The 144,179-nt window shown below is 37.4% G+C and overlaps 3 protein-coding genes and 1 long non-coding RNA gene across 7 annotated transcripts; 1 reads left to right on the top strand and 3 right to left on the bottom strand.

Annotated features, from left to right (window-relative positions):
- Positions 1 to 12,210: 12,210 nt before the first annotated feature.
- Positions 12,211 to 14,023, top strand: LOC114151315 (uncharacterized). Its single transcript, XR_003596919.1, has 2 exons — positions 12,211 to 12,345; positions 12,598 to 14,023. It is a non-coding gene; the product is annotated as an uncharacterized LOC114151315 (long non-coding RNA).
- Positions 14,024 to 69,315: 55,292 nt separating this feature from the next.
- Positions 69,316 to 122,225, bottom strand: kdm4b (lysine (K)-specific demethylase 4B). 2 transcript variants are annotated; one of them, XM_028027903.1, is made up of 22 exons: positions 122,091 to 122,225; positions 117,582 to 118,035; positions 117,220 to 117,395; positions 115,811 to 115,925; positions 114,954 to 115,147; positions 103,745 to 103,794; positions 96,908 to 97,011; positions 95,220 to 95,357; positions 88,495 to 88,691; positions 88,123 to 88,391; positions 87,794 to 87,999; positions 86,641 to 86,764; positions 84,121 to 84,281; positions 83,833 to 84,031; positions 82,281 to 82,357; positions 82,045 to 82,100; positions 81,783 to 81,891; positions 78,726 to 78,932; positions 76,906 to 77,085; positions 76,095 to 76,214; positions 73,242 to 73,334; positions 69,316 to 71,552 (listed from the first exon to the last, which is right to left on the bottom strand). In XM_028027903.1, the coding sequence occupies exons 2-22, from the start codon at positions 118,005 to 118,007 to the stop codon at positions 71,055 to 71,057; spliced, it is 3,699 nt and encodes a 1,232-aa protein (XP_027883704.1). In that variant the 5' UTR covers positions 118,008 to 118,035; positions 122,091 to 122,225; the 3' UTR covers positions 69,316 to 71,054. The 2 variants fall into 2 exon arrangements, with proteins under 2 accessions (XP_027883704.1, XP_027883705.1); XM_028027904.1 differs by having other exon boundaries at positions 86,641 to 86,761.
- Positions 122,226 to 122,664: 439 nt separating this feature from the next.
- Positions 122,665 to 132,707, bottom strand: uhrf1 (ubiquitin-like with PHD and ring finger domains 1). Of its 2 annotated transcripts, XM_028028592.1 has the most exons (17): positions 132,558 to 132,707; positions 130,117 to 130,279; positions 129,754 to 130,032; positions 129,445 to 129,590; positions 128,818 to 129,033; positions 128,475 to 128,590; positions 128,122 to 128,308; positions 127,523 to 127,646; positions 127,247 to 127,354; positions 126,931 to 127,035; positions 126,390 to 126,496; positions 126,152 to 126,314; positions 125,926 to 126,063; positions 125,693 to 125,792; positions 125,341 to 125,489; positions 124,575 to 124,673; positions 124,037 to 124,183 (listed from the first exon to the last, which is right to left on the bottom strand). In XM_028028592.1, exons 2-17 carry the CDS (start codon positions 130,267 to 130,269, stop codon positions 124,037 to 124,039), a joined length of 2,337 nt encoding a protein of 778 aa, XP_027884393.1. In that variant the 5' UTR covers positions 130,270 to 130,279; positions 132,558 to 132,707. The 2 variants fall into 2 exon arrangements, with proteins under 2 accessions (XP_027884394.1, XP_027884393.1); XM_028028593.1 differs by lacking the exon at positions 132,558 to 132,707 and having other exon boundaries at positions 122,665 to 124,183; positions 130,117 to 130,269.
- A 1,241-nt stretch (positions 132,708 to 133,948) lies between these two features.
- kcnn1b (potassium intermediate/small conductance calcium-activated channel, subfamily N, member 1b) lies at positions 133,949 to 142,251 on the bottom strand. Of its 2 annotated transcripts, none has more exons than XM_028026859.1 (10): positions 142,026 to 142,251; positions 139,731 to 140,790; positions 139,122 to 139,559; positions 138,800 to 138,895; positions 137,755 to 138,173; positions 136,662 to 136,806; positions 136,442 to 136,552; positions 136,083 to 136,210; positions 135,876 to 135,945; positions 133,949 to 135,269 (listed from the first exon to the last, which is right to left on the bottom strand). In XM_028026859.1, the coding sequence occupies exons 2-10, from the start codon at positions 140,781 to 140,783 to the stop codon at positions 134,985 to 134,987; spliced, it is 2,745 nt and encodes a 914-aa protein (XP_027882660.1). In that variant the 5' UTR covers positions 140,784 to 140,790; positions 142,026 to 142,251; the 3' UTR covers positions 133,949 to 134,984. The 2 variants fall into 2 exon arrangements, with proteins under 2 accessions (XP_027882660.1, XP_027882661.1); XM_028026860.1 differs by having other exon boundaries at positions 136,662 to 136,803.
- Positions 142,252 to 144,179: the final 1,928 nt, after the last annotated feature.

Below are 144,179 nucleotides of genomic sequence, written 5' to 3'. Positions count from 1 at the left end.
AATATTTTCAGTGCTCTAAAACATCTATCATGAGGATGCTATAGGATATTGACGATGCTGAAAATTGTGATGTCTTCTTAGGTCAGGTCTCATTTCTCAGTTTTATTCGATGTAGCATTATTGTGTATTTTGTACATAAGGTCATTCACACCTGAATGCGCGAGAGAAAGAAACCTCTAAGAGAAAAAGAGGTCAAAGATTCAACAAGTGAAAGATGGAATTGGGAAGGATCTATTTGATGGTGTGTTAGCAGGAAGTACCTGAGCAGTCGTTGTTTCCTGAGCAGCCATCGATCGGGGGCGTGATTAATTAGGCTGTTTCCAGAAGGAGGGATCCATAAATGTCTTCATTCTCTCCCTTAATGGCAACATGTTGATGTAGCTAGTGCTCTGAGGGCTTTGTGACAGAGATGGTTTAATTTTTGTGTTAGCTATTTTTTCACAGAAAGAAAGCAGCAGAGCAGGTGAAATGTATTTGAATTCTAGAAATTATGGTGATATGGTGAACCCATGCAGGGCGATCCTGCATATTACCATACCAAATAAATCCTTTTAGGCTGGCTATACCCCATGCAAAATTTTACTATGCTGTATTCCAATTCCCATTTTCATCAGTGCTTTCTTTTTACTAAAAAAATATTTGTGATGTAAATTACCTTATTTATTTACGTATATTCAGTATACAATTCATATATTTTACTTCTATTTATGAAAATACCATAAAGCAAAAAGAAAAGTATCCTTTGGCCTATGGAAATATATTGTACAGGTCTTTTATTATGTCAATTTTGTATTTTTATTTCATTATTTAAATGCTCTTATTAGAGAAAAGGAAATGGGTACTAATAGAAAACAATAAAATAGAAATAACCTTTATTGCCCCTCAGTTGGAACATTTAGGTGTACCAGCTGGAAAGTGACAAGCTAACCGAAGGACGCAGATTCACACCAATGTAAAATACGAAAGAAAAAGTACAAAAAGAGGCAGTGCAGTAAGAGAATGTTTACAATGAAGAAAAAAATAATAATGCAGAAATACTCAAAATAGTACATTCAGATTCAGTGAAATGTGCCACTGAGCAGAATAAATTAAAATAATTTATAGCGTGCATGTATAAGGAGAAACTAATAAAAAACATGTTTGTGGTTTTTTTTTCAAAAATTTATTCATGCTTTAACATGAGGTACAGTGTTGGATTCACTCCTCCCATTCCGCTAGGGGGCTCTGTAGTTGTTTTGCATTGGTAGTGGAGGGGAGGTGAAACAAGAGAAGAAACTTACGGCACAGAGACTGCCGTTAGCTGAAGCTAACAAGCTGAAGCTACAATAAAATCATATTCTACTGGCGTTCATGAGTGTTGCCCAACGTGGTGAGTTATTAATGCTGTAAGCTGTGGGGAGATTAGCTTTTTGTTATCTGTTCTAAGCGTGAGCTTGCTGAATTTGCTAGCGCTAATTAGCCCAATGCTAGCTGTGTTTGCTGCACTGATAGTTGAATGCCGATGTTTATTATATGACAAAGTGTTCTAAGAATAATCTGCCTTATAACTGGTTAGAGAAGCCTAGCTAATAAATCTATGTTTAAGTTTGTGTTGATTGAATTCTGCAATACTAAGTATTGATGTTTTGTTTTTTCTTACTTTATTTACAGTTTAACCGGACGGCACGTCCGTGTAAAAGCACTCTACAATAAAAATAAACAACAGCAACAACGACTATCTTATGTTCTTTGTAACATACAGTGTAAAGGCAATGCAATAGTTATATAGTTACAGTGTACCTTTAAATAAAAAACATGTTAAAAAAAGAGAGTTCCAGATTTATTAAATTAAACAATGCTTTTGCTTTATCAAATCTTCAGTAATGTGGCTGCAAGATCAGTAGGACCAACCTGTTGTCTAGATTTATCCTGACAATAACCATAAACCTAGCCTGGTGATTTGTTGCTTTAAGTTCTAACTGAGCTGTACCATCTTTAAAATTTACACAAAGAGAACTACTTGCATTACATTTATTGTACTGAGCATGTGTCTGTGTGGCTCTGCACACTAAATGGAAGTCCTACAAGATGTGAATATAATTAATGTGTAAAAATTAGCTAATTAGGGATTAACACTCTTAGTGTTACTAAAGTGTCATAAATGGAGCATATCTTTGCATAACTGGTTGTTTTAAGTAAGATTGTAGGAACTGAGAATCACATACTCAAACTATTCTGCCGAAAGCCAAATTTTTATTTAAAAGCAAATGTTAGTATTTAATTGTTTCAAACTGTCTGAAGCCACCAGTTGCTTGCAGGAACAAATGGACAAAGGGATCTGGGCATGTTCTCAAAACCCTCTCAGGCACTGCAGACAGCACATGTCACATTGAAGTAAGTATATGACACCAATTCTTGCACGCGTGACAGACACTTTTGTGAGACGATATCCAAGCATATCCTAGAGTTTTTCTTCTTATGCAGTAACTTTCCGAGCAGAAGTCTTAGTTGTTGTTGAGAAAAGTTTTTTTTTTTTTTTAACTTCCAACTGTTATAACCTCATCCCCTAAGGAATGCATGTGAACATAAAGGTGGTAAAAGAATCATTGTACATGAGGAAGAAAAGCATTTGAGTGAAACAGTCTACCCCTAAGAGACAAGCCAGCTCAGACTAAAAATAGAAAGAAAACTTCAAATGTGCAGAGAAGAAAAATATAGGGAAGAAAAGAACTCATTCGATTTGAATTGGACTTGAAAATATATGGCAGCAAAACTGAAAATCTGCAGAAAATGAGGTAAAGTTTTGTGTGAAGCGTTTAGAGTGAAGCTTTCACAGGGATATGGTTGCTGTTTGAGGTTCCACAGGCTGAAAAAATTGCTGTCTCCTCCTCTGTAATCAAAAGTGTATTTCATGCAACTGGGAGACTGCTGTGCACATGGACACCTGAGCACAAGCTGTGAAAAATGTGTGCACACATAGTCATTTTTGACAAGACGTCTGTGACAGGATGTCTCTGTGCACATTCTTTGATTAAGGCTTGTTTTATTAAGCAGGGTTTTTTGTTCATTGCTGAAAAGGATTGTGAGCTGCTCAGGAAACAAAAGATTAAATGAGTAACTAATTAATATATAATTAGTTATATTCAATAGATAATTATGAATTAATCTGTATAGGCAATTTTTTTTTGCTACAGTAATAATATGATGTTATTTGTTTAGCTTAGTCCATTGTATGTAGTTTAGAGTTCAGTTTATTGTTTTGTCTGATATACACTGCCTGGCCAAAAAAAAAGTCGCCACCAAAAAATGGTCACACTCTCTAATATTTTGTTGGACCGCCTTTAGCTTTGATTACAGCCCGCATTCGCTGTGGCATTGTTTCAATAAGCTTCTGCAGTGTCACAAGATTTATTTCCATCCAGTGTTGCATTAATCTTTCACCAAGATCTTGTATTGATGATGGGAGAGTCTGACCACTGCGCAAAGCCTTCTCCAGCACATCCCAAAGATTCTCAATGGGGTTAAGGTCTGGACTCTGTGGTGGCCAATCCATGTGTGAAAAAGATGTCTCATGCCCCCTGAACCACTCTTTCACAATGTGAGCCCAATGAATCCTGGCATTGTCATCTTGGAATATGCCCGTTCCATTTGGGCATACTCCTGAGTTCTGCTGTTGTTTTTCTTCAATTTGATTTGACCAAACGTTTAAGTAATCGCAGATCACAATCATTCAGGATTTTTTTCCGACCACATTTCTTCCTGGAAGACGATGGTTCCTCTCCATCCCTCCAGTTTTTAATGATGCATTGGACAGTTCTTAACCCAATTCTAGTAGTTTCTGCAATCTCCTTAGATGTTTTCTCTGCTTGATGCATGCCAATGATTTGACCCTTCTTAAACAGACTAACGTCTTTTCCACGACCACAGGATGTGTCTTTTGCCATGGTTGTTTAAGAAATGAGGAGTTACTCATTGCATCAGCTGGGGTTAAATAACTTGTTGCCAGCTGAAAGATAATCGCCTATGCAGTACTTATCCAATAGGAGGCCTGTACCTATTTGCTTAGTTAAATCCAGGTGGCGACTTTTTTTTGGCCAGGCAGTGTATTTCACTTAATATGTTCTTGAGAAAGCTTTTTTTTTCTTTTGACAACTGACTACCAACAAGGGAGATTGTTTTTAGCAGGGAGTGACTTTTTCAAAAGTTTTTGAACCATGTATGGCTTATAATAACACACTAGTTGGCCCAAAAAAAAGTCACCACCTGGATTTAGCTAAGCCTATGGGCTTCCAAATGTATAATTACTGCATGAGCAATTATCTTTCAGCTGGCAAGAAGTTATTTAACCCCAAGTGATTTAATGAGTCTTCTCTTTTCTGAAACAACCATGTTGAAAGACACATCTGCGGTTGTGAAAAAGATTTTAATTTGTTTAAGATGGGTCAAATCCTGTATCAAGGAGAGAAAACATCTCAGGAGATTACAGAAAGTAATAAAAATGGTTTAAGATCTCTCCAACGCATCATTAAAAGCTGGAAGGAAAGTGTGGAATCATCGTCTCTGAGGAGGAAATGTGATCGAACAAATATCAGGAATGATTGTGAATGGCAATCACTTAAATGTTTGGTAGAATAAAATTGAAGAATTTTATTCTTCAATTCTAAACTCAGGGCTACAATTAATTATGATAGTAAAAACATTTCCACACTCACAATGTGAAGGGAACTCAAGAGATTTGGACTGAACATCTGTGTAGCTATCAGAAAACCACTAATCATAATTTAAGGTGGTAGCCAATCTTCTGAGGAGTGATTTTTGTGTGCTTACTCTGTTTTGGCTAAACAGATCAAATTCATTTTTAATGCCACCTAATGTTGTTCCTGTCTCTGTTTGTTTTAAATTTTGTTGGAATAAATAATTGTTCTTTTTTAATTACAATGTGCCATGGATCCAGAATCATCTGCTGGGTGGCACCTTGTTGCATAAAGCTGGTACAACAATAACATTTTTAATAATATATTCTTCACATAATTGTTTTTGAACCAGTCTAAACTACTTATTGTGATAAAAGAGAGATTTATACTAAATTGTACCTAGGTCTTGAGTAAAGGTGAGTTATTTATTCCACCTAACAAACAACTTCTTAATCAAATTTGTTGGTTAGTCATCACCAACATCGTAGCATGTTATTTAAAATAAGTAGTGCCACGTGTATGTTTTTTGGCTGATGAATCAGGCAGCTCAGGGTCTCCTTCCAAAAGTAATGACACGAGTCACAGACATTTGTCAAGGCAGAAAAGTAGGTTGAGGGAGGGAATTATGAGTCTGGATGGCATTAGCTCATTGGCAAGGCTGCTTGTCACAGCAATGCTCCCTGAGAGCTTTCTCCTATTGAGATAAAGAACATTTGTGTGAAATGACCCTTTCAGTGTGATATGTTTCCACAGAATTTATTAAGTGTCACAAAAAAGCCACTAAAAGGGAGGCATGATATCAGTTTGAGAGATATTGAAAGATGTGACAAGAAGCAAGCAGATATAACTCTCAAGTCTGGAATATAAAAGTGTAAAGCATATGAAGCACATTTTTTTTATTTTGAGTTTTCTTCAGCTTTTGGAAGATGTAATTTTGACATATGAATGTGGGTTAGCACAAGAATTACATAAGATTAGGTCTTTGCTGAGATGGATTACTGATCTGATATTACACTTAATACTGGTGCGCACACTTGTGTGTATAGATATGTGTGATTGTTTACCGTCTTTGAAAAAGGCCGTTGCAGTATTCTGGTTGTAGTTTTCCATAATACTATTTTTGAGTAGAAAGCAGCTCTGCAGTGATGTGTTGCTGGACTCTCTTTGCTGCTATAATAGCCTACATTGGTAACCTTGGATTGTGGTCAGCTGTTTCCTGTTTTTGCTCAAAGCCAGTGTACAAACTATTTAATCGGTAGATTAAAAATGCACAAAACATTGTAAAGAAGTGCATAGAGTTGATATGAGGCTTTGAAAGCTATTGCCACATATGAAAATATACTTCTAGACAGTTGACTCATTTTCAAACATTGACATGATAAAATGAAACAGCTATAGACAAAAACGAAAATCAATGAACTCATCAAAATGTATGAAACAAAAAATTAGGGATTTGGATTTTTAAAGTGTGTTTAAACTAGTTCTGAATAAAAAAAAATGTAAATAAGGACAAGAAAAGATGAAGGAGAATTTCAAAATCCAATGCGGATGTTTTGAACACATTTCATTCATTAGATGGCTGAGCTGATCTTTTTAAAACTGGGACAGGATGCCATTGCAGTGCAGCAACTGCAATGGCATGGATGTGGATATTGCTCTAAATCTGTAGAAGTGTCTCTTTCTCAGGCTTTTCCTCTATTTTTCTATTTCTCGCACTGCTCTGTGTGTTGCTGACAGGTAGATTTTTGTTTCTTTTTAACCAGGGAGCACTATTAACTTTCAAAAATAATAAGACATCCACTCTTAAAGACAAAAATTGAAAAAGGTTTATGTGAAACTGAATAGTTGAGAGACAGTGTAGATATGATTAAACCCAAGTTTTGCCATTGTCTAGTTTTGGTGCAATGTTTCAAATAACACTTATTCATAATCAGCTCAAAAGGAGGTTGTCCCTTCACTATTTCATTATAATTGTCCATCTACCTTTAACTGCAGATATCTTTTTTATTGTTTATTTATTTGCCAGGGCAAACTATATACTTTCAGCACGTCATATAGCACTTGTCATAGGTAATTTGTAGTGGTTGTTCCCAGAAGAAAAGGGACAACCGTAGGTAGTCAATGGGTACTATATAGGATATATGAGTATTTTGCTTCATTCAAGAATTATGTGTTTAAATGCAAGAATGTTTGTTTCTTAAATGATTTGAAAAGACTCCAGCAATGAAAGAATACCTTATATTTTGTGGCAGTGAAACCACCCAAAAACTCTTTTCTATTGATGAAAATTGAAAAGGTCAAACTGCAGCAATATAGTCTCTTCTAACCGGCATTTATTTATTATCCCTAAAGTGAAAGTTCATGCTACTGCTACAGAGGCCCAAAGTAGTTTCTGACTCATGCCAGTATGGTACACTGGAATATTATTAGCTTCTGTACAGTTGAGATGGCTCTGTTTTAAAAAGAACTGATTTCTTGCACTAACCTGAATGACCTGCTAAACAACCTGTAAAACCTGACACAATACATGAGACATTGCAGAAAACCTGAAGCATACAAGTGAAACAGCATGACAGCATGTGTCATGCAAAATGACATACATTCTTGAACATCTACCTGCAGATGACCTTTCTAAATATTTCTAAGATTACTTGAAACTTCTATGATCCGTAAGAGCGAGTTTTAATTTGACTTAATGCACCTTTAATATGATGGCATGTCTTACTTGCATCATCCATCCATCCATCCATCCATCCATTTTCTGTACGCCCTTGTCCCTTAAAGGGATTGGGAGGGGTGCTGGTGCCTATCTCCAGCTAATATTCCTGGCGAGAGGCGGTGTTACTTGAATCATAAAAAGCCAAAATTGCTCAAATTGTTGATCATTCTAATCAAAGACCACTTAAGAGTCAACTGGATGGCAAATACCTTAATGGAAAAATTTACTTTCTAATGTGTTGCATGAACTCTTCTCAATTATAGAGAAATCTGCTCCAAGTAAAATTTTAAGAAGAAAAATGTTGCTTCTGCATAGCAAGTCTTTAGGCATCAGAAGACGTAGCATCGCTAAGCACCTATCATGTATTGACTTCGTCTGAGTTAAGAGTTGGGTTTCCGTTGGGGAAATCATTCAGGCTGAGCATAAAGCTTTCCCTCAGTCTGCTCTGAGTATGCAGACTGCAAGGGTGCTGTTATTATCACCTTTTATTGCCCCCTCCTTAAGCTTATCAAGAGTTTCCCATAGTATGAATTTGTGATTTAATTCTTTTAACACTTTTGGATTATAAGATTTGCTTCTGCCATGTCCTTAATATTCTCCCAGGTCTAATCCAGCTTCTGAATTGTGAAGCACACTCCTCGATAAGGTGAGTTAAAGTACTGAAGTACCTCCTTTTATTTTAGACCCTTCATTTGGCTAGACCAGGCCACTGTCAGACAAAAGGTCTGACAGTGTATCTTTCATGAGAAGCTGTATTTTTATGTAATAGACATGGTATGCAGAAATTTTAGAGTGCAACACCCAGAAACGCCTCTTGACTTTGGCAAAAAGCAATGGTTATAACATTAAACGTTACTGTGATTGTCCAGATAAATTCAGTGTGAAATGTCTCACAAAACTATTCATACTCCTTGAACTTCTTTTTTTTGTTTGTTTGTTGTTGTTTTTTTACAAATGCTATAATTTTATTGGGATTTTATAAGATACAAAGATAAAGTATAATAACAGACATAATCTAACTAAACCAAGCTGACTAAACTGAGTAAAACAAAACAAGGCAAAGTCAAAATATGAATAACTGAGCTAACAGAGAAAACACAAACAAAAGAAATAGTCAAGGTAAGAAATTAATACAAGGAAATAACAGAAGCAAAGAGTCACAACAACCCTGGATATGACACGCATTATAATATTGTGTTTCACTAAATTATCTTTTTCTTTCCCCACTGATCACTAAAGGACAAATGCATCATGGAGGATACAAACTGTACCTCTCTCTTATCTAAACAGACTTTGGTTTAATGAAAAAAACAAGTTAACAAGCACACAAAACATCAACATGTAGTAAAGACTGCAGTCCAGGCTGTACCGACTGGCATTTCTTCACATCTTAATATAGATATGTGTTTATAAAGTTTTTTTCTCTGACAGTTTAATCAAAATGGCTGCAGTTAAAATAAATCACAGTCTGTAGTTCAGCATTACCACTGGCAGAACATTTTGTCCACTTCTGCCTGCAGGGTAGCTGAGATGGAACAGCACAAGAGGAAGTCAGTAATGTTTCTCTAGATAATTTAAATGCAATTACAATGCATATCAAAATAAATAGACTACAAAATAAAAAATGTTTTTCCATTTTAGCATAGCTGATGGAAAGCTGCATGATAAATAATACATTCAGTATTAGATCATTGTATGTATGAGAGGCTTGTGGCTGGTTTATGTTTCAGTGTTTAAACATTCACTCACAAGAGCCACTGCAGCGTCTTGATTTCCTTCTCCTGACTTTTGCTCCCCACCCACCACACACACACTTCTTGTGTTTGACACAAGAACACGTACATGTACACACACCTTTGTGTCTACCCCTAACACCTTCTCTCTTTCATATTCTTGTTTTTGTTTCCATTATGTCATATGATCGAGATGCCCACACAGTTTCCATGGCAACGTAAAAAATTTGTCTCTGACTTGGGCGTTGGCTGATGGGAGCCAAGACACAGAAGGAAGGAAGGAGAGCAGCGCTATTATTGACTCTGAAAAGCACTACATGAGCTATCTGTGTACCTGGAGCTTTAAAAACATGAATAAAAAATGAGCTCTGAGCAGCTGTTGTCCTGCGAAAGAGCATCTGATTGCAGTCGAGTGATTTTTCCCTTCGTTTCTGTGACCTTTACCCTCAGGTTTGTGAAGGCAGGCGTGTGTTGCGTGGATGAGGAAATAGATGATACTGGTGCATGTTGCACCCACAGTTTCATTCGGGGTCACCGATCAAAGACCTGAGGAACTGAGTATTGTTGCGTGTAAAGGCTACAACCTTTCTTGTCCTCTTCCTGTATGTATGACACACCTGTTGAATGCTCGACAGAGAGGCATTAAAAGATTCAATCTGACCCTGCTGAGTAATAACTTCATCTCACAGTAGATTTGGAAGAATGGACTATTTTCCTGCATTGCCTCGCCATGTTTTTTGTTTTTGGATAATTTGCACATTCTGCTTTCATTCTCATTTCCTTCTCTTTCATATCATTTTTCAATAAAAACAAAATATAGATCTCTAATTTATGTAATCCAAGCAAGACTTCATCTAAATATTGTGTTTTTTACTGAGGAGTTTGAAGAGGCATGCTTGGGGATACAAGACCCCAGAGGCAATTTGGTCATCAGGTCCCTGCAGTGCGTCAGACTGCCCACTGATAGCATCGATAGTCTTTTCTCTCCTTAATCTTTTTTTTTCTTTAACAGTGGACATGTTCCTTTTTTAATTTCCATTTAAACTACTAATGTATGCAGCCACATGCAGTCAAACCCAGAACCTTTATTACCAGAAAAAAAAATCTATGTGGATATAAGTTTTTGTCACTGCCTAGATGGCATCTTGGTCCTGTTTTTTTGGGAGGGTCAAGGGGGGCATAGAGACAATCTAATGGAAACATCTTTAGGATTATAAGCTCACTTCTCTCGGTTTTACAGATGAATATAGAGGTCTCCTGAGCCACAATCCACAGTTTATATCTGGTGATGATACAACAGGAATTTAAAATAGTGCTACAAAATCCAAAACGCCCCCTCTAAAGGATTTTTATATAGTTTCTAATAGTTCAAATAAAATAAAAGAATAATGCTATTTTTTCTGATTAAAATAAGCAGAAGAATGGATCCCTGATGCTCAAATACATAAGCAGTCTGTTTCTAGACAGATTTTTAAAATACTGTATTCTAAATAAGAAGTGTAAGTGCTATTGTGGTCCTGTGATCTTTTATGAAAACTGAATTATAAAAACAATTAGAGGCACTTTGTAACACATGTCTAATGAATTAAATCTGACTGGAATTGTTTGTAAGGTAGTACTTTTGTTTTTATTGAAACTAAGTTTAAAGAAACTAAGTTTAAAGGGAAAAATTGCAAGTCATCATATAAGAAAGAAAATCCATTTCATTCTGCAAACTTTAACAGAGTGCAAAGTATTTAGCTTTGTTTCTGATACTTTAGATATTTATCACATTTGAGAAACCCAAACACAATAAATTATCTTTTTTTATTATTTCCACAATCAGATGAAACCTGTGTCAATTAAATTGAAAACTTTCTTCTGTACAGGAAGAAAATTCTTAATTCAAAGGCTGCAAATTCATTGCCACTACATATGACTATATTTATTTCCTACAGGAGATGAGCTATAGCAAACAAAGCAAATAAAGGTGTGAGTTTTTACAAGATACTACTTCTGAAACAAAGACAGAAATATATCATTCAAGGTGATAAGTGGGCCTCACTGTGGCGTTGTGAGATTTCTTTTTTTTTTTTGTTTATCAATGTAAAGAGGATTGAAAAGTGTCTCAACAGTGAGCCACGCACACAATATGAAGACTTTCACAGTTAGGATAATAGGAGCTATTTTTCCCTGTTGAGAGAAGGCCTCAGCAGCACTCACCCCCACTGTTTAAACACCCATAAGCTGTAAACATACCTGCAGACACACAAGGACACACAACAGTAGGCATAACATATCTCATTATCAAAGCTAAACACAGATCATGTATCCCCGTATGGATTTTAGAGCAAGTACTGCTCTAGCTATTATCTTAAATAAGTAAGTTTTTGTGTTAATCTTTAAGTGTATCTAATCAAAAGCGATATTTTAAGCACATACTCTCCATATATGTCATTTTAATTTGATTCAAAGTTTTAGCCAGAGACTGTAATTACAAACTGTAATTGAGTTACTTTAAATTAGCATGACTCAAAAAATTACTTAAGTTGTCGTAATGACAAAAAAATATAGTTTGGACTCAAACTGTTAAAATTAAATTTGTCCAAATGCATACAATACTTTTGATGCTGAAAGCAAGAGCATTGTGATTTTGGTATTTAAGGGTGGTGAGAGGAGTCAAACACTGATTTTACAAATTCTTTGGCAGCAATTTCTAAGGAAACCTTCAAAGATGTTCCCTGCATGTTTCACGTAGATGTCAAAAACCCAGGCTTTGATATCTAAGATGAAAGACCTGCTTGTTATCAGGGCAATTTTGTAAAATAACTATTCCAGTTTAATTTTAATTAGTTCTTGGTATCCAGCTTTTATAGCTGGCTGGGCAAAAAAACAGGGACATTTGAGTCACTTGTATTTTAACTGAGTCTGTCTGTCTACCTGTCTGTCGCTTTTTGAGCAGAGTTGAAATCAAAATACTGTAATCTGCTTTAATATATTAATTTGTCATTTAACAAGGCAAAAATAAACAATGAATACTGTGAAAAAGGCTGCCTGGCAGTCTGCTATGTTGAGCCCTTTAAGGGGCGGAGTTTAGAGTACCGGTGAGCAGCATGCAGACGAAGAAGAGGAGAGAAGACAAAAAGGAGCTGTAGAGTTTACCGTTTGCAGTTTGTGAACTTTAACTTGCTGTTTGCAATTTATTGTCACCTTCCGTTGATGTGTGTGCGTGGATGTCCGAGTAAGTAATGTGGGAAGTTAATGACATTGTTTATTCAGCAGAGTATTTCAGTTTTGCCCTTAATTGCTAGCATGCTTTGTACAAGTGTGCACTTAAAAGCTACACAACGTGGGTTTTTCGTGTCGTGTATTTGTTTAGAAACGGGATGTTTGTGACTATTAATATTGCAGTTATTTAGTATGTGTTGTCATTTCAGTCATTTGTTTGGGATTATTCGGACACTGACGTTATATTGTTGTTTATCTTTTCTAGAACTACACCTTTACGTCAAGTTAGCGAATAAACCGCAAGTTAAACCCGTTGGAGTGCGACTCTGTTTTCTTCGGAGTTCTAACCGGACTCACCACAGCGATCTGAATTTTTCCACCAGCAATTATAATCCCTATTCCTTATATACCTAAAACTGAAGTTACCACTGTTAGTACTTGTCCTCTGTTCTTCCTGCTCTCTGTGAAAGTGAATGTCTTTTTCCTTCTCTCTAACTTCATCCTGTTTGCTCTTGTGTGCATTACTGTCTGGCTACTCTTTTTTTGGAGCCTCCCTTTGCATCTTTTTTTTCTGAATTGCAAATCATGGGTCTGGTCAGTTGTTCTCTCAACACAATAGATAAAATTTTCTCAACAAGAAGACTGCCTCGTTGAGCAAAGGAGAGTCCTCTTGCCCCGATGGAACATACTCAGTTGGATACATACACTTTGGATTCCTGGGGGAAGTGGAAGATAGTGTGTGTGTCCATACACACTGTCTTGTATGGAGATGCAACAGATCTCGAGATGTTGCACTGAGATCTGCAACATCTCGATGTTGAAGATGTTGCAGATATCTTCAACATTGAGGATATTGAAGATATCTGCATAATTTGATTCTTGATAATGAGATTGCCTTTTGGAGTTGGCTGTTACCTGGAATTTCATGACATCCGGAAAACATTGTCAGCTATTCAGGCCATTGGGAACCTGCCTCGTTCGCACAAGGGAACGTACCGAGCGGTGAACACTCAGACTCAGAGGCTGTGCAACCAGAACCAGAATCTGAACACAATTCTTGCTGAGAGTCACAGGTCAATTTGGAACTTACTGGCAAGAAGGCATTAACCTTGGTGAAGTTACTTGTTCAGGTCAATTGCACTGACCACATATTTTGGCTGTTTTGGCCTGTCCTAAAACAGCTGCTGTTATCTGAATCTGGCTGCCCCTGTGTCAGCCTTGGAATGCTGGCTATATCAGATTCTTCTGGATGTCACGTAAACCAGATGCTCTGCTCCCCCCTTCCCCTTTCACCATGACATCTGTGGACCTGTGGACTTGTCAACCTGTACCGAGCTCGCTGATGACCGCTCCATCAATCATCAAGAACTATTGCTGGGGTGAGCAAACTTGGGCAATGTTTATAGACTTACTTATTTACAAATGCATACATGGATACATATGAACTGCATAGCTATAAACACATACTCCCTCAACTCACTGCCTGCGCTGACCCCCATCCTTATATTGTCTTTATGTTGTTTTCGTATGCAGAGGTTTTTTGCAACCCAACACTAACTAATAGGACACAGCTCAGGGTTGCATCCTCAGGCATCTGTTCAACCATGATTGATTTGTTTTTGTTCTTTGGATGGGCTGCATTGAAATATGAATTTCCTTTCTCAAGATTAATAAAGATTTTCTTTCATTCATTCATTCATTCTGATTTATCTTCCTGTACTTAGATCTGGAAATAAGAATATGTGCCTGTTGTGCTCAATAATTATTAGCAATTGTCACTTATTAATGATACTGAAGATTAGCAATGCGCTAAGGAAATACAAGTCAATAGAAGCATAAATACAGACATATATTTTTATAAAAACATTGTTTATGATTACAGGTATCCCAGAACACTTTTATTGGATTTTAAGTTTGCTGATAAACTGCCAAAGATTTGCCATTTCTGCCACTCATGGGTGAATCTTTTGCAACCCCTCTTTTATTTACTACAGCAGCCCTATGATCCATTGAATGTGCTAAAAATGGGGTAGTCTGGGTGGTGACCCAGTCATTTATCAATATATCATCCCATACACTGTTTTCTCTCCTCCTCCCTGTTCCACTTGATCCCAATATTGGATCTTAATAGTCGGGGAGACCTCTAGCACAACAGGGAGGAGGCAGCAACCTCACTGCCACAGAGAATGAATGATGGATTTTCTGTAAAATGGTGACACTTGAATGTGTGCTTCAGGGGGGTTCGGATGACAAAAAACAACAATAATTGGTATTTTTACTGTGTTAGACTGATTCCATTTCGCATTGAAATAACTTAGGAGACAAACATGTCACATCTTCACACTCCACTACCTTGTTACATATATCTGTGCATACCTATAGATACATAGAAATGTGTGATATTACAGCTGCAAATTTCTCTTTTTGGCTCTAATTTTTTTGGCTCTAGTGGACCTTATAGACATTATAGAGTGGTGAGCGAAGGACGACATAGAACTGAACCCGGGACAACCGAATAAAGGACTATAGCCTCTGTACATGGTGTAGATGTTCTGCCAAAAGTTTTTTATTTCTATATATTTTTCTTTGATATTAGTTGACAAATTGGGTCATTGTGACCAAGGAACGCAGAAGCTATGACATGAAGTTGTGGGGAAGTTTAAAGCAGAGTTAGGTTCTAAAACAATGTATCTAAACTGTGAACATCTTATTGAGCACTGTACACTCCATCATCTGAAAATAGGAAGAATACACCACACTTGCAAACTTTCCAAGATAAAGCTGTCGACATAAACGAACATAGCAGGCAAGGGGAGCATTAATGAGAGAAGCAGCTGGAGGCAGATGGTAACTGGAGGAGCTACAGATATCCACAGCTTAAGTGGGGAGAAATGGTGACAGGATAACTATTAGTTGTTATCTCCACAAATCTTGTCTTTTTTAGAAAGGGGAATAAAAGGAGAATTATATCTATTGTAGTAAATTCAAATAGCTGTTTTCTGGGTTCACTCCACTGACGTGTAATTTTAGAAAGTGGTTTTCAGTTTATAATGTCTTGAGTTTTTTGTGTGACATCAGGCATAACTTCCTAAGTCTTTTTATGGCTCTAAATATAGTATTTTGTTGCACTTAGTACAATGATCTGTCTGTCTACAATTGGCAGGTATTGTTGGTGTAAAGATACCATCACTGGTCCTGGTACAGAATCAGTAGTTTAATTCCTGATGAGGACAGATTGGTGTTAAGCTTGTATAATGTTGACAACATAAGGTTTAAATTATTTTCATTTATATGTATAGTATCCTCCAAAAGAGACAGCAAACAATCCTGCTTGATGTATTTGTTACTTTAGGGTAGGGATATTGTATCTTTTTGGCTACGTTGTAGCGCCCTTCAGTTGAATCTAAACCAATGCTTTGACATTTTTATTTTAGACTAATTTTGTTCATTCTGTTATAAATATGATTACAGGTTAAAGTCAAATTAATTGATTATTTTGCTCTTTCCAAGTTATTAGTATACAACAGATAAATGTCTGATCAGAATTCACCACTTTATAAAACATATGCAGCTTGGAAATCACAAATAATCTCAAGTGTCCTTTAGGAGCTGGTGATCAGGCCTGCAGTGAAGTTTGCTGTTAACTAGATTATTTCTTTAAATAGTTAATTTAGGGGTAATGTTTCACTTTCCGAATGATACTTCTGGCCTCTGTGCATGTGATGACACTGAAACCTTGGTAGAAACTTCAACAACTTGTCTGAAGAGAAGTAAAACCCAATGATGAAACTTGGTGGAAGACAAAAACAATCATCTTTGAGGAAAAAAAAATACAATCTCAACTTTTCTTCTCTATTTACATGTGGGGTCAACATCACCTCAGTTTTGGTGATGTGGTTTTTATTTTACAATTTTGCTGCAAACTAGAAAGGAAAAAAATAGTGTACAGCTTTTAACAGGACATTTGATTTTCTCTGTTCGTTGAGTATGTGTATGACACTTAGCTGCACATTATCTAAGTGAAAATGGTCTTTCACAGCTTGTACAACTGTTTTGCATTTTGTGTTCAGTCACAGAAAAATGTAGTTAAACAGAATCCAAAATCCTCTTCAGCTCAGTTCTGCAACCTCACCAATCACACCACATGAGTCAAGCTGAAATAACATCTCATTAGCATGTTACACAAAACAGCATCATGCACAACTAAAAACATAATGAATATGAAAAAGGTAAACAATCATGGATATTATAAAACTTGTTCACACTTGCAAAAGCATTGTTTATTTCATCTTAGTGTGAGCTGCTGTCTACAACGGGCTTCTTTTACTGCTACAATGATATTCATTAGAGAAAATAGTGATGACAGTTTAGTGTTGTTTACTTTGTTGATCTCTCCTTTGTACAACTTCACTCCCTAGAAGTTTTAAGTTATTAGAGCATGTTGAAAAAAGTGGCTGTTGTGTTTGGTCTGCAAGAGTGTTAATACAGCAGGCCTGCATCATGTCAACAAGGGTAGAAAGAGCATATTTTATTTGGAAAATTTCTCATATGAAGAAAAAATGTCACTCATAGATTTATTTATTTATTTCGGTACTGCAAAGTAAAATTATTATTTGTTAAAATGTATTTAAATTGATACTTTTTCTCAAAATCATCATTGAAATATCCCTATAGCTACTCCACCCACATGCATGTATCTCTTTGGAGGGTGACTGAAGCAATTTCACACCCAGGGCACTGCAGCAGTTCATATAGATTGGTATAATGTACCAGGACAAAGAGAGACCCAACCAGAAAATACAGCAAGCAGAAAGACTGTAAACAGGTAAGCATGATTTACATCGTAAAATCATGTAAAGTCTTCTTAAAACTATCAATATATGTTAAAAATATAATATATATCAATGTCTAAAACAGATTTAAGGGGACTGAAATACTCCTTATAATAAATGACACATTGCAATTGAGATTTTGTATACATTATAAAAAAAACAGAGCCTGATAGGGGAGAGGGGAATCCAATGATGCATAACGTATTATAAAAGCTTGAGTGGTGCTTCAGCCTAATAACGATAAAGGAGGAGGTAATATGATATGCATGCTTATGCATATTAAGCACGTCAATATTTCTGGCAGCTATAATCAGAAATCTTTTTGTGTTTTAATGGATAATTAATAATGTTGTAAATTAGCACCCCCACAAACAAGCAAATCATAAGAGTAAAGAGGTACAATTTCCAACTGCTCCTGGCTCTCTCTAGCAGAGGGAATAAAGGCAGTGTTAGGAGACATACTTGATTTGTAAAATTGTGTGCACAGCACATGTTTTTATCCTTCAAAGTATTCACCAATTTATGACTATCTGTATGACCATTTTTCCTTCATCATTCATTCACTCATTCCTTCAACCTGTGTTCAATTTCTTGTCTTTACTAGATGTCTGTGGTTTTGTAACTAATGACCATGCACTTTTGTATGTAGATGTTTATGTCATTTATCCTGCTAATTTATTATTTTACCTCTCTACAAATTACAATGTATTTCACTCAGTATGATTCAATCACAGTTGCCTCAGTTTTTGAGCGATGAGATCCTCTATGTTCATTCATCCATCAAAAATGTAAAAAGTTCCCCAATCATTTACCCATTCACTTTATATGTCAGTTAATCAATGCCCCCCATATTAACACTGGTTTCCCGCAAAGTCATCAGCAAGCGTGACCTTGAATCCCCACAGTCCTTCTGTCCAGGACCTTCATCCCTGGAGAGAACATTTCAGCTGGAGAAACACAATGGACAAAGCCTGCAGGCATTTGACATTCTCTGACATTTCCACTCCCCCTTCTCTATTCTTTGTACATACACCTACTTGTAAACACTATGATGGCTTTACACAAAAGCTTGGATTTTTTTTAACAATGGATGACTGGGCAGCACATAACCTTTTACAAGGTGCGGGAAGCAAAAAACAAGATTTCTCATCCCTCTGATATCACTCCCTGTGTCTGCTGAGAAATGCTGCATGCAGAAATGCGGACGGTGGAGTAAAAACATTTATGAGAGCATGTTTAACAGAAGAACTAGCCTTTTGGTCCATTCTGTCCTCAACACGGAGCTCAACATGTAATTATCCTGATGAAACCTCCCCTCCCCATTGTTTTACATTGGCATGCTTATTTCATTCTGTGACATTCTGCATAATTTCATAAACTAATTAAATTAAGGAGGTAAGATGCCATGTCATTGGAAAATGAATCACCATTAAGCCCTACAATGCAAGAACGGAAAAGGATCAGAAAATAAGACAATTTGTTACAGACAGATTTTGCAACAAATACCTCTTTGTTTTTTATTCTTGAGTGATTTTCTGGCTGATTTATCCACTTAAGGTGACGTTTATTTGTATTAATTTATTTATTTTTACATTTTTTGACTCTTCCTCAGCAATGTCTCTAGAGTTGTGTGTGTCTGATGGCATTATGTGTTGCCATCAGAAAAACTAAGAGAATAATACATATATAGTAGAAAGGCCAAACAGGAATAAAACTCATCTCTAAGGAAATCCAAATCTGCTTCTATGTATCAACTATACAAAACCCTTTGAACCACTCTGCATTTCCCTACAAGCATTTAGGATTTCCATCACATGCAGAAGCACTATGATTCACATTTTATATGCATACTGTACACACCCCATTAATTAATCATGGCACCAATCTGTAATGCTGCAGTCATAATTACGCCATCATTCAAGACTGCAGAGTAATTGTCTGAGAGGAAATGAAGCTAGAACTGTAGCAGTGTCTTGGCAACATTCAAATTGCTGTCTTAAGCACCCCGTAAGGTTCACGCCGTTGCAGCAGTTTAATCAGAGAAGCGCACAATGTGATTGTGTATGCTGATCCTGGAAGAAAGGTAGCCATGTTTTTCTCTTCTGTTAGAGGCCGTTACTGTCTGGAGCACTGTGTGCACTTATTATGATCATTCAGCTAAAAAAGACAGACATGTTAGACTCTAAATACGTCAGCAAAAGGTTAAATAACAGGCAATAGATTAGCATGGATTTCATCAATTATTCCCTCTTTCAAAAGATCAAATTTTCTCAGAGATATCCTGTTTATATTGGCAAGATTAGCATTCATGGAAATGTTAAATCAGAGTAAATTAATCCCATCAAAAAGATGAGTTATTTTGCTGTGTTGCATAAAAAACTTCTGTCTTTGTATTTGTTGATATCAGGATTGCTCTTCAGTTTAAAACTTATTCACTGACAGACAGGAAAAGAGTCAGCTCATCTGGTATGGGGCTTGATAGGCTCAGATTAGACGTTACTTTGTAGACTTGGACTTCTTTGTACCACTTGGCAGTTATGAATATAAAGCTGATGTGGAATTTTTCATGGCTCCATTCATTAAACATCAACATGCTACCTTTGCTCACGACAGCATGTCTTGCCATATGCTGATGACACAGATTTATATCTCTGTATCACCACTTGAACACCATTAATAAGAGACTCAGTACGAATCCATTTTTTCCAACTTAATGCACAAAATATTATTGGTTTTCAAAATATAAGGTTAGAAAGATATTGGAAATCTTTTAATGTGCTTTTTGTCATTAATGTAATTTTGTATCTTTATTTTCATGCAAGGCATAAACTGTCTATAAATGGTGTTATTCAAATAAACCTGCCTTTAATATCCTTACTTGATACAAATGTTTTTGCTACATTTTTGTGTGTGAAAACTTAATTTATGTGAAAATTATATTACATTTTTTTCTCAATACCGTGTATGACTGTTGAGAAAGTCAAACTGTGGTATTAATTACACCCATTTAATCAGACCTAATTCTTTTAACTTCGTTGCTGTTTTTTCTTAACATTTGCTGCTGTGACAACCATTTATCTAAAGGGATTATAAAAGCTGCATAACTTCACACACCAACAGCACCAATGGGAAAGGGAAATATTTTTGTAAGTTTTCTTTCTGTATCTTCAAGCACTCAGCATGCTCATGGGTAGTGCAAAGTCCCTGAAAGCAAAACTATCCATGGAGCAATTTATGAGTAAAGCAGCGTCTGCAACACAAGGTTTGACAGTAGTGTCCAACTCCATGTAATGCAATATTTTATTTTTAAAGTTTTTTTTATTATTATTATGTTTAGGAGTTAAATCTAGGAAAGCCAAAAACCAGCAGTGTTTCAGCTGTAATGCCATTGTTTCTTTGTCACTCCTCTCACAATGTACTTTGCATGGTGTTTTATGAAAAGTAAACAAGAGTTACTTGAGACTCGAGGCAAGCATTTGGCTTCCGAAAGCTCTGCAATGAGGATTTAAAGTCAATTTAGTGTGTTACTAAGTACAATTTATATGCTATTGGTAGGGTTCCTTTTGAACACAATTCATTCATTACCACATCACAAAGGTTAGAGTACTACATTTATCCCTGCTAGCATCGAGCAACATGACTACTGTTTCTGAATCTACCCGGCTTACCAGACCGTAGCAAACTGTCCCAATTGGCCGACATGGCGCTTGGGCTCCTGCCTGATTCAATTTATTGCCCTGCACACAACAGACTAATGGTCCATTGGCTGCAAACATTGAGCAAACAGAGGCTTTTGCTGTTAATAAGGACTGTCTGTTGAAAGAAGGTAGCGAGAGGAGCAGCAGAAAGGAGGCGATAGGACAGAAAGGAGAGAATTAGAAACCACACTGAGAAAGAAATGAGGGATGGCAGATGGAGTGAAGGGTTGAGAGGTGAGAGTGAAAATGAGGGGCTGATTGTGATGATTAGTTGAAGAACATCAAGAAAGATTGAAAGATAATGTAAAGACAGAAGAACTGCAATGGAAACCAGGTAGAATAAATAGTGCAAAAATATTGTCTAAAGCTAATGTTATTGAAAGAAAAGTTAGGAGAAATTTAGCCATTTTCTATGCCTTTATTATTTCAGGGTTGCAAGGTGCTGATGTCTCTCTACAGCAACGGCTGTGTTTGGCCCTGGACCATCTCAACGCAGAGAAACACAGGAAACACAACTATGCATGCACAGACTCACATCTAAGGTGGTTCAGAGTGGCCGATTAACCAAACAGGCAGGATTTTGGTTAGAGGGAGGATCCTCGAGTACCCAGAGAGAAAGCACATATGCAAGCAACACATGCAATCTCCACACAGAATGAACCCAGCTGCGATTTGAATCTGTGACTTTCTGTCAAGGAATCTTTATTAATTCTGTGTCCCTTTATGATGGATTTGTGGGATGGGTCACTGAATGATTAATGTACTTTTTAAATAATTTTACTGGTGGACAGGACATTTGTTGTTAGTGTTATTTCCATAGATAAATCACGAACATCAATCTCACATAATGATAGAGCCACCATCCTGTTTAGTTGTGAATAAAGTTGCATTTTCTTCATGGGCTTTATTTTGTCTCTCACTATCAGGAGAGTCATAAAAAAGTGCTTGGAAGATTAACCTGCTTTGCTGTTTTCTTACAGCAGCAGTGTCTGATTTTAATCCACTGATTACATTTGATGTATTCTAACAATTGGACTGCAGATTAAAACTCTCATTCCAATGAATATTTTATCTGAAAAGCAACATTCATGGGTCAATCCATTAAAAAAACTTGAAATGCTGAGGGTTTTTTCTATTCTTGTTTGTTTATAAAACAAAATTATTTACATTAATTCAAAGAGTATGGCAACTCTGTTTAATTTACATATTTTAAAATGTTTAAAATGCTTAAATCAATTACTTCATTTGTTTTTGTTATTGATTGATCTTATAATTTAAACCAAAATGAAGACATATTTGCCTCTAATATCAAGGATAGGGAATACGCCTCCCATACACATCTGACCACAACCAGCTTCACAGCTTTTTTTTTCTTACTTGCTAACACATTCAGTGTGATCTCTCCTTGTAATGTTTCATAACTGTAGAAAGGGTGTAAAAGTATGTTGACATCATTAGTTAGGGAACTGCAGTGTTGAGTCAGAAAGTGTATGGTCAGATCAGAGATATTTTATGTAGTAAAGTCTGGTCACTGGTTATAGTGGTATTTTTTAACTACCTCGGGGCACCTATGCTCATGGATGTGGAATGAGTTGTGCCATATGCTGTAACCACACCATCAGTGATGTGGCAGAGCCATAATGTGTACATTTGCCACCCTGCACTAAACATTTTCAGTGAGAGTTGATTTACCTGTATTATGCAGGACATTATACTTCCCTTCTGCACTTTCACACTGAAGAGGCCTTATGTTTATAGTATAATGACTTTGTATATGTGGGTCTGAGAGAGAGGAAACATTTTGTCTTAATGTAACCTTACATCTTATATTGACAACAGCTTGCCTGGTAAAATAAAACAGGACACACTCTGACTCATCTGAACACCAACTCACACACAGTTATAAAAACTACTCAGACAACAAAAAAAGGGTCATCTGCTGCAGAGCAGCGACAGCCGCATTCATCCCCATTATGCCTCAAACTATGAGACCAGCATCACCAACACCGACAACATTATTTATCTCATATGCAGCTGAAGTTAATTACCATTTTAAGTGGTTTATTTTTGTTTATTAAAACTAGTTGAGCTGCACATATTCAAGCCACGGTAATTGGCTTTAAGGGTGTCCCAGATATTAAAGCCGCTTGGAGTTCTCAAAATATTCTGGTGCACTCTCGCAGCAGCCTAGCGATGTTCTACATCATATAATATGAGTAGAGATATGTTATGATCAGTATGCCTTTGATTTGAAGCCCATTGCTGTATTATCACGCTGTGTCTGAGCCGCACTCTGAAGCTGATGCAACCAAAAACTCTCGCTTCCCTCTATTTTTTTCTTACCCCTAACTCACTCTGCACACTTTCAAACACCCACACTCCTGAAAGCAGCAAGCAGTAAGCCAAGCCCGGCTTGCCTTAGAGATCTATTTCTAAGACTCACAGAATGCATGGTATCCATACTGCTTAGACAACATTCTCTCTCTTCTTTCTCACCCTCTTTTTAACTGACTTACTCTCTCTGAAAGGTCCGAAGGGAGTTGAGGTCCATGCAGGGAGAAATTCCCAGCACAGCACAGCAGAAGTAACCCTCACTGGCTTTACAAACAGGAGCCACAGAGGCCAAATGCCTGTTCCCGCCAAGGAAGCAAGAAAGCAGAGCAGACAATGAAAAACGGGCAAACAGCAACTTCAGTGTTTCCCTTGAAGACCCTGGTAAAAAAAAAAGAAAAAGAAATCTGCTTCCATAACTCTTTTCTATAAAAAGTCTTTGCAATAGAATTTAGATTGTATCCATTTAAGTATTTTTCTGTCAGTACTGTCTTTTGATTCACCTGAATTAATGTGTTCTCGTTCTCTGACAAAGAGATCACTTATCTGTGACCTCTCCCCTCATAGAGTTACTTTGATCCCTGCCTTGCAGCTTCAATTTTAACAGCAGATTTGTCACGTCGGGCTCAGAGGTGGGATTTCAGGGGCTGAGAGCTCCCACAGTACACCAGCAATTGAACATCTGTGCCCAGATTGCCACTCCCCCTTTTTTAATGTGTCTTAGTCATATTTCCTACCCCTTAAATCCAAACCACCCCTCAGACATCAATAAATATGTGCACATTAACATGGATGTGTGTGAGCTTGTCTGTATTTGATCATTTTTTCTTAGGGTATTTTTAGGGGCCTGGTTGTGCTATTGCTTCCTGTTGCCTGTGGTGCCCATTCCCATATATGGTGTGAGAAGTGACTGTGGATGAACTTCTACCCCATGATGGCTGGGCTTTTGTGGCAATGAGTTTTAGTGGCTCTGAACCTCTTTTCCTGTCAGGATACCCTGAGGTAAACTTTCTCATTTCTTGACTCGGGGTGTTCGACAAGCTTGCTGTTTTGTGTAAGATGGATCCTGCATGGTTATAGTTTGTAGATTCCCAAAGGCTGATTATGGGCAGATCCTGAATGTTATAATTTGAGTAAGGGTAAAGTGCTCTGGCTATTGGACTTTTGTCTGGCTTTAATGGAGCCACTGGGCCTGAGACAGACTTGTTCTGGAAGCAGTTGGTAATCCGACCACATGGTCTATCATGGCAGGTAGACCCTGCCATGATAGGGGTAGGGGTGGAGTGGGGTGGGTTGCTTCAGCCCAAATGTTCACTTCACAATTATGCCCTAAGCTTGAGGGATATGACTACTTTTCCAAGTCATTGTATTTTGGATATTTTAAATTTACTGTCAATTTAAAACTTATTGTTCTCATAACTTTGTAAAAGAAAATATTTAAATTATGATAAATGGGCTGTACTTGTATAATATACATTCACACGCTGGTGGTAGGTCAATACAGAAGACTGACATTTAGGGGTCACCTTTAAATGTTTCCACCCCATCTCTGATTCACAGAGTCAGGATTTTTTTTTTAAACAGCTGCGTATTACAGTGTACAATCCCATCTGTCGAGGCAGAATGACTGTTAAAAGATGCATAGCTTAGAGAGTTTCATAGTCTGATCATTTCAGCAGCAGCTCTGGCAAGCTGCCTGTGCCCTCCTGCGATCATGATTTAGTCATCTGCACGTATTCCTTCTTTGCTTGTTCCTCTGTTTGCCAGCTATTTTCATCACTACCCCGCTGATGCAAGAACGCAGCATCCATCTCATCAGATATTACCATCACAAGTAACGCATGAATCAAAATTGATACAGAGTCAAATCCTTTGCTTTAATCTATTATTTCTGACCTTAAATCATCAGACCTTAAGATGATTTATGCATGTTTAATATTTGGGGAGAATCTTAACTGAGCATGAAACGATCAGGCAGCCAGACATCACCATTTACTTTTACTTCTTTTCTTTTTATTAGACTTTTAGCTATAAAATGTGTATAACCTTGGAATACACAGTAAAATTAATTTGCGTGTTAGGTTTAGCATATTATATAATTATATATATATAATATATATAAATAATTATATAATCCATTAAAGGTTTATTACAAATTATTTTACTTAGTGAAACACTATATATATATATAAAGAAACTCACTGCCCTCCATGAGCGACTGGCAGACCAAATGAACCAGCTGCTACAAAGTGGGACTCACCCTGAATGGTTAACTGAAGGGCGGACAATCCTAATCCAGAAGGATCCATCAAAGGGTCCAGTCCCACCCAACTACCGACCAATAACCTGCCTCTCCACAACATGGAAGCTCATGTCAGGCATCATAGCGGCCAAGATAAGCAAACACATGGATAAACACATGAGCACGGCACAGAAAGGTATCGGTGTAAATAGCAGAGGAGCCAAACACCAACTCCTCGTAGACCGCACAGTTGCCCGAGACTGCAAAACCCGACACACCAACCTGTGCATGGCTTGGATTGATTACAAGAAAGCCTATGACTCAATGCCGCATACTTGGATCATTGAATGCTTAGAGATGTATAACATCAACAGGACTCTGAGAGCCTTCATTGCAAACTCGATGAAGCTGTGGAAAACCACCCTTGAAGCCAATTGCAAACCACTTGCACAAGTGTCCATCAAATGTGGCATATACCAAGGAGATGCTCTGTCCCCGCTACTGTTCTGCATAGGCCTGAACCCCCTCAGCCAAATTATCAACAAGACTGGCTACGGATACCGACTCAAAAATGGGGCCAACATCAGTCACCTTCTCTACATGGATGACATCAAGCTGTATGCCAAGAGTGAGCGAGACATCGACTCACTGATCCACACCACCAGGATCTACAGCACGGACATTGGGATGTCATTCGGACTAGAGAAGTGTGGTCGGCTGATCACAAAGAGGGGGAAGGTCATCCGCACAGAAGGGGTCTCGCTCCCAGAAGGAACAATAGCAGACATAGAGGACAGTTACAAGTACCTAGGTATACCACAAGCAAATGGCAACCTCGATGAGGTCACAAGGAAAGGAGCCACAGCTAAATACCTCCAACGAATAAGGCAAGTCCTGAGAAGCCAGCTCAATGGCAAGAACAAAATCCGCGCAATAAACAGCTATGCCCTGCCAGTAATCAGATACCCTGCTGGAATAATTAGCTGGCCAAAGGAGGAGATAAAAGCCACTGATATTAAGACTAGAAAACTACTAACAATGCATGGAGGATTCCATCCCAAATCCAGCACCCTGAGACTATACACGAGCCGCAAGGAAGGAGGCAGAGGACTAGTGAGTGTGAGAACCACAGTCCAGGACGAAACAACTAAGATCCATAAATACATCAGGGACAAAGCCTCAACAGACAATGTGCTCAGTGAATATCTCAGACAACAGGGAACGGAGGTTGAGGTGCCAGAGATACCATCATGGGAGGACAAGCCCCTACATGGGATGTACCACCAGCAAATAATCCAAGTGGCTGATATCAGTAAATCCTACCAATGGCTGGAAAAAGCTGGACTCAAGGACAGCACAGAGGCCCTCATCCTGGCCGCCCAGGAACAGGCCCTAAACACCAGAGCAATAGAGGCCCAGATCTACCACACCAGACAAGACCCAAGGTGTAGGTTGTGCAAGGAGGCCCCTGAGACAGTCCAGCACATAACAGCAGGGTGCAAGATACTGGCAGGGAAAGCGTACATGGAACGACATAACCAAGTTGCAGGCATAGTGTACAGAAACATCTGTGCAGAATATGGACTGGAAACCCCAAGATCAAAGTGGGAAACACCCCCAAAGGTGACGGAGAACGCCAGAGCTAAGATCCTGTGGGACTTCCAGATCCAGACAGACAAAATGGTAATGGCGAACCAACCAGACATTGTCGTAGTGGATAAACAACAGAGGAAAGCCGTTGTGGTAGATGTAGCAATACCAAGCGACTGCAACATCAGGAAAAAGGAGCACGAGAAACTAGAGAAATACCAGGGCCTCAGGGAGGAACTGGAGAGGGCCTGGAAGGTGAAGACCACAGTGGTGCCTGTGGTCATCGGGGCCCTCGGGGCAGTCACCCCCAAACTGGACCAATAGCTACAACAGATCCCAGGAACAACATCAGACATCTCAGTCCAGAAATGTGCAGTCCTTGGCACAGCCAAGATACTGCGCAGAACCCTCAAGCTCCCAGGCCTCTGGTAGAGGACCCGAGCTCAGAGGATAAGAACCACCCGCGGTGGGTGAGAAGGGAATTTTTATATATATATATATACATATATATATATATATATGTATACTGTATATATATATCTATATATATATATAGATATATATATATATATAACTATTTTGGTAAATTGGTAAACAGTTCATATAAAGGTCAATAATAAGAAAATTGCAAACTAGACTAAGCATAGAAATTATATGTTCCAATATAATTTACATACTGTATGTAATCCATATGTATACATTATATGTTCACAGAAACATTTATATTCAACATGTTTTTCTGCTTCCTGCATGATGGCACAGGAGGAAATGTAGACAGACTTGTATATAGCATGTCAATAAATAAACAAATATTTATCTTTGCAAATGCATGTGCACATCACATCATAATATTTGGAAAATACTGTATTTGTCTTAGGATAAGTTTTACGATTTTCAAAGACTAACATAATGCCTTCACTAGAACGACTTGTTGAACTCTGGATTGCTGAGACTGGATATATGTCCCACCCAAGAATTAGCTAAATCCCAGAATTTAAAGGTAGGACACATTTGAATCTTATTAGCATCAATAACGAGTTACATACCCTAACTTATTTTTTTCAGCTAGTAAATGAGCAGGGCAGGAAAAAGTAAAATATGAAAAACATGTTGTCACTCAGGAGTATAGCCTGGCACACCAGTTTGGCACTGACTGTGTCTCCATGGGTGTATTAACAGTTATTCATTGTATTTAATTGGGAAGTTTAAAGAAAGATTTAGATCATTTTATCTTCATATCTGTTCTTTTATTGGCTGTGAGGTTGCCAGGATACCTGGTTAACAGATCATTTTCATTTGTCCTTCCAGTTCACCTCTTGCAATTTAAACTGAGTTTTGTTGTAATAACATAAGTTTTTTTCTGAAAAACATTTTCATGCAACTCAGTTCTGAACTACTTCATTAGAGCTTCTACCATTTGCAGTTTTGAAGTATCATCTTAGTGACTATGAGATGTGTGTAGTTGTGTCTAGATGAAATATTAACAATTAACTTAAGCATGGATTATTTTAGAATAACTGAAATATTTAAGTGAGGAAAGTCATTAGACTGTTTCTTTCTTTGCAGCATTTATTTCGACATGGAAACATACTGTATTTGCATACACGTTTTTATGTAGGCAAAAAAGGCTACATTTTTATTTCATCTGACCACATTAACTATGTCTCATGCAACAAACTGTGAATATTATCTGTCATATTTCTTTCTTCTTTTCCATAAAGGCCAGATTTAGGTTCACAACTATAGTTGCTGCCCACTCAGTGGATTCTTCACCCTGAGCGTTGGATCAATGCAGCTCCTTCAGACTTCCTCTGGTATTGCTCCATGTGCATAGCTTATATTGCAGCCCACAAACCGGGTCTTTTGTTTTTGTCTTCTGTTTTGTCCTCTCTTCAGGTACATTGGACATGCAATAAATCTGGGCAAATGCTCTTTACCCAGGGTTAACTCAATCTTCTTGACTGGCAGTCCTGTCACAAATATAACATTTTTCTGACTCTGTTCACTACTCCAAACATGACTTACACATACTGATTTGCTGACATGGTGACCTAATAAAGTCCATAGATTTAAGCTTCTACACAGCGTTTAGTTGCTCTTTTTTTGTCACATCTTTGAAAAAGATTGTCTTTAGAACATCAGAGAAAGATATAACTGCTGCAGGTTGTTAAATTTCAAACACTTTTTTGGGGAATCCGTGTCCTTTTTGATATAAATAAAAAGAATGAAAAAATATTCCATTTTGCTTCTCTTTCTTCTCTTTTCTTTCCTCCTCCAGCTTGCATTTTGCTCTCCTTGTTAAACCTTCCAACCATGGAGAAACTTAGAAGCCATACCACCTCTCAGGCTCACTGGAAGCCATTCGACACGCTCCATTATGTTGTGCTTGTTCCAATTAAAGCCGACACCGCTGGCTGTCAGGAGAATAGTGATACCCTGAAGAAACACAACCCACCTCTACCGCACCCATTGCCCAGGAGTGGGTTTCAGTGTTTCTGGATATGTATTATGTTGTTACAAGAGGATCTATGCTGACAGATGGCTGACCAAAAGTTGGACAGCCGTGGGAAAATATAGCGTCCCTTATGGGAAAATGCATTTTACTCAGAGCATACACTGTGGCAAAGGCAGTTATTTAAAGTAAATTGGTTCCTTTTTTTTATTTCCTTTATCATTTTAGATTAAAATATGGTGATGTATTTGTAGGCTAACCTCTGAAATCTGTGAAGCGTATGAAAAATCAAACAGGCAACCTAAATGAATTTTAATGGGTTTGGAAATGCAGACACAGCCAACAAAACAAGCACATTTTTCAGTCTGATCTATAGAGATTTGTTTCTCTTAGCCACTAGAATCTTTTAGCAATTAGATATTATCTCTATGACCAAATTAGGGATGTTTTTACTTTACTGAGCTGAAATGATCTTACCCATCTGATTCCATGTGTGAATTTATTCATCTTTAAAAATCCATTTGTAATTTCTGCAGTGTTGAAAGGTTATTGCAGTCAACTACAATGCCTTAAATATTTCCTCATTGTGTCACTTTGCAGCTGCAAAAGTTAATATATTTTGTTGGGATTTTATGTAATACACCATCACAAGGTGGCATTTTTCTAGAGACAATTTAGATTCACCATTAACCCTAGCATACATTTTTTAGAGAAAATAAAAATATGTGAAAGGAGTACAGACGACATTCACAAAGAAATACTCCTGCTGAGATTAGAACCAGGGAGCTTATTTATTAACTGGATTCAGGTCAAACATGCTGGGCTCCATCTGAGCTGAAAAGTCATACACAGAAATGCACTGAAAGAGAATGTGCTTCATATATTTAAAAGGCTTCTTCTTCATGTAATGTTATTTTGCTAAACTTCAACCTTATATTAAAGTTGTTCATGAGCAAGGGAAATGAAAAGGCTTTAAAAATTGTGTTTTCCTTGCTTTGGGTTTTCATCCATGTAAATTTGCATAATATTGCTCATCATATTGGCAGAGAGTTCCGACTGACCAACTTCATGCAAAGTTGAGCTATAACCAGACTGAAAAAAGAAAACAGGGGATCCAACTTAAGCATATTGCTAAAGTAATTACATTAGATTTATTCAAGTAAATCTATGAAGTTTATTAAGCTGTCTAAATAAAGTAAGTTTGACAAACTCAATTTGATAGCATGCAACAATTAAAAAATATATATTTTTTAGGTTGGAGCTCCATTCTCTTTTTTTTTTCAATGCGTGGTTGAAAAAAAAGAGACCTTGCACTGAAGCATGGAGCTGTCATTTTAGGAAAATCAATATTTGGATTCTGAATAGGTTATCTGTTTACTACTAATACTTTAATGGCTTTCTCTGTATAATTCCTTTCATAGATATTCATAGCCCATAAGCTTTTTCAGCCTTTACCAGGTGACAAACTCAATTGTCATTGATTTTAAGACTTCATGTGTTATACCAACACAAAGTCACACGTGCCTGTAAAATGCTATAAACTATTACTTTTCATTAACATAGAGAGCAATTGCAGTTTCTCAAAGTAAACTTTGCATCTTGGAAGTTTAGATAATCAGAAAATATAAAAGAAAACCAAGCTAAACTTTTTTGTTGTGTATAAATGTTGCAAAGCCTTTACAGACTTTAGTTCTGATTTATGAAGCATTTTTGGGTAACCAACTTTTTCTTCAAAATAGCTCCATAATGACTGTTAAACATAATTTGCTTTTGCTGAAATGTCATCGAACGTCTCATCAAGCAGAGAAATGTTAATGTACAGAATCAGAGGACAGTAGAGCCTCCATGAAAACTATCTTCTGGGAACTCAGAGCAATGAGGCTGAGAGAAAGTTAATCAGAAGGGCCCTCCTTTGATGAAATGACCCCAAGTAAAGTTGTGGAGAAGCTGAATATGTTTCCTCTGCAGCAGGCTGCAGTCCATCAACCACCTAGAACCAATCTGCAGCTTATGACGGTAGCAGGGGAGAAGATACATTAGGCCTCCTTCCAGTGGGTAATGAATGGAACTAATAGGAATAGGCAATCCTGGTCCACATCACTAATATATGTAGAAAAATACCAAAGGCGGCGTCTGTTTTCTACTCTTTGAGCATATTGTGCTGGGAGTTTGCAGTGATTTCGCACATAATTTTCTGAAACGAATAATAATCGTTTTACAAGCAAGTGGTGGTATCATGTATAACTCAACTGGTCTGTTCATATATAACTCAACTGGTCTGTCGTTTATCAGTGTGGTCAACCTTGTCAAATGTTTTACTCTTATTTCAAAAGTGTTATGATTATAGGGAAATCAGTATTAGTTGAAGACTAAGTAAAAACATATGCATCTACACAAGAGTGCCCTCAACTTATGATGTTTTTGGTGGAGAGCTAACCGAGGATAAAATTGTCTAAAGTCGGCGCTACAGGGGAAAAAAAAGTTGTTTCTTGTAAACTTGGCTAATTTCACTGAGATAACAAAATGGATTTCAGACCATCTAGTGTTAATTATGCATGTTGGTTCCATTTAAAAAATGTTCCCTCTCATCCGGTCATTACATTTAGACTTCATTATGTTGTGTGGTATCTGTCTCCAATGACAGGCCACGCTGCACTGCTGGGGCTGCAGTTTAATCCAAAATGTACCACGGAAGCATGAGCTCAAGCTTCTGGAAAATTCATCAACCTTACTGCTGAAGGTTTGAGCCTTTTAACTCAATAATACTCTAATTTCTATGTTAAAAATAACTTTTTTAGAATGTTTATTTTTTGCATTTGGTGTTTGAAGCTGACTCAAAATTTGACATATTATTTGGGACATATCAAAATTTGACACATTACAATATTTTAAAAGAGCAAGAGTGAGTACATTTCATCAGAAAAGATAAATCACCTTAGGATGTCGAGCTAAATATATGCTGCCCCACACTTTGAGGTTTTTAGATGCATTTTGTGTACAATGCAAGGAATGGTTGTAATGACCCCAATAAATGACTTACTAAAGTTGAAATAGTGAATATGTTGGAACGTTTCCTTCTTAATAAATGTATTTCCATCTAAGTCAGAAACACATAATAACATAACCAGTAAAAGGCCTGTGCCGTACCAATAGGTACCAATAAGCAGGAAAATTGGACAAAAATTTTAGCCAGATTTTCTTCAACGCTTGTAGCAGGGGTCAAGCAGCCATGAGTTTGTCTGAAGCAAAGTTCAAAAGTTAAAATGAAAATTAAATCCTAATGCTGCTGCTGTCAATATTATTTTAAACTTTGAAGAATAAAAACAGGTTGTGATTGGACTCTGTGACCCCAAATTACAAATCCATGTATTTTTGCTGTCAATATTTTTTTTTACTTTTATCAATTTAAAGAATTTCTTTCACTGAATAAAAAACCCAAAACTCTGAAGAGAAATATGCAGAACCATTTTTTGTCTTGGGACAATGTCTAACTGATGAGTGGAGTACGTTGATGAAAGCCAAAGATAAAATGGAAAACTGTAATTTGGTGTTCTTTTGGATGTCTGATTTAGGTTGGTAGGTAAAATGTCTTTTTAAATATGATAGTTCGCAGTGTTGTCATGTATTGCTGTAGTAGATGAATCTTCTGGGTTTTTGGGGCTTTTGTTCAAAACTTGTGGCATTTTGTTCAAAACTTGTGGCAGTTTAATTGCACAGACTACAATTAAACTGAACAACTTCAATTAATACACAGATTGCCTACATCTCTCAAGCATTTCAAACTACTACACTTTTGGCATTAGGTCCAAATCTAAGCACAGTGAAGTAGTGAAGGCAGGTTTTCTATCTCTTGCTGAGGTGGCAAAACCGTCGACACACTGAACCTTAGATGCAGACACAGCAGGGAAATCAATTTCAGAGACGGCTCACAAACAAAACCTCATCAGTGCAGAAAATGACTTTTTACAACCACAACAAATGGAAAGCTTTTATACATTTGCAAGCAAGACCGATGTGATGCTGATTGTAAACATTTAGCTGAGCCAAACAGCTATTAGGAAGTGCAAAGGCAATATTAGTTTAGCCTGATAAACCTCTGAGCTTCTTTCAAGGGTCTTGTGAATCTTATCAAAATGCTTTCCTGTATTCCCTTATTTTTTTATAAACTCAACATTTGATTTGTTATTGTCGATGCTGCAGCATTTGAAAACTACATGCTACTTTGAGCATTTATAAACCTTCAAGTTAAGATAATGTAACAGGTGTTGTCTTCCTTCTTTCATTCTCCTTTTAACTCAGCTTTATGAGAGTAAATCATGAATGTGCTGTACTGTCAAGCATATTATCTAAATATCTAAATGTTTAAAAGTGGAGAAAGATAAATTCATCAGAAAAACATATAAAACATGAAAAATTATTTTAAAAAAATACAAAGCCACAGTTTCCATCAAAGCCAGTTTTAATTACATTTTTCTCCAATGATTCTGGAGATTAACAGCCTCCCACAACATCCTTTTGAAATAACTAGGGGGTAAAATTTTCATATTTAGCAGAACTCAATTATTAGACACTTGCTATGTCCTGAAATTGGGTGTCCGTAACATTAGAGGAAAATCAATTACATTAATTTTAGGAGTGTGGCTCTATCAGACATTTGATGAGAATGTTTTTTTCTGAAAACCTACTTCTGAAATTAAAATGTAACTTTTATTAAATTGTAGTGAAATTTACTTAGTAACTACAGAGAAAATAAGTTTATAAAGGTCAGAGAAACCCAGCAGTGCATGTCAGTGCAGTGAAGCATATCACTTGTTGTTCGTGGACAAATTTTCATCCACCTTTATGAATAGTATCTAAATATAGAGTTCCTTTTGGTCCTGTTTTATTGACTTTAGATTGCCCTACATAGTTATCCTGCTCTTAAGTTATTCTGGTTGCATTCTGCTTTTTTGTTGCACATCTAACTTGGTATCACACTCAGTAAATATATCTACCTCAGTCTCCCTGTTTCCTTTATTCATACTATTTTTTCCTTGAATTCAAACATATACTGAGCTGTGCTGCAGTGATGCCTCTGAGTTAAGATAGTTCACATAAAAACTAAAGACTACACCCTCGTGGGGCTTTGTTATTTTGGGACAGTTTGGCATGCCTGCTCAAACTGTTCCTGGGCATCACACCAAATTCACTTTTTTCCTATTTAGTCCCTACTTGCACATCTAAACCCTTCATAGCAGCTCTTTGCCATCAACTTTTAAATGTGCAGCCTCACCTTTATAAAAACAAGGAGGACAAATGGTGGAAATATTTTTGAATTAATTTTAGTTCAGTTTATTATTGTTTTTTCTTGTATTGAGTCACTTTATAATCATACTTTTAGAATCACCCATTGGTCAATGACCATTATGTAACTTTTAAGTAAATCTTACCCACTTCATCCTGTGCAAGGTTACTGTGTCGAGTGATGAGGTGAGGCGCTAACCTCCTCAGCAGTAATGTTACCTAAAAAGGTCAAAAGTGTAACTCATCAAAATCATACAGGTTGATTTATTTCACAATCATTAAAAAGATGCAGATTTGTGAAAGAAATTAGCTCACCTACAAATTAAGTGAGCTCTTCAGCTTCATTTTAGGCCCACATTCTAAGTATCGGATGTGCTGACATACAGGACTGGGTGGTAAACTAAAGTTACGATCTCTAGCTTTTATGATTCCCCTCTGACAATGTTATTTTGCACAAGTGTGCATTGCACATCCCTGTTATGACATGAGAATGGTTTTTGCAATGTGTTCAACTGCCAAAACATTGAGAGAGACAGCAACTCCTATCATTTTCCGTAGTTCCTGATGGTTTGTTAAATATGAGGCCTAATAGGTCACTTTGAAATAGACTATTTGAGATCACTGCATAACACCTCATTTCAAACACTCATTGTTCCAACAATTAGCCATGGTGTTTAGTCACACTTCACACAGTGCTTCTGTTTTTGTACTGGAATTTATAGGTATGTTGTCATTAATTTCTGCTAGTTTTAAAATCATCATCAACAAAAAAAAAGGATTTTTTCTTTTTATCACCTGGTCGTTGTTTTTGCTTGCTAATAAAAATAAGCCTAAAGTTTCCTGCTAACCAGCTGGGAAAAGAAAGAAACAAAAATTTGACTTCTGTTGTGGAGTTTGTATCTTTTTGCTTAATTCAGAACAATGAATTTTTCAATCCCCTCAATCACAGACAGACTGGACTAACAGGGTAAGATGTGTCTGCCACAAGTTTAATCTTATAAGAATACACTTAAGTAATGGAGGGTTGTAGCCTAAAGAGGAAGTTGAGTCTAGACTATGTGCTTTTAGCTGTACCTCCATTTGTGTGACTGCAAAACATTTAGTTCTGTGCACTGGTAAGACTTACATTTTAGAAATTAATTAAAAACAGTGGCAAGTGCAGGTGGGTTAGTTGACAAACATACATTTCAAAATAATTTCACTTGTGACCAAATTTAAGTACTGTCAAAAATAAAGGTTTTGGTGTATTACAAGTGTAGTTTACAGAATCAGTTTCTTTGATCATAACTTGATGAGACCCATTTTGGTGAGCCCTGTTCTAACAACCTGAAAGTAAAACAAAGGAATTTACCAAGAAAAATAAAGATCTATTATCTGAAATGATTGATACAGAAGTAGCACTACCCTAAATGGAAAGATTTCTAAATGCTACCAGGTCCTTTTCATTCATTGATAGAAAACCACAGGATCAAATAGGAAATGGGGTTTTCCCAATAGCTGTACATTGCATAAGAAACCTGGGAGAAAACTACCTGGGGGAAAACTCCTTAATTTCTGCAGCGATACAGATAATAGTTTGACAATTAGTGTTCAAATATGCTAATTCTCTGCTAAGGTCAGAAAGGTAAGAGTCAATTTTTTTTTAATATTCACACATGACAGTCGGGCAGAGACATTATTAAAAATCTTGCTCTAAGAAGTGTCTACTCTTCAGTAACCTATCAGCGCAGGTATCAGAAATTCCTCACCATCATCTTCCAGCTGATGTAACTGCAGAGCAAACTGTCGCTTGACATCTAGAACCAAGAGCAGTGATAGCGGGGAATCAGCATAATGCAAACACTTATGAGGAAAATAATGATCCAAACAGTAAAGAGAGATCCCCGCTGACAGGAGAATTACAACTCATTATAACAAGCATGCACTGATCGAGCTCTCGCTTTCCAATATTGCAGCCCTCACCTCACAACAGGAGAAACACTTGGAATGTGAGTCGACTCCAGCAGCGTTCTCTTTATTTAGCCAGCAGCAATTATGTTGGAGTTACAAGAGATTCAACAGTTTATTGAGTCTCGCAATCTTCTCATTAAATGTGACATGGGAACAAGTGCAGAAACTGAGCTAAAAGTCGGTGAGAACCAAAATACAACTGATAGTAATATATTTTGGAGTTATGCAGATGCTTTCTCTGTGTTCATGAGGAGTAAGCAGATAAAATTCAATACAATCTGTACAACAAAAATATTCTGTCAGAAAAAAAATTATTTCACATAATAATTTGAAGACTTGGAGAAGACAAATATATAAAAAAAAATGCTTAATGACATTTTTATTTACACTTCTGAACATATCTAATATTTAAACAGATTTTGTTGGTCATGATAATTACTCCAAGTAAAATATCCTTATAACTGAAATGCCACCTTCTACTTTTGTCTGTTTTAACTTAAATTGACATTGTGGCAAACAAATATGTTTCCTGTTTTCCTGCAATTATCCCAGAGGCCATGTGAAATCTCCACTGGTGGAAAGTGTTGTAGTGATGTGGTGCTGGGACTGATTATTCACAGTCACACCTCATGGCTCCCCTCACTAAGTGAGAGTGATCACACATCAATACCATGTTCCCCTGGATGTCAATATGCTTCTCTTCTTCAACTATTTCCAACTTGAGTAAAACAAGTAAAACTACTCTTCAGCAAGAAGGAAAACATTAATTCATTAATCAGCTGGTTAATTTGCTTTGAAGTCCTTGGTTTAATGCATAAAGAAGCTTTCTTTTGTACAACTTGCTGAATGAGCTGTTCTAGTTTCTAGAAAATGAAGTGTCAAACAAATTAATCTCAAGGTGAAATTACCATAAGGGAAAGCAAGCAAATACGGTGTCTGACTTTCAAGCTCTTTCAAGCTCTGATGAATGGTTAGCTTGCAAACTTTGGACACTAAGAGATCATAGTACTGCTGTAGTACTGTGGTCATATAAATCTGACTACAGCTAATCTGTCCTGTGAACGGTGTTTGAGACTGGCAGGCATCCGTGCTGGTTGGTATTCCACTAGAAAAGCTGGAGCTGATGAGCGATAGCCTTAAGAACAAGTTCCAATATCGTTTCATTCATTGCCTCATTGAGACAATTCGAAGATCTATATGAAATCCATCTGCGGTTGAGGTCATATCGGATGCAAGCTGTGATGTAGGTAACTATGTCCATCTTTATTTTTATTAAACCCCTGAGTCATTAAATTCCTTTAAGCTATACCTCTAACGGGTTTAATAGTCTTCATTATATCACAAAGGCTTTAATTAAGCCATAAATACTTTGATTTAATTTTTTATCTTTTTTGAACTTTTATCCCTGCTTTTATCATAGGCGCATCTCAATGTCATTACCTTTACACATTCAACTGAAGATATATTTGGTAAATAAACCCCTATTTAAGGTTTATGCTACTTGGTATTTTTTCTGAGTTTGAAAACAGAAATCCTATTTGAAACTGAAAACTGCACACTTTTGCAATTGGTAGTAGCCTACTGTTGGGATTTACAGCATATTTACTGACCAGAGCTAACTCCAACTCAACATTTTCTTACAAAAACATAAAACAGACTGCAAAGAAAAACACCCTTTGTGTGAAATCCTTGTTTTTTCTGAAATAATTTCTAAATTTACACTTTGGAAAATATATCTTTTTAAATGTGATATTTTGACATTACAGCAGTGAAATATTTTAGCATGTTTCCACTGGTAACTGGATGATTTATCTTTGGTGATGAATTCCAAGTCTTTGCGGTAGGAAGGCCTCCTTGCTATCACCCTAATCTTTAACTCCCTAAATAGATTCTCGGTCAGATTGAAGTTACAGCTCTCAGGCTCGGACACTCAAACAGGTTAATGTGACTTAGAGTCAGAAAAGGCATGCTGGTCAAATTAAAAAATTTAAACCTAAATCTATCTGACACATGGGCTTTACTTTATACGTCCTCATGCCCTCATGTTCCAGCAATATTCACTGAACTCTTTCAAAGACAGGATTTCATTACCCAAATATAGCTTGTTATGCTTGAAGGAAGCATTTTCTCCACAGCATAGGCCCCGTTTGACCTAGCTTTTCAGCCAGGGGGAACTACATCAGATCACCCTCAGCTACTGATGTAAACCATTGGAGCACAAATAATGCTCTTAGTGCAAAGATGTTCTCAGAGAGTAAGAAAGCCAGTCCCTGCTGCTGTGTTGCTTGCAGGAGACAAAGATGAAAATAAACCTGTGGTGACAAACACATTTAGTACAAGGTAGAACTAAGATGGTGCCAACATCATGCCACCGCAGCAAGGAAAGCCATTAATGTTTCCTCGCTATATGTGTCTGAGTTTCTCATCATGCGGGTTTAATCTCCTCTGCTATTTCCGTCTATATATTGTGTTTGTGTTACAAGTGTTTATTTTTTATTTTATGTGTTTGCCTGTTAGTCCTCACAGGGCAATAAAGATCTCTGTATCACTGCAACAGCACACATAATTCAAAGCTCTGTTGACAGAGTTTTTATGTTAGCTGGAGTAACATTTTCTACCGCAGTGTACCATGTTTTATCAAACTAAGACTTTTGTTAATGTTAAGCTAATGTTTGCTTAAACAAATAAAATACTTGAATGCCTGGTCCTTGAATGACCAAAAAGTGACAAATCCTATTTTATCATCCATTTTGCAGAAAATCTGTGTCATTGTTTGAAAAATAAAACATTTCATGACAGCATGAAATGAAAATGATACTTAGGCACATTCTTGTATGTGAAACAAAATGTCAGCGCTTCCATAAAAGAGATGACTGAATCCAAAAATGTGTTCATTACAATCCAAAATCACTTGTGAAGATGATGTGGTTCCCTGGGACTATACTGAAATGTTTAATGAGGCTTATTGCTTGTTTTTTTTTTTTTTTATTGCTGAATGCGATCCAAGGGAGGCAGCAAGATTCATGTGGCATTCTTTAATGCAATTTGTCTAAGTGAGGCTCTCTCCTTTCAGTTTTAGTGAGAGATCCAGTTTGGTATTAATATTCATTATCTCTGTCTTATTGCCCTTGATCTTCAGGCCTGCCATTTCTGCCTGCTCAAAGAGTTGAGTGACTCTGTGAAGACGCTGCCACTTGAGGGTTAGCAGGCAAATGTCATCTGCAAAGTAAAGATCCTACAGATGTGTGAGGGTCACACACTGGGTGTGTGCTGCTGTCCATGGCTGCACACACACAGCCATGTGTTCTCATCTCATCTCATCCAGGTCATTACAAGACATAAAAATGTTGGTAACATCATACAGCCTTGCCTTACTCTGGGTTTTACATTGAAATATGGTGAACTTTCTGTTCTGAATGGCTTAACTAATGGATGATGTTGACAGATTTTGGTATTGGCTTCCAGACAGTTTTCCTGTTAAAGACCAGCCAAAAAGCAACAAAAGTCAAGGAGAAAGGGAAGATGACATTTGATAAACTGCTCAATGATGAAGCACGTGGTTGTGTTATGGTCTATATTCAGTCCTTCCTGTGAACCAATCTCACAAATGCATTTACAATATTTTTTTGAGTTGAGGATTTGATTTTCCTTTCGGTTATCGAAATCTTTAGTCTTTTTTGTGAGTCGTTTGGTTTTTAGCATGTTTTTTTTTTTTTGAAGAAGAAAAGTTAAGCCTGGGTGAAGAGCAGTGAAGCAGTGGATGAAGAAGCCTTTTTTCCGTCTATAACTTCTGCCCTGAAAACTTTACTGCGAACGATCTCGTTAGTGTCTTACCAACTTGTGGGACAAATTGTCCAGATAAGTCGATTGCTAGTGCCGAGGAAAGATACCGTGAAGCATCAGACATTTTAAAAGGCTCCTCTCTCATCCGGGTGAGCGCCTCGACAAATAAGAGGGAGAGGAATGATGGTGGAAAGAGATGAAGGTGAAGACAGAGTTGGCTGAGGAGGGGAATCAACCAGGCGGAATGGAAGCCCTGTCGAAGGTTAATGAGCAGAAAGATAGTGTTTTAGCTTCAAACATGACCCCGTCACCATCGGCAGCCCTAGCAAGAAGGATTATGGCTTGAGTGCAATGCATGACAGTGATGACTAGGGATTTGGTGAATTTGTTCAGTAGTAAACACATTTGATTCAACTTATCTCATATTTAAGACAACTTAACTGCTTTCTTCACAGATGAAGAAAGGTGAGCATTTTCAAAACAGGTTCAATCACAAAGCAAAGTTGAGTGTGACACCACTATAGCTTCAGGTATAAACACTTCAAGTTTCAGTTTTCAGTAAGAATGTGTTTGGACACGAGGGACCGATAGACTTTCACAAAACAAACCTTATAACACAGATGACAAAGATAATGTGTTTGCACCTCTCAATATGTCTGGCTGGAACCGGTGCTGCTTTATATATTCTATTATGCTTCTGCACATCCAGTGAGCTGCAGTAAAGTCCACCAACTGGCATGTGGCCTCTCAGATTGCCAGACTCCAACAATACAACATATTCTGTTTTTATTGCACCTGCTGTTGCAAACACAGTCAGAAATTATGTTCCCAAACATTTGTTTCATTGTTGGCCTTTATTCGGGGCTGCTGAAATGTTGTATCTGGGCTTTTATTAGCTTTGTTTGGTCAAAAATGGAGACTTTGCAACTGTGACATCAATCCCAGCTTTGTCTGGTTCACCATGGAAACAAAATTAAATGTGTGCAAATGCAGCAAGGAGGGAGGAAAGGGTTCTCTTGTACTGAATCAGAAAGAAGAATTTTGCTTTTTGAAGACTCTACTGTAGTGATAATAGTTTTTCTCTTCACACCCTGACATTGCATTGCATTACTTCAGCAACAGCTACCCCCCCAAATCTTAAGTAAACATATGAAACTGTTTCTATAATGTACTTACAGCAGCAGCGGTGATTCGGCAGTTCCATGTTGAGGCCACCGCACCCAACATAAAGACATTATTTCAAACAAATACATGTTAAGGAAATACATGTCATCATTTGATATTCATTTTGGTATTAATCTATTTCCCAGAATGAGAACAAGATCAATGTAACTTCTGCATCTAGTTTTCATTATTGTTTTAATTTAATTTTACAACAAATGAAGTTTGGGAGATCATCAACTTCATCAATCAATTTGTAAATAGATCAACATTTTGGACTGTCATAACACATTTTATATATTTAGATAATTGTTTCATACCTTCCAATATGAAGCTGTTTAAATCCCTGATTTTGCCTTCTGTACTTCTGTTTCAAATTTCAGTAATTGGTGTCCCTGGAGTTCTGTTCTTTCTTTGAAATATAAAATACTTGGTAGGTAGAGTTTGAAAAACATTTGTATGTATATGTTTGATTGTTTTTACTGTAATACTTAATTGTAAACTTGTGTGCTTGAGATGAGATAACGTTATCAATCCCACTTACATAAGTAGTATTACAGTCAGATCAACCTCCAAGTTTAATCACTTGGAGGTACTTATGTTTAAAGAATATTAAACATTCATCTTCAAATTGTAAGAAGTTTTGCAAATTCAGTGCTGCTATGAAAAAAGTAATTTAAGCTGTTACATTTTGAGTGACATTTTCTTGTTTGTATGTATATCATGCAGATAAAGATACAATACATGAAACAAATACAGATCACAAATAGCAAATTCCTCACAGATATGACAGGACTTGTGCTTCATACTGTACTTGGTCTTCACTTGTAATCCCTTTGGATGATTGTGAGATATCAGTATAAATGCTAAATGTAAGTATGGAAAATACAAAGTTTATTGATGAATGCCAGTGAGGCTCAAAGAATGTAAAGTATTGTTTTCTCTCTTTACTCTTTTAAATATATGTGGATTTTCAGGACGTATTAATTGAATATACAAAATTTCAGGTTTTCATTCATTAATAATGACCATGTTTTTATTCCTGGTGACTTGTCATGCACTGGTTCATATAATTTCAAAAAGTTGAATTTTACTACCATTTTTAACTTCAGATGTAAATTTAAAAGAGCCTACTGTAAGTCAAAACTGTAAAATCAAAATTCTTATGCAAAATTTTGTTAGTGTCCCTTGTATAGATGTATATCTCGATCTGAAAGACTCACATTTTGATTGTTAATGAAAACTGTTCTTGGCTTTTATCACAGCAATTCAGCTGCTTCCTGTTCTACAGTTCTCATTTCATCTCTACCAGATTCTCCTGACCCTGATAAAACTTTTAAACATCCATTCATTTTTTAAGTCTTTGTGATTAATCTTTTATCTTCATCTGCTTTGTTGTCTGGTAGGTCTCATTGTGTTTCTGAACAACTTTATGTAACTTGCACACTTGTTTCTGTGCCAAACTTTGTTTATTGTGTTGGTGTTTTGGCTCTTTTAGTTTAGGATTAACCTGAATAAACTGTTGTTGGATCTAAACTTCATTTAGAGATTATTGTTCAATCATTAGTGCTGTTCCTATTTTATATGTCAAATTCAAATTTAGGTATTAACATAATTGTTTTACATTGTGCCAAGCCCTCAAACTGCAGTCTTATTCAGTATATTAGAATGTACATCCTGATGAGCCTCGACTGTCAGTTTAAAAGTACCTTTTGAAAATAACTCGTATGCTAAATACATTTTATTAAGTTCACATTTCTGTTTTTAAAGATTGTTTTCTATTAGTCTTATGTAATGTGCTAGCTTTAGATGTAATGTTTCATGACACTTTAAAATCATCATAATTAAAAGAAATAAAGATGTTAAATATCAGTCTCTCTAATTAGGTCTAATTAATCTACGTATATAATGTGTTTCACTTAGTGATAAAGTTCCTGAAATATTATCATTTATTAAATGAGTCTGTACCACACTGTATATTATGCAGCTTGACTGCAGCTATTAGAACAGCTAAACTTCTATTTCAGATTAATCAGATCCATCGCAACATATTTGAGATTCATTGAACATATTTATTGTTCTGCAGTGAACAATGGTGGGCATTTTTTTTTTACATTTCTTATAAAATATTTATTTCTTTGTCAGTAGATTTGTGCAGGATGTACCTCCATTTGGAAGTGTATGCCATTTAAACATGGATTGTATTGAGTCATTAAAGTTGCAGAAATCCCTCTTCTGGTGTGGGGGAAAAAAAAATTGTAGCCATCTAATGCTTGAAAGAAATATTTAAATGTTTATTGGTCTTTAAATGTCAGGAAGAGGCTACAGGAAAAAACACACTTCCCTAAACTTGACCATAACTACAGTCAGAGCAAAAGTTTAACATTTTCAAACAACTGAAGCTATACAAGATTAAACAAAGTTTATTTTACACTGACATACAGTGATGGGGAAGTTCGAGGAGGGAAAGTGCACTGTTAGAGAACTGCACCAAATGCTTAACATGATATTATGCCACTGCATTACAAGATTGTGCCATTTTCTATTTGTACAAATATTTCACACACCATGGTTGCGTGTGCAGTAAGTGTGAAGGGTAACACTGTTCTTCTCTTGATGTTGTGACTTCCTGGGTAAGCACCCCACTTTTATTTTTTAGAGGTGTCTTAAATTTAAATGAGACCTCTCTTTCCACTTTAAGATTTTTGGATCGAGACAAGCATGAACGCAGGATATGGAATGTTTTATAATTTAAGCCTCAGATTGATTTGAAATTAGGCAGCTTTAGACCGGGCTGATGCTTCAAGTTTTGCTGTGCAGAACTTGAGCAAACTTTTTTTGTTTACTGCCTTCAACCAATAACAACCACAAAAAATTTAAGTCTAAAAATCAGAAAATCAGTCATTTAGAGTTCTTTTTGCCAACTGATTTTATCCATCAACAGAGCAACAAACTTCATAAAAGAGGGTTTCTCCAGAGAGGCACTCGCAGAGTGCATTGGAAAAGTGGACGCAGACAGCAGAAGAAAAAAAAAAAAAAGAAAAAAATTGATCGTGTGTTCAGCAGGGGATTGGATATATGGAAACACAACAGAAAATGAGAAGGTGGAAAATTGGACAATCAAACACACACATAACAAAGCAGACAGTTTTGGAGGTTGGTACTGACGTCTAATCAATTTGACTTTCCTCATTCCCAGTTGGCGCCACATGCACACACACACACCCACACACACGCCCACACACACTCTTGCGCACACCATGGGAATGACAGCAGGGTACATTATGAATACTGTAATCGAAGGAAACATCTCAGACGGCTCCAGCATGTTAATATTGAATAATCACTCCCTCATTTCTCTCGCTCTCTCTCTCCAACTCTCCGATATATTGACGGAATAAAAATCAAGGCTGCTAAAAGAACAAATTAGAGGGATAGAAAAGGAACACTTCCCCTCTGGGCGAGGGGGACTTCGATTACAATGGAGAGCCATGTTAGGCTAAAACGAAATAAATAAATAATCATAATCATAATTCAAAAAACCAGAATACAATAAAAGTTGTCTGGCGGATTTGTTGCTCGCCTTTCCCCAAGAATCAATTTGTCATATTCAGGAATGTACGTATATGAGAAGCAATCTATTTCACACTCTGAAAGAATTACTCATTTCCAATTTTCCTTGTTGACATTTGAGCTGCAAGGGCGGAGGCACTGTTTGCTTGTTTCTGTGTGTGAAAGTGATAGCTGCGGTATTCTTTCTTCAGTTTCTTTTCTTCTTTAATTTTAATCTTTTTGTCGATTTCATTCATCTGTGTGAGAAACACAGTGTCACAGCATATAATTGTCACTCTACAATTCCCATATCAACTACAAGTAATGTAAAAACAAATAAGAAAACACTATTTAATCCAGAAAGAAAACTCAGTTTTGGACTTAGAAAAAAAATCTTGCTTTTAAAAAGATGAAAAGAACAAAAATATGGGCAGACATCTACAGACATGGGAAATATAAATCAAACCAGAGATTATCTTTCCATATATTGATCTTTGATTGAAAACAAAAATGTAGAAACAGGCTGATACTCTGAGTTTTGTTTTACAAGTGTTTTTGCACTTTGTCTTATAGTACAGTTATAGGCCACTGCTATTGCTCCAACATACGGAAAGGACTTTTGAAATTAGAGTTCATGAATTAAAAACTCTGTTCAGAATACATCAGGCAGCACTTGGGAGAGCAGAAGATGTTCTACATTTGTTGGATCCCATGCAACAAGAGGACTTGCCCACAGAATCAGTTTCACTCCTTAGAGCGCAGCAGTGTCCCTACACCAGCCGGCATGCAGAGTATCCATGACAACACACAACGGTATTTGTTGTTCGATCATAGAAGCAGTGCTCTCTACTTCAATTACCACATTGGAGACTCAACTACCAAACTGCTATTAGTGAAAACCTGAATTTGTGAGAAAAGAAATAATGCCATTGTTTCATGCAGGTCAGCCCAAGACCTTGTTCCATTAAGTCTGGTGTTCACTCTCCAACCACACACCACATTCTGCACATCCAAAGGTACAGTTGACCGTCCAACTTTTCTTTTCTAACAAGCTGCATATAGTCCTCCATTAAAATTCATTTTTATTTCTTTTGATACAATAAATAAAAATTGTATGGAGGTAAAAACAAAGTATTCATTGAGCAAGAGTTGCAGCTGCGAACTTGGACACATTTCTCAAATGAATGTTATATATTTGAATTAAATGGTAGCACCATATGGTCTCATAATCCAAAAAAACGGACTATTTTTATAAATAAGTCAAAATCAATTAACTTACATGATTTTCTAAGACCCCTCTGTGTCACACCTCAAATATTTATTTTATGCTGTCCTCTCTGTCTCTTTCCCCCCTCTTGCCCTTCCCCTCCCTCCCTCCATCTGCTTGGTTGCACTGCCAACTGGGGTCAATTAATCATCAAATACTATTTGCATATTTACAGTGGGGCTAAGCTAAGCTGATTACTCCTAGTCCAATAGCCGCTGATTCAACAGGGCTTATGCAGCAACATAATGTGATGAGGATTTCAGAAATACGGCTTTAGAGCGATCTGATTGGATCTCAGCCCTGAAAGCCTAAATATGAGAGGAGCGCAACATTAGTGACCTTCACAAATCACCTCTTTTATCCACAATCCCAACAGAGACGAATGATTCCCTCTCACCTTTCTTTTTTTTTTCTCTGTCTTCTTTTTATATGTTCATATGACATAATCAAAAAGAAACAGGCAAGTACAACAACACATACTCAGACACTTTATGTGTTTCAGCAAAAAATACAAAATAAAGTTTTGTTCTGGGGATAATGTTTCAACAATGGATCATGAAACATTGGCTTGTTCGCTTTTACATCAGAAACACACCAAAGAAATTTGCTTAGGTTAAAGTATTACAAATGTGGACTGTAAAGATTGGTCAAGAAAAACAAAATTTGTAATCATAAATACTCAGGCAAAATGTTTAGTTCTTCAGTAATATGACAAGTCATTATAATTCCCAAATCAACCCACTTTTGCAACAGCAGACTCGAAGCCATGTTGGAGATGCCTACTTTACACCAACTTGTCAATTCAGCCCTTGCTGTCCTTGGAAATGCTATTCTGAGGCAGATGGAAGGCCTCCCAGTCATAACCTGAGTCGTAGTTTTGTGAAAGAAGCAATTAAAGTAATGATTTGTTTCATTTATGAGATCGCATATTGTTCAATGGACGTTATATTTGCCAAGTTTGACCATTTCTGATGTAACAATGTCCACAAATTAACAGTATACATATTTGCAGAAGAAAAATATTAAAGTGTACCTAAACACCCTGTGAAAGCATAACCCCAATCCCAGAAACATCTTGAAAAATTCGACCAAAGTGGGCAGAGCCAAGAAACGCTGGGGGTCATGGCCAAGTGTGGAGAATAAAAGGCAGGGGTAAGGATGAGGTCAGGACAAGGAAAAGAACTGTTGATGACTTTGTCACTTTATTTTGCAACTTGTCAGACACCTCTAGTGACTGTTTTTGCTACAACTTTAATTTATTATTAAAGATTATAATGAATATGTTATTTTAGCAGCAGTTGAAGTATTTTTTTTTTTCATTTTCTGCTTCAAATAAATGCAGTTAGATCCTATGAAACATTGCTGTTTGATTTTTTTTCCTGTAAAATAATCCACCTCTATGGCTCTTTGAAAAAACTTGTATGAGTTACAACAACATTTAATTTTCTTCTGAGATTAATAAAGTATTTTTGAATTGAATCGAACTAATATAAATACTCTACTTTTGTAAACCCATTTTCTCAAGGTTACCATACCATGAGAAACTCATATCAACTCATCTACAGAAGACTGATATTTCAGATTGCAACAGCATTCACACTGAACATAATCACTGATTAGAATTAGATCACAAACATCAGAAAATCACTATGGACAAACTGGCATGTCGGGTTAGAAAAATGTCAGCTGGGAGCTTGTAACTGTGCACAACAAATCAAATAATCTAAGCATGGATCTTCATCTTACAAGATGAAGAAGTTCCTGAAACTAAAATGTTTTTATGTGTAAATGACAACCTAGTGGACTTTTTCCTTTCCAACATAGAGTTATCTTATCACAAACATTGACTCTTAAATGTTGATCAGTGGTATGGAGGAGTTCGAAGAAGATGGAGAATTGGAAAGTAAAATGTATCTATAAATAAATCAAACTAATGAGCTGCTCTTTCATAGTGGAACTATGAATTCAGTTGAATATAAAATATATGATATATAGAAATATATGATTGCTGAAGTCACATTTTATTAGTATGGGTCTTGGCATATTCTCAAATATAATCTTGCTGATTCCAATAGGCTAAACTGAGCATCTTTGCAAAAATACAAGTCTCTTCTGAAGCACAGCTTTTTCAAATATTGAAAAACAATAAAAGAAACATTTCCAACTCTCAGTTCCAACAGAATCATTTTCATTTAGTCTCCATTTCCTCATCCACCGAGAATCACACTAACTGCTCAGTATTCAGATGAAATTTGGCATGTTGGTTGATTTTCCACTCAAATGATAAGCACACTAAACCAAAAACTTGGTGATGCTGTGATTTTCTGTTGCATAAATGTTTTACAGGACTGTATCCAAAACTAATTTCAAAATAATTGGGCCATGGTTTGCTCTTGTTGTGGTTCTGAAGGTCTCATAATAATATTTCCAATTTCCAAATGCAGATTTATATTCATATGTGATAATAAGCTGTGCATAGTCTTCATAAAATGGAAAAAAAAGTCTTTCTGGCATAAATAAGTGTTGCTATTATTCCACTACAACTGCTCATTATGGTGATCGGTGGGGCATCATTCAGTTGCTATGCTGCTTTGTTCTTTCTGTTTGGATGAGGTCACATATTTTGGATCAATTTGCTTAAAATAGTTCCAGACAAAACCCTGATCCGTATCAGATGGTATCTTTGTCTCCAAATTAATTTATGCTCTATTGTTTTTGGGCAGAGTTGATAGTGGAAACAGCTTTGCAAAATACTGTACCGTTATTGGGAAGACAAAAAAAAAACAAGGAAAGTGCAACCATGTGAAATTGTAAAGAGGCTAGAACACATTACGAGTAGATTAAATTGCATAGAGCGCTGCATGCAGTTTTTGTTGTGATTATCCAACCTCTTCCCTCTTTGAAGGCGTCATCTATCGCTTTTCTCTCTGGGAGGCATGTATAAACACAGCTGCAACTTACAGCAAAAACATATTAGCACAATGTATTTATGACATCAGTTATTGTGCGTACATCCAATGTTTAGTTGTGATTTATTAGATTGACGTTTATAAAGCCTTCAGCACAATAAATGACCTTTAATGCTTTGTCTATAAGATTTCTGTGTTGAGACCTTATAACTGTTGAATCACAGTGACTTTAAATTAAATTCTTATAGCACAAAAATGGGCACATACAGCATCAGTAAGAAATCTGACCCAAGCAAAATTATCTACTGCCCTGAGAAGGTGTGACTATGAGAAAGTTGGACTATGATAAAAAGCAAAAAAATACTCAGATTTTTAAATATTTTTCTTATTTGCTAGAATTGAGTCAGAATAGGATGTAAATAACAAGTGGATCATATTTTTAAGCACTGCAACTATTTTTGAATCCCACACTTGTGTGGGTTTAAAGTAATCTTTTAATTTTTACAACATGTTTTTTCTAACATTTTCTTTTCATTTTGGATTTCGCTAAATTAATAAGGTCACTCCAATAATTACATTTGTCAAAGAATCTTTGGAGGGAGCTAAAGATTATGGTGACCGCAAAGAGGTTCTGGTGGTTTTTGATGGGCAGTATGGACAATTACCCACGGCGGCAATAGAAGGGAAAACGTGGTGCTAATAATAGCTTTTTAGAAACAGCTTTTTACCTCTCAGTTGTGCATTGAGTGAGTATCTGGATTGCATTTTCTGCAGGTGGGGCCAGTGAGGAGTTGTTTCCTACTGACTATGGGAGCAGGTCAGAGGATTGGGATGCACAGCATTTGCTCGTGGCTCTGTTGTCAATCACACTGAGCCCACTTGGGATAAAGCCAAGTTAATCTAAAATTAAAAGTGTGCATATAATAATTGTACAATATCAAGCAAAAAGCATCCTGGAAATTTGAAACTACTGCTGGAAGCAATTCTACATCAGTGAAGGCTCTGAGGTATGCTACACAACCCACACACAGAAAAAGTAAAACAATTATTCAAAGTAAGGTTTGTCATATAATTTGCAATATCTTAAAGCTAGATTGCAGATGTTAATAATAACATTTTTAATATTTTGACTTCAAGTTAACTTGTTTAAGTAAGACTTCCAAAGGACATTTGTGCATTTTGTATCTTTTCAGTTGTTCCTGAATAATTTAAGACATCAGAGTAAAAGCAAAATGCAAATCTGAATTTCAACACAGGTATTCAAGTATAAAGAACGGCTATAGAAATGAACATTGAAATCATATCTAATGTTTTGGAGGTACTAAAATAAAATTAGAAAATATAATCATATTTCATGTTACTTGAAACTGTTAAATTAACATAATCAATGACTCTAACAGTACTATATTATATGATCTTTCCAGTTCTTTTTCAGCTGTTATTCACCTTTAGGCCATTTCATTCACCCGATTTATCTCAACCCTCTACAGGCCTCCCCACCCCTCAACCACCCACCCGCCCCATGCTTCCTGGCTTACCCCAACCCCCCACACAAAGAATCACCTTTTCCCTTTTCTAATTTGGTTCCCCCCATAGCCTCTTTTGCAGCTTCATAAAACAGAGCAGGAGCGTGGTGGTATTACAGTGGGATTAGGTCTCAGCCGGCTTTAATTCCATCTTGTGAAATGAGGTCCATGCTGTAGCCAAAGAGAAGGCTGCTTACAGCCTTTATATGTACTCGAGTCCAAGAATCCTCTGACTGTTTATATGTAAGATTTTAACAAAAAAAATCTATGGGAAAGGCAAACATAGAAATACATAACTGCTGTCTGTTGTGGGTAGTCGACAAACAGCAGAGATATGGAGAGAGATGTGGATGCAGATGAGTTGAGGTATGTTGCGATCATATTGTTTTGTTAACTAGATGACATAAAAGCTTCTGAACTACGAGCAGTGGAAGAGTCAGATGAAGAAAAAATCTCATTACTCTAGTCAAAACTGGCTGACATGCAGGACTGGCCTTGATGGACTGATGGACTACTGTCTGAGTGCTGTTTAAAAATAACACATGTACCTGGCTTTTGGCAATAAACAACCCAACTAAAGGACATACAAGCGTGACAACTCAAGAAAATACAGGTTTAAAAAAATCCAACAATAAATCAAAAGACAAACATGTCTGTTTAAGCTATAAGGAACATGTGTACTTGATTCTACTTAATTTTCTATTTGATCAAAAGTCTAGAAAAATAGATTTTGTACACAAAAAGAGCTTACACCTTTTTCCTAATTGTCACATGGACTCAATCACTGTGAGGTGAACTCATCTGCAACCATTTCAAAGAAGAGGAAGCAGAGTTATCAATCACGCATCTTTCACAGTGATTGATAAGCATGATTAAAATCAGGGAATCAATCACTGTCACTTTAACAGGGAACACTTCCACTTCCTAAAGTATGCAAATTATGACTCTTTTTTTATTAATCTAAAGTTTGGTCTTTGCATTCTCAGTGTGCCTATTCGTGTGTGTTGCAGAGACAAAAGACGTGTGAATGGTGTATTTTCAGTTGTGAAGGTGTGGAGTTATACTGCCCCCTGGTGACTGCATAGACAAAAAATTTGAAGTTTTAGGATTTGGAGCATGTGAGTTTCGTTTGAGAGGAAATGCAGAAATATACTGACAGAGCTCAGGTGGTTCACAGGTTCTGCATATGTTCTGCACCGTTTCCGTCAGACAGAAATAGTGAATCTTGGCATTTATTTTCAGACATGGTGAGCAGGAGCTTGTATTCAGGACTGATTCCTTCCCTGTTCAAAGGGAAATCTCCCAGGTCTTATTTGTTTGCAGCTTACTTACTTTTTTTTCGTAGCGCAGGTACAATGTGTCTGACTGTACTGTAGAAATAAGGGCAGAGACAGAGATGAGGTAAATCAAAAAGGTTCATCTGTAAATTATAGATTATTTAGACACACTATATTCAGACAATATTAGAGAGTTAATATAACTATTTGAAATTGTCAAATAAAACAAACATCTGCTCATGATTTATTGTAAAAAATGAGAGAGCAGACAACAGATGGACTCTGATAGCATTCAAATTTTGTATTTAGGAATTAATAAACACCAGTGCTGACCCTTTAACTGTGTGAGTCTGAGCGACAGATGTGGGACACGAGTCACAGATGTTAGCATGAGGGACCCTCCACAAACACAAATGTAATTCACTTATTTATGTATTTATTGTGCTGCTCATTTTTGAATGAGATCCACTGAGGACTGGTGTTCACAGACATAAACCACAACCAAAAAAAAGCATATGCAAACATTATGAAGAGGTTTATGCAAAGCTGAAGAGAGGGTCAAAAAATTCTGAGTGAGGTGGCAAGGTGCCAGAAGAGGAGCTGAACTCATTTTTATGCAAATTGGAGAGTCTGCAGCAATTACACAGATACAGCAGTGAGTGTCCACTGGACTGATGTAAGCTTATGGCATGCCATGTTCAACCTGAGATCAAAACCAACAGTTGGCACCAGTGAGGCACATGCAGGCAGAAGGAAAAAAGCATCTCTCTGACTACACCCATTGGCAGTGAAAGTTAAACAATTGTGAGGCTTTCTTTCTGTCATAAGAAAGGAAACAAATATTGTCGTTTTCTATTAATTATTGGTGAGAGAAAATTTGCCACTTTGTATTTTGGATATTTTTCAGAAAGTACGAAAAACATTTAGCAGGGTGGAAATGTAACATGACTCGTGAGGCATTACATGTTAGTTTTGAAAGAAGCAATCCTAGGTGCACAATAAATTGTCCGTTTGAGATTTTGCCCGTAAAAAGTAAATATGTCAGCTGCTGAATGTCACCACTTGGCATTGCTTGGTTACCAACTTCAAATTATAACTGGGCTTTTAAAGGTATTATACTGTTGAAGTCCTTGTAGTGGGAGACCAGACAAGTCTTCTACCAGAGTGACCAGTTTTCTTCAGCTGTATGGAGAATAAAGTATCACAGCATCTCCTCTGCATGTTGCTTGGCAATGCATTCCCACTGTTTCACTGTGGTCTCAGTTACAAGAATGACAAGTTTAATTTTTGTAAACCTTTGTAATTGTGTAAAAGACAGTAATAAGGTGGAAACTAAAGGAACGGCACCTATCAACCTTACTACGTGAACACTGTTTGTCTACAGCCGGCTAGCTCCTTGAGCAGGTAGTTGAAGTAATCACCCAGAAATTATCAGCTTAACAAACTCTATTAAATTCAGAATAGGAAAAAATATAATATTCTGCACAAAAGGCACTTATAAATTCATCACATTTGCTTCTGCATTTTTGTGTAAGTCTATGCATCACAGTCCAAGTAATAATTGAATTCCGCAGATAACATTGTAGCTCATTTTAATAGCTGCTCCTTTACTTAATTTGGATCCAGATTATCACATTGTAAGAATCTAATGGCTGCCCATACTTGTGATCCAAAATTTTTCTTTAAGAATTAATTGAGGATAATTTTGGCAAGCATGAGTCATATTGATATGCATGCTCTAGGCAGTATAGTCATAACAACCCCCAGTGTCAAAACTGCAGTGCTACCCATAGCAAGTCAATGTTGTCATCAATTCCTACAGAAAGTGCTAGACCTTTACAAAGAACTCTTCTGCACTGAAATGCTGCCAGCTAGCAGGAAAGTTGAACAATGAAACCAGTAAGTAACTGAATAGCATTAGCTGTTTTGTCAGGAAAGTTTATTAGCTCTAGTAAGGACAAGGAGCATAGCAATTGATGATAACTGTATTAAACACACCCACATTTTTCTTTAGATATTATTTTATGCTTTTTATCCTCCACACCCCACTCATCATTCCAACATGGAAACAAAATTACTGCCCACGGGGAGGCGAGTCTTTCCTGCCTCAAAGCTCTGACTAGTCACTAAACTATTTAGACTTCATTCTGTCTGAGCTCTGATCAAAACTTTGAGAAAACATTTCCATTAGGATACACCTTTCCCCAATGAGCCAGTTTTATAAAAATATTTTCTAAGAACGCCCAATTGAAGAAAAGAAAAAGGTTTTTCTATTGTTGAATAATGAACATTGGCCATTGCTGGAGTGAACAGTTTTGGGGTTTTTTGTTACTTTCTGTGGGGGTCATCAGTTCTCTCCTGGAGTAAATTTGGTAAGCCACTCACTCCTGGGAAGATTCACTATTGTTCTGTGTTTTCTTCGTTCGTGGACAGTGACTCACTTGAGTCCCAATTGCTTAGAAATGACTTTTCTACCATTTCCAAACTGAATGATGCCATGACATTGTTTCTCATCTATGTATTTTCTGGATTTCTATAGATTTGGGACATGATGTTATGCTTTTAGCCTACTTTACAGTGTCATGACCATTCTGTTTAAGGAATTTCTTGATTCTGCAGATCAAAAATGGAACCCCAAATTGTGTTAATGACCTGCACCGCATAATTAACTCTCATACTATTTGCTCTTTATCATAAGGCATATTTGGTTTGGATAGATTCTTCAATTAAGAGTGAAAACGATCATAATAAAACTGCATTTTGCATATAATCGGGTTGTTATTGTCTGATGCGTTTGAAGATTTCTGCATTTCAGTTATTTTATGTAGGACTCAAATTTCTATAAAAAAATAATAATAATTTATATCAGATATGGGAGAACATTACAGCAGCATTATTGTCCAAAAAGGGTCCCACAGTGTGTGTGAAATATGTGTCAGAATCTGAAAGTGAGACAGAAAGAGGTTCATCACTTCTACATTGAAGTGCTCACATAGCAGAAACTGTGTTCTGTAAATAGCGATACTGAACTTTCTTTCCAACAAACATGAGCATCATGAAAGACATTGCTGTACACCTTTATGATATATGTCTGTTTATATATTCAAACAAATTTCAATTTAACTTTGATTATTGAGTTAAATACTGCTGTTTGAAAACAAGATAAATCACAAATTAATCACTAATTAATGCAATACATTTTCTAACCGTATTATAATTAGTACGTATTAGTATACGTTCTATGCATAACTTCTGTGTCATGATTTGGGTGGTGAGGCAGAGGCAGCAGACCCAGGGTAAGATGAATAAGATGGTTTAATAACGAAAGTAGTCCAAAAATCCAAAAACATACAAAGTCCAGGCAGCACAAAGGAGCGGATGCAGAAGCTCGCAGGTAGTGACAACAGGTACTGGACAAACGCAACAAGGACCCGACGAGGAACAAAGAACACAGGTGGGGTTAAATACACAGAGGGTAATCAAGGAGACAAGAAACACCTGGGAACAATCAAGGGGAGACAATACAGTACGGAGACTAAGAGACACAGAAACTCAAAATAAACACAGATACGGAACAGATCCTGACATTCTGATCTCTTCATTTATTTCAGTGATGATCCCTCTTGCAAATGATGCTTAATAAAATGTAATGCATTAGTTTAGTGATTAATCAACAATTTCTTTCAAAACCTAATGGTAGAATAGGTTTTGAATCAAAACAACTGGCAAGAAAATAAAGCTGTTGTAGAAATAAATGAATCAACATGCAGTAGGTTGCCTGGGCACTCTTAGTTGGCTTTGAAGACAGGTACGATATCTTTCACGACAAATCTACCAAAGGTAATCTGATGGTGAGCAAAATTCCACAAATCCCATAGATTATCGAGGCTGTTGTTTCTAAGACTGCAGCTTTTTTTCTTTATTTTCCTTTAAAGGGCGAAATATTCAGGAAGAAACAGCAGTACTATTAAGCTGCTTTGTTCTTTCATAAGGCTGGATTTGGGAGGGTTGGAGCTGGATTTTCCACAAAAGCCCCATCGAGAGGGGACGTTAACATTTTCATTAGAGCAGAGAGGCTGCGAACCGTGAGTGGCATTTCTGAACTGTTTGAAATGGTAAGCAGAGCTTCTTTGGCTTCTCTTATGCTTAGTACTTTTGCAAAAGCCAAAAAAAAGTGCTTGCTCTGACTTGTAAAAGAAAACAGGTGCCCTTCTCCTGCACTCAAACACAGCCAGGTACTCTGGTTCTTCAAAGGTGGTAGCTATATGCTTGAGAACAAAGTCTTAAAAAAGGACCAGTCTGTGGTAAAAAAAAAAAAAGCAGCATAAAATATATATATCTTAAGGCTGAAAGTGTTATGATTACATGCCCAGTCAACAAAACAAAGCATCAATCTTCTTCTTCTCATTCTCTGACAACATAGATCACACAGCAGCTTTAATTTGTAGAAACTAAGACTGGAGGCTATTTAAAAGATGCAGTGTTATAGTGCTATGAAACTTTTATGATTTATTATGCATTCGATTTGGTGATAAAATACTAGAAAATACAAATTATTTAACAGAGGCTTCTTGATATTTTTGAGAATAAATAAAGATTGACCTTAAATTATTTCACACGAGAGTCAATTATATATGAATTCCATTAAAGACCAATATGCGAGTCTTCTGCAGCCTGATATTGGCATAAAACGTGGTGTTTTAACTGAAGACAGGCAGAATCATTTAGAAAAGGGTTTAATGAAAAAGAAAATAACTTACAAGTCAAAAGGTAATAGGGAAGGTAAACCAATGGTGACCAACTTGCTACATGGAAAATTGAAGTTCAGGTGCAAATAGTCAGGAAAAAAGTTTAAAAGATGGTCAAGGATTCAAGGACCATAACAGGAGGAACAAGTTATAATTACTTGCCTGAATACTGGGTTTGTGATTAGTGAATCCAAAACAGGTTAAGTCCAAATATTGGATGAACAGCTAAAAGTGAACAGGGAGCTGAAGGGAAGTAATGACTAAATCAGTGAACATGGCAGCTGGGGAAAATAAGCTCTACAAAGACGATGCAGCAGTCTTGTTTGAGAAAGATCTAGGAATCGTAACAAATATTACATAATTCTCTCCATGGATCTGAGACCTGGACCATTCTCAAACAAGACTTGAACAAACACAAGCTTTTCCAAGGAGTCTCTTTATCAAGTTACTAACAAGATCATTCTAGCAGCCAAACACTGAAGAGAAAATTCAGATATACAGAAAGTAAAAGCTACATCTGCAAAATGAACACTGACCAACTACTGCAACAACTCTTGAGATAGGAGCAACCTTTGCATTGAGAATGGATTCTAATGAGATATATTGAAAAAGGGTATGGGTAAAGCAAAATGAGGACTTTCTGAAATCTTGATAATTAAACTTTAACCCATTAACCCACACCCCCGCCCCAGAAAACACAATGAAAAAACGACTTACAGGCGTTCCGCTGCATGTTAGGGTTTGTAAACAGGCAGCTGTCGGTGCCATGGACAGTGTGTAGAAGTTGTCCAATGCCCTATAGAACCCATAGCAGTGTAGTCCAAAGCTAGGGACCAAAGACCTAAATGATAACAGCATCCCTTCTTTGACATCTTCAGTGTAGTTAACCTGCCTTTTAGTCAAATTTCTTTGCATATACTGTATTAAAATTGTTATTGAATAAGCCAATCAAACAAGAACCTTGCTTTGAAAATCAAGCTGTTGGTATATCGCAGCTTAATGGTCAAAATAAAAGTATCAAGGTTATTTTTCAATTAAATCTTCACCTAAATACTTGTTGCAACTCTCAAATTCGACCAGCTTATGTGTAGTTAATGTCTTTCAACTCACTGAGGAAAGATGAGAATTGAATAAAAGCTGATCTGTACCAACTTGAGAATTTTTAATGTATGCTGCCGATGTCCAGATGCAGGCACCAGTGCAAGATGATGATGACATTTTTGCAATAAGTTTTGAATCTTACCCTAAAGATTAGGGTGATGTACTTAGACCTTCCAACCTCAAAGACACAGGGCTCATCTCATAAGAGAACTCATGTAATAACAGTGGGAAACTGAAAAAAAAAAAGAGTTTCTAAGAAGTAGAATGCAATTAAAAATGTTTCCGTCTATTATTGAGAAAGGTATGAAAACCTTTTGATATGACTTTTTCAGTAAGGTGTTACTAAAAACATGCATTTTTAAACGATACTCCTCTTATATTATTTGAAAGAAATTAATTTTAGCTAGAAATCTGCCATAAGCATGAATATTTCATCACTGCACTGTGAAAAGCTGTGTTTTCCAAGTCTTAATCGACTCCCAACTGATCAGGCAGATTATAACAAGAACATGCTGTCTTCTGTGCTGTTTACAAATCAGTCTATCATAAAATCAGTCTGTGAGCATGTCATAAAGTACCCAAAGGTTTACTCCCTTCTTGCCGGACTCAGAGCCAATTGGTGAGTCATCGATCTGCAGATTAATACAGCCAGCATCCTTCATCTAAGCAACTTAAGTGTAGAAAGGCAAACAAGTTCAGCTGAGAAACCTAACAATGTTCTGTACTAACAATGTTAGATGTTGGCTCATACTTGCTATAGCATTTTTCAACAAACACATCTTTTTAACTTCTAAGTCTTGGGTACCAACCTTGACCAAACTTATTCCCTGAGAAGGACAATGTGTCCTCACACAAGCATGTGAGCTCAGGAGAGCCCGCTGCAATAATAATCTGATTAGACTGAACATAAGATGGTTGAAAGGACCATTATCTGTTTAGAAATTAAAGTTATGTCTTTTGCAGACCCATCTCTTTGGAATAAGCCCTTTCTTCGCAGCCAGACAGCATCACTCTGTTTTCACCGATGAGCTCTCTGCAGCAGACGGCGGGCTCTTATCCTGCTTTTCAGCTGGGAGGGACGACCAGCCAATTACATCTTCTTCCCCTCTTAAGTCCATTAATCACCTTATTACAAAGGCCTCTCTTCCCTTAAAGGAGAGTTTTGTCCTGCCATCACACTTTATCACATTAGTGCTTAATTAAGAATTATGTCCTAGCATCTTGGTTTTAATTATGCGAATGCCTGGCACCATTTGTAAAGTAACTGTTGGGTGATGCACAGCAGTAGCCACAGCAGCAGCCACTGCGGGAAAAGGCGTGGAGGGAAAACAGGCGGTGGCCTTTTAACTGAAGTAATGAATTTACTTTTAATGATTAAGGAATACAGGTCGGAGCCTCCAAGCAGCAGCGCCTTACTCCGAAGAGCAAAGGAGATGTGAAGAATGTTTGTCACCTGGTGAGGCCAAAGTTGAATATGGATCAATGGGCAAGACTTGAATTCGCTGACATTAGCAGCTGTGATTCTATCAGGATGATGAAAGGGTTGTTGTGAGCAGGATGTTCATCACTGCCTCTTTTTCTTCACAAAGAAATTTGCTTTGAAGAGGGCGGATAAGAGCCGGTATTCAGAGGAGCTGATGACATTTCTGTGTCTTCCCAAGGAGTCTTAGTTCTTTGGCTGCTGTTGAAAGGTGCTCCTCTTAAAAAGCACACTCAAATCAGCTGCTGGTCGACATGAGAGCGCTGATTTTATTCAAGATGCGCAAAACTCTTGCACACCTACTGTTAGCCTTAGCCCACTGATTCATGTGAAAATTGGAGTAACAAACTGTAAATGGTCCTCCATATTATTGTTGTTTCCTGCACCAAAAACAAATCATGATGGAAAGGGAAAAAAATCAAGGAGCTAAAATTTTAAGCAAATTCAGTTCAGGTTTAAAATTTGCTGTATTGTTCATATCATTCACAGTTTTTCACATTTTATCAACAACAAACGTAAACCTATTTGATTGAAATTTAAGGTAACACTTTGAAGGGGTGTGCATAAGACTGACATGACGCTGTCATAAACATGGCATGACTGTTGTCATGAAGTGACATTCTGTAGAAAATGACACTTTTAATACAAAGTTGTACTATATGTGGATATTTCTTCAACCCTCCATTACTTTGACAACCCTTAAAAAAACATTCCTGTGCTATCTTTTCCCTTTAAAATACCTTGGTGAGTTATAGCTGTCCACCTGTGTGTAATATACTTTTTCAACCAGTGGTATAGATGCTGTGCTGATCTGTGAAGAACTTTTGTGACCATTTCACAATTATGGACTCGGTTGTGTAAAATCCAACAGAAATATATTGAAGATTTTGATTGTAAAGTGACAAAATTCTCAAAAATGCATTTGCAAGACAATGTGGTGGCATAAGATTCTTATGTTACGACAACCTTCAGGAAAACACACAACAATTCCCACTGCTGCTAATATATTCTATTACATTGACCATTACAAATGTAATGTTGTAATCTGTAATGTTAAAAAGTACCCATATTATTTGCCAACTAATAAGCAGTGGGCAGCAACAGGTATGGGAGGGGCAAAAATAACCCCAGTCACCGTCACACATTCTCTGATCTCCCATTAAAATGATTTTAAACTGTGGGAACTGTGTGACAGAAAAAGGGACTTCCTCAATAGAAGAAAAGACAAAAATATCTTCTAAGTTTGATCTGTAAAACCCCTGGCACTCAGAGTGCGAAGTAAATTTACAGCAGGGATGAGGAAATGTTCTTGTTACTTTCAATTAACACGAACAACTAATGGTTGCTGTCTGAAGGAGGTGGAGTTAGAGGTGTTAGCTATGATGATCATCAGGGGGAGGTGGTAGATCTTCATACATGATGAGAGGACGAGCCTGTGCAATGAATAGTGATTTTCAGTGACGTCTTCCTTTTCAGGTTTCTAACACAGCCGCACTGAATAGATCAGTGAATAGGACAAATGACTGTTTTGTGTAAGCATCAATGCTGAATGGATGAAAAGATTTCTCACACAACTGTCATATTTCCCTAATTATTCCACCGTGTCTGTACAACAGTCATTTCTCTTTCTTTTAAGCACCCAGAGACCATAATGCATGTTGACTGACAGCAGGTTCAGTCAAATAACAGCCTGTGCTGTAGAACAAATGGCCCCCATTGCTTCATGCAGCTTATATTCAGCAGAAACGAGCAAAAGGCTGCAGGAGTTAGCGGAGCTCGATTTTGTTTTATGCTTTTCTTTTCCAACCAGTGGCATTCATGTCAAGAAATTTAAATTAATTCTGCACAAGGCTTTCTAGGATTTGTTTTATACCCCACTCAGCAAGTGTTCCTTAAAATGTGTAAACAAACTTTGATGTGTAAAATCCCCAGAAATCAAGCTCCTTTGAAATTTAATTTAATAAATCGCTGATAAATGACTGAATAAATGGTTTTAACTCTGGATTCTTTGAAAATAATATTCCTCTATCACACTGGCAGCACTTGTGAGCATGCTGATAATGATTTGAGCGTAGAGCACACACTCATTCACACTCAGTAAATGCACACAAACTCACAACTGTGATATGGAGTTGCACATTTCCCACACAGAGACACAGCATGGGAGTCTTCTTTTACAGTCTGTGGTCACGCAGGCATTTGTTTCCCTGTAGAAGTCACTTTGCATTGTTTTCAGTAAAATTCCATTGAATTTGAAAACAGTTTCTCATCCAGTCACAGGATGGTAGTGACAGGGAGGGACCGTTGAATGTCCTGCTTTGACGACCTCAGAGAAAGATCCCAGAACAAAACCATGAGGAACTAAAGGACAGCTCCATAGGTTTGGACATGATGAGCTGTAAGTATGCTGACGCTCCGTCATAAAAAAGCAGAATCCATATTTTTGCTGCATTAAACCTTCGTACAGTATAATTTGTAAATAACCGTTAGACAGTTCCTTCTGTGGCATCTCGTACCTACATTCTTAAATGTTGGCTAAAAATATGCAGATAAGAAAAACAAAGAGAGTTTGAAGCAAAGAGTTACAGGAAAATTATGTGAAAATCATCAACCTCTCTTCCAAATTTGTACTTTCCAAGGTAGAAACAGGTTTCTGATTGAATCTTTGAAACAGAACACTTTATGTGTGGATATCCCATCTGAATCAATGCTGATCTCAAAGTTCACGGCCCAGTCTGACCCTTGACCTTACGTTTGTGCCCACGTCTTTGTTTCTCTTTGGTTGTTTTCAGGAGGCAATGTTACAGCACCACAGATAGGCCTGGCGAAACTGCAACAGCGTTCTTTTGGCGTAGATGAAGATATTCTTAAAAACAACACTTTACTTAAGATGATTTTGGCACAGCACAAAAGTGACAAAATAATAATTTAAGATGGATTTAAAGCTGTAATATTTTTGTTTTCCTGTTCTTTGAGGATCAACATGTTTTGTTTAAATTTGCATTTTACTAATAAATTTCCTGTTTTTATATCTTGGTTTATATAGACCTCCATCCTCAAACTGATGTATGTGCATCTAAAAACACTCCTCTTTATTTACGAATACCATTTTGTAATATTGTAGAGTGTGCTGGGGTGACGTAAAACATAAACATTGACTAGAAAAGTTGAATCTACCTAATTTAGCGCAGCCACCACAGGTACAAATCAACTGCAAAAAAGCTTTTGTTCTTTCAGCCTTTATACAATCCTCCGCACTTCCCCTTTCTTTTCTTCCAACTTTACTGTCACACTGATGTCTAAAATTCAGGAAGCGCAGCTCTCAGTCTATAATTACCCTCAGCACTGCAATAATTTTCCTCACAACCTCCACGAATGCACAGAGATGCTCACATCTTAATCAACACCTTACACTGCGGGTCGCAACAGGAAATAAAGCAGTTCTCAGACAGGTGAGAGAGGAACAGGAACATAAGATGCAGGGATGCGCAGTTCAACCTGCAGGGTGCTTACATCTAACACCCTGCTGCAGCTTTGACCTTAAGATGAGACAGTTTTATTTCTTCCAGAAAGAATCTCATTTTATTCTGCCTCTGTATGGACAAAATTTGCAAACGTAAAAATATAACTTTGGGGGGATATAAAGCACTAAAACTGAATTTTGATTGTTGTTTCATGTAGTTTTCAGCCTCTTTCTCTCAGACCTGAAATTAGAAAATGATTGACAACATCATTAAGTTTTGCTGCTTAAGAAGATTTAATATCTGGCATTCATTGCAGAAAAGGGGGGGGGGGAGCTACTTCAATCCTTCAAAGAATTTCTGACAGGTTTAATGTTAACTTAGTTCAATAATATAGTTGTCAACATTTTAAATGAAATTAATCATAAGGTTAATCAGGAGGCACATCTTTGTGAAACTTCATACTTTCGGCATACACACTTTGCATTTGTTTCCTTTGTAAAAGTGATTTTTTTTTTTGCTTGCAGATGATTAGCATTTCATGGATCTTTGGGTGTATCTTTTCTCAAAATATGATGCAAAAACTCTGCATTAACTGTGGTAATTTTAATAATGTTGAGTTTAATCCCCCCCGAGGTTATAGTACTGGATGATTTTCAAACCATCCATCTTTTCTACTCGCTCATCTTTGCAGAGTTGTGGGGAGGCCGGTGCCTATCTGCAGCGGGATGCACCCTGGACGGGTTGCCAGTCCATCATAGGACTGGCAACCCGTTTTTGCAAATTGAAATCCAAAAAGTGGTGCATGTATTTGTAGTCTGCACCCCTGAATCAGGACTTTGTTGAAGCCCCATATGTTTCAATTATTTTTGCACATCTAGAGACAAGTAGGTGACTATTCTACTTGCAAAGTACAAGCTCAATCATATTTGATGTGCAGTGTCAGCAAACAGTGATTTTTAAGTTTTACTGCAGATTCTCAGTTAGATTTAGGTATAAACTTTAAGTGGATTACTCCGACACATAGATGTGATTTAATCTAAAACACTTTATTGTGTCTGTTATGCTGCCGGAAAGTGAAACATCACATCAGTCTCAAGTTTTTTTTTATAGCTTTTAACAGGTTTTCTTCTAAGACTGCTAGGTATTTATCCCTTACATCTTCCTATCAAGTTTATCCCCATCACTAAGAACAGCAGGACACGACATTTCCATTTTTGGGTTGTGTATTTCACGATGCTCTGTGAAATGTTCTGAGCTTGGGATGTTGTTTTATAAAGCCCTATAGAGATAGTGGTGCAGCTCCTTTGGAGTATATTCCAGCAGCTTTGCTCTTTTAAATCTAAAGGTAAAGGTAATTTTATTAAAGTAGCACATTTTCAGCCAGAAGACAATACAAAGTGCTTTTAGACAGATATTCTTCTTCAAAGTCAGGGATGTAGCTTTGTAACTTAACTTCAGTTTAAGCTTCCCCACAACTTTATTACTGACCTTTCATGAGCTGTATTTTACAGCTGTGTTCAGATTAAATTGCTTAAAGTGCTTAATTCAAATGCACACCACACAAAAAGTATTACCAAAACATTTTAAAAAGCTTTTTTTCCCCCTTCGACTGTACAATTATGTGGTACTTTGTGGTCCAAATAAAATACATATATTTGCGGTTGTATTATGAAAAAATGTGGGAAAAGTTGAACGTATATAAAGAAGGTTGTAAACCAAGAGGTTTCGTCTCTGAAACAAATCTAAAAGGGATGATTGTGCGCTTATAAAAATGACCTTTGTATGCATTTGAAAAACAAACCTATTTAGATGCAGCTGAAGAATCAACACAAAGTAAAGACCTTGACTTGACTGATGAACAAGCTCTCCTGTTAAGGGCTTTGTGCAAAAGTAAATACCAGAAGCAGCTCTGCTGTGGTCAAAGTCTCTACATACAAATGTAATTAAAAACCTTCTTGCAGACGAATGAGTAAAAGGCTCCCTTCGTTTCCAAATACCTTGGCATGGCAACTGGCAGGGCTTTCAACTGGCTTCTAATAAGCCTACTAAAAGGACCTTTAATATGTTTTCTCCCGTAAATGATGAAAACTCCCTTTTAGGCAACCCTAGTAATGATCTTTATCAAGGAGTCGACAAGAAAAGGTTCATAACGGGTGGAAGAGAAAAGAAAAAAAACGCCTATGCCGATGGTACTCGGATGGGCTAAAGGCTAATTGTGTCTGAAATGAGATTTTAAGCTTTTGAATTAACAGAGGCTAGAGCACGCAGACAGGGAAGGAAAATGGAGGGTATAAGAGCAGGTCACAAGCTGATCAGCATGTCAGCTCTCACAGAGCCTGTCTCTGTTTATGCAGCTCTGAAAGCCATGCAGGACACTGTCTGGTGATTAATTAGAGTTGACTTAGAGGTGCAAACCAAACCATAAGCTGTTGTGGGCTCTTTTATTTTTTTGAGACATTTGAACACCCTCCTCTGCAGTGACTTGGAACAGAGCAACAAATCCCCCCTGCATTTGTAAATAAGACCAACAAATGAGAAAGTGTAACACCAGTCTTATGAATGGATGGCTTTTCCCAAGTTTGGCTGCAGAAAGGATGATGAATTTGAGCATTTAAATGATAAAGAGAGGGACAAGAGACAGGATCAAGATGTGAGGAACAGTGTTTATTGCTCCAGTAAAGGAGTAAATATGATGTAGCATCTCCAGCTGTGCACTCAGCTCTGTCAGTACGTGTGGTCGGCATGCAAATACGGGGTGATGGATGTATGTGGTCGAGTCTAAAGGGAGCGAGCCACTGAGGGGAGAAAAAGACGAGGCTGTGGTCGCTCAAAGACTAATGGGCCGATTAAGAGCTTCAAGGGGGTGGCCATTTATTTGTTGTGTGTGACTGGATGAAGATTCACTTCATTAATATGGGCTGGCACTTACCACCATTGTATGTGTGTGTACCTCTCTAGCAACCCTGGATCTCTTTCTTTACGTAATTGTGTTTGGGAACATATTATTTAAACATTTATTTTTCCTTCTGGAACAAAAGTAAATCTTCTGCATTCAAGAAATGGGAGGCTTTATTAAAACATTCGGTCTTTACCAGTATTGGCTTTTGATAAGCTGTATGGGCAGCTGCCCAGGAGGGCAGTAAAAAGGAGCGTGTGCAAACCCCAGATAAAAAAAAAAAGTATAACTAGTTTGTCTGTCAGTTCTCTGGACAAGTTTTCTATTGCTTTTATGCATGTGCTGTCAGTGGGAAGTTGGAACCCCCCTGGCTGAGTTAACCTTGCACAGGCTGTCCAAGCTCAAAAACTCTCCAATATGACTAAATTAAAACTATTCTGCAAAGGAGAGTGGACCCAAATTTCCTCCATGTAAAAGATTGTCAGCTATCATAAAAAATTCTGACAGTTCTTGGTTCAACCAGTTATTAGGTTTAGAGGGCAACTTCTTTTTGATATGGACCCAGGTTGGATTGAATTGCTTTTTTCTTCTTGTAAATTAAATCACCATTTAACGTCATGTTGTATTTATTAAGGTGATCGCTGTCACATATGAAAATGATCTTTTCTGGCCTTTCTTTTTGAAGAACAGAAATGATCTAAAGCAGAGGAACAAATGAACTGTTTAGACAAAGACATCAGGGAAATATTCTGTTTATTTATTTATGTAGGCTTTCTACAGCTTGTTTTGTCAAACAGCTTGTGATCCAACGCGGGCCCCCTGGAGGATGCCTCTGTGGATTGTTGTAGATTCACAGCACCCACAGTCATGTATCTGCTAAGACTTTGATATTTGGTGGAGTTCATACCGAAGAGCAACCACTAATAATTCAGTCTTATCCCCATTTTAACGAAAGACAGTGGTGACAGATTGAGCTCGACTGAGTCATTATGGTCTGATACAGCTTCGGTGATGTGATTTACGAGGCAGAAATGTAATAAAAGCTTAAGGCTATAATGGAGCCTGTCATATCAACCAGCTTGTCAACATAATTGCCACTTTCATCTGCAATTAGATTCAATTGCATTCAGTGATTTCCATTTCCACAGGAGCTATTCAGCTGTGAGATAGTCAACCATTAGGTTAGAGATTTAAATGTCATTCTGAAGGACGTTTTGATGGTCACTCTGACACTTGTGCCCACCTACCTTGAACTTCCAGGGATGTGTTGTTTCTTCAATGGCAGCTACACATCCTGTTCCCTAAACCCTTCTGGCTTTATTGCCAAAAAGCACAAAATAGTTTCCCTCTCCTTTGTTCAAATGAACCACAGATGGGTCAGCATAAACTTTTGTCCTCTAAAGTCCTTTTCAGCTCAGTTGTTCCCCGGTTCAACTGAATAAAGAAATCAAACTCTTGAGTTGTTAAAGTAATTGCCAAGCTGGCACGTCCCAAGCTCCTCAGCAAAGAGACCAGGGACACTTCAGAATGTTAATGGTCGCCCTTTTCCAACTAGGGCAGTGCAGGCCTGGCATATGCTCAGCTAGTCGTCATTGTGTGCATGAAGCAGAGAGAGAAAGAGAGCTAACATCTCTGCAGTTTGTCTACAAGATAAAGAGGTCTTGTTTATTTAATGACCTTCCTTTTAACTTCCACCCACTTCTCAATAGCTCCTTAAAATTTCAGAGGTGCAAAGTATGAAAGAATTCTGGTCATGTGTGAGGACGTGAGGGAAAACACTAATGGGCAAAAATCAGGCTGTGATACATTTTTATTCTTCTAGATTGATGCTATCAGCGTGTATAACCCTGAGTTTTACTCCTAGAAAATGCTTTAATGTAAAATAAATTATGTTTTTAGTTCTGCAACAAGCAAGCAAATTTATCAAAGTGATACATTTTTGCAACATTAAATGAGCTCACTCATTTTCAGGGCCACTGGAGAAAAAAAATAAATAAAATAATACAGATGGGCACATGAGAGCAGACAGCTTTAAGGACGGATATGCAATTTTGCAGAACTTTTGGAGAAAGATGTCGATTTTAGTGTTTTCTACAAGTGATAAAAATCAGAATTATGAAAAAAAAGTAGGAATGAGAAACGTTAGCACATCCCAATAAGTAATCAGCTCTTTATTAATACGTTTACATAATTTGTACCGCAAATATTCACAGTAAGCACTATTCACCTGTACCAAACAAAATATGTTTTACAGCTGAACTCACGCAGAATATTAATGTGCGGCACTAAACTCTGCTATTCTGGAACATTAAAATTTCTTATGGGGGAGAAGAGGTGGTGGGCTGAACCAAAATGTTATGCCAGCTTGTGCATTTTATGTCGCACAGTGTGCACTTAACTGCATTACTGGATCTGTGTTACAAGAAATCAGATATTACTCACCTGAAAAAACGTCAGAGTGTAAACATCAGCGGTTGTGAAGAAAAATCAGTTGACGTCCAAATGGCTACCTCTAGCATCCAATCAGCCCAAACTCCGTATGAAATGCAAGATAGATGCAATAATTTTTGATGTTTTTTAAAAAAGTTTTATTATTTTTTACACATTAAAATTTGTGGAAAAAAAAACTGAGCTCCTCTGTCTTCTCACAATAACTACAGAAATGCACAGCTTGTTCGGAAGCAACCAATCTGAGTCAGGAGGAGGGTCTCAATGCTGTCAATCATCAATGCTCAATGCTGCCTCTTTCTCTCTGCTACGCTAAAGCTGGTTCACCACAGCAGAACCTGCTATGAATGACTTAGACTTAGACTGACTTTATTGTCATTTTGCATGCACAGGGTGTATACAGAACAAAATTGCGTTGCATACGGCTCAGGACAGTGTTGCTAAGGCTCGTTAGAATAGCCAATAACGGTAGCGGACATATAGTTATCCTGTAACGGCAAGTTGTTTCTCTGCCATTAACACATTCAAAAGCATATACAAGAGGCTGATTGACAACGTAAGCTCTGATTGGTTGCTTATGTATTTCTGCACCGGGAAGAAATTGATTTTTGTTACACATTAGCTGTCTCATATTGGTATATGGTGACAGCTTTAACACTTTTGTAAAATAAAAGAAATACCAGTTTGGAATCTGTTGGCTCTTCAGGTTAGATTTAGAAACTCGGGTAAAGACCTTAGTAATTTTCCTTGCATGTAAAAATTATATTAAAAGAGGATAAATGTACTTATTTAAATTGTTCCAAGTGATAAGACATCAATCATCACTGAAAACAGAATTTTGAATCAGCATTGTCCAGTACAGACTAATTAAAGAACTGTTAAAGAAAAATACATGGGCTATAGATTTTTTTTAAATTATTATTTTAAGGTCGGTGCTGGAACTTTGCATTAATGAGCTAATAGATTTAAAGTGACAGTTGCCAAACTTAGAAAGAAGTTTATGAGTTTTTTTATTTTACTAACATGTACGTTGCATATATGATCATGACTTTAGTTTCCAGAAAAAAAACCCAAAAAAGAAAATAATTTAATTACATTTACAGCGACAAGCTTTAATTATTACAACTAATAAATATCAGGTGTTAGTACCTTTGCATTCCTATTATTTGACCAAGAAAGAATAAAAAAGTTCATTGAATCACACAAAACACAAGAGTTGGCCAAAGGTAGCCCACTTTAATCCCCATGAGTTAATTTTTGTTTGAGTGGATCTTAGTTGAAACACACCTCTGCTCAAATGTTTTAGTTGCAACAGGATGTAGGGAGAAATAATGTGACATTTACAAATGTGAATCACAACACAAGGCCTGCGGTATGTACACTGGGTCTGAGTTACAAGAAATCAGTTCATCAGTAGTTTATGCATTTCTATAGCATAGAATGAACATATGCAGGAAAAACGGGAAACAGAATTTGTGGTCAGCAGTACAAATTGAGTAATGGGCTTGTAAAACCTAACCATAAATCAAGGTATTAATATTCATGATGGGCCAAGTTTGTGAATTCACTTCAGAAAATTGACATAGAAAGAGTAGAATAATAGAAAAACAGACATACAACAAATTACAATATAGTTTTTTTACTTACATTTGAAACTCAAATATGGTGCAATATATGTAATTTTTCTTTTGGTTCCTACAAATGTTTCCAGTTGCTGAACTTCCTATGTTTTGGCAGGTGCAATTAGGAGCTTGGTGATATTAAACCACAACACTGAAACAGCAGAAACCCAGGAACTAATTGATAATATCAGAAACTGTAATTCTTCTGCCGATTGTGAACGTGGGAAATTTCTGGGTCGTCATACTTGGCCTCTGCTGGTAGGAACCCTGAGATTGTGTTAGTGTGAGGGGGAAAAAAAAACAGGGAGCTACCACATGATGTTAACACAAAATGTCCTCTGATAACTACATCACTAGACTTCAATGCATCCTCCAGACAAATCTACTAGTGTTTGCATTCAACATGTTTGCTCTATTACAAATAATTCTTTCAATATTTAACAAAGACATTTAAATACTGAGTTCCCGCTACAATACATTTCTCTTTTTAACCCCGTTTCCCCCAGTTTATGTCTGGAAATATGACAAGAACACACCTCGACTAAAAGGAGAGCCTGTAGATGGATGACGCGGGTCCACCTGATATCCAGGCTACCACTGGCTGGATATAAAAATGGATGTTGCTGGTCACTTGAGTAAGAAGAGCTTATGTCCACCAGGCCTCGCTGCTGAGAGGCTGCCATAATGCTTTAGTTTCAGTGGGAAGAACATGGGAGTGTGCCATAATTGAACAGATGCAACAAAGTATGGAACAGACGCCAACCTGGAGAATTATTTATATCAACAAGAAGGAAAGAAAAGCACAGCAGCTGCCAAAAAAATAATCTAAGAAAGAAAAAAAAATCTCATAACGTTGAAAAAACAAAACAAAAAAAAAACATTGCTATGGTGCTGCCCCAGAGCAAGCCGAAGCACCACTGCAGACATATTAACTCAAAAATATAAAAAAGGACCATGCATTAAAAGAGTGCTTCTGATTTCCTGTTTCCTCCTCCATCTCTCACCTAGGAAACGTGTCCATCGAAACAGCACTCAGAGTTCCCCTCCATTAGCTTACTTCCTGTTGGCTCAGCCACTTTCAGCTGACTAATAACATGGTGGAGGTGATTTCTAATACACTGGGCCTGGGGCTTCGTCCTGAGGAAAACGTGAGTGGAGGAGTGTCTCCATGTAGGAAACGTAGCCGCTGCTTGGTGTGTAGCTGTTGGCCATGTGCTGTGGTGGTGGTAGCGGTGGTGGTGGTGGTGAGGAGGAGGACGGAACAGACAGGAAGGGGTCAGAGTTCAAAGTGGCCTGAAAAGGGATGGGCTGCTGAGTCAGCGGAGGGTTGGAGACCGGAGGGGGTTCAGCGAGGTTGTTGCCTGTGTCCATTGGGGTCTCTGCGTCCGTCTGAAAGCTGTTGACGGGAGTGGGGGCTTCCTGATTGGTAGTAGGAATCATGGAGGGAGGCTCTATGGTTGGTTGAGTGGTAATACTGTGATTCTGCTGTGCTGGTGCTGAAAGCGGAACCGGGGTGTTAGGCCCAGCTGAGTTGGAGGGCAGCCGGCGGCGCTTCGCTGCTTGAGCTTCATCAGCTGGGCGAACTTCCTCCTGTGGGGTAGGTAAAGCCTGGAAGCAGACAGAAAAACACACAGAAAACTTCATCAGGTTGAAGTAAGTCATCTTTACCACATTTTTATATCTCTTCGCTTCCATTCACGTGTGCTCGATCCCAGGAAGCTTTCACACAAACAAAAGGTAAATTTCCACAACAGGAACCTTTTTCAGGAACCAGAGTAGCATTTAATCCTGACTGGAGTCTGTCCTCTTGCCTCACAAGCAATAAAACACTGAAATCACCAGTGACAGAATCATTACTAAACTTCTGGCTTTTGATTTGTCAACTCAGTGGCTGAGAGGTCAAAGCTGCTGAAGTCGGAGGAGTTTCTGCAGATGCAATTGTTTCACTCACATTGACAATCCAGATCTCATTGTCAAAACGTGCGTTAAATGTTAATCTGGGTCCTTGGAACAGCATGAAGCAAGTCCACAGTCCACCTAGAGTCTTTGAAATAACCTGAAATCTAAGAGTGGTTTAGACCAGATTAAAGAAGAAACTAAGAGTACCAAACAGAATCTTTGACACAGACCTAATGCGCTAATCAAAGAGCAACATAAAAAAAGGCAGAGAAAATGTGTAGTAAAGATGGACTGCGAAAATGTGATTGTTACTGATGATGATGATGATTAGGAGAATGAATGTGACGAGGAGGTGGAAACAACCAGTGGTGGTTGATAAAAATATTAAAGGAGCAAAGACAAAATTTTTTTATAGCATTTACAAAACAAGGAATATTTAACTAAAATAAATTTTAAAAATGTCTAGTAAAAAAAAAAACAATTGTATAATGTAAAACCAATTTAAAGTCTAACTGTGGAACAAAACTACAGAAGGTTAAAATTTCATAAAATAAAATAACTGCTAAAGTTCAGTGGCCCAAAAGACACCTGAAGTTTGAATTTAAAAACATTTAATAGTCTATGGTGCCCTGAGGTCTTCAAGAAGGCCACTCTACAGGCCGTAATAATACAATTATATCTCGCTGTGCATTTTATTGCTTGTGCACACAGCAAGGAATTTGATACGAGTTTCACATCCTCGGCTTTCACATCCATTTAGATTTAAATGCCTGACGCTGACGATATGAAGTACTTTGCATATAATCAGAAGACTGTTTTCTGAAAATCTGAGCAATCTGGGTGGTTTGTACAACAAAAGCAACCGTGTTGAATATGCAGAGCTGTAACTGTTTTTGATTTTAAAACCAATCATTTAAAAATAATCTCAATATGATTTGAACGCTAAAATCAACGTTGAGTTCTGGTCAGGGCTGCTTACTGCTGTTTGCAATAATTTATCTGTTGGGGAACTATCAAATAAAGTAGAATTTGCAATGGAAATACTGCTTCAAACTTCCCTTTTAATTCGCAAACAGGAAAATCTGAGTTTAAGACTCATATGAGTGAGTGTGGTGCAGCCTGCGACATCACCTAGTCATCTGTGAAAGACAGTAATGCAGGTTTGTTTTGCTTTCTGGCCATCACAAGCTTGGTTAAGTAAAAAAAATAGACATTATAAGTGAGGTATGAGAACCACAGGACATCCGAACTCCAACATGGTAATGACTTCTTAAGCACAAGGGAGCCACACATGAATGCGTTCCCGGTTTGGTGTCTCATTTTGCTCTAAATGGACTTTAGTTAGATGAAAGTGGAGTTTGAGGGCAGCAGAAAGTAAAGTTTGAGTAAAATACTCACCAGTCGAGCTCTAACTCTTTTAGGTAATTCATGATTCAGCTGGAAGATCTCTGACTGTTTGAGCATCAGCTGACTTTGATCCTGAAACTCCACCTAAATGAAAGTGTTAAACAATGAATTGGTTGGAAATTTCAATCGTTTTTCCTTTTGTAAAACAGAAAATATTTGGGACCACTTTAAAGTTGGGAAAACTGGTAATCATGAGAGGTTAAACTGGAACGAAACTGCCTTCATTGCATAACAAAGGGGTACAAATGACAGAGAAAATCAGATTGGTTCTGAGTAAAAATTCAAAGGTAAGCCAGGGAACCCAACCTGGGCCCATCTCAGTCAGCGCCACAACAATGGAACCGTCAACCAACATGTGCTGCTGTCAAATTATCCTTGACCATGGCATTGAACCAAAGCTGCTCACTGACTGGATCAGAGCCTCACTTAAGCTCCTTAAATATAAATGTAGATTTTAACAATATTCTGCAACAGAGGAAAAAGGTCAGGGTTGTGACTCTGGCTGCTTGAACAGCCGGAGGCTTGTTTTTCTTTCTTTTTGTTTTGTTTTGTTTTAGTTCAGCGCAAAAGCAGGTCAAAAATACTAAATAAAAGACAGGCCAAATGACTCTTGTGGAGGTCATTTGGAAAACTGCAACAGCAATACTAACAGTAATAAAACACCTTTGAAAAGGTATTAACACCTTTGTGAACCTTTTTACATCTCATCACAAAGTGGAGAATAACTAATGTTGAAGCATTATGATAACTCAAAAGACGTTAAGCTGTAATTGCAAGGTAAGAAGGCTGGGTTAATATTGTCTTGGGGTGAATGCATATGCAAGGTGCTTTTCAGATTTATGGAAAGAAAATTAAAATTGCCATTCATTATTTTCACTAATATGTTCTATGTTAATAAGTCACAGTGTCACATAACATCTAGGTAAAACACATGAATGTAAAGTGACAACATTTTAAAAATAGCAGAGGTGAAATCACAAGAGATACTTTAGAAATGATGCAAGTGATCAATGGGAAAAAAAAAAAATCACCTCAGGTCCATATTTTTATTTGAGCAGCTGGAGACATGCAAAACAATAAATGGGATCCAGAAACAAAAATCAAGGCAAAATCTGGAGATTTTACATTTTCCTGCTAAACATGTGTTTCTGCTTCCAAGTTAATTTGTGGATGTCCCTTTGTTTGTAAAAGTCCTAGAAATGACTTCACTTCCACGTTCCCCCACTTTATAGAGCCATTGCATCTTCCACAACACATCTTAAATTTATTGTTACTGAAGTATCACTGTTTGCAAAGAATGACCTGGAGTGCAATAAGTTAGAGTCTGAATGGATGGTCACTAAATAGCTAGCTGTGTCCTTAATATGTTTGGAGACCTTTTAATGATGCATAAAAAGTTTGAGAAGGCCAATGGATCGGTTAGCTGTAACCAATAAGAGAGTACAGCCAAAACATCATGTCAAATCAGACACAAGCAACGTTCATTAAAATGCATTTGAAATGGAAATGATAAATGATTTTGTCCTTTAGAAGCTTGATAGACTTTATATGGATTCCACATTTCCTATTCTAAAGCAGAAAGACAATCTAGTTTCCAAACAGAGGAACACTCAATTTTTTGTGTAGTTATCTCAAACCATATTGTTGTCATAACATTTGCCAATATTATTGCATGTCAAATGGACACTGCCCTCTTAGTACTGTGACATCAGCACTAAAAAGAATCCTATAACAAATCTAGACAGTGTTGCTTTTCAAAAAATAGTGTGATAAATATTTTAAGTTGCTTGATTACCCAGTACTAAGAATATGACCCCAGGAAGTGGGTAAAAATCTTTTCTACAGACATTTAAAAACTTGCAATATGCAATAACCACAGAGGAGACTTATTATTTATAGATCACATGAGCTTAATCTACCAACTGGTTTGCGTAATGAAAGACCTGAATTTCTTATCAAGCCCCAGTGTATATTTGTGCACACAATACCATGTTATTTTAAATTTTTATATTCAGTTATAAGATTTCCAACTGAATATGAAGCCTAAGCGTAAATTCAAACTGGAAGACTCTCTAGCCCCACCTGCATTATAAAATCGGCAAGTCCCGCTCATCATCGTCGACCTATCAATGCTGGACCAAGCTACGTCACGGCCAATCACCGACCAACTCCAGTTGATAAGGATGGCATCTTCCTCTTTCCAGCTGCGCTCAACCCACCTCCGCCCCTTCTCCACTTCCGCTCTCCCGGCTCTCCAGGCACGCATCCTTCACCGACCTCCACCACCAGTGTCGGGCCCCGGGGGATAACATTCCTAACCAGCATCAGGAATGCTCATCCGAGCTTATTGCAATTCACAGCTCGATGTCCTCAGCCAGGGCCTGAGTGCCAAAGAACTTTAATTCATGTATGTCAATAAACCTTTTTAATCGCTGTCTTTCTCCGTCTGAGTCTCTCCAGATTGAAGTATTTCAATATTCAAGTTTTTTATTCTTTTACTAGATCAGTGTCTCATCTGCCAACCAGAGGAAGTGTGGAGTTGGCACTCAGGGCATCACACAGCAATGGGTCAATCTCCAAACTTGACCTATAAATTCTCCAAAATGCATCTGTGAGACTTTACCCTTCACTTTATTTCTAATCTAAATGTGACTGTGCAACAATTCTCGTGCAAGCATTTTTTGTTATAGTGATTGCTACAAATTCTGTGTAACCCCCCGTTCCTCTGTTCAGAAAGCAATATTTTAGACAGTCACCTACAAAACTTTTTGTCTCACTTAAACCAGCTAACTGCGATTTGTCTGTGCCTGAACAGATGACTCAGGTTAACAGATTTCCCCTCACCTGGTAGAGCTTGTGGACATGCTCTTTGACAAAGGAAGCATTCAGGTTTTCATCATCCGGTGTACCGACCACAATCGTCTCCCCTGCGTCAGGAGGACCGTTACGCAGGCAGTCGTGACTCTGGAAGAGGAAGGACAAAGATGAGAGAACAGGAAGACGAATATAGGAGAAAAGCATTGAATTATAGAATTCTGCATGATTTCGTTCATAGTTCTAGTTTTACATCTGCAAGGGTTATCCTTATTTCCAGGCACTTACAGCTTAGCAAAAAGTTTGAACTTCTGAAATTCAAGGATAGTATTTAGCATTTTAAATTAGATTACTTGTACTACGTTATGAATTCAACCTCCCTAGAAGCAAGTTTCAATAATTAAATTTTATTAAAGTACTGTTTCTTGCCATCTTTAAACAGCAAATATTAAAGGTTATCTATATTTATAAAGCAGAATACATTTTCTATAACTTCAGCCATGACTCAGTTGCTAGGATATATTTGTAGGCTTTGAAATGAAAATACCATACAGACTATAATCATAAGAATAGCTGCTTGGATTTATGGAGGAGGGGTCCTCCAAATTTTCATATAAATATTTCAGACAAAGAACTTTTCTGAGTACTCAGTCTACCTTCTATAGCCTATACCAAGTGGTTTGTACATCTAAGAACAAAAAGAAAAAAATTAGATGGGGAATAAAAGTCTGCAAATACGAATATTTTTCCACATCCTTTTTTCTCTATAGTTATTCAGACCCAGTAAATATTGAGATCAAATTCCAGACTGCATAACAACCCTGTTGGTGAAAACACTCACCACTATATTCTCTGGGTGCACGTTGTCACAGTATGACCCTTCTTCAAAGTTGACCTCGTAGAACGTCTGCGTTGCAATGCCAATGATGGTGCAGTGGTAGTACCAACTGTCGGATTTACGCCCAATCACCTTGAGGCCCAGGTCTAGGCCCTGAGGAGCAGGTTTAGGGGCTGCCCGAGGCTTCAGACAAAAACAAGACAAGAGTCAGGACTGGGACTCAGCAAGAGCAATGTCTGGGTTATTCTATAATTATTAATCATGTTCCGTCACTGGCATATGAAACCAAATATGAATATCCTCATATAGAAGTAAAAGTAATATTTAATGCAAGTATTTCAATATTATTTTTTAAAAGGAGTTTGAGATGGGTTTATCCAATTGACATGACACTGGCCCCGCCTCCTTGCAGAAGTAGAGCTGTCCTCTGACAGGCCAACAGTTATTATGAGTCATTTTTGCCTTATAAACCAACACTGAGGCAAAGACGGCAGGCAAGAAAATTCTCTAACTAGTCCTATGTCAGGTCTATGAGGTTATTAGCGGGAAATAACGGAGAAATCAACGATAAAACCCAAGAGGAAAAATGAAGGACACAAAGTGGTTGGATGTGAGTGTGAATGCTGTGGGACACACTTTGCATGTACAAAATAGGTGAGTAATTTACTCACCCATTATTATGACCCATTATTATTACCCTGTATTATGACTTAAATAATACAGGCTTGTGAAAATCTGCCTTCAGGAAAATGCTTAGAAATAAACAGTAGTTTGAAACGGTGTTTAAATGGCAGTATAGCAGTTAGCGCTGTCTGTTTTCATGCTGCCATAGAGCTACCGTTGGAATCTACACACATAAAATCCAGCATAACTACCTTCACTTATTGATCTGGAAATTATTAGATGTTTAGCATTGTTGTTTTAATTTAACTGAGTTGTGTTTATTTGATGCTTAGCTGTCAGCCGTAAGTCGTTAGCACGGAGCTATCAGTAAGTGTTGTTCGAAATATTGGGTTGTTTACTATCAGTTACCTTCGTGGTGCTGACTAACTTGGTAGTTTCCATCCATCAGTTTCATACAGCTGGACGTGAGATGGGCTGTAGTCCATGATCCATTTCTTGCGTTATTCCAGACTCCTTTTTGGTTTTGGAAATTTAATCAATTGTATTCCGTCCTCTACACGTTCTGGGTAACGGCTGTCGGGAATGAATATTACCCACTGACAACTGGGACCGTGATTATCTATTATTTTCCTCAAAATCTATACTGTCAATATTAACGGAGTGCTGTACTTGGAACGCTGATTGGTCAGTTGCTGACAAGTGCCCTGAAATGATAGGGGGAGGACTGCTCTATGTCAGCATGGGGGCGGAGCCGGCGTCATGTCAATTCTGGGGTTATCTTTATTACAACTTTCTTATGCCTATTTCTCTGTTTATAATAACTATAAGGCGATTCAGTTATTTAACTTCCTGGACTAGCTACTTTCTTTGCTGGTCCATAAATGTTTTTAGCTTCTTCTAAAATATTTGCCATATTTAGCACAGTATATTGAATGAGTGTGACCAAGTCAGATTTTTAGTACAATGTGGCTGTATGTTTGTGGCACGATTTACTACAAAATAAAAATAAAAGCAAAAAAAAAGGCTAATAAAAGAAAAACATTGTATTCTCAGAGGGCCAGATTTGTACCATTATAGAACTGCAGTCAGAGGCCACACAAAATAATTCCAAGGGCCATAAATGGCCCCCTGATCACACTTTGAACATCCCTCATTTACACCAAGGTAGCAGAAAAAGTGAAAAATGCAAACACACTGACCTTATTCACCTTATTCACCATCTGGATGCCCTTTTTATGTTTGTGGCAGGTGACTGACACCACGTAGGGCCAGTCTGCAGGCTTCATCACCACTCCCGCAATCTGGGCGCATGTGACATGGAAAGAGGTGGCACAGTTCTCATGTGTGCACTGGATGCAGGCGCCGCGGTTCGGACTGGGGTTTGTTGTGTGGCAGAATACACATTTCTGTAAAGACAAAAAGCAAACACTGAAACTTCAGTTCATCTTTAAACATAAAGACATACTCTTTTCAATGCTGAAAACTCAAATTCTACCACCCATATTGACCAATTTTCCTCTTTCCTATCACTTTCTTTTAATACTCTCCATTTATACTTTATTTGCAGCTATTTTAATATTCTATATTTAAGACTAAACACTTGTTTGTAACTTTAAATCCTAACATATTAAAAAATATTTAATATGTTAGGTTATTAAGTTTTGTGTGATTGAAAAAACACTATTCCCCCTATCCAACATGATTCCTTCAAATCAGTCACAATGAAATAAGTATTTAGGATTAGAAGAAATGACTGGACATTCTGGCAAGGGACTACATAGCAGCAGGATGACCAGGAGACGAGGCAGTCACTTGAAACTCTCTTGCCAAACCTCCACTTCCGTGTGCACTGCGTACAAAATCTCTTGGACCAGAGTAATCTGCAGCACTACAATTACAAGCAAGTTAAATTATGAGCAAAGGACTGAAGGACTTTTGAATTAGTATCTCTGGTGACCTAAATAACATCAATTGAACTCATAAAACAAACTTTACTCAAAGAGAAGAGGCATTACATCATCTGTTTAGATATATGTTAATTAAATACCAACACTAAATTGGATCAGTTGAAAACATCTACAATCAGAAACATTCTGTCCTTTAAATTCTCTTTTCTGTCCCTGTTTTATATAGACCCTCCTTAAAAAAATAACTGAAAATTAAAATGACTGAGCAGCTGGAGAACACAACTAATCAATGAAAGAATACTTTTTTTTAATCATCATGTCAATATTTCATTTTTGTTCCTGTGCAGGTCAGTTTGCCTCCTATGATTGCTACCAGCTAGCAGTTTTGAAACATCATGAAGACGGTGCTATAAAAGCAAACAGCAAAACTCAGCAGCAACATTAATTGTGTTGCAGCTTGCTGCTGAATGTTCATATTAAGTCAGCAAATAAGACAGTTCACTATATATCTCTTTAAAAGTAAACTGCTGACTTTGGCTATTCAATATCTATATAAAAATACATTTAAAGTGTGCGTTTTGTTGACTATGTGATTTTTGTGTCTTAAGTTTTTTGTAAGTTATGTCTCGAGAAAAAAAATCCCCATGGGAAGCATGCCAACTACTTTGCCAACTGGACTACCAGGATCTGATAGTAACACTACTAACAACTTTGTCAAGATGTGATGTAATTGGTGTATATAAATTATAAACTATAAACCTATATAATTTTCCCCCCCATCATAGTTTTGTTGGGAAAGATAATCCACAATTACTGCAAAAAAGGCCCTTTGCTCCACTGAAATCTTATTATTTGGCAAAGGCATACATTTATTTACATATGACCTTCAGCAATCCCAAAGGGTTCCAGCGTCAAGACTTTATGTCACGCTTCAATGCTGGTTAAGACACAGAACTTTATTACAGTTTTCATCCTAACCATTTGGAACGGCTCTTTTTATAATGAAAATATATTCCTGCATCAGCTTGAAGGTGTTTCTGACATTTGTCATTGTCAGAATGAATAATAAATCAATATTTACATCAGTTTTGCCTTTATTAATATATATTTTCCATTTTCATCTTCAAAATCTCTACAGATCTGGAAACTTAATTAGTATTGTAAAAGTAAAGGTGAACATAAATATGATATAAACAGCTTATGCCAAATCTTGCATGATCTAAACTTGCCTGTTGATTTACCCAGTTTTTACCAACATGCCACTGCTAAATTGAAAGTCCTTTTAGGTTGAACTAATTAAAGGAATAATTAATATAACGATAAGTTGATGTTAATTTTTCTTTCATAGTTCTGGATTTTGCAGCTGAAACAAAATTATGATTTGTTGATTATGATTTACAACTTCTTAACTATAAATACACTACTGTAGAATGTGAGAAATGTCATCAAATATTGGCCAAAATCACATCTTTTTAGGATTTTTGCCATCCAACGATGGCCTATAAAATCCAACATAACAATGACAAATTTCCTGAGAGGCAAATGTTTAAGAGTAGAAGGGTGACACGGTGACAGGAGAACACAGCGCGATATAAACTGGTTCCATGGGTGCGTGCTCACATTTGATCAGACCAGTCATCCGAATCATTAGAGCGCACAGCTTCTTCTCAAAGCTTTTTAAGTAGAGACGGAAGAAACCTTCTCTGACAGCGCATCGATGCAAATGTCACCCAGCTTGTCTTTGATAGATTATTCAGAGAGAAGAGGAGGCTGAGAGGTGACATTATTTGTGCGTTTGTGATAATGTAGCAGCAAGCGCTCCGATCACTCGCCACAGAGCAGAGACTGCAAAAGAGGGACTGTAATAAAACAAAAGCAGTGAAAGGAAAGAACAAAATAAGTTGTGTTTAAAGATGCGGCAGCAATGGGGAAATTGCCTTCAACCCACGGGATCGATGCAGTTCATTTGGCGCAGTGAGAAATGACAGCTGATTATTCAGCCATTCCCCTCAGCATGTCTGTTTTACCCCACTTCTCAAAAAAAAAAACTGCAATCTATCAATCCACCAGGAAAGGAAGCAGGGCAACAGAGAAAGTGACAGACACACAGGCAATGAACAGGAAAGAAAGCAATCCGCTTCAGAGTAGGAAAAGACTGGAGGAGCGCAGGAGGCCCTGGAGACTTTATAAGCGTACAGGAAAATCATCATGGCGAGCATCAATACAGAAAAGTTTTTACTTTCCCCAGAGATGGCTGGTAATATAAAGAAAGCTGAACTCTGCCTGTTTAATAATAAACTATGGTATGAAACTTGTGCAGACCTCGTATTTGTCTCCATCTGCACTTACCAAACTCTTGCGGGTTTCTGGGACAGCACTGACATCCACCGGCTCCCTGTCGATAGCGTTGACAAAGCGAGCTTCTGGCACACCGATGGCACAGATGACGTGGGCCCATCTGAAGATCAAATCAGACAGGAAAGAAAATTTTAAACAAAAAAAACTGGATCTTCTAAGGACAAAATGTCAGATTCTTTTGCTATACCTCCATCTTTCTGATTAGTTTAACATTTTAAATATATAAACTTACAAAAGGTCTTCAAGCACTCACCTGTTGTCTGTTGTCCTCTTCAATGCTCCTCCACGCAGGTTGCAGAGGCAGCATTCCTAGAACAACAGATACAGTCTTTAAAATCAAAGGTTTGAGCTGAAAAGCCCTAATTCGTTTAAAACACCTCACACTTCTCTGGATATTTCTTGAACATGCATGATGACTTAACACATTAGTGAAGTAAATTAGCCATTATTCTCCATCTGTGTGTGAACATCAGCTAAGTGTTTACTCACCACTACCCAGGCCTCTGCTGTACACCTGGCGCAGGTCCAGGAATTCCTGACAGACTCTGGCTTCAAACCGTAACAACCTATAAGAGAGGAGATGATGATTATTTTAACCAGTTCCCTTAAGACATATCTTGAATGTTGTATCCGTGGGTGTGTACAACACAGAGTAGTCTAAAGGCCACCTTTCCTTCTATTCTCTGCTATTACACATTTGAACACCAAACCTCCTTGCTAAGCAATCGTTTTTCTTGTTAATAAATAGCCCAATTTTCTCACTCCAATCCCCAATTTGAGGTTACCAGCAAACAGACCAGCAGATTTATACAACACCAGGACATGTTTAAATGATTTTTAGTTGAATGTTCAGCCCAGAACACTGAGGAACAAAAAGTATGGGAATGCACAACTGGCATTTTTGACGGGAGCTCTTTCTGCTTCATGTCTTCCTATCAATAGCAGCGCTGTTTCAGCAGCTCTTCCCAGGATGACTAACGAACTGGCCTTGAAGGTGTGTTCCAGGTTTAGGGATAATAAGAACCCAGGAGGGTTAATGTGTGTTGTGGACTTTGTGTAAATGTGTTAGTGATGTGATTTATGAGTTTGTTAGTTTGGGTTGGTACAAAACACAGTCCATCAGGATTTCAAGAAACTCACATTATTCATTTGAAACCTATTTTTTTCCATACTAGAAGGAGATTTTTTAAAATATGTATGACTACACAATGAGTATTAATTTTTAATTAGCACATTTACAGTTACGGTGACAGAATGTAATACAAAGAGGTAGCAAACAACCTTTCCTTCTCCTTGGACAGAAAGCTTTATTGCAATATTATTTTAATTAACCACAATCAGTACAAAAATACCTATTTTTTAACAGTCCCAAAGCTAATAGTTTCAGGAAGTTAAATACAAAATTATTTTACAGAATTATATTACAAATATATTTTTTAATCAAAACTTAAATTATGAAAAATAAATATGACTGCTTATAAAATGCATTTATCATACTGACTGACATGAGGTATTGATAACTCAATTTAACATGATATTTTTATGATTCCAGCATGTAAATCCAAGTACTTTTCTACATACAGTACAGACCAAAAGTTTGGACATCACTTTCTCATTGAATTCAATGAGAAGGTGTGTCCAAACTTTTGGTCTGTACTGTAGGTCACACAACTTCAGTGCATTCTGAACATGCAGTCACCTGCATAATGTTTACTTAAACAGCTTGAGTTTCTGTCTTCAACCCAAACCTTTTTCAAATTACACTTTCTTGTGACTGGTTATGAAAAATATAACAGAAATGTTTTGATTGTAATAATCAATAATAATTTAATAACTAGTTTTATCTAACTAAACATAACTCAGTTTGAATGTTTATATGATTTATTAAGGCACAAAAATTAAGGATCTGAAAAATGTAAACAGTATTTCATTCAAATCCTAAATCATATTAGCTTGTTAGGGTGAAAGAAGCTCCTTTCATGGTATTCTAACATACTTATAATTGCCTATTATACTGTTTATTAATTAGCTTAGTACTTACTGGCATGAACTTGCATGGCGCAACATTTACACTTGATCAAAAGACTGGTTCCATCTTCCCCGATGTGGTAATTTGTGGGTGGTGGTTCTGTGTTGACTGCTCCTACACTGAAGCACATCTCTGGGACCAGTGGTCGAGTTGAAATACCATGTCGAGGTAGGGAGGTTTCAGGGCTCAAACTGATAACATCTCTGTTTGGCTTGAATGGAGGGGAAATGAGATATTAAATTTCTGAGTAATCACGTGTGTCCTACAAAAAGGTGTGTATGCAGCAGTGCGTGTTTCTACCTTCACGTAAGAACAGAAAAGTGAACAGACAGCACAGTATGGTTCAAGTCCAGCCACGGCAGCATTGAAAGACTTCTCAGCCAAAAAGTTCGGGGAGTGATTCCGCCATAAATGTTCCTGTTTCTTCATGCTGCTATCCATTGGCATTTGAGAGGACAGCTCTGTGGACAAAGACACAAAAAAGCATGAGTAAAAACCCATATTATTCATTAAATCACTGTTTTGTCATCTGATGCGTTAAGCTTCTTCCCAACTAACTTCCCACTCTGAGAGGTAAACACTCAACTAGCTCTCCATCCAACTCCTCTTCCTTTCATAAATTAATGTGACTGAGTAAACAGTTAACTAGGATTCACAGACCACACTCAATAGCAGTCGTTCACTCTCTATTTTGCAGCTTGTACTTGACTCTGAGCCAGGTACTACTTAATGACTCATATGAAGCCCCAATGTGTTGTTTTACTAATTTTAGGCTTAAGGCAACCTTTAAAAACCTTCCATAGATTTACGAACCAGGCACCAAGGCAATTTTACTGCCATTGTAAAACTTAGGATTAAAGGTGACTTAAATAATTGAAGGCCCACAACTATGCCAAGACTTTATATGGTACTTTAATTAGTAATGCTTTGCAAGGGTCAGAACAGCTTAATTCAGCAGCCTAGAATATTCAGATAAAAAAAACAAAACTAAATCAATTTAATCAAACCTGACTTTCCCCAACTCTGAAACTGAAGGATTCTAAGTGGAGGCTTCGAGAGATAGAATGGCTTCCCTACTCTAGACAAATCAGATCTTCTGGAAAATTATTTGATAGTTTCTTGGACAGCCGGCAGGCTGCGTAAAGTCTTTTTTCCCTCTGAGTGGATAGCTAGTTTCTCACTGACCACGTTTTTTTGCTTTTGATGTCGAGCTTTGAGCATCATCTGATAAGGGTTGTCTGATCTGGAGCCACAGCGTTGGGAGCTCAGGGGTTGAATCCTTCTCACAAGGCAAAGTTTTCAGCCTAATGATGGCCCCGGGTCTTCTTCTATTGTAGGGTTTGTTGTCCATTTTGATCTTTACTTGACTTCCTGCCTGAAGATTACAATTGGACTTTCCTCCTTCCTCATGCTGTTTTCTGGAGTTTTCCACCATACAGAATTGCTTCATTGGTTAGTTATGTTGCCAGACTGTCTTGGGTAAATAATGATGTCAGCTTCCCCATCATGTGTGCACAAAGAAAGTGCATAATCTTATACCTTTCACACACTTAGACCATCTGTGGACACCTCCCCTTACTAAGGCCAGCTCCTTATCTGTTTTGACTGCCTCCATATATTTAAATATATGCCCGTATATTTAAATAAATACCCTTTTAAAGCAAGAATAATTTTTACCATTTGAAATTACATTCATAAAACTATGTTAGTATCTGCTTTTTGTCTTTTTCTCCAAAGTGTTTATACTTTATATTTTTTTATCATATTATGCATGGAAACAAAAGGATGGTCTCGCCTATTTTTGACAGTCCCAACTGTGCAAAGACCCATTTTTTAAAACTACTTATAAAGCATTTTTAAAGGATATCTGGAGGGAAGTCTTGAAAAGAAACAGCAATAAGCTCGAAGGCAACACTGTAGTCAGTCCTTATATAATTGGTGATGAACACAAACAGCACAAGCATCAATAATTTGCCACTCTGGGTCAGAATCAATATCGCGGCGTAGCCCTTGAGCTACTGATCCACTTTGTTTTATTGGGCTTGGACAGAAGTCAGGCAGATCTTTTCACAAGATTTCCCCTTAAACTGTTGTCTATTTTCCCAAGACTGCTCCTCCTCCTCATTCTTTCCCAACATCCAGCCCTCTGAAGGACAGACTGAGTGTAGTCCCCGGCCACACAAGTTAAAGTGACTTTGAAAGCAGGTAATTGGAAGTCATGATCCCTGGATCAATAAGTGTCAGTCAGAAAATGAAAAGGAAAAAAAATGGGGGAGAGCAGGAAAAAGAAGCCTTGCCATCTTGATTTCATTTATTCCAACAGGGAACTTTAGTCCAGCTTGTTTTTCTTTCCTCAGATCAATAAAACAAATAAAAATGGTGTTGTCTTCACTTTGAGCACTTTGATGGAGATAATTACTACAGGGATGAATAACAGGAGGGATGGAAAAATTATGTTTGTTTTAGGTCATAAGTAATTTTTCCAAATCTGAATGTTATTTTATTGCAGCTTTTTTATAAGATCCCTTTAAGACCAAATTTTAAATGGCAATTTATAGGTAGCATAAATTTATAACAAGTCTGCTTCTTTTTAACCGTTTCTTTAACTGTTTGTATGACCTGAAAAAAGTATTCACTTAGCCTTTTGTAGCTGTAGTTAAGATTTATGTGAAGTTCATCGTATTTTCACCCTGTTCAAATTTAGATTAAAATGCAATGCTCCATCCTCATCTCTAAACCATCTGTTTACGTAAATAGTCCCTTATTTCATCTGTGCAATCTTCCGACAGCACAGAAGAAAGAAAGAAAAAAATCACACACCTCTCTCAGTGGTCGGGTCTTGTTTGACGATGGACAGAGGCGAGCGCATGGGTGGTTTACTAAGAGGATGGCGCCGACTTTTCTTCACCTCCTTTGGCATTTTCATCTTAGTGAAGGTCAGCTGCTAAAGTAATAATAATAACACATTCTTTAAGTTTTCAGTATTGTTGAATTTAACAACACAGTTGCCCTGGGTCATTTGCTGCACGTCTTTCCTCTCGCTATTCCATTTCCTGCCAAGTCACTGCTAAATAAAGGCCACTGGTGTATAAAAAATATTTTTTTTAAAATCTACTTATTCAAAGGTTGTTCCAGGATTCCTTTCTTGTAATAAATTTCTTTGTTAGCGAGTAAGCCTACAATTATTTTGATACTACTAGTATTTGTCCTCAACCATGTCAGATGAAAAATACAGTCCAAAGCAGGATATGTACAGGTGTTCGGATTGCCTTTTGTCAGAAATAAACAAATTAAACTACCATCTAAAGCATTCCAGACCAAACAAGAATGGTAAGAATGGTTGGTGATGATGACCTTCAGGAGACTGAAGACCTTACTCTTTTTAATTAGTAATGAGCAATCCACGGTTTGGATTAACATTGAAGTTGCAGTAGTGGAATAAGGCAAACCAGATGGTCATATAATAGTATGTTTATAGCAAGCTGTTTGATAACTTGTTTCATCTGTCCTTGATATCCAGCCTCAGCCTAGCATGAATCACTATACCTCCAGCTTAGCCAGCCAGCTACGGTTAAAAAACTATATACAAGTTAAAGAAAATTGCAGCATGAATTTTCATATCAGGTGAAGTTATTCAGTCGAGCAGTGCCTCTTGTTTTGTATTTTAAGTCGAAGTTAAAAAGGGAAAAAAAAAGGTTTCTAAACTGTATTCACTAGAACAAGTTTTTTACTGTAAACAGGACCAAATTTTTTTATCAAGTATCACAATAGTTTGTCCTTGTTTCTGTAAGTGGTTATTTTCCATTAAAAAGACTTGAAAACAAACCAAGAAATTGCATTTCATAGGGAACACACTGAACAATGACTTTTGTGTATCATTTCATCTTAATTAAGTCGTAATTACTGCCTTTAAGATAATGCAAAATCAATATGTGTATTTAGACATTACAGTTTTATGCATGACTGTTTTTACCTGAGCAGTGTTTATTTCCATGCTCATGTCTTCGTTCTTAACCGACGTTATATCCACGTTCCTATTGGCAGATTTAGCAAACTGCTCAAATGCTTCTTCAAATCCAGATATAGGCCCTTGAATGTTTGACATCCTCTTCTGCTTTTTCAGCTTCTTCTTCTCAATGTCCTCCATGAAGTTTGGTGGCTTGATATCAAGTTCTTGCTCTAACAAAGACAATTAAGAAAGGTGCATGGTTAAGGTAATGTTGGGGATTTAAAACCACTGTTGGTTTTAATGAAATCATTTTTATTATAATTCTAGTTTGGAATATAATAGTCTCATCTAACCTTCTGCTAATGGGGTGTGCAATGCTTTCACAGGACTGTCTGCTGCCTTTGCAGCGGCCTCGGCAGCCTTCTGTTCCTCACGTTCCATGGCCTCCAATGCCAACATGGCTTCCCTGGCTAAACGCTCTTCCCTTTCCTGTTTGCGCTGAGCCTCGCGCTCCTCCACCTGACGCTGATACTCAGCTGCATTCAGCTCAATTCCCTCTTCCGCCAGCACCTTCACCTCCTCAAGCTTAAGGCGCCGAACCTGCTTCATCTTGTGCATTGCTCTGATGTGCAGAGAACACAGGTAATTATAAATATTGGGTAATAATAAGCAGATCTTTGTATAGAAAGTCTCATAAAAGATACATTTTGGTCATTTGGTCTTACTTCTGCAGCAGGTTTTGCCGGTAGGTGATCCTGTGCTGCCTCCAGCTCTCCAGTTCAGGACTGGACAACTCTGTAGCCTTCAGATGATCCAGCACTGTGATGTCTTTGCCTTGTTTCCATAGCTCGTAGCGACTCGGTTGCAGGCAGCGAACAAACACATCCATTGAGATTTTCACCATGTCCTTCCGGCAGGAACACTGCAGGGAAAAAACAAAAACAAGACAAAAATGAAAACAAATGCACAGAGAGAACTTTGTTAGAGCAGACAAATGCTGCAGGTAAAAAATGATGCAAACTCTCTGTAATAAATGTTTAAAAAGCTCCTAACCTGTGAATAAATGCCACTCTGGTGTTTTCAGTCAAACTACAGATGTTTGACTGAAATCCCAGAGCAGCAAGATAATAAATGTGTTGGGGCACAAATTATGCAGAACTCTTCTTTTCTCTCTTTCCATCAGATTAATTATGGTGCAATTGATGCATCTTGCCTTGAGCCTAGAAAGGCAATATCCAAGCTTTAATCACGCAGAATTAACAGATTTATAGTCAGAATGATTTCTGAGAGCAATTTATCGTTTTAAAGGTCAAAAAGACACTGCATATGGGATTTAAAATATCAGGATGGTAAATCAGTAAACATGCAGTGCCTTGTAAAAGTATTCACACCTCTTGAACTTTCACATTTTGTCACATTCCAACCACCAACTTCAATCTTTTTTATTTATCAGAATTGGAAGAGAGCATCTGGACATAAATTTTCAGTCCAGGTATCCAGATAGTCCCAATTTATTGATTTCAAAATAGATTGGGACTCTGCCAAAAATCAAGTCTTTTTCACCTTCTAACAAGTTATCTTCTAGGACTCCCATGTATTTTGCTAAAATTGTGTCCAGAAAAACATGCCAGTATCATCTGACCAGAGATGAGGCAGAATCTCATCTCTGGTCCTTCACATATTTGCGGTGTCCCTTGAATAACTTTGGTAAACTGGCCTTGTTCAAGCTTTTGTCTTGCCACTCTTCCATTAAGGCCAGTTCTGGAATGACTAATGCTTGTCCCGTCAACAGACTCTCCCACCTGCGCTGTAAATCTCCACAGCTGCTTCAAAGTTACAATGAGTTTCTTCTGATTAATGCTCTCCTTGCCCCACATGTCAGTTGGCCATGTCCTGGTAGGTTTGTACTTGTGCCGTCCTCTTATATTCATTTTGAGAAGATAGAACAACATGTTGAAAACTAGAAATGTTGCTTTAAAATTTCACCCCGTCTTCTCTGATACTTTCTCTTTCACTTGTCTGGCATTTTTTTTGGTGTTCATGATGTTGTTTGGATTATTTTTAAAACATTTATTACCTTGAGATGGACTCCCATTTGCAAATTTCAAACTTGTAAAAGCAATTGATTGCACTGTAACTTAACTAGGGGTACCAGACTTATGGGGGTTGAATACCAATGCATGAGAGTTTTTGAAAACCTTGTATCCTTTTCTGTTACCCTTCCAATTATGCACCACTACTTAATTATATTGAGAATTGAGAGTGCAACATGACACAATGTAAAAAGGTTTATGAGATTGTGACATCACAATGAAATAAGGTATCCCAAGCAAAAAAAAAAAAAAAAAAAAAAAAAATGTAACCTCCGAGAATAAAATATAGGTTAATAAAATACACATAATTTTTGTTGTATTGATATGTATACAAGGATGTCTTGTATGTATGTATATTATTTGTGAAAGTCCACTTAGTAAAAATATATCTGGGTCACAACTTTTACCGGAACTTATAAAAAGGAACGGAGGACACTCGACAAGGAGGAGAAAGGGGTGGGGCAACACGCTGGAAGAGACGCCGAGCGACGGTCCGAGGAGCTGGCAAGATTAGCCCGGAGAGAACTGACTGCTGGACTAAAAGCGTGGCCAGAGCAATTCACAAAGGGGTCAAAAGTCTTCTGGAGGCAAGGTAGAGCCACACGTAGCGTTGACCGGACCCGAGGCGCTCGCGATCCAGGCCTGACGAAGGGAACCGCCCGGGTACACAAACGCCGACCCGGTGAGACCCTTCCAATTTTATTTTTCTTTCTTTCTTTCTTGTATTTTTGGTGCACGAAGACGGATTAATATTTTTGGGCCCCAGCGTTGGTTTTTTTTTTGCGCAAACGGAACTTTATTTTTTTTGGATTGCCTAATTATGGACTTTTTTGATGGACTATTATTATTGATGAACTATTTCTTTTTCTTTTGATTTATAGGCTGGGTTATGGTCTTAGATTTGACTGTTTCATGGTGTACTTGTAAAAAATTAAAGAATGACGGGTAAAATACTATGATTTCAGGAAAACAATTGATGATTAAATGTAGCGGGCAGCTAGTAGCCGCTTCAATGCGCTGAGGTGTCCCCTCTTTCTTTTCATTAATGAAATCGTTTTTCTAGCATTGTTTGATGGTCATGCTTATTATCAAATTCGTATAAAAAGAAGTAAAAGGACTCACTTGAGCGTGTACATTTCCCGTTTATTCGAGGATTTTGTTACAAGATATGAATATGTTTGTAAGGCACTGTACTTCAATGGAAAGAAAAAGTGTGACAGACGCATCTGTTCACACTTCAAAATGTCTCCACATCCGTCAATGACAACACTGAACTCTGTGAATCATTCTGCTGAGTGAAGTAGGCAGCAGCTCTGTAATGTAGCAAAAGCACAGAAATTACAAAACAAAACCGCAGAAAAAAAAGAAGAAAAGTCCAGAAAGACGTGAAATAAAAACAGCAGTTATTCAACAAACAAAAATGAGGGTAGGATAGATGGAGGGAGGGGGTGAAATGTTTTCTTTTTTGCTTTGCTTGCTGTATTACATTCTGGCCCCCCATCAGTCTTTGAGCTGTACTCAGAGCCTTATGTTCAATTATGGGAAAACACAACAGCTCAAACAGCCACAGCAAAACAATATCCAGCCAACATCTCATCTTGGCACCACTTGACAGGCGGAAACATTAAAATATGGTATTGGGTGGAGAGCGCAGGATTGGAAAGGGGCGGGGGGTGCTGTGAGGGATTAGTGCATCTGACTGTAGCCATCATGAAAAATTCAAAGAAGTGTACCAAAATGTGCTACTTGTCTTTGTGTACAGCAAGTTGTTATTTTTATAAAACGGTTTAAAGTTAACAGCCAGTGCCAGTATTTTCAAAGCCCAAGAAAAATACATTTCATTGTCTAATAAGTACTAAACACATTTCAAGATGCCCAAGACTTGAGATTACAAACGTGCCGAGGCAGACAGTCAATAAACCACTTGACTCCTAATGGAGCTTAATTGTTTACTCAAAAGTAAACAGGAAGCCTGAGGCCTTTTAATGGACCCTTGAACTCAATGATACGCAATAAACTCTGATTTGTCTGTTGTGACCCACTGAGACCACAAAACTAAGATTATCTAATTCGGTATTATATAAAGGAGGACCTCATACTAATAAACTGAAAAAGTATTCACAGGTTTTGATTTTTTTTCCATATGTGATACTACAGTCACAAACATATATCTATTTCACTGGGTATTATGACCAACACAAAGTGGAGCAGTGAAATAGTAGAAAGTTGTAAATGCTTTTACAAATATAAAAAGTGACATTCATTTTCAAGCTGTCTTGCTTTACTCCAATAGTTCTACATTTTACAATCTTTAAAGATCCCACCACTCCAACAGTAAAATACATGAGCACAACAACAGAATACATTTTCACAAAATACTAGCAACAGTATATGGATATATTTATTGATATGGGCTGTCAGTTTGCATCATTTATGATGATCCTGTATACATACAAAATGCCGATTTAATTCAAAAATCAAGTTTTCTCTCTCAAGTAGGAGTAGTGCATTGGTCAAGGCAGACAGAGTGGCAGTGACGTCTGTAAAAGATTAATTTTGGAAGTTGAGAACTACTGTATTTTGTATGATACCACTGATCCTTTTTAATCAATGGCTTTATAGCACAATCTCTCATTTCCCATGTATGCCTCTCTGAGCACCTCTGAGGTTCCCAGCATGGCAGAAGTCCATGCAGTGTAAATCTGATTAAAACATCTCTGGTCTGCTGGCGAAGTGGACAGCCAAGTAGAGAAGCATACAGTGTAAATCTGTACGTTTTTCAATGTCAGCTCCATGGATGTTCATCAGTCTGGTGGAAATCCACCACTAGTTCCTTGGTTTTCCTCAAGGAACTATAGTTCTGCTCACACTAGTCCACCAGTCAACCTTGCCTGAGATGAGGCTGACTATGTCAGTCATCTGAGAATTTTTGCAGATGGCAGAATGGGGAGTTGATGGAAGTCTGCAGTGCAGAGGGTGAAGAGGAACCAGGCCACTACAATTCCCTGTGGGACCCCATATGAATGCCATATCTTTTATCTTGTAAAATCCTTTCAAAGCCAATGTGTCATTTTTATTCCTCTTCACTACTATCAAGTAAGTTCTGTTGGTTTATCAAAAAAAAAAATTCTAATAAAAAAACACAAAATAATAGTTTGTGGTTGTAAAGTGACAAAAATGTTCAAGTAGAAAACTTCCAAGTTATATGAATGTTTTTGCCAACATATCTCAAGAAAAACTGAAAGACAGAAAAAAAAAATTCTTGTCAGACCAAGATAACTTCGCAACTAAACTCGCTAATAAACCGAGGTTCACTCTCCAAAGAAAAAAGGCCAGCAATTTCTTCTGGAGAATGATTTCAGCTCCTCTCTCAGACAGGAAAGAAAAATAATTACCATGACTTCTTTGAGGAGCGGCAGCAAACAGTGACCGAGCACCAAATGAACAGAAAAGAGGCTTTCACTAAAAATCCAGCCAACTCAGAAGACAAAGTGTTTATACTCGGCAGCATGCGACAGACGACCACCATAATCTTAAGGATTATTTTAACCAGCTGCGCTGCTGTCAACCAATCTCACTAATGAACTTCCACAGTTTATAAAACCTACAGTTATTACTTTTGTAAAGCTATTTGTCTTTATTTCTTATGCAACCTATACACATAAGGAACATTTTAAAATTTTGAATAAGATGTTTTAAACTATGGTGAAACCACAAAAGCTATTTTTATGCCATTTATACCTGTACATTCATGTTGATCGGACAAGCAGTGAAATAACTGTCAAATTTCCCCCCCAAAAATAAATAAATAAATAAATACAATAGTTGGTGGCTAATGTGCAGATTGGAAGGTTGAGAGGACAGTTAATTAAAACTGCACTGTCTCCTAAAGAACAGAGGTACATGCAAACGCAGCATGCGAAAACTGCTGACAGCATTCCCGCTTTGACCGCAGGTGTGTGTGTGTCTTCTCTCAGTAAGTCAAGCAGATGGATCAGCAGTTGAGGAGGTTGTATTTAATAAGAGTGGGACATGAAGCACAGTCTGGCTCCCCATTTTTCCCTTCTCTGTGGTTTGCTGGCAGACCCAAAACTGTGACAAATTTCATACCGCGACCCATCGCTCACTGTCCTGTTCACTGCTGACAGAATAGGGCTCAGTCTGAAAAAAATAAAATAAAAGGGTGAGGGGCCAAGACAGCCAAAACAAGTTGTTGGATGACTGGCTGAATCAAAGAGAAAACGGTGGAGGCATTCAGAGAAAGGGCGAAAGAGAGGCTCAGTTTTTACTACTCAGTAATGTGGGCGAACTGAACACAGTTCTGTACATCTAACAATCTAACACTTATTTAAAGTTCAAGTTTATTTATATAGCACATTTAAAACAACTGAGTGCTGTGCATGTCTTTCCTGCTGTAGTCAAAGCCATTTACTCATAATATTCTATGTTGTCAACAAGAACCTTAATGAGAATATTGATACCAACTTTTTTTAGGATGGAAATACACTGAACTTTCTGGGAGACTTTTGCGCAGGCTGCATTTCAACATTTCTCTGGCTCCATGTGCTGCACTGTAAATTTGTAAGCCTAGTTTAGCAGAGCAGAAAAGACCCCTCTTCTTGATCAAACTGACAAAGTGAGCTGGAGATGCTCCCCTGAGCACTGGAGCCTGGGCTACTGGTTCTTAAATTACAAGCGGTCACATGGGTAAAGTAGGAAGGCTGGAAATGAGAAGGAGTAGGAAGGGAGGGAGATGTACTTCTGCAAACTGGCACCTCATAAATCTGACATGCAGCCAAGTAGAGAGAAAGACAGAGAGGAAAAACACACACACACACATCCAAAGAGAAAAGAGAGGGAGGAGTGAACAGCAAAATGAAATGTATAGAAAAGAGATGAGTGCAGAGGGACTTTATTCCACAGGACATTGTAGTTGGACTCCCTTTCACAAACCTACCCATGCCCTGTCAATTTCATGCTCAACAGCCCACAGGCAAAGAGGCAGTTTGCGTCAGCGCAAGGATTCAAGTGTACAGTCGGTGTCAAGAACAGATGGTATGCAGCAGAGAACTAGACTCCACTTTTATATATCGATGTAATCCATGTCTCTATCCTTTAAGAAGAAAGAAAACTGCTGAATCACATCAAAATCAATTTTATTTCAAATCTTCATTCGCCTAGAGAAGTGTTTTGATTAAGACATGAGCATTCAAAGGGTCAACCTATTCCTTAAACATGTCAACCTTAATTTCAATTACATGACTGTTATCAAAACTCTGAAAATACAAAGTCTCCCATGAACAAAGACACTTTGAACATAACTTCAAAGAGTAAATATCTGGTCTGTCTCATCTTACCAGTGCGGCGTTCTTTCCATAGTCGACCCAACGTAGAGTTGCAAAGTTTGTGGACTCAGCACAGTTGAAGCCGTGGTTGAAGCCAGCATGGTAGCCATATGGAAATGTAATCATAAACTCCCCTTCATTCTGAGTTATCTGTTGAGGTACAAAATACAAACAAGAAACGAAATGCAGTTCAAATGTAGAAGTCAAATAAATTCTTGGAAAGGACATCTATGCAAATTAGTAGTGATCAGACCTTTACCATCCAACTGTTTAAGCTATTTGTTACAACCGTTGAAACAAAATAACTGATAGCTAAAACATTTTTTTACAAAGTGTTCCCAGTTCCTTGTAGAAGAGGTACTTTTGAACCAAATGATGGACCATTACAATTTCTCCATTGAAACATATTCTCCTACGCTTTATTTGATATGTACGAAATTATAAAAATGCACTCAGGTAAAGAGTTTTCTGCGGATATAAAAAAGAAAAAGTGGAATATTTAAATTTTATGCATTTAAAAGGTGTGGAAAGAATGGGTTTTGAGCAGTTGATCTATCATTCGCTGGGTCAATCAGTAGAAAATTGGGCTATTGTCGTCACTGGCTAGTGATTACTATCTAATCCATAATTTATAACAGTTAAAATTTAAGGTTAAAATTTTTTAGATAACCAAAAAGTGTAAAACATTTGATTATTACCTATCAATCTCAGTGAAAAACAGTCAAAGTTTTAGAGACAATTAAGGAGTTTGGCTCCTGAAAAATGTTTCTTCCTCCAGTCGAACTTAGCTGCATCTCCCAGAGTTTAACATCTTCCTACAAGCTCCGTGTTATTCTGACATTGCTTAAGAATATGCGAACATCTTAATTTTTTTTTTTTTTTTGCATATTGCCCTGAAACCTACGCCCTGCATGTGCAACTGCGAATCCCGTCGTCTTTGAGAAACTTGCCTGCCTGCAATCAAGAGACACATCAAGCCAGACGGATATACAGGCATGGGTAGGGAAGCTGAAAGCGAGACATTAACTTCCTCAGCTAACAGTAATGGTTCACATATCAAACCAACAAATCCCTCTTCACTCCGGCAAGAAGAGAGGAGAGTTTTATTTTTACACATGAATTGGGAAAAGTTCACCGGCAGGTGTGCAGAATGCAACATGTTCACTGTGATAATGACGTCCTCAGGGGGGAGTGCTGGGAGAAGTTAAGTGGAGGGGGTCTTATGCTGGCTGTGGGGAACTTTGGATGTCTGCCCTGTGCCCCCCCTTCAGTTTCTCATTAATTTTTGCACTGTGGAGGTTTGTGCTGCAACAGAAAGGTGAAAAGATGGCAATTCATTTTTTGTGACAGGGACCGATGACGATCTTTACTCATGGCTGCGTCAACGCTGAGTCATTTGAAACAAGCCCAACCTCCTCTGTAATTTATGGATGACCCAGGAAAGGGTGAGAAAAGATAACTTTACTGACACTCTCTTAATTTTGATATTTCAAACTTAATTAATTCTCTTGTGCCAACCACTAGAGCCAGGCCAAAAATGAATTAATGACCATCAATAGAGGCTGCCAATCAATACGTCTTTAAGTGCCTGTCTTTTGACGCAACTTACTGGCTGAATTAAGCCACAAATGCTTCTAGATAAACAAATTGATCATGCTGATCAATAAAATGTCAGCTTATGTCGTGTATGCGCCACTCACCCTGTCAAAAGGAATGCCATATTTCTTCAGGATGGATGGAGATAACAGTGTCATCTTGTGACGGAGGAAGGCGTCGCAGCCTTGGGAGCTGCCAGGGAAGAAACCTGAAAGGATTGACAGAGAGCATGTGGCACTTCAGGAAGGTGAAGGAAGCAATGTTCAGATCTGCTACTAACATGCAACCTGGCTGGGTCAGATTAGGTTGATGGCCATGAGCAGTAAAACTGATGTTCAGGCATCTACCAGTGTGTGACAGACCTGGGCCTGACTGGGTTTTGTGGTGTCCCTAAACATCCTCAGCTATTTTCTTTTAACTAACAGTGGAAAATTGGCTTTAAATGATGACAATGATCCTGAAAACACATCAATACTGGCTTTGGAATGGATGCAGCAGGCTAAGGATATATTTTTCATGTCCCTGTCAAGAAGCCAACTAATTTTAAATGAACTCTGCCAATTTTAGCCAAAGCGAGGGGTAAAAGTTCCCACCAAAAGCTTATTGATGGCAACTAAAAGTGTGCAATTTCTCTATAACCTGCTAAGGCACATTTATCTACAGATTAATATAAGTGAAAGTATATATTTGAGAAAATCTGCAACAAATCAAAGTAGGGCTGCACGATAATAGTATTATTTGCATCGGTCCAAAAAGTGAAACTAGGCTGATATTAACAACTGATGTTCCCGTTTGTTGCCATGTTTCTGGGTGAGTTTGTTCATATGTTCTTTGTTTGGTCATGTCACAGTGACGCACAGGATTGTGAAGTGCTGAACTGAAGCAGAGAAGCAATGTCAGTGGTGTGGTCACTTTTTCAAGTTGTTGAAAGTGTGGGGAAATATGTACAATACTGGTAAACATCCGTTATCAGTCATTACAATGATAATAGCGGAAATCAGCCCATGTAATTGAAGCTGTGTCTTTCACATTACTCCAACATGGAAACTGCTTGAATAAATGATTAAAAGCCCAGAGTTCATATAACATCTATGGTAATGAACAGCCAAAACATTAAGGCTATTGATAGTCCAGCAGAAAATAGAGGATGCTGGATTCTTCAGTTGATGTCTACAATATCACTATTAGGTCCCTGATTTTTCTTAATCGTAGTCGGCCTTAACCAGAACAACAGACAAAACATCTTAAGTAAATCAGGCATGATGTTTGTGTTAAAAGAAAAAAGTCTGATTATCATCTAGAAAATTCACATAGATTTCCAAACAACACTTAGATAATCCAAATGTATTTTGACACCCACAATTAAAGAGCTTTCAGCATGTGAAAAATAGCAGCGTTTATCACATTACTGTTATAATCCCATAACCTGGAAAGGGAAATCCAGTTTCCCCCTGTGACACAGAAACAAATGAATTTGCTGCCTTGAGTGCGTTATAATCGCATTACCAAAGACCATGTAAATGCATCGGTTTTGAGGATTCAAGTTGGATTTCAGGAGAAATCTGATGGACTGCAGGACTAAACTAAAACCTGGTTCTGTCACCTCAATACTGTGATGCTAGTCAAGCCAAACAAAGAGGAAAATCTTTGCCTGGAGATCTGTGGTGTAAAATTGATGCAGGCTAACAATTTTACAGGAGAACATTAAAGGTGACCTATTATGCTTCCTGGAATACGTTAGGATAGGTCTATGTGTTATACCAAAAATGGTCTTACCTTTTTAGCACAAAATTATTCTTAGATAAAGAGATGTTAATCTGGTCAGTTCTGCCCATTTTTTTTTTTTTGTGGGCTCTAGTGTCCCTTATGTGATAGTAGGCTGACAGGAAACAGGGAAGGAGAGGGGGGAAGACATGCGGCAAATGTCGTCGGGTCCGGGAGTCGAACCCGCGATGGCCGCGCCGAGGACCCAAGGCCTCCAAACACGGGTTGCGCCAACCACTACGCCATGCCCAGTTCTGCCCATTTTGAATCCCTTTCAGATTGAGCTATTTGGATTTAAAGTCTCGTCTTCAAATCCAAATAAGATGCTGATGGCCACGCCCTCCAACTTAGCTTTTACAATCGCACATGAAATTGTTGTAGATATGCAATTATATAACTGTCCACCTTTGAAAAGCAGAATTAGAGCCTTCTTCTGCTTTATTCCTGCATTTCTGCAGGAGTAAAACCAGCCAAACGAGCTAGAGCTCTGCTGGCAACCTAGCAGCCCCAATCAATCAATTGTGACTTAAATGGAACGTTTTTAAAACGGCTCATTTCCGGACACTAAAAAACATTAACTTATTGCCAAGAAATGACTGTTGTTTTTTTTTAAGTGCTAGGGCTGTTCTTAGAAGCAGCTGAGACCAAACTTGAAGCACATAAACCTGCAAAATGTGAATTGTGCATAATAAGTTCTCTTTATAGAAAGAGGACATGTTGTTTTAGCAATGTCCTGGCTACTCTATATTTTATGCAAAAATAATTAATGCTAAATAATATAACTTTTTTTTCTATTGCTGTACTAAAACTGCTGATCCTAAGTCCCGAAGGTCCTAACTAAAAACCCTTGCAGTGGCAGTATTTTCTAGGACCTGTTAAACTATGTGATGTGCAAATGTACAAAAAAAAAAAAAACGTACTAATCTTTTAATAAGCAAACCAGAAATTGTTTAGCTCTCCTCAACTTCTGATGTTGCCTGGTTTTTGGAAGATAAATCCATTTCCTTAATGGCACATACTATCTTGAGATCATAATCCAACTGACATTTTGGAGGTTTAAAACCGGCGCTCGCCCTCTAAAACAAAGGCTCGTTTATGCTCTTAGACGGCCTCAGACGGTCTGTGCATAATCGGAAGAAAGAACTTTTTCCCCCGTTGACAACACTCCCATTCTTTATAGTCTATACTCGCCTTTACTTCAGAGGAGGGGCTCCATCTAAGCCTCCCACCAGTTAAACTTTAAAGTGACTGACAGTATAATCGGCGCCCATTTCATCCTTCATTTTCACCACATTGTTTCAGCCTCTGTTCCTCCCTACAAAGCAAAAGTGGGAGAGAGGGACTCCACGCTCTTGCTGCCCTCGTGCTTGTTGGAGCTGATAAAAAGGTGAATAATGTGCTGACAGAGCCTGGGTATTAATCCCCATTAAAATGCAGCTGGCTCTCCGAGATCTCCACAGGGTAATATTAACTTAAAGGTTTCACTCTGTCCTTTTGAATTTCAGAATTAGGCAGCTCTCTCTATCGCTTTTCTCTGCCTTTTCCCTGCTTACATACAAAGTCCAACATTTTGGGAGAAACTATAAACTAAACGATACAAATTACAGGTGAACCTGAACGTAGAACTTGATTGGAGTTTTTTCTTGACTACAGTCTCTGTACTTTTGAGCCTTTCTGCAAAAACCAAAAGTGTCAGATTGGAACCTCCATAAACATCATGGCCATGTGTGCCAACAGTGGCTTTAATGGGCCATGTGTTGGCCATTCCATCCAAACCGACAGCTGCTAAGGTATGATTTGAGGACTAATTAATATAGAAATAAGAATTGTTTTACCTTAGTTTAATATTATTTGAGCAAATCAAGCCACAGAATGTATAGAATTGTACTTTTTAACCAATTTCATTGGGAAAAACGGGGCTTAGCTAAGCCTGTTGCAATAAGCAATTAATCAATCACTTGATAAATTAAAATGAGTTTGATAATTTCAAATATGATTATTAATTTTGAAGGGCTGTGTTGCTGACAGACTTTATAATCTATTTTATTTATATTAGTTTGTCTGATTTTTATTTCCTATTAATTTGCTGTTTTTGATTGTAATGTTTTATTTTAGATATTTAAAATGTCTTCCAGTTCCAGTGTTGTGTTCTGTACAAAATTAAAGTTTATAACTCTTTTATAGGGCAAACTCTTAATATAACATCATATATTATGTGAAAATGGTCTTAAAACAGTATCATCATTTATCGCAATAATTTCTTGGACATCCAGACAAATTTGCCATTGTGGCAGATCTACTTTTAAGCAACTACTTGTTTCTTATATTCCAAGTAATGTGCGACATTTCCCAGCTATTCTATCCTTGAAGGATGACATTTATCACTAGTTTGTTTTGAGCAAGTCGCAACATCACAGACTGTCATGTACTTCGGATTAACCCACCCTCCATCAGATCCCAGATTCCCCTCTCCCTCTCTGATTAACGTGCACTACTAAAGCTAATCCCCATTGATCAAAATAAGAGAAAGACGGGCACGCAAGATCTTAAAAAGAAAGTAGGGGATGAAAGCAGACGTCATGTGTCACAGAAAGAAGACAGAATGGGTTCACTTCACTGTGTCTCATTTATCCACCTAAGATAATGCTTCTTACTTTGACACTGAATATGGTACAAAGAAGAATATAATTCAGATTATCATTTCACTGAGAAGGCAAACTCAATAAGCCCCATATATAAGTGCTGCCAGGGGCGACATACTTTTCAAAAGCCAGCAGGTGTTTGGACAATGAAAAGCTGGGATTGGTGATTGGTGATTGAGTATTGGCAAATGAGAAGGTGAGTTATCACTTGACCAATGCAGGAACGTGTGCAAAGGAAGACAGCTACACGCTAGATTATCCATTACATCTATGGGACTGAAACATACTTTGGTTAGGCTGTTGCAGACAACCTAAAACTGTTATGCTGCCAACTCACCAAGCAAGACAGCCTCAGGTGTGAGGCAGCTGACCTGTGTATGAGTAGACCACCTGTTTCAACTCAATTTTGTGATTTCAGTTAAAAACACAAAGACCACATTTGTGTGGTGCATATTTATCAGTAACATTTTGGGAAGGTATCAGAAGTAGAATACCTCATTTGGTTTCAGTGGTGGGTAGTTTCTCTACTAGGTGACGCTTCAAATCTAACTAAATTGACAAGGCAGACACAATAGGGACAAGACTTTTAAAAGGGTGGTTGTCCAACACACATAATTGACCAATTTGAAGCTCTGTGATATTGCTGACTTGATTTACGTGTTTAAACTGAACAGAGTCAGCTCAGAGTGGGGCCTATGATGGGTCCGCTTGTAAAAAAAAAAAAAAAAAAGAAAAAAGAAAAGCTTATGTTTGCTTCTGTAAACTAATTGTTTGTGTCATCATGTCTCTTTCTAAGAAGCATACTTGATCTTGAGATTCTAGTAAAAGAATAGTATGTTTTAGATTTTAATAAATTAAAGCAGCATTTTATTCACTAATTCTACTTGGGAGGAAAACCTTTTACAAGATTCAGTAGTGTAGCAACAATAGTTGTGAAATTTATTTGAGAAAATAAAACTAAAACATTGATTTATTCAAGTATTTTGCATAACTCTGCAAGAAATCAATTAGAATTGGTATTTAATTTTTTTTTCTGCTTTAGCCATGTTTCTGTGAGATTTGTGTTTAGACAGCAAAGGGCTCAGCTCTAGCCGTTGAACCAAACTAAATGACATCACAACAATTTAGAAGTTTGATCTATTTTCATTAACCTGTACAAAACGTTTTCTGAAATTTTGAAGAAAAATAAATACATTCAACTCCTATCAAAAAAATCTTTTTAATTCACCATCCTCTACCCTCCTAATCTGTTAAGCAGACATTTAACACAAACATTTTTTCAAGCTGCACTTCTCCCCTCAGCAAAGTGACAAAAGAAATCCTAAGAAAGTAGGACATTGATGCATACTCCCACAGAATACATGTCAAAAGGTTTTTGTAGGGCAGAGCCCCAGAGTGTGTGACTGTATTCAGTAGAAATACCAGACAAAGAAGGAACTGTTGTTGGATGTTATGTTGTCAGAAATGGAGCACTGATCTCTCCAAAGGTCAGCTGCATTTCCCAGTTTACATTAGTGCCGTGGTGGAGAAGCTCCCGATTGACATATAGGAACTAAGCTAAGGCTGAAGAATGAACCTAAACTAAGACCGAGTCGATGGTATTAAACACGGTAAAGTCAGGCTAAAAGATACAACATTGTTGAAGCTGGAGACTGGAAACATAACATGGAGTGTCACTTGAAGCTGGAAGCAGTCTGATTTTGGCTGTGGAACTGATGATTGGAGATAGACTAGAGCTGAAGCTGAGAGAAAGGTGAAGCTAAGGTGTGAAGCATTTTGAAAGCAAGTCAGGTCTGCCAGAAAGGGCTCACCTTGACCCCCCATGGAAGATGAAACAGAATGTTTGGAGCTTGTTAAATTCTCGTCCAATATGTTCTACTTGTGAAAAACTGCTGCAGGCTTAAGCTGAAGGCCAAATATCTTTGAGTTTGCATCAAAATAATAATTAAAAAAAACCTCTAATCTAAGCAGTTTTGGTCCAGTCATCTGTTGTAAACAAAAGATCCAAATATAGGCGTCCAGGCAAACAGACAGGTATGATGCCAGAGCCTTTATTAATAAAAAGTGAGACAGCGAGATCTCAAAGAAAAAAATTTTTTTTTTTAAATCTAAAGTTCAGTCAGGTTGCAACCAACACAATGAAGAGAAGACGATCTAAAAAACAACAGAAATAACCAAAGTTTTACACAAGGTCTGCATGTGAGAAATCAGGACCAAATGGTGAAGCAGTGAGAAAAACAGGTTACTGAGAATTTCCAGGAATAATCAGAGAAACGGTAACAGCCTATAAGAAACCAAACCTACATGGGCAGCCTAAAGCTAATTAACACAGCTTGTCTTAGAAATAAGGAAACACAATAAGCATGATCAAAAAAGAAAATTCAGCCATGGCTCATAACATTTCTTCATCTTTTATGCACTAAACAGCATGGCTTAGGTGTTCTTACCGAGTAAAGTCTGTACAGCATCCAAATGTGGTAAAGAAAAAAACTCATGCATAATATATGAAATTTAAAGTTAGTTCTTCTGGCTTACCTTGTGCAAGCCTCTCCAGTCTCTTGCCATGCTCAGGAGGAACACTGTACCTGCAAAGAGAGGCAATGAGGTGCTCAGTTATGTCTCTTACCGTAAAGGTGGATGATCACAAGAGTGACTTCTCAGCAACTTAATGCCCACCGTTTTCTACATTCTAATTTGATCAAGTTATAAATTATTGACTTTTGCTCCACAGACCTTGTCAAGCAAAAACAATATTCACGGTGGTGCTTTTATGTCACAAGTAAATAGCAATTATGCTTTGTTTGCAAAAGGAGGCAAATATCTGCATATTAATACAATCAAACTAAATATTGCAATAATAGAAAAATAAAACAAAGCATGGTGATTCTAGTGGAAAAACAGAGGAAACAAATAGAAGCTCTGAGCTTTGGCACATCAACACACTCCATTCAAAACCAATCGGTGTTGTTTGAGCATTGCTAGCTAGATGCACTTCATGTCTACAAAGCAGTTTCTTTGATTGTTTGTTAAAAAATAAATGCACAAAGAAAAATCCCCTCAGTAATGACATTTGTGAAAAATATATGAGGACATGACTGTGAAACTACTTTTACCAACATAACTGCATCGGTCTCAGAAAAAATGAGTGCTAAATAAATCTTATTGCGGAGAAGAATATCATAAAATGTCTGAATGGAGAAAAGGGAAGGTGGTGATAGAAGAGATTAGAAAAAATCTCTGGTGAAAAAAAAAAGAAGAGAAATTTGAGTGTTGGCTTTTTTTAGCCCTCAGCTCTGAGCAGTTTCAAAAACAAATTGTCCAGGGTGTTAAATATTTTCTGCACTGATGTAAGATTTGTGAAGGCCACTGTTCTGTTTAATATTTAAGAGGTGCAATTCCTGCTTTAAATAATTTTACAGATCCATATAAAATTATAAGGTCAATGAAAAGTTATTATTTTCCCTACTTCAATTAGAAAGCATACATTCACCACACATGCAAGTTTTAGATTACCATATATTTCTAGTATAAAAACTACAGACCCCCAAACTTGTTTTTTACCCATTATATAGATCTGCATTATATTCTGCCTTTCAACGTTTCTCAGTTAAATGGTCAGTGGAAGATTAATCAGTGTCTCTGCTCTGTATGCACCAATAGACCTTTACGTCTGATGAGAATCTCTTTGCATCGTATTGTTAATAAAACTGGTTCCATAGTCCCTGTTCAAACTGGTTGTTCAACATTAACTCCCATGTCAGGACAGATCTGCTCATCATGAAGTGTAAAAAAAACACATGTAAAATTGATGTGCTCCGAAGGCAAGGATGTGATTACAGAATAGCGGAGAGCATAACACAAAAAAATTGCAACATGATGAAGAAAGACATGACGCCAGTACGATTGATTTTGAGGGATGTTGTGATAAGTGCATTTCATGGAGCAAAGTTTTAACATTTCTTCGAGAGCAACCATTACCTCCTGTTTAGATGGGCACTACAACAAGAAGGAAGCTGAATTGGAAACATGACTAATTGCAGAAAGTCCTACTCGGACCACTGATTGGTGAGAGTGGAAATGTAACTTAAATGGTATTCTGTTGTTTTACATCTCTCTGTTCATGGGGGATTAAGTGGTTCACATGATTCTTTTTACCTTTTGTTCTATTCAGCAAGCTAATAGGTTTCTGTTTTGTTGTATTTCATAAATATGTCTAAGTTTAATAATGTTTGAGATTTTTTTGTTTATTCAGTAATACATCTGACAATTTTTAAAAGCATAACAAAGCAATTCATGTTACAGAAAGGCCCTCTTGGTAGAACAGAAATTAATTGACTATATAAATGTCTGCTTGGACCTCCATAAATTTGGATTCTATGCCATTTTATTCTTCCAACAGGCTCTCCGTCTTTGCCTATTTTTCTGCCAAAAGTTTTCTTTCCACTCATCCTTCCATTGACATGCTTGGATGCAGCCCTGAGTGAACAGCCATGTTCTTTACCAATGACCTTTCATGGCTTTCTCACCTTATAGAGGAGGACAATGACTGTCTGCTGGACAACAGTGAAGTGAGAACCCCTTCCCATAATTTTATATGCAAAGACAAGGACAACATTTCTATGATAATCTATTTTTATTGTTCTTACAGTGTGTTAAACTATTGTTGCCTAATAACATGATATTGGGTTTTCCTTAGCTAAAGGCTTTGTAATAAAGTTCAAAAATAAATAATTTAAATGAATTACTGTGTGTAAATCTAAATACAACTCGAGTTTCATTGCTTGAACTGAATTATTGAATTAAATTAGGTTTTCAGTGTTTTCTAATTTATTGAAATACATCTGCATTCTACAGTACTGTTCGCTATTTTTTGTTTAAAATCTTTAAATGTGCCATCATTCCTTCTAGGAAGTTTATCAGAGCTATTACTGTAAAAATAAACTAACCCTGTAGCCTTCTCTGTTACAGGGGAATAATGCATTACCATTATGAATGTGTTTATACTAAATTTACAGCAGGTAGGCACTGAAAAGTCATGAAACATTAGTCCAAATGTCAGATGCTGCATTTAGAAACTAAATGTATTTGTAAAACAGAGTAGGAGGGAGTAAGTGCAACTCTAATCTGTTCATTTGTTTAAAAAAAAAACCCCACTATTAGATATTATTTTTCCCGTAATTATTTCCACTAGTTTGTGTAACTCTCCAGAGACTGTAGGCTATAAACACAGCCTGGATTAAACACCTTGTCTATTCTTACTCGCTCAACCCTTATGGGTGCATGAAACAAACTGAGAAACGGAAAAAGGAGAAAGAAAGACAGATATGGTGAGAGGCAACAACACTTAATGAGAGACAAGAGGAATGAGGAGAAGCGTGGGACAAAAAGGAAAGATAAAAATAAAGAAAAATCAAGTAAAAAGCAAAATCCAATTGAACAGATGATGTTAAAGGAATGGAGCCACACTGCCACCTGCAGACTAAAGCACAGACCTTCACACAGTCACTCTCTACTCCAGGGTTTTTCCTACACCGACTAGAGTGCTTGTCTGTTCTAACAAATATTAAAAGCTTATAAAAAAGAATTGTTGATCATAGTTATGTTAATTCTTAGATCAGCTGCAACTGATGAACTTAAGACAATTTTGCCATAATCTTTGCACCTATATAAAATGAACAATGAGGAAAAACGACAAATGTTTAGGATCAGAGTATTACCTTGTCCTGTGGCTGTATAACAAAGACAATAAAAAGTAATAACTTCCAAGTGCTGGCAGATCCCATCATCCTCTAAAGACAATTGGAAACTTTGCATCCATTCCAAATCCTGCCTGACTTCAGGCTATGATTTTTCATTAGCAGCCGCACTTTGCATGTGCCCAGCAGGCATTCTCATAAAGCGACAAAATGAGAATCCATGAAGCACTGATACGTAGACAGGGGATCGCTCTGCCTTGTTGACCTTTTCATGTCAACCTCACTTCAGACAAAATGCACTGTAACCTGGTGCATTTTCCAAACTACATTTAGTGGTGCAACTCTGTTCTACTAAATGGAAATAACAAGGTTAAGCCGATTGCTTATCCTTGCATACAACTATGCATTAAATATGAAATTTCTTGAAATGCTTAAGACTTGTTCAACAGTTTTGCATCCGGTAAGGAAAGATAGATTATGTAATTGCACACACATTTTAAAACACGAGTAGGACTGTTTCATATTAGCAGCAGCAAAAAAAAAAAAAAACCCATAAAAACAGCAGTGCAGCATGAGTCCACCAAATCCCATCTACCACTGTTACCATGGCAGCAACATGTATGTGACTCCAGAGGCAGTCAAGAAAAAAAAAACACACATAAGACAACACAGAGAAAATGAAGGCTTTAACTTATCCCCCCCTCTCCTGGGGAGGAGTATGATTAATCTATGGTGGGCCGGTGTTCCTGGCAGGTGGAATTAAGGAGTCATCACAGGTTGAGAAGCTGCACAGCTCATACGGTGATTCCCACACAATTGGGATGCATTTGTAGTATTTGCACTTATTTTTTAAGAATTCAGTAAACAAGCTGTAAATCAACAACTTCCCCATTTGCCTCAGCTCTCTGTTCACAGAAACAGACTGCTGCAGCCTTCCCATTCTGCAGAAGCTTTCTCTCAGTGCTAATCCATCTGTAGCTATTTTATAATGTGATACACTTTCTTTCCTGAATGTAAAAACCTTTGTATGGCACCCATCATAAAATGCAGGCGTGGCAGCATCATGCTATGGGGGATGCATTGGGAATGGGACCGTGAAGCTGATGAGAATATGGATGGAGCTCAACAGATGATAATCCAGGGACAAAATCTGGTAGATGTTGCAAAATAATTGAGACAAGAAAAGAGGTTCACTTTCAAGCAGGTTAGAATGATGATTTAGAATGGTCCAGTCAAAGTGTAGGCATACAATAAAAAAAAATAAAAAAACTTCTTCCAAGAAGGAATCTGTGGTAAATTGCAATCACAGATGCTGTGGTGGCATCAAGGTGGGCATTAATCATATCTTTTCTAATAATTCTTTTAATAGTTTTTTATAAGAACTTTGACTTATCATTACAATAAATTCTAATTGATGAGGTTTTAAAAACAAAAACTGTCAGAATTGGGGTTTTTTAAATTGACTATTTTTTCCATTGATCAATGAGAGCATCAAGAAATGCCAATAAATTTCAAAATATAGTTAAATGCTGTCACTGTGTACAGTTTAGTAACACAAATCACTTTTTTATGTGACTAGTATGTTTTTCAAGAGCAGTATTTGTGTTTGTGGGGCTATGATTGCTGCGCCATGCAGTCACAGCTGGTTACCTTAAAAAAGTAATACATTGTTATTTTTGTTACTTTTATAATTATTGGAATAGTACCAGAAAATATCATGATAAAAAATTTTTAAGTCCACATGATCCACCCCTAGTTTGGGGCATTTTGGAAAGAATAATGGGTACATATCTTATTTGAAGTCATCCAAAACCAATACGGACAAACTGTGGCTGCAGGAAAGTTGCTTCAACAAAACATCTGAATGAACTCCTCCAGATGTCTTTCTGAATTAATGAATGAAAGAGGCCTTGTTGTGAATGTAGGCATTGCTTTTTTGTTCTCTTGGATTCAAATGTAATGACTTCCCTAATAACCATTCACACGTGACTTGAAAGTGAATCACATGGTGACCCATAAAAGGGGAGTAGGTATGTTTCAGGAGCATGGGATTCTCTTTCTTTACAGTCCATTTGCTTCATGTGCCCCTTAAATCCATGTAGAATCATATTACGTTCAAGGTCATTTCTTTTTTGTTTTCATGCAAACATTTTAATTTGAATCAGAAACGGAGTCAAGAAAATATTAGCAGGTCTGTGGATCATATCCTGTGTGTTTAGCACATAAATAGGAATGGGGAGGTGACTGTGGAGGCGGTCACAGAGCCAAAACATGCATTTATGGGAGAGCAAGCATTGTGAAGCACACCAGCCAGCAGTGCTTTGTTACTCTGTGTCTCTTTACACCTGCTTGCCATTTGTAAGCATACTGTGAAATATCACCGAGCTCTCAAACACGAAAATTAAGCTCTGCTATTGCAGCAGAAATGTGTGGTTTTGCCTTCATATCACAAGAGCACAACAAAAAGAACCCAGCAATATCATGTAATAATGTGATACTGCAGGAATTTGGTAAAATAACTGACTACAACAGTCATAGCGGCTCTTTCGTGAGCAAAACATTAACTTCATGTCCAAGATGCCACACCCAGACTCCAAACTGAGAATAAGGACTATTATTACCCTTCCTATCCTCTGAGTTCAGAAATGATAATGGTGGACTACACAGGGGGAAATGAAAACTGATGGAGACATAATGGACTTCCTGAGGAACACTTAAAAAAAATATTTCACTTACGTCAACCATTCCCTGCCTTCCACTCACATGCTCTAAGGATAATCCCTCATCTGACAGCAGACCTCTGTGCATGTGTGTGTGTGTTGGGGTAACAGGGCTGACAGAGAAGCATTCAACATTGAAAAGAAGAAGATAAATTGATGGAGTAAAGATGGGGACAAATATGACTGCCAGTCAAGGCTGAGATCCTTTGCTTGTCCATCTTAGTGTGTGTGCAAGTTGAAGCAGCAGTTATGATGAGCACTGACTTTGATGGGAGCAGAGTTGCTGGGGGAATAGACTTCATTTCACAAACCGTTGCACTATGAGAGGAAAGGAAGAAAAAGACAAAGAGGGTGTATAAATGTGTTTTAAGGGACTGTGCTCTGTTCAACTGGCTGTAATTATCCCATCACACACAAGTATGGAAGTGAAATTGATTCAGTTTCAGTGTCGGAAAGAAAAGGATGTGGGAGGGCTTGGTAAGAACGCAAGACAGAGTGAAGGAGAGACATCAGACAGAAATGAACAAAAGTAGAAGGGGAAGCAGAGAGCAGAGCTGTTTAAAAGCGCTCATAGTGAACTGAAAGGTCCATCAATCTGGGAGCTAATTGGCTTTTAGAAATGACATGGGTAATGTAAAGACGAAATAAGAATAAAATGAGGAAAACTGAGACATAAGTCAAAACTGAGAAGCAGATCTGTGTTTCAAGACAGATAAGATCGGTTTTGTATAGAATATATTTTATAGGGCTGCAACTAACGGTTAGTAATCTCTTACTCTGATAATGGGTTTAAAAAAGCTGGCACATTCTGCAGATTTTTTTTTAATATGCATAGTCCAGTTAATTAATAAACTAGTAAATTAGCTGACAAGCATTCCGATAGTTGATTGAATATTAATCATCTCAGCCCTACTTTTTATTTCCAATGCAGAAAATGCAGAAGATTTTTTCAGCTACAGTGGCTTTTTTATGTGGAAGTGACAGCAAAGTGGGTTCTGAAAGAGGGGAAGACATGCAGAAAAGGTCAACAGGCCGGGTGTCCAACCCATGATGGCCGTGTCAAGGACAGAGTCCTCTGTACATGGGTCATGGCTTTACCACTGCGCCACCGTGGCGCAAAATTCATTTTAATTTACATCACAAAATACTGTACATATTTAGAAGGATTACACTTGCTCTAAGCACTGTGCTGTGATTAGTGATTTGCAAAAAAAATTGAAAAATGTGATATTTTTTCTATGAGTCAAAGCATTATATGTAATGTCGACTTGGCAACACTTTTCAGTGTGGAAGTTGAAACAAAGTGAAGAAAAATTAAGGTTAACTATTTTGAGGGTAAGTAAGGCGGTTACAATAAAGAAATTTAAGCACAACAATGGAAATTTTGTACTTTAAAAGTATAAAATCTTCACCTTGAACTGTTTAAATAATAAGCTTCTCTGTTGGTACTACAAATCACAAAAAAGCTCTAGTGTGCACATTGCATTTTTTGCCATCTAAGCTGAATTAGATCATCTCTATTGCCAAACCTAACTTTTATGCTTGCTGAATAAGACTTAGTGTATCCTCTAATACATATTCTTTAAAGCACAGTTTGTGAATTTCAGTTTCTTTAGTTTGTTTGCAAAAAAATCTAAAATATAGAAGTTTTAGACCTTTGTTTATTAGATTTTTGTCTTCAATGTCTTTCAACACTAAATTTTCTTTAACCCCCATACCTCTCCAGACATGAAAAATGGGCAAAGAAACATACTTTTGTAGACTTGAAGACTGGAGAAACCATGATTTTGTCTATGTTTGACAACAGAAAAAAAAAGCAATGTTATATTTTTACACTGACTCTCACAGTCAGCCCTCCACCCCTAATAATAATTAATGACTGGTCACAGCAGGGAGGATGGGTAATAATGAATACTGTTTATATAGCTTCCTATAAACTTTTTAAAGAGAAATCTGAATCCGGCAAAACTCTTAGCGTCAGGTCAAAGTTTCTTCTTAGTCACGTCATGAACCTTATTTTAATCACACACATTTGCTTAGACCTTGACAGCAAGTCATAGCAAACACACAGTGAGAGCTGTGAAAATGGAAATCGATGATTTTAATGAGATCTCATCACAGCGGAAACTGTAACAGACATCCTACAACACACCAGGAGGGGGACAAGAGATGGCGAAGACAGGAGAAATAGGAGGAGGTGACAGTGTGGAATGGGAGAGCATACTGTGAGGAAAGAGAAGGCAGAGGAGGAAAGCCTGGAGACGAGCATAAATGCATGCACAGATAACACCGTAATTCAGAAAGCTGGATCGTCCCTGTTTCCCTCCTGCAGTGCCAAGGATGGAAAACATCATGGGGGAAGGAAGCGATTTAAAAACACACACAAATAATCTAAAGAGAGAAGCTATTTTAGTGAAGAAACCGGGACACTCATGTGTCTGAGAAAGCCTGAGCCAAATATAAAAACAATGCACAGAATAGAAAGCAATATACAAGCACAAACATCACAGGAGCTACCCAGTCTATAAACAGGGGTTGGCATGTCAGAGGTTTAATGCACTTTTCAGATGGTTCAATTACCTTTTTAAATAGTTCAAAAAGTTTACTGCTCTAGGATGATGATGTTGTATCAAATGCATTAACAGAGCCATGAAAAAGCATCCAAATCAACTAGTTTCTATGCAGAGATCAATTGTTTGAGTAAAAACACATATTTGAAATTTCCCTCAGATTTCCCAGGAGTTTCTCTTTGCCAGCTGCACCAACCTGGCAGGTGCTCTGCATCAGCAAGCCACAGAACTCTGCCTTTTGAAAAATTTATATCATGAAAAAGTGACCCATTTCATAGCACTACAAAGACTAATTTCAGCTATTTATAGATTTTAAATTTATGGTGAGTGTAGTTTTATTACAGATTGCCTAATGGGTTGTAAAAAGTAATTAGAAACTCACAAAGAAATGTTGTTTTGGTCTAATAAACTCAATGATTTGCATGTAGTTAAAAAAAATAAAAAAATAAAAAATAAGGAAGCAATTTTATAAAGCAAACTCATGTGTTTATGTTAATAAAAACAAATAAAAACTACAATCCTACTTTCAAACTCAGCCTAAGCTCTGAAAATAATGATTTTGTTGTTTCTAATTTGACCACACTTTACATAAAACTATAATTACATTTAACTTTAAAAAGTAATTGTTCAGCAGAATCTCTTCTTTCCCATCTGATTTACACACAACCAACAAGACACACCATCTGACACAGAAGTACTTCCTTCCAAGCTTGTTTCTGTGTATTTTGCTGCAAAGTACTAAATTACTTTCATAATTTAATATGAAGTAGAAAATAAATATCCTTTATTATTAAACAATGGGGAAATTTCTGATATAACTGCAGACTGAATACAGTATTTTGAAAGTCACAATGTTTGGAGTCTGACAAGGATGTTTTTCTAATTATATACTTATTTCTGCTGCTATTCATGATTTATTTTACTTGTTACATGAACTCTTCATATGTATCATTGAGTGAACAAAATGAAATAAAAATAAAATGAAAAAGAAATGAAATGGACATTATGAACACTAGGTGGTGCAGTTTTTCACTATGAGATTTCATCTATCTGTAGTCTGTAGGTCTAATAACAAAAACTGACTAGAAAAGCCTAGTGGTTCCTTTTGATTTCAATAGCCTTTTGTGACAAAGAAAGTCAATGTGTTTTGTAGGCTTTAGCCAGGTAAAATAAGGTAATCAGCCTTTCCATACAATCAGAAATTAGAAGTTATACAAAAGCAACAAACTTCCTGTACAAAATAGTTTACAAAGGACAGGGATGAAGATCAGGGCTTATCCCCAGAAAATTTGCTAAGCCCAGTAGTCAGAGTGCCGAGGAACTCCACCAGTATTCCACTGTGTTTTGTATTAAAAGATGTTCCGTTTACAGGAAATGTAAAAGTATTACTGAGTAGTTATGTTACGGGAAAACATAGCCAGTGAAATGCTATTTAAATCCACAAGTAGTGGTAAAAACAACAAATCAAAAAATACAATTAAAATGAATATCAATTATTTGCACTTCTGTTTAATCCAAATTAAGTCAGCAGCTTAAGACCCCCAAGTCTCTGGGAACCCCCCCAAATGCATATTTTAACACAGACTACAGATATATAAATGTAACATTTTGTTATTGAGAATATCAAAGCTGCTAAATTTGATTTAATGGTTTCACCATACATAAATTAAAAGATTTGAAATTGTTTAACATTTAAAGTTAAGATTTTAAAGAGTTGGCAAATTTACTTTGTAAAAGTTCAAAGAACAATCTTCATAGTTAGATTGTTTTGTTACCATAGCTACAATGTGATGATGAGTTTAATCTTTGAGTTTGAGCTCTGCTTGTTCACAAATACATCTCAGTAAACTACAATCATCACTGATTGCTTTTTAGGTCGGCCAATTAAACTACCTCCTTCTCCCAGAATTTACTAAATCTATGTTGAAATGCTGTTATTGGTGCTCATGTTCTTAGCAGGAAGAGGGGCCCCCAAGTCAAATTCTGCTCAAGGCCTCATACAAACTTGGCCCGGCCCTTCATGAGGAGTTAAATCCGCTGCACTGCACAAAGGTGCAGAGATGAGCAACAAACAAGATATTGAATTTAATGATGTTAATGTGGCTTTAGTTTTTCCATTTTGTGTTTGTTGAGTTTTTAATAAGAAACTGTTTTGGTTGCCCGAGCTTTATGGGATGAGGCCGCACGCATTAACTCTGTCTGACAAAGTGGTCAAAGCATTTGATATGGTTTGATGCATCATGTAACCGTAAAAATAGTAATAAAAATAATAATAAAACTAGCGTGATGCGTAACTACAAGGCGAGCACAAAAACTCCTCCACAGGCTGAACCGCTTAACCACTAACACACCATTGGGGGCCACATACATAAACTTTGTCAGCACAGACACAGAGCCACGCGCTGAGCAGTGTGTTGAGATGTAAATATCCATACAGATCAGCCCGTGTCCAGTTTGAGTGAAAGGAGGCGCACATGATCCGCGTTGAGGTAAACTTCAGACATCAAACAGCGACAGTGTGCGATGCAACGCACAGAGGAACCAGCAACGTGACTGGCCTGTTAATTGCATCAACTATAAACCCATCTTTTAGGAATAATTCTGCTCCGCCAGTGAAACGCTCAGAGCAACAGAGACGCTTGCAGTCCGGCTTATTAAAAAAACAAATTCAAGCTTTTTCTGTTTTTAATTACTATTATTATCCTAAAAACAAAAACAACCCTGAAGATGTATGTGGTTAAAAATAAAAAAGACTGACCAGGACTTTGGCTGCCCAAAGTGAAGGTAGTTGATGCTGTAGAGGTCCATGTCCTCAGTGTGCCAGGCAAAGGTGGTCTTCCACATGCCAAAATACAAGTACGGTGTGTTGACTCCTTCAATGACAATACCGCACTCCTGCTCCACCATGTCCAGCAGAGTGTTGAGGTGACCAATGTTCCACTCATGAATGCCCTGGACAATAATGGATGTATTTCATTATTAGTTTTTAATGATTAGATGTGTGTCAGTCACCCATTTGTTGCCATACTCTGGTCATTATACTGTATATTAAGAACTCAGAAGTGGTGGGAAAAAACTCTAAACTTAAGAGCGTTTCTCTGCATTTCTGAGTGAGTGGGGTTCAGTGAACTACTTATCAATACTTAGTATTTTTCTTGCAGCCAGCAGACATTTTATTGGGGTAAATTTGCAGAAAAGGATGTTTTAAAGAGATAATCGTTAACAGGTATTCAGACAAACATGTTCATCTAAGAAACGTCAACACTATATTAGTGTACTGCAAACGCAGTTTAGTTTCCTGTCTTGCCAAGTAATTTCAATGTTAGAACAAGAATGCTTTTTTATTTGCAAAACTATATTCAACACTAACTCTTCTATAATGCTAGTAAAGTACAGACTTCTGACAAATATGTCACAGAACACCACTTGAAATTCTTATTTATTAAAAAAAAACATTCTGAAAACAACTTCTTACATTTAAGACAGAGTACATCATCATTATCTGCAGGTCTGTTTATAAAATACACTAAATGGTACATTTAGGTTCAACTTATCCGCCTTTCCTACTGAAAATAGCTGCTTCTTGCACATTGCAGTGACAAAATAACTCCTCACCTCATCGTAGATTGAGCCACTGACATCTGCCCCATAAATGGGTGATACAAATGTCAGGTTCTTCCAGTACTTCCTCTCCAGGTCATCAAAGTCTTTGTGGCGTGGGGTGCAATATCTGAGAGAAACAGAGAAGAAAGAAAACCCCTAAAGAATTGTACAAATGTTTTTCTAAATCATTTGTGAATTTTTGATCTGAGATTTTTCACTCATCTAATAGTTGCATTAGATATAGGGTATATTTTGGGAGGAGGGTTGCTGCCTCCAAATATGACTCGAAACAAGAGCTACAGGACAAATTTAGTCAAATAAGCCTTTTTATTTCTGCTGAGGACAAGTCCAGCTAAAGTGCTGCTCTTTTTTAATCTGAGGTGCAACAACTGTGAAAAGGTCACCGCTTTCACTTAGAGCGCATCTCTCCTCATTCTGTAACAGTAACCCTTTACAAATCCATTAATACACATGCCAGCAATAAACAATATCTGATTAAAATAATTAAATAATTCAATTTATATTTACTTTGAACCACCAGAAGGTGCTATTGACATATTTTCAACCTTCAACAAGTAGACCATTGGTAAAAAGATGAAAAGTAAGTAATAAAAACCGAGTTTATTGGTTTCTCAAACAAAAGAATAATGAAAAAGGGTATGACAAGAAAAGCTTTCAGCACTGGATCTTTTCACTAAAGACTGTAGATTTAATCCAGTCTACAGTCTTTATAGATTTACAAATTGGATTTTACAAAACCCAATTTGTAAAATCCAAATTGGTTTGGTCGGAAAAAAACTATTTTATTTCATTTTTACATTTCTAATTGAAAAAGAAATATTTATGAGGGTTTTTTTTTCTTCATACATTTATGGTTTTAATTTCCAGACTACTGAAGGGCACCAACTTGCTGATATAATTTCTGTTTGTATCCTACAATTGAATAAATACATCTAGTCATTTAATGAAACTATTTTATATAAAGATATAAGGGAATTCACTGCTTTTTATCTTCAACTGCAATAAATACAGTACAGTAATTTCCAAATTGTATTGCTATTTTTTAACCAATCTATGAATATTCAATAATATAGTTGACATATGTACTCCTATCTGAAAGCGCAGATATCTCTTTTGCTACAAACACATATAGACATCTACAACTTAAGTTCCAACAAATCTTAAATTTTCTCAATTCTTTCCATTTTTTATTTCAGTCTGTCGTCTACAAAATTTTATCCCACAGATTTTTCTTGATTTCATTGTATCAAACACTGGTCTTTAACATGTTACTTTTGTGAGCATGTAGGAGAGTAAACTTTTAAGAGATAGCCAAGAAATGTTAAAAAAAAAAGAAATGCTGCTAGCTTAATGGTTTAAATGACAGAGAACTTACAAAAACGAAAGCAAAAGCAACTCACTTTTTACTGTTGGCCAGCTTGCGATATTCACCCACAGTCATGGATTTCTTCTGAATGTTGTATTGGGTAAACAGACCAGACTGACCAGTTACCACCTGCATGATGGGGGCTGGGATTACCATGTCTTCAATAGTATCGTAGGATTGGCGAGGTTTCCAGCCCTCTGGAGGAATCACCTGCACATGAAAAAGGAAGGTTAGCAGTTATATGAAGAAAATTAATATCCACCTGACCTCCTACATTATTCTTTAGACTGGAAATGTACGTAGTTAAAAAAAAAGCCTTGGTGTAGAGACGACTAATGAATTCAAGTGTAGAAAAACAAGTATCTATTATATGTGCATATTTTTTGGCAGCACTACCTTTGCCAGGCCGGCACGATGAGCTCCTTGACTCTCCATGTACACAATATATTGGGCAAAGTCTTTAAACTCCTCCATGGTAGGCCTGAAAGTCATGATCTTACAGCTGGGGTTCTTGGCAGCAGCTGGGGGAAGAGGTGATGGACCTGGTCCGACCTGCTGGAGTGCAGATGGCTCAAAACCTGGAACGGATTTGGAAGTCCCATCTAGGTCTACAGGCAGAACTGGGGTGATATCTGGAGCTGCATGTTGCTCTGAGGTCACCGGGATATTGGGCCTTTCAGCTGTTGCTGGCTCCTGGATGGGAACATGATCTGGAGCTGGACTGGAGCCGAGAGCAGGAAGACAGACCGGACCAGGATCAGGGGGTGCAGTGGGGCCAGGGTTTGGAGCCGACACCGTCTCCATGGACTTGTCGGTATCCATCAGATGCTTACGGTTCTTGCAGGTAAATCTGTGGGGCACAGCAAGGAAAATTGGGTTTGATTCTTTGGACGTGACCTATTTTTAAAAATACTACTGTGAAAATCAAGTAGTATGTAATGTAAAAGCCCAGTTCAAGTATGATAAACACAGTTAGGTGCATTCACAATAAACCATCACATCAAGCATTAAATTCTAGCTTCCTATAATAAACATGTCTTTTGTTGCTATAAACCCAAAGTATTAACATTTGTTTGTTAATTGATCGTAAATTCATTCTGTGTCATTCACCAATATTGAGATATATTCAGCATAATTTGTGCAGCACTAGTGCTAAGCTACCCCTATGGATGATTATCCTGTCTAAAGTATGAACAAGAAAGAGGAATGCAAATTTATCCTGGATGCACTCCAATATGATCTAGTTTTGTTTTTTAACCAAAAATAAGATACTACTAAACTTATAAGAGGTAAATGTTTGCCTATATCACAACCTTACATTCACTGCTACTTTAGCAGAAAAATTTAAAACAAACATGAAGAAAATTCTACTTCCCAATTTTTTTTTACGCAAGTTGTTTAAAACTGTTAAGCTGTATAAAATGGCCCTGCCTCAATCTCCATCCAAAAGTTGTGCTTGAGAATATGGTTTACCACACCTTATGTACTATTTTTTTGGTTCATTTGCCTCCACTGATTCATAACATTAGCTAATTTATTTGACATGTCAAGTGTTGTCAATGATCTGTGCTTATATATTTGTTACACTCATACAATTGATTTTTTTTGTATTGAAAAACACAATTTTAAGCCACAAGCCAGAAAAAACAATGACACCAATAAAGTTTTTTGTCACAGTGGATGTTTCAGTGCTGCCTCGCTAAATTTGTACTTCAATTTTAAATTGTACAGTATTGTATTTCTAATTTCTGAAGTCTAAATCAAAGCAGTGTGTTATGTATTCTGATTAGCTCAAAGACCAACCAAACACAGTATTTTGTGTCCTGAGCTCTGATTTAGTCAGTAACTATAGCATCAGTGTCCTCCGTCTCTATTGTACAGCATCTGTTCATCAACTTGCTTTGTCCATTTTGCATTGATGTCTGACAGCTGATATGTTGCTCTGCTGTGTTTTTGTGAAATTTTCATAAAAGGTTAGATATATTTCAAGCCCTACAATGTCAACTAAATGTCCGATTCCTGCCATCAAAACCAAATACCAGAGGAAGATGTTAATCACAGAAAAGTTAGAAACTGAAATTCTAGCTGTAATAATGAATATATAGGTCTGTTTATACATGCAGTCAGCATGCATCATTTATGACGATGCATACACACAAAATGTGGATGTGATTCTGAAACCAGTTTTTTTTTTTTACTCAAGTCACAGTAGTAGTATGAGAGAGCAATGTACAGCAAAAGATTTGAAAGTTAAAGTAGGGGTGCACTAATTTAGCTCCATCAATTTCCTTAATTTGGGAAATTGGTGATCGGATGATACTTATATGAGAACCACCAATCTTATCTACCTCAGAAAAGGTCTATAAATCGACCATTATACTCTTCTGCTCTTCTGTGAGAAAGCTTTGACTGATTGACTAGTCCACCAGATTATGTCTACACATTTTCAGTTAACAATAATCACATCACAGTTGCCAACTCTGTAACTTTCTTGCTATATTTAGTGACATTACAAACAAATCATTTGGTATCAGCCAAAATCAGAATCAGCAGGTTAGGCTTTTTAATGATTGATAATCGGCAAATACCCAGAAACTGCAAATAGTTAACCCATAGACTATAGTATTTTATATGACATCATTCATCCTTCTAATCACTGATGCAAGGTTTTGGGAGCACATCTAGGCTTTGCAGAGGAGCAGAGTTGCATGCAGTGTGATCCAGGGTAACTGATCAATGATCATGTTCATTCAGAGACGTTTTTTCTGGCCACATTTCTTTCTGAAAGACGATTGTTCCACACTCTAGTTTTAATAATGCACTGGACAGTTCTTAACATGGTTTCAGTCATTTCTGTAATCTCCCTAGATATTTTTATTGGCTCGATGCCATGTTCTTAAACAGACCAACATCGTTTCCACAACCACAGGATACATCTTTCAACACAGTTGTTTTAGAAATAACTCACAGCATCAGTTGGGGTTAAACAACTTGTTGCCATGTGAAAGATAACCACTCATGTCGGAAGCTCGTAACTATTTTCTTAGTTACGTCCAGACGGATACATTTTTTTGTCCAGGCAGTGTATAATTTTGTCAACATTTTAATAAATTGGTAACACTGTTGTTCTGCTGCAGCAAGGAGATACTGGATTGAAACCCCTACTTGGCATCTTTCTGCATGAAGTTTGCAAGTGTTCCCTGTGCATGTGTGGGTACTCTGGCTTCCTCCCACAACCCAAAAACATGACTTTTGAGTAATAGGTCTCTATAAATTGCTTTTAGGTGTGAGTGTCTTTGTGTCTGTGAATGTACGGTTGTCTCTCCTGTGTTAACATTTGATGGCCTAGCTACCTGCCCAGGGTGTACCACACCTCTCAACTGATTTTATGTAATTAAAAGAATAAAGTCATACCATGACGAGAACACAGTCATATTACTAGAATAGTTACAAAATTGGCAGAATAAAGATCCAATAATGACAGAAGAAAGTTGTAAAAAAGCTTTGATAGTTACCAAGATCTGACTTGACCAAAATTAGCTTTAAGTTGTTTCAACTAATTTTAATCTGTTTTATTTGTCTGTACAGATAAATTACTAAATATTATCATTGATATTTTAATTCAGAGGGGAGCAAAAAATATATATTATCCCTAGGGAGAGCATGACAGAAAACAACCGAGAAAACACGTTTTACATATCAGAGTCTGATGCATACAATGTGTAGACATTAAGATATTTCTTCCGGCAAATTTCATAAAAACTTTGCAAATTCTGCAGTGCAAGTAGATATTTTATTATACTTCAACAGTTGTTGAAAAGCTGGTCTGCATTTTTAAGAACACTGCATCTACATATGACTTTCACTAGAAAATATATTTGCATGTATTAAATTACATTTACTTAAAGTGAAACCCCAGAGTAGTCAACTTTACAACACCAAAATTATTTTAAAAGTCCCATTTTGGCTCCTGTATTACAGTAAAGTAAGAAACATGTTACATTGTAATAATAAAAAAATATTTTCACTTTTAATATAAATGTCGCAAAACAGCACCGATTGCAAATATGTAGGGCAGAGTTACTTCCCCAGGCAAATGGGGCTTACAACTTCAAGGGTATTTGCATCAGAAAATGGAGAAGCATCCCTAATTTGGTTTCAAGCTGCTGAAGAGATAAAACGGGTAAACACTACTTTCTACACTTTATAAAGAAAAACATGCTATCCACCAACTACCCAAAAACATCTACATGTTTTTGCTTTTGAAAAAAGCAATTTGTCACAGATTAAACGATTTCTAAATTATTTAAAGTAAGATTTACTGGATAAGAGCCTAGAAGAACTCTTGCCGACCAAAACCACAACACGAAGGGGCCTAAATGATACCTTTAACTCCATTTGGGCCCGAAACTTCCATGTTGTATCCAGTTTACTTCCTTTAAATGGTCCTAAATGCAAACACTAGTTAAATACATTTATTGTTCTTATGCTCGTTAGATATTATCGGCTTCATGCAAATAAAAAAAGTCTCATGTGGCATTAACAAAGTGAGTTATTGTTACAATGCCGTTACTGCTGCTAGCCCTGCTCAGCTGATACCACTAGCATTCTATTCTAAATGACAGAGGCTACAATATTGCCACACTTGGCAACTGCAATGAACAAAACTAAGGCTACTCTTCAGTCTCTTTAACAGGAAAACATTTAAAAACACACACTCACGCACACAATTGTGAATATAGTAAGTACAGCTGTAATAAAAATTAGCTAGCTTTCTAGCTAACAGCTACCATATCTCCAATTAGAAAAAAACAAACAAAACGTCGCGACGACAACCCACAGCACAGTCAAACTACAAAGTCTGGGTACTTTATATTTTAGTAAAATACGCTTCGGAAACATTACCTCCTGCAGAAGATTATCGTCCTCTCTCTGTTTGGCTCAAACGAATTGGTTTCGTTTGGTTTATCGATTTTCTTTTAGCTTTAGCAAGCAGCTGTGGCTGAGCTTGTTTGTGGGTTTAGGCCCTCAGAATACTGGCTTGTGATTGGTTGAGTGACGTTGAGGACAGGGACACTTATAGAATTTCTGTAATCTCATTGGTTGATCGCATGAGTGACAGAGTAAACAGCGACTCAAATCCTACGCCTAGTAACATTCATCATCAGAGGGTTGTAACCAACCAACCAGACGCCACGCACGTACTCTCATACACGACTTAGCGGAGCTCTGCAGTCATGGCAAAACACACAAATATATAGTCCTGTAACGCATAAAAAAAACATTTTCTTAATTCTTTATTGAACTTAAAAGCTTTTACAAAACCGTGAATGATTCGCCTATATTTTTGGGCGAGCCAATTTAAGCCTAGAATTTTTTTAAACTAAAAATTACTTCGTATTTAAAATGTAATATACATACTCAGTCGATTATTAAATCACAGAAGTACTAATAAAAAAATATCCATATTCAGTTTAAATCTTTTTAAAGTTTTTTATTATTGAACAATGACAATTTCTGCACCAAACATGTGCAGCGAATGCTAAAACCACGCATGAATTCTAAAACGGACTAAAAAAATTTTTTTTTTTACAATTTCAGAAAAATATACATTTCCCAACATTTGCAGATATTTTGGCACAAGAAATGCTTGCATTCAGGACAATTTGCACATTGCTAGAGAATTTGACCAAACAGAAAAACATAACGGACAAAAGCGGTTGTTACAGCAAGCTTTAGAGCTTATATCAAATATTAAATGTACTTAACATTAAAATACAAACATTTCTTGTTTTTACAATGGAATCAAATTTTATAGATGACCACTGGGAAGACACAAAACTGAACCTTCAAATTACATGACAGACAAATATGTATACATCTTAAACTTTAGAAAAAATACAAATCAAGTCTCTAGGCTGAAGTAGGTTTGAGTGTTAAGGACAGTCCAGAGAGCTAAATAGATGGAATATCTACTTTACACTCTTTAAGCATAACCATATCTTTGGACTATTTAATGTGAACCACGAAAAGGGTAACCTAAAAAAAAAAAAAAAAAATCCGTCAAAAGAAAAACATAGATATTTTCAAACAATTTTTTTCCTTAAATTGTAATCCATTTCAAAAAGTAAACCTACAGTAATAAAAAAAAAAAAATCCTGTTTGACAATTTTTGGGTTAACAGTACATGTTGACATTTGATGACACGGCTTACAGATAAGACACTACTCTCCTCTTGCTCAAGAGCTTTAAAAAAAAAAATCTGTTTCTTGTTTACATTTTATGGAGTCATTACAAATTTAAGTTCTTCGTTAATTTATCACATCAAGGCATTGTCATATGAAATGATTACGTCTGGACTCAAGAAATCAAATGATCAAATGTCTGACTTTTCAAAAGACTTCAATAACGATCACAACCAATTTAACAAGAAAACCAATACACATCAAACACCTACTGATAGCCTTAGAGATTAGGATCTTTAGATAATTTGGGGAAGCAGATTACCTCTTTTGACCAATATTTCTTCAATGAGTGCAAAACAAAGGAATATGGGGGAAAATATAGGTTAAATTTAAATAAGGAATATTACCTGTAGCTAAGCAAAATGTGGAGGATTAATTGCCATTAAAGGGTAACGGTACAACCAGTTCTAAATGAATTCTCAATGAATATTAGACAAACATAACAGCTCAACAGTAAAAATGGATGTATTTTAGCCCACAAAAACTTTAGCTTTATATTCATAGAAAATATATTAAGAGAAGCGAACTCTTTATTGCCTCAACTGGAAATTCCCCCGTAAAGGTTTCATTGCGCTTCTTTGAGGGCTGAGTAGACTGGAGTAATGATCATCGCCCATTGCTGTAGCCTGGGAAAAGCTGACTTAGAATGTCCTGCAGATCTTTGTTGACAGACATGGAGTAGTTCTTGCCCAGGTCGTGTCTGCAGGCAGGGCAAGTGTAAACATCTGCCCTGAAAGACCGCTGGAGGCATTCCTACAGATAAAAACATTAATATTGATTTTCAACCAAGCATTTTATACAGATTATCTTTTGACGGTGTTAACAATGCTAATCCCAGAAAAGCCATTTATATGCAAGATGAAAAGGCATGCACAGATTACAAAACGAATCAATAAAATAAATAAAATTAAATTAAAAGTGTGCTAACCAATCACACTTTCAGTGTCTAAAAACAAAAGCATCAGAGAGGAAAGGCTCCATGCCCTTCTAATCAGGCAAGTCTGGAAAACAGTGGTTCTGGATTTTACTCAAGAACATCAGAGTAAAGAGAGTTGAATACACATACACACGTTTTAGTGGCTACAAATGAGACAGAACCATCAATCAAATGTTAAGTTAATATTGAAGATTTCTGGGTCCTCACCTTGCAAACATTGTGTTGGCACTCTGTCGTTATAGGCTGAAAGACCACTTCTTGGCAGCAAATACAAAGGAAAACCTCTTCAACCTTGGTCAGAAATTTCTGCAGGAAAAAAAAACAAAACAAGAAGATGTCAGAAAATGACAAAAGAAAATCTTTTCAGTAAAGTACTCACAGTCGTGTTTAACCAAAAGTCTCTTTTGAGGTTAAAATTGGGTTTCATTCATTCAGGCTTCAGGTTTTTGCAAGAACACTTCATTGGCATCAGCTTTTATAATCTAATTCAATCCTATAAGCTTACCTAAACACACAGCTGGCAGGCAGACTAGAGTCAAAATGTCAGATGGATTTATTAAAGCAAATGGTTAAGTGGTGTCACCAGTATTGCAATGATTAATACGTTTCAGCTTTACTATCATCCCTGCAGAGAATCCATGTTACTGAAAGCTGATTGTTACAGCTGTTTTTAAAATATACTGTGAAAGTTCAAAGCAATATTAACTCTGGAGATTTTAATATAGTTATTGGGCTCAGTGAGGCCACCTGATGACTGATTTTCTCTGACCCAACAAACATCTGAGGCTGAGACAGAACTGCTAATATGACTAGAGCTATTACTGGTGTTAACCAAGCACCAGTTCAGCACTAGAACCAGTTTACTTAACAGAAACATATCAGGTACATCATTTCAGTGAGGGAAATGCATTATGTAGATCTGTATGTGAATGTGCAGAGATATAACTATGGATACTCTAAAGTCCCATGTTACCGGTCCAAGAGACAGCGACTCCATAGCTTCATCCCACAGCTTCTTGTTTGGCTGGTCATTCTTAATGAGGGATTTCTGCTGTTGTGAAAGCTTGTAAACTTCCACTTTCATCTTCTTGGGAGTCTTGGCAGGCACGGTCTTAGGGGATTCTGGAGAAAACAAGTCAGATTTATTTCTACCCATTTATTTGTCAAAGTATTTCATATTTTTGAAATAATCCATCAGGTCTTCTCAGAGAATGTCAATGTCTCTTTCAAAACAGGGAATTCCTATCTGCAAATTGCAGAAGTGAAAAACAAAAACAAAAACAAAAGGCGCACAATCCGACCAGTTAAAGCCACAGAGAACTTACCACTCCCCTGAGATTTTCTCTTCCTCTTCGCCTTATTGGGTGTCTCTTCCTCCTCCACTTCATTTTTGTTCTCCTTCTCCTTTTGATAACCGGCAGGATACTGGAACAGCAGCCATCACAGTCAGTTTACAGAACATATAATCAAGCAAATGAGAATCAAAAGGTAAATCATTATGAAAATGAACATTGTGATGTTCATTTTCTGATGCAAAGCGTACTGCTAAGCCCCTCACCTGCATGACCAGGCCAAGTTTCTTTATGCGCTCCTTCCCCTCTCTGGTCCATGGTGCCGGCTCATCATCATCGCGCTTCAGCAGGTAGCGCCACACCAGGAAACCAGACTTGCCTTTGTCTGGCCAGTACTTCACCACCTGTGCAACGTAGAAGATGCAAAGAAAACCATAAACTGATGCTCTGGGTGAAAGTTTGGTCCTACAAAGTGTCACTTTCTCCTCTTACCTTGTAAATCCCGTCATACCGGTTTCCTTCCTCAGGGCAGAATTTGCTGTGCTTGCGTCCTTTGCAGCTGCGCACAACCCTGACCGGTTTGCCTTGCTTCCAGTTCTTTGACTCAGCTCCATTTTTCTCATTCACAGGGACATTGCAATTGAGAGCCAAAGCCCTAATGAGCCATAAAAATGATATAAATTTGAGGTACCAGACACTGTGCTTTGAATTGTACATTCAAACACTCTACCGGTTCATGTGGGTCAGAGTCTGGTCACATGACTGCTCAGCTGTCCTCTTGTTCCCAGACAGATCTCGCCCCCCTGAGCCAGTATAGGTAAACTCATTGCCATCATCCTTTATCAAAAGATAGCACAAACATTAAAGTCAAACGGCATCAGAATCAAGACTAAAATCATTTTGAGATATTCTCGTCACATAAATACTTTATTTTTAGATCAAAATCTCTTTAATTATACCATTATGTGTTTTACAGCTTATTTATTTCAATTGTGAATTGAGGTAAACTTGCAGAAGGAATTATTTAAATAAAAGCCAGTTTAAGATATTGTGTGTCATTTGTATTTGTATGAAAAAACAAAAATTCCCTAAAATTGGAAATCAAATTTGGTATTAAAAAAAATGACTAGAGGCAGGGTTGACTTTCTAAGATTTTCTTTCTTCTAACTACTCCATTTCTTTGAAAATGTTTTTTCATAGCAACATGTGACATGTTCATTTTAAACTGTAAACAAAGTAAATAAATAATAAATATTTAGAAAACAGCATACCACATCATCTTCATAGCCTCCTGCCAAAACAAGAGAGTAGGCTCCGTCATTGCTCCTGCCATGGATCCCAGCAACATGAGGCCTGTGGACACCGGCTTCACTTACCTGGGAATGAATGAAGAATTACTGAAAGTCTATACAGATAAGTCATTTAAACCCACTTGGCTTACTTAACATCTTGCAGATTGTGTTAAAAACCTTAGCATTAGTCATGTGTACTACATTAATACATGTAAAAGTCAACCTTTAAACAGTTTATTAAATAGTACTCTTAAACTAGCCAAGTGGAGTTCAGTTACAGCAGTGTTGTACAAACCTGCACTCTGAACTTCCACAAGGAACCCACAGGAACACCTGGAATTGGACCATGGTGGTTGGATGGAACGATGGTGCACTGCTTGGTCCGACCCACACAGGCCATACCCTGCAGAGGTTACCACAGTAAGCTACCAGAGACAATAACTCTGCTTTTTTTTTTTTTTTGCTTGTACTCATAATTAGACTAATATTCAGTAAATTAAAGTGAACTCAGATAAAGGTTTTACTACTCAAAACTGTCTTTGCTGTAATGAACAGATCTGCTCTGTGTCACCTTTCCCCAGTCTCTCTGGCTGGACGAGCTTGCAGAAGCCATCCTCGCCTTCTTCTTGCTTTTCTTCAGCTTCTCTCCAGCCAGAACAACTTCACTGGTGTCGTTACGGCAACCGGGGCAATACCTGAGACGGCAGGCAAAACATGTTAAGGTTAAAATCAATTCTACATCCAAGCACGTCAGTAAAAAAGACTAACTACGTTTGATCACCACTAATTCTTGAACAGATCAAACCTAAGCTACATTATTCTACATTCAGAGATTTGTAATTAGCAAAACTTTACACTTTGTAAAAAAACAAAAAATCTGTCCCAGCTTTTATTCTGGACCTGAATTGTGCTTCCCCGTGTACAGTAAAGCATTGATATCAGACTTTTACAAAAAAAAACAAAAAACATTAAAGATCATTAATTGCATTTAAATCAGTATAAAAAAAAAATACAATTTAGTTCTTGAATGAACATTTAAAAACAAGGCAGATATTACGTTGAAACTAAAAGAAAAAGAGAAACTAATGAGCAACAGAGAAAAATACCAATAACTCTAGAAAGTACTGTGCTGGATATAATGAATACGCTCATAACTCAGGTTCTACTGACCAATCTTCGTCTTCAGGGATGGAGGTGAGTGGAGGATTCAGACAGTACGTGTGATAGGCCATGTCACACTCGTCACACAGAAGCTGCTTGTCTGGATCCTGCTTGATGCCACAGATGTGGCAGTTGCACCAACGGCAGTTTTTCTTCAGATCATCCTTGCAATGCTTACATTCAGGTCCATTTGATCCTAAAGGACAAATTATAATTATTAAGTAACAATTTATACAAGAATAATAACAACATGGTTGGTCAGCAGAAGACCCTCACAGTTGATTTGAGGAATAAGTCAGAACGAATCAGACGCCAAACTTTTAAGGTTAACATCATCCATGATTCACAATCTTCTAACTCACTTTTTAACGGGCTATCGGTTCCAGCTGGCAAGTCACTTGAAGAACCTGGCTCCTCGATTTTATAGATTTCAGTTATGAACATGATCCGGCAGTCATTAAGAGAGTCGCCTGCTTCCCTGCAAACAAAAAGACAAATTGGTAAAAATGTGGAGCTCAACACTGGGACCAGCATTGAGCAATCCACAGAGACCACAGCAGGAAATCCGCCTCTACATACCAACCGTTGTGTCATCACAAACCACACTAACGGAGATACTGCTACTGTGCTCACCTGTCACCACAGATGGCTGCAATAATTCCCCAGATAAAGCTAAGCAAAACTCATCCTAGAAAAATAACTTACCCAAGGATGATCTTGGCGTAGATTTCACGGATCGTGCGAGTCTCCCGCTTCCTCTTGATCTCAGCATCGTACCAGTAGCCACGATCCTTGGGGTCATCTGGATTATAGTTGACCATAACGACCATTCCTGGTTCCAGCTGATGCCACTGGTAGACGGTGCGTGCCCGCGGGCGAACATCTTTGGCCAGTAGTTGAATCACACCATTTTCTGGATAACTAGAACAGTTTATGTGAAAGTGTAGTGTAAGTTACATGCCCCTCTCAGGTGTTCCAAACAGCGCTGCACTGCGGTGCATTTAATGGTGACGAGAACCAACAGGTACAAACAGCTACACTGCACTGATGGAAGCTCCCTTCAAAATCCACACTGCCAGCTGACACACAAGCACAGATTTGTAACCAAGCATGGTTCTAAATTTCTCAGACATTTATCAAGCAGAAAATCTAGCAGGGACACATAGGAACGTAAAGGAAATATTGTATAATGCGGTTTTTGTTATTAAGCTCAAGACCATGAACATCCAAAAATTAAAAAACAATGCAAAATTGTTGACTAAAAATGTAAATGCATTTAACTGGACATAACTGGTAAAACTCCAAATAACAATAAATAAATAAATATCTTACTCTTCATATTTAACGTGGTACAGGATCTCTTCTTCTCCATCATCGGACTCTTCTTTGGGCGTCTTTGTTGTTTTTGTGACATTCACAATCTGGGCCTCAAACCATGCTCCCATGTTTAGGTCTCTTGCATCAACCAACTCATTAATCTTCGGACAAAAACAGAAGATGGTAACTGACCACGTCCATTAAGCTTAAAACTAAATTTTGGAGTTAAATGGCTACATGTATGAGTTCTTTTCTTCCAACTTTTCTGCAACATAACGTAGACATAAAACAGATTTAATCCAGTCTACAGTCTTTGTAAATTACCTTGTAAAATCCAAACCCAGGATAGACGAGCTCCACTGCGTTTGTCTGAGCAGAGGTCCCAGCAGTTTGACCCTCGACCTCACCGTGGGTCGAGTTCTTGTCGGACTCGCTCTGGGTGGAGCCGCAGCCAGAATCCGAGTCGGAGAGCTCGGCTTCTTTGTCTTTATTTTTGTTTTTGCTTTTGACGACGTCAGCAGCAGGGGCCTTCTGCCTAACAAGCAGCTGCACTATGTCGTTGAGGCCAACGTTGTAGTCAAATATGGTGTGGCCATCTTCCATCTGAGATCCAACACCAGTAAAGAATGAAACTTTAGTTAAACCAGACCAAAAGAAAAAAGAACTATTTAACCCACACCATCTCACCTGTTTTCCACGATAGAAAAGTCTCTGCCTCTCCGGCTCCACCTTGAACAGCTCCATGATTTTGAGACGCAGCTCATCCACCTTGGTGAGTTTGGACAGGTTATCCACCCGATGGGTCTCCTTCCCATCCATGGTGCGAACTTGAATCCACATTGCAGCTGCCCTATGAAAACAACCAATTTGCACAAACATGGCTGAAAGTCTTTTTTGTCAAAACGTGATTATGCTAACTCCAGTCACATTTAGCTTTGCAGAACAATCTCACTTTAACTTCATGTGAAAAATGTTTCCAAATAGCAGCTCAGTGAAAGAACATCTACTCCTTTCAACCAACACATTGCTGCAGATGGTAAGATTATCGTAAGTAATAACATAATACATTTTATTAGGGGAAAATATTCTTAAAAAATGAAAACAAAAATGATATTTAGGTAGTATGGATTCATTTATACATTTTTCTTCTGTAAGGCAAATAAATGCTGTTATCAGAACTAGCGTTTCCTCCATCATCTTGAAAAATTCAACCATTGAAACAGCGTTTTATTTTGGGATTAACTACTTTCTCCTGTGAGGTTTCCAGCCTTTTCAAAATACTGCAACAAGTCTTCTGATAGCATCACCTGATCTTAGTCTTTTTCACATCTTTGTGCTGGCTCCCACCTCAAAAGATATTTGAGTTCTTAAAAAACACAAAAAGGGTAAGCATTTTTTCACCCACGTGACCCAAATTTTACTCACTTGCTGTAGAGGTCAGGTGAGGGAACAGAGGAAATCAGTGCACAGATCTTTCACTGCACCTGCATCCTAAACTGTCTATAAGCTTGCCACTTTACATTAGGACTTCATAAACCTAAATGCAATAACTGATTGCAACTTAGACACCTACCCGTCCCGCTCATTGGAAACAAAGCATAACTTATGACATCAATGTTGGACAATGTCTCCCACCCAAGCATGAACTGCTGCTGAACTGGAGAGCGCCTCCAGTCACAGATTGCTGCATCTTAGGTACAAAAAGGAGCGAAAACACAGATCCTTCCTCCCAGCAGCTGTTAAGACTTTATAACCATCACTGCTCGCAATAAACACAAGAAGACTAGACAACTCTGCTCTTATTTGGGGTTTTCTCATATAAAATTTTAACCTCTTGTTAGTTGTTTATCGATTTTATCCACTTTAAAGTACCATACTCTGCTGCTGCTGCATATTTCTTTTCATACACGTATGCTATTTTTAATAAGTTGTAGTGCTTTTGTCTTATTTTGTAAATGTGTCTCTTATCTGAGGAATAAGTCAGTCCCTTATTCTTATGGGGGTTTTTTACCTTGTGGGAATCAGCACTCTCAAATTTTACTTTGACTTGCTGCTGTTTCACAGAAGTTACCCGACTGTGGAACAATAAAGGATATTTCTGTTCTAGCCCCGTTTTATCATTGCCATCAACATCATTGTTTTATTAGACTTCATTGTCTGCAATACCCAACTGTTCCTCTGTTGTCCCGATCAGAAATATGACTTCTTCCTGCTCAGAGTACAGTATGGTGCCGCTGTAAGCAGTGGGCTGTCATCAGCACTATCAGAAAGGGAGGGAATAGGCTGATTTAAATACAGTGCGGGAAACTGGGCTCCAGGCCACTCCCATTTTCTTTTAAAAGCACGTCCGGACGCGAGGGAGCGCTAGCAAACAATGTGCCTTCGGTTTCTGACAGTAAAACACGGTGAAATGTTATATTATTTAGGTTCTACACTGATATATTACCCGAATATAACGCACTTGGATCCCAGTGAGTGACGAGGGGAAAGCTCTACGGCTGCTCTGCTTCACTGAGACGCTCTATGCGGGCCCTAAATAGTCGTTCGAAAGCGAACAAAACATGATCATAACATTAAAAAAAACAAGGAAGAGAAAAATAAAACAGCTGCTCCAACTTAGAATTCACCATTTACCTTAGTTTCTTTTACCGTTTTCTTTTTTGAAAGAGCAAACAAAACCACCAAATTATTCACTTTAAGCAAGAAACAGGAAAATGAGCAGTCTTATGTTAGCATACGTGAAAATAGATGAAAAGCGACAAAGTATTAAGCTAGCAAATTTAACCGTTGGTAGTAAGAGTTACAATTTCAGCACAGATAAACAAGATAACTTCTTCCCAACCTATTTTAAAGCGTACAGCAAACCACGTTACAGATAAAAGACTTTTTTTTCAGCCATTTTAACAACCACATTACATATGAAAAACGAACAATGAAAAAAGATTAATAACAGAACTTGACAAAGCCTGAACTAGATGTGCGGCCTTGTTAGTGGTTCCGCACAGGCAGCAAAAGAAACAACACAGGACTTAGCTAACCTCTGTGTACTAGCAACTGAATAAAGATGCAAATGAATACGAAATTAACAAAATGTCGAAAGTTAACAGAAGTGGCAAAACAAGATTTACCTGTTTGATCGTCCAAAATAAAAATCAGGGAAATGTCGGCTAAGCAATAAATGTGCACGTTTTTCTCCCGTAAGTAACTTCTATCAAAGGGTTTATGCGACCAACTCTACCCTTGTTGGAGATTGATCAATGAGTTATTCTTCAACACTTTGTTAACCCGCCTGCTCTAGGAGTTCCCCGTGCTGATTGGCTGCTTCTTTCACACTATTCAGATTTGATTGGTTAATAGAGCTGTCAATCTGGAGAGTGACTGGAGCTTAGTGTCAGCGCGCGAAACGACATTCTCGTGGGTGCAGTTCTTCTTTGGGAGTTTATCGCGAGACAAAGTTCTCTGCAGAATAAACATATGGCGGTCCTGGTAAACAACGTTGATAGTAAATGTATATCTTATCCAAGGAAGAGAAAAATAAAATATGAGAAAAATAAAGTATGTCTGCTTTATGGGGTTTAAAGAAATCCCAGCCATCATTTTTTATTTGCTTGCAGAAAAACACAAGACTTATTTGATGTAATTAATTATGTGTGATTATAATTATATTAAAAACAAATATTATTAGCCCCCAACTATTAAGTTGGTCTTTGTGACTTGTTTGCTGTGCTGAAACCTGAGAAGTGGTAGATAGTGCCTCATCAATATGGGGTGAGGAGTTTCGACCCGGGCTGCACAGTGGCGCAGTTGGTAGCACTGTTGCCTTGCAGCAAGAAGGTCCTGGGTTCGATTCCCGGCCGGGGTCTTTCTGCATGGAGTTTGCATGTTCTCCCTGTGCATGCGTGGGTTCTCTCCGGGTACTCCGGCTTCCTCCCACGGTCCAAAAACATGACTGTCAGGTCAATTGGTTTCTCTAAATTCTCCCTAGGTGTGAGTGTGTGTGTGCACGGTTGTTTGTCCTGTATGTCTCTGTGTTGCCCTGCGACAGACTGGCGACCTGTCCAGGGTGTACCCCGCCTCTCGCCCGGAACGTAGCTGGAGATGGGCACCAGCAACCCTCCCGACCCCATTAGGGACAAGGGTGAACAGAAAATGGATGGATGGATGGATGGAGTTTCGACCCTATCAGCAGAGATAAAAGATAAGGAAATTAAAAGAAAATCACAGGCAGTGAGTGATTTCATCTTTCATCACAGATGATAACTACTATATTCTAACAGATATGTACACATCATGTTTGTATAAATTTACAAAGTTATTAATAAAACAGGCCTGAAATGAGATGTTAGCCAAAGATGGAATACACCATAGGTAGGAGAGCTTAGACGTCAGAGAAACAGCAGACATCTAACAATTTAATGAGAGAAAGAAAAATCTGACGTTATCATTGCTTGCAATATAATGACTCAACACCATCCAGCATGTAAATATTCTTTATTGAAAACAAAATAATAGAAGATTAGAATAGTAAGTCCATTTTAAAACTGTGGCTATTTTAAACATCCACCAGTCTCTTTTGTAATACTGATCTTCTTTAAGATGAAAACTGTTATAAACTTCAACCATAAATGTGAAATATATAAATTTAATCCATGACTGATTCTGTTTTTTTTCTCCATATACTCTCAAATACCACATTTATATTTATTTGCACTTTCAGTTATATTTTACAAAACTAAAATTCCCTATAATTAAGAAAGCATTTTTGCAATATCTTGTTTTATCCCTGCACAAACTGATAAGTAAAGCAAAATGAGAGAAAAAATAAACAATGAATAAATATACTCCTTGCATTCATCCTATTTATTTTGCGTTCCCCCAAAACTGCACTAAAATTAAACAGCTACATTTTAGGAAAAGCCATTCATAGGTGAAACAAAACAAGAAATTAATAAACACTTTGGTAAGAATGATGGACATGAGTAGTGTAAATATATGAGGGGCCCCTCATATAAATACCGGGATATTCACAAAGGCATTGGATTTAGGTTGGAACAACAGAGCAGTTCTGGGAGAGTAGTGTGGTTTCTAAGAGCACTTCTTGTGTGTGTTAAAATAAATATACTTACATTGATACTTACAGAAAATATCTACCTTTCTTTAAAATGAACAAAGAACCACATTGGACACTTGACATCTTGAACTTTTACTGCACAAAAAAAAATCTTTATTTACTTTTTGAGTTTAAATATATGTAATGTTGATCTCTAAATATTAATGTTTTTCAAATTTTCATTAAATACTTGCAGTGTCTCGTTTCAATTGCTGAAGGATTTCAGTTACTGAATAATAGCAAAAGACTTACAAAGTTAGCCTTCCTGAGGTAATCACTCTAAAATGCTACATTACAGAACAATGTTTTTTTTTATCAATTTATTTATTTTCTTCCATATGGACGAAAATAAACAGGCCTATTTTTCCACCCCTAAAGGGAAATAATCATGGTTTTTGGTACAGTTCCAACTGATATGAAAAATTAGGAAACTCAGGGAGGCCTCTCAGCTGTACGGCGTCTCTAGTGTGCTTGATCCAGGACAAAGTTGCTTGGGATGTGCTGAACAGCACTCCGAGCTCAGTGAGGACGACAGGAAGTGAACGCGGCACGCTAAGTCATCCAGGAAATCTTTTTGTAGTTTTGCTATTGCTTGAGATAGAACAACTGGCAGCGATTGCACTCCGATAAGGATGGAGTCCAGTTTCTCTTCCAGAGCCACAATCCTCCTGTCCAGCTCCCCAGTTCGATGCTGCAGATCTAATACCAGATCGTACATCATGTTCTGAGTCTGAAACACAGCAAAGAGATTGTCCAGCACTCTGGAAATATTTTGATATTTTTATTGTGTCTTTGTCAGCATAGATGCAGTCAGTCGCAAATGCTTTTCAGTAAACTATGCAGATAAGGAAAACAAGTTTTGGTTTACATTTTGCTCTATTTTATATGTAAATTATGCTGGATTTCATAAAAATAATTTAGTGGGAGCTAAAACCTAAGAATTCTTCAAAAACTATTTGTCTCCTTATATTATATTAGGTGTATTTGTTATTTGCCCGTTTGAGCATTAGGTTTTTAGACTCTCGGTGGATTTCCACTAAAGTTAAAAATAAAATGCAACATGTCAATTGTGTCCAACATTTTAGCATTATATTTAATAATGTAAGCTAAGCATGGACCCTCAGAGTCCATGCTTAGCATGCTTAGTCCATGCTCCCAAACATATTTGGGACTTTAGGTTGTCCCAAATATGTTGGGACAACCTAAAGATGTCCCAACATATTTAGGTTTGAAATGAATAAAATGGAAGTAAATATGTATTTCTCTCTTCAAAAACAGCAGTTTGATTATAGTTTTCTGGTGTATTCCTCCATAATTCAGAAGAGATTACACAAACCTTTGCGAGATCAGCAACAGTATTTGCCTGGTCAGTTAGTTTCCTTTGCTCCATTTTGAGTCTTCTCAGTCTGAATTTAAAAAAACAACATTCATTTGTCTTAAATGGATTTAAGATTATGTACAGTTTATCTTGACAGAATCTATAATTAAAAAGTGCCTAATTATACTTCAAGAGGGAGACAAACAAACAAATAGTGATACCTACTGGTGGATGGCCTGCAGAAATTTCCGCTGATGCTGCCGCACACGGCCGTGGTCAATCTTTTTGACCAGCTTTGTGTTTTTGTAGATAAGCCAAGTCTCCCTTAAGACATTTGCTGCTGTGTTTTTTATCTGAGAAGGGGAATCACAAGAACAAGAAAGCACTGCAGCAGTTTTAAAATGGCATAGGTTGTCTTTTTATGACTTACATTTATTTTCTTTTGGTACTTTGCAGGTGTGAACTAGTTTGATAAATATGTTCATTTCAAAATGGTAACTGAAATGTAAAGCAAAAAACGGACAATATTCTTGACTGAAAAAAAATTTTCTTCAAGAAAAAAGCAGTATTGGGTAAAAACAGACCTTTTTGTAAAGTTGAGTATCCATCATAAAATTATGGACATGTTTTTCAGCTCTTGTGAGCTCTGACTTCCTTGCAACAACAGCCACCACCAAAGCTGTACAACCTGCTCCCTGTGGAGAGGAAGAGCTGCGGTTGGCATCACAACAGATTGATTCAGTTGTAACCAAAGAATAATTTTGATATTAATTTCAGTACTCATAAAAATGTATTCATTCTCACCATAATTCCTGTCAAGAGGCAAACTCCTTTCCCACAGTAGGTGTGAGGGACCATGTCTCCATAACCAATGGACAGGAAAGTGATGGAGATCAGCCACATTGCTCCCAGGAAGGTGCTTGTTACTTCTTGTGCATCATGATACCTACTGAGACAGAATAGCAGGGGCTGTAGTAGCATTTAGTGTTACAGCTACATGTCTGATCACCATAGACCAGGGTGTCATATATATTGGAAAAGTTAATTTTTCAGGGTGGAAGCATTATTCCACAACAAGCTCTATTGTTTTTAGAACAAAACTGAATGTTTGAGTTTCAGAAAGCTTATGAGTTGATTTAAAGTATCCAGTTTCATGCCACAGACCCAGACTAAGCATGGCTTACAAAAATGTTGGGATTACTGTCAAGTTTTAATCATTTGACCCAAACTATGACCATCAGAAGGCAAGAAATTGGTTAGGATGTTCATGGAGAACCTAGCCACTGCCAAGGCTCAAGAAGAAACATTTGTATTATTTTTTCAAAGAGAACCTGGTTTTGCATCTCAAATTGGAAACTATGGACAAACCTTCTGTAGAAAATTTCTATACTCAGGTGAGACACTGAGGCTGAGCTATTTGGGCACAAATATATGAAGTATGTTGTGAGGAAGCCAATGTGAGGCTTTGGAACCTACAAACACTCCGATGGTAGCATCATGGTGTAGAATAGTTCAGTTGTTGCACAAAATGGATTGAATAATTAAGATGGGGAACGACCTCTTCAACTTCAAGTCAAATATATTGATGAAACTTCAACATAACTGGTTGTTTTCAAGTTCAGTCTGACGTTAATATTTGAAAACATAAGAGCAAAGCTTGAAAGCCAGGTCTGTGCCAAAAAAGCAAACAATTTAAATTATGTTATCCCTCATTAGAGAGGTAGTCAAACAAAGAGTCCTAAGTATGTCAAAGCTTTTGGTCGTGGCAGGCGTTGCAAACTATTAGTGAGCATGTTTGTATAATGTTGGCCCTGAAAATGCATCAATAAGAATTTAAGAAAACTATACACAAAAAATCTCTGTTAGACTATAAATTATAACAACTCTGAGATGATACCTCTCACATACACGCACTGTCCACGCTGCAATGATCCAACAGGAGACACTAAAGACCAGCAGGACAGTCCCGGGGCAGATGGTCATCAGAGTCTTCATCACAAAACGAGTGTCGAAATTAATCTTATTGAGGGCCCCGATGCTGCGTGAGGAGGCATCTGTGAACAGCTTGCTGTGCAGCAGCATGACACGTCCAATCAGGTACAGACGCAGGAACATCGGGACAGAAAGAATGATGTCTACATCGGCATCTGCTACAGATGCTGTGTAATTGAAGGCCAGGCGGGCAGTCCAGGTGAACACATACTGGCCTGGGATTGGATGGATGGCACAGATGAGGAGCTCCAACACAATGAAGAGGATCCTCTCAAAGGTCATTGCTATCCTCCAGTCATCTGCCCCATTGTCAACCATGAACAACTATTACAAATGAACAAAATTAATAAAAAATAAAATTTCCTCAATTGTAAGATTAATTCAGTGAAAATTAATCTAATCTATTTTACTTGATCCAAAAGAACTGGTTGATTAAAATCAGTTTATATTTAACATTAAACCATGGGACAATAATATATATAAAAAACATATTAAAACATCAAAATATAGGCATATAGAATTGTTATATCTTTTGTTTGTTTCTTTTGAAGCAGATTGTATTATCGAAAGCAGATTAACCCAATGTTCAAAGTGACACTATATTCTTTTTCCACCCCAATAAGCTGGAGCAGGTTGTCTTGACATTTCCAAAAATTCAGAGCTTATTGATTTAAAATTAAAAATAAATTTGAAGCACAAGTGTTTTGTAATCACAGCCAATTTTCAACCATATTATAGAGTCTTTATGTGTTTAAAAGAAGGTTATTCAAACATTATGCCTATAATTTTGCAGAAAGTAAGGATAAAATGTGTGAATATAGGGAACATAAACCATGCTTGAATATTTTTAGATATTTTTCCTTAATTAAACCTGTTTCTCATTTTAAAGTTATTGGTTTTAATCTTTTCTAAAAGCAACACTAAAAGTGTTGAACAGTCATCTATCATACCTGTATTTCCCTTGCGTGGTACATCAGAATGAGTCCAAGAAGAATTGCAGTGGAAATGCTGATCAATCCTTTCAGCACATAAGAATAGATGGATTCCTGTTCACAATGGAGAGAGAATATTAGCATATCTGAGTGCCTCAGTGGCTTTGTTTTTATGAGGCTGAAACCTTAGTAGGTAACTGTATTTCTTATTCCACAAAGTAGCCTTCAACGAGGCCAGCCTTGCATATGGTATGTAGTAGTACATATTTCACATTGAACATGTCTTTTTAAAAGAGTGACCCAATCATGTCTCAGTATTTTCTCAGTAGTTATAGGTTACCTTAGTGTAAAAAGTTCTTGAAAGCTCTGTCTCGATGACCATGGCGATGATACCAAACATCCCACAGACCAACGCGTAGTCGCTCAAATGTTTGCGCTTCCCAAATAGAGCTCTCCTCTGACCCAGCCGGTAGCTGATGTCCTTGGTCTTCTTCTGTGGTTTGTTTCCCTCTGTTGTGATCAGGTTTTCACTGTTGGCCTTACTGGAGTCATCTCCGATGACCTTGGAGAAGGCGTCCTCAAGAATGGCACTCTGAAGCAGCTGAAGTTGCTGCTGGTCTGAAGGAAAATCTGCAAAACTAGAGCTTAAAGTGCCCAGGCTGCTGAGTGGTCGCACTGCATCCCCGTTTTGGACACTACCACTTTCTAAGGTATCAGAAAATGGAGGGCAGAGTTTAGGGAGTGGTTGTTTGGATCCAATGAGATGCTGAGAGGGTTCCTACAAAAGAAGGTGGCATTGTTCACCAAGCAGTGTATTGCCAATTGTCGCAATCAAAGACAGCATGCATAAAACTCCGAAATCATATGTGAGAAGATCATAATTTTTTTCCACTGAAACATTCTGGAAACTCTAAATTAACAGGAAGGACAATGAAAAAAGATAACATACCTGACTTTCTTGTTCTCTTGTTCTCTCCACCAAATCTTGGTTTTCAAGCAAACTACACTGGCTGGTGGAGAAAGAGGTGAAACTTTTCTGACTGGCTGGTGTAGCTGATCTTTTTCCCCATGGTGCTCTGGTTAGGCGATTGTAAGGAAGATGGCGGCACTTCAGTGCAAAGGATGACTCTCCAGATGGCTTCCATGTTTGATCATCAGTTGTGGAGCAGTGAGAGTCTTTCCTTTGATGCTGCTGCACCAAAAGTGGTTCTCTGCCAAAAAGGTCTCTCCAGTTGACATCTAAACTGTGTGCAGAGAGTTTCTTATTTCTCATAGCACACTGACCTGAGCTTAAAGGAATGTTGAACAACTTAGAATGAGTTGCTTGGCTGAAGTTTCTGACTTTTTTATGATTGCAATGCTGATCTTTATCACCGTCTTGGCCAGAGCACTGAGGCACGATGATGTTCCTCGGGTGGTTTGTAGAAGGTTTGCGAAGATCTTTGTGATTTGTTTGCTGTGCTGAAACTTGGCAAGTGGTGGACGGGTATACGCTTTCAAGGAAAGGCAGGGTATGAGGTGATGAAATGCTTCTCTTAGTTCTGCCTCTTGGGACACTTTCTTTATTTGATTGTGGCTGTAAACTTAAGATGTCAGAATGTTGGAGAGCATCAGGACAGGGGCAGCCACATCTGTTCATATGGTTTGGATTTTCCACAATGTCTTCCACTCTTCCTGCTGAGGGTGGATCCTCCCCACAAAGCAGCTGCCAGTCTTGGTCACTCAGCTGTGACAGTAAAAGGTTCTGTGTTTTTGAAGGTGACCTCTGAGCCGAGCCTCTTGGAGGATCGATTCCATTCGACTTCTCATGGAGGGAAGATGAAGCACAGCAGCGACTCTTCTGAGGAGATGAAGATTCTTTGTCTGGGCTTCCAGAGAATGGATTGTGCTTCTCCTCAGGACCTCCTGTAGCACAGTGTTGATGTTCTCCATCTTGGAAGGCTTCACCTGTTGAGTCAAGACGTCTTGTTGCATTGGTGGGTTTAACCAGGATCAACCTCATGTTATCTCTGCAAGACGGAAAAGACATGATGTCCATTTGAGTAAAAACACATTCACTTCTGATGCAATAGGTATAGTAATCTGTAGATTATAAGAATACCATAGATGTTCCCAAATGTTTTGACCATCTAAGCCACTAAATATTATTAAAAAACATTCAGCACTGACTATTGGAGTTCAGATCTGTAATCAGTGTCTCTGCCCTGAGCCATAAATATGCAGAAAACCAATAAAAAAAAACTTACATAGATTTCTAGTCTAAACATCGTAAACATGAGGTTGAAAATGTGTCTATAAAAGCACAGCTAATTATATCTAAATGTTGTTGAAATGTTGCTAAATAAATTACTGTAGACTATATTTGGACAGGTTGTAGGGAATAAAGAAGTCATATTCTGTATTTTCAGTATAAAAACAAGGACCTGTTTTAGCCATAAAAAAGATGTTTGTAAATATCTGGTATTTGGAGATATTTATTATTATCAAATAATAAAGGGAAGCTTAAAAAAATTCCAGAAGTTTAAATGAAGAATTTTAAGCATTAGCAGAGTAAAAGTGTTTTTGTGTGAGGAAGTTGTAAACACTTTTTGCCAATGACAGATCTGCACAATGATCTTTATGCAAGCAGAGGCCAAAAGTATATTCAAAGAAAGTATTATGTTTCAAGGGGCATTTGTTATAATCTTTTAATAGATTAATGGGACCCCTTTGTGTTTTTGAATAAGTTTCAAGGCTTGTATTCATGGTTGTAAAAGTAATAATTTATTTAATTGCAGGTTGTCTTTACATGAGGTTGTGAATATGAAACAAACTGTCAAAATCAGATGTCCCCCCTGTACCCTGTTTTCTTTATCTACCAAACTTAGCAACCATAAAGACTGAGAAAAGCTTCAACGGTTTCATTTCCATGCAACACATTTCTAATTTATTAGAAATTTGAATCATGACATGTTACTCTACGTATCACTTTATCATCTGTAAATGTTAACTACTGAACAGATTATAACTCTAAACACATAAGATGTAAAATAACTAAATCAAAAATAATTCTAAAGTTAGGTATTTTTTCTTTGAATTATGCCAAAACAGTGAAATAATGGCATTTTTCTTAAAATGCAATGTTGAATCTTGATTTCAGTCATTAGTTAAAAGCAACAGTAAAAATATTCACTTGTTTCTCTTAACATTTTTCTCTGTACATAAAAATTGCTTAGAATTCTCTACAGCTACAGGTGATTCTTACCTCGTTCCTGATTTTCTTTCGATTCTATCCAAACTTGAAGAAGCAGCCTGCAAACAAATATTCGCCTCATCAACAGTAGTGATGTGTAAAGAAGAAGAGCAACCTGAGTGGGTGTTGGATAGCCGCTTGCCTGCTCCCAGTGTGGACACTTGATGAAGGAGCTTTAAAGATGCTTTCCTTTGAAAGAAATGATTAGAATTCAAAATGAAGGAAGAAATAAGCAGCAGCTGCCTGATGAAGGGTTGCCATGCAAATGGAGGGGAGTGAGAGGGTGCAGGTAGGGGACAGTGAGTGAAAAAAAAAATCTGTAACATCAGACCACAGCATTAGGTGGGGACATCACACGGAAATAAATTGGAAGGAGACAGGTAGGCTGGGAGGGAAAACAAGGCCAATTGCTAGCATTCATAGCAAAGTGGTAAATAAAAGGTCATTTGAAGTTGTTATTGAAGCTTGTTGTTCAAAGGCCTTTTGCAAAGTCTCTTATCTCTTCCGCCACAAGAGCCTGCCGCACAAAAGTGCCCATTTTTAAACCTGGCTCTGAATGAATCATGCCATGCAGCACAAGGGCTCATCACCTGTGCCTTAGAAGAAGATCTAACAAATGCAATTTCAGGTCCAATATAACAATCAGTGTTTAATGAAGCATATTTGAAATCACCAGTAAGAAAGAAGAAAAAACACTGCCTCAGATGGAGTTTTATTCAACCAAATCTTTGTTGGTTTGGTTTTTTTATGTGAGGCAGAAGCAACATGTTTTATATTTTTCTAGATGAAAAAAAAATCCTTTACATTTCTATTTCTTTAATGCTTTAACCAGTAACCCCCGATGTACATATAAGATATGTAGAAAATTCATGTTCCCTGAATGAAACTGAACTGCTAAAAATGTTATTGTCTTGTATTTAGTTAGGATCAAACAGACCTGTAAAGTCTGCGGCTTCATGTGCCACTAACTCAGTAATTTATTAGCTGCTGTATTAGATAAAACCTATGTGAACAGCAACTGTGCTTTTTTCTTTTCTTGACCCAAAATATTAGCAACAATGTAAACTTAGCAATATTTAACACAGTGGTTCCCAAAGAGTTTCTGCCTCGCCCCCCTATGGATTACTATAATATCCCCCCAAAAGAGAAAAAAAATTCAACGGGGCACACACATCATTCAACCAGACATAAACCTATACACATATTTTGTTTTCAAACCCCACTGAAGTTTATTTCACACTTCAGGATGCAACAAAACACACTACAAAACATCTTTACAGTGAAACACTTTTGTGTAACTGTTTGCTTTCTTCTCATTCATCCATAACGCTTCCCATGCCCCCTGTAATGGCACCCCTAAGGGCGTGCCCCACACTTTGGGAACCACTGATTTAACAAGTCATAAAATGCATTTCCGAAATTTTACAACTACAACAAGAGTTCCAGGGTTTTGAAAAAAATTGGAAAAAGTATTAAACTATTTTTGATCATCTTTCAGGTCTGAATAAATAGAAAGGTGAGTATGAACAACATTTGATTTCCCAGACTTTTTTTCTTTAAGTTTCTACAAGACAAAAAAACTTACATTTGTTAATTCTTAATAAAGGTAGTGACTTTACACTGACCATGAACATTTTCATACTTAGGGCTCTTAAAGTTATTTCTTTTATTTTTAAACCTTGTGAAAGTCCTTCACTCCCTCATATCTCATAAATTGTACACTTTGATATACGGTACTCTCCTTTTCTAATTATAACCTGTTCAAAATGTGTCTCTGACAGACCATCTCAAAAAAGATCACATTTCATCTGTCTTTGCTTCGCTGCAGACTGTCCATTCTTTATAGAGAAATCAGTTTATAGTTTGTCAGTCATTGAACGATAAGGATCTCCATACCAGTCAGAAATCCCAATGTTTGACACTGCTAAAACATTATTAAAGACAGGCCAGTAGATGAGTTAAGGAGCAGATTAAAGAACATACAGTACTTTGATGTTACGTCTCCTAAACCTTTACATTAAGACTGTGCTGACATTGGTATTACAACCAAACAGCTGAGTTATGACATCCTTTATTGTAATTGTTTACCATATTTTACCTGTATTCTCTTATTTTCTTAGTGCATTACTGGATTTTTCACATGTGCAGAACTCCTGTTGCTTGTAA

This window comes from Xiphophorus couchianus, chromosome 9 (genome assembly GCF_001444195.1).
Source record: "Xiphophorus couchianus chromosome 9, X_couchianus-1.0, whole genome shotgun sequence".
In the NCBI taxonomy this organism is placed as follows: Eukaryota; Metazoa; Chordata; class Actinopteri; order Cyprinodontiformes; family Poeciliidae; genus Xiphophorus; species Xiphophorus couchianus.
The sequence above is the reverse complement of the archived record's forward strand: the minus strand, read 5'-3'. Positions and strand labels throughout refer to the sequence as shown.

Excerpts from the sequence above, each read along its gene's own strand:
- kdm4b (XM_028027903.1), bottom strand. The coding sequence starts at position 118,007 with ATGGATACCGACAAGTCCATGGAGACGGTGTCGGCTCCAAACCCTGGC. Across the intron at positions 88,692-95,219 it reads ATGGAAAGAACGCCGCACTG|TGTTCCTGCCGGAAGGACAT; the intron begins GTAAGATGAGAC and ends TTTTCCCTGCAG. Across the intron at positions 77,086-78,725 it reads TGGTGAATAAGGTGAATAAG|CCTCGGGCAGCCCCTAAACC; the intron begins GTCAGTGTGTTT and ends TTTTGTCTGAAG.
- uhrf1 (XM_028028592.1), bottom strand. The coding sequence starts at position 130,269 with ATGTGGATTCAAGTTCGCACCATGGATGGGAAGGAGACCCATCGGGTG. Across the intron at positions 129,591-129,753 it reads CTGGGTTTGGATTTTACAAG|ATTAATGAGTTGGTTGATGC; the intron begins GTAATTTACAAA and ends TTTTGTCCGAAG. Across the intron at positions 129,034-129,444 it reads TACCACGTTAAATATGAAGA|TTATCCAGAAAATGGTGTGA; the intron begins GTAAGATATTTA and ends AAACTGTTCTAG.
- kcnn1b (XM_028026859.1), bottom strand. The coding sequence starts at position 140,783 with ATGAGGTTGATCCTGGTTAAACCCACCAATGCAACAAGACGTCTTGAC. Across the intron at positions 136,553-136,661 it reads GCCTCTTGACAGGAATTATG|GGAGCAGGTTGTACAGCTTT; the intron begins GTGAGAATGAAT and ends TCCTCTCCACAG. Across the intron at positions 135,270-135,875 it reads CTGTTGCTGATCTCGCAAAG|ACTCAGAACATGATGTACGA; the intron begins GTTTGTGTAATC and ends GCTGTGTTTCAG.